Source organism: Dermochelys coriacea, chromosome 1 (genome assembly GCF_009764565.3).
Source record: "Dermochelys coriacea isolate rDerCor1 chromosome 1, rDerCor1.pri.v4, whole genome shotgun sequence".
Classification (NCBI taxonomy): Eukaryota; Metazoa; Chordata; order Testudines; family Dermochelyidae; genus Dermochelys; species Dermochelys coriacea.
This window is the reverse complement of record NC_050068.2, coordinates 36267738-36389633: the sequence shown is the minus strand read 5'-3', so window position 1 is coordinate 36389633 and position 121896 is coordinate 36267738. Positions and strand designations below refer to the sequence as shown.

At 40.9% G+C, this 121896-nt stretch overlaps 1 protein-coding gene across 7 annotated transcripts; it reads right to left on the bottom strand.

The window, feature by feature from the left end:
• Positions 1-4448: 4448 nt before the first annotated feature.
• Positions 4449-96154, bottom strand: CUL5 (cullin 5). Of its 7 annotated transcripts, none has more exons than XM_043504225.1 (20): positions 66157-66303; positions 65871-66039; positions 61256-61365; positions 56045-56144; positions 51445-51621; positions 48536-48677; positions 47889-48034; positions 46086-46166; positions 44346-44439; positions 40809-40939; positions 36124-36231; positions 35237-35301; positions 30042-30174; positions 29348-29479; positions 26472-26595; positions 26074-26249; positions 25766-25927; positions 24872-24990; positions 23581-23704; positions 4449-4687 (listed from the first exon to the last, which is right to left on the bottom strand). In XM_043504225.1, exons 2-20 carry the CDS (start codon positions 65940-65942, stop codon positions 4682-4684), a joined length of 2202 nt encoding a protein of 733 aa, XP_043360160.1. In that variant the 5' UTR covers positions 65943-66039; positions 66157-66303; the 3' UTR covers positions 4449-4681. The 7 variants fall into 7 exon arrangements, with proteins under 7 accessions (XP_043360160.1, XP_043360157.1, XP_038256471.1 ...); XM_043504222.1 differs by lacking the exon at positions 4449-4687 and adding an exon at positions 15550-19610 and having other exon boundaries at positions 66157-66297; XM_043504224.1 differs by lacking the exon at positions 4449-4687 and adding an exon at positions 19591-21742 and having other exon boundaries at positions 66157-66304.
• Between the last annotated feature and the right edge of the window lie 25742 nt (positions 96155-121896).

Here is a 121896-nt window from a genome sequence, read left to right as displayed (position 1 = left end):
CAGAGGAGTGAAGTTTTGGAATAGCTTCCCAAGGGAAGCAGTGGGGGCTAAAGATCTATCTGGCTTTAAGATTCTACTCGATAAGTTTATGGAGGAGATGGTATGATGGGATAATGTGATTTTGGTAATTAATTGATCTTTAAATATTCAGGGTAAATAGGCCTAATCCCCCGAGATGAGATATTAGACAGGTGGGATCTGAGTTACCCAGGGAAGAATTTTCTGTAGTATCTGGCTGGTGAATCTTGCCCATATGCTCAGGGTTTAGCTGATCGCCATATTTGGGGTCGGGAAGGAATTTTCCTCCAGGGCAGATTGGAAGAGACCCTGGAGGTTTTTCACCTTCCTCTGTAGCATGGGGCACGGGTCACTTGAGGGAGGATTCTCTGCTTCTTGAACTCTTTAAACCATGATTTGAGGACTTCAATAGCTCAGACATAGGTGAGGTTTTTCGTAGGAGTGGGTGGGTGAGATTCTGTGGCCTGTGTTGTGCAGGAGGTCAGACTAGATGATCAGAATAGTCCCTTCTGACCTTAGTATCTATGAAACCACATAGTACCAGGGCACCAACAGAAACAGCCGCACAGTGTGCCCAGGTAGATCCAGAGCCACTCAGTGACTTAACTGCTGCATTGGTACCTGGAACTTTGATAAATAACATACAGTTTATGCATATATCTGTAGTTTTAAATCTCTCATTGACATATTGCTGAATTTGGCAACTGTGTAAAATCAAATGCATCACTTCTGTATAATTCTTTGTTAATCAATATAATAGCTTATCATCAGGAACATGCACACAACCCAGCAGCCAGGCAAGAGACTGTCCTGGCCTCTGGAATCTTCCAAACTAGAAAACTTCAAAGCTTAGGCTCAATTTCAAGACTATTCAGATCTGGAATGTCCATTTGCAACAGGGCAGATATGGAAAATATAAAAAAGCACATTAGCTATTCTCAAAAAGAAAAGGAGTACTTGTGGCACCTTAGAGACTAACAAATTTATTTGAGCATAAGCTTTCGTGAGCTACAGCTCACTTCATCGGGTGCATTAGCTATTCTGTTCATCGGGTGGCAGAAAGTGTCTTGAACCCCATAATTTATGGCACTGAAGGCCTGGCTACTGAGGAACTGTATACGGGCTATAATATGCATGACATTGCTCAACTGTTTAATCAAATACAAGTAAAAATTAATGAATTCATTGCCGTAAACAATCTAAGGGCAAAAGAAAATCATGCTGGTAGGGAGATTACCTGTACTGCTTATGGAAATGACATGCTAACCACCATAATCAATTCATTAGGGAATACTGAAAAATCACAACTGCCTTACCTTATCAGAGATGAGCAGTTAACTGAATGGTATTCTCCTTAGTATATAACAAAATCTATAGTAAATCAACAATGTTTTAAATTGTTAAATGTTAAATTCTGTAGGCAAATTCCTTTTAGCACAATTAATAATTTGGAATCAGTGACACCGCATCCCTGTCGAGGCATGTGCTATTCAAAACAGTCCTTTTACTGCAAAAGAAATGCATAGTGATACTGTATCACTACCAGTACTAGATCCTGACACAGCAGTATTTGAAAAAAAAAAAAAAAGGAGTACTTGTGGCACCTTAGAGACGAACAAATTTATTAGAGCATAAGCTTTCGTGAGCTACAGCTCACTGTGAGCTGTAGCTCACGAAAGCTTATGCTCTAATAAATTTGTTAGTCTCTAAGGTGCCACAAGTACTCCTTTTCTTTTTGCGAATACAGACTAACACGGCTGCTACTCTGAAACCTAGCAGTATTTGACAAATTGATTATGGTACATTTAGTAGGTTACCTGGAAGACAACATCTACAAGGAACGACTGGATCTATTGCAACTGTTAGTGTTCCACACAGCGACACAAACCTGGAGAAAACCACATGCAGCTTGTTGTTTTATTAGGGGGAAATCGATACAGTGCCGGTGTGATGTTTTTGACATTGCCACTTCACTATGTGGTCACAATGGCTTACCTCAGCACAGAGACAAAGAAGCTAGCTGCTCCGGTCTCTTGTCCAGTAAAGCTTACCAAGTTGAGACAAAAAGCTGTATGGATAACCTATAATATAAATGGACAGTACTGCATAGTAAATAATCACAAAAAAAATTATATATGGAAACCTCACTTGTGGTGTCACTACTCCAAATTTTTGTTTTACTCCTCATGTACATAGTACTGTGGGACAGACTGCCTATCCCAGTTTTTCAAAACCAGTGATCTGCTAGGTCACCCCAATCGTTGACTCTGGGAGCCAGCCTGACCCTGCTCTGCTGTGAGAACCCCCACTCCTGAGCTGTTCATGCACAGCCTCTGGTATGTAAGCTTCTCCCAGCTACTTGCAACCAAATGACACTAGACAATATCTCCAGTCCCAGAAACAATCCTAGGAACCACTGTCTTGCAGTGTCCAATTATGCCCACTGAACGCTGCAAGCTTATACAAGTTCGTCAATTTAAAAAATAAATTGATATGTACCAGGCCTGTTATCCCAAGGGGAGTCTCTGACACACTGCAAACCAACTACACTGCTTCAGATAGAACAAACAAACAGAGTTATTAACTATAAAGATCGATTTTAAGTGATTATAAGTCAAAGCACAAGAAGTCAGATTTGGTCAAATGAAATAAAAGCAAAACGCATTCTAAGCTGATCTTAACTCTTTCATTGTCCTTAAAAATTTAGATGCTTCTCACCACAGGCTGGCTGGTTACTTTTCAGTCAGGCTCTCCCCTTTGATTAGCGTTTCAGTCACTTGGTGGTGGTATCTGTAGATGTAGGTGGAAGAGAGAGCATGGCAAAATGTCTCTCCCTTTTATCATGTCCTTTCTTTCCTCTTGGCTTTGCCCGCAACCCCTTCAGACTCAGGTGAGCATTGCCTCATCGCAGTCCCAAACTGCCCAAAGGAAGGGGGTGACTCCCTCGAGGGTCTAACAGATTCTTTTGCTGCTGCCTAAGCCAGTGGCCATTGTTTCCTGTGAGGCTGGGCTGGGTTTGTCCCACCCATGCCCTGATGAGCTGTGAACTGCCTCTCTGTTCTTGGAGAGTTTTTGCATGGGCTTGCTTTAAGCCATGAGGATACATTTTCAGCCTCATAACTATATACATGAAATTATAACCTACAACCTTACTATAACAATTACTATTTAGTATTGTCACCTATGTAGTCCGTTAAAATGGTTTAAATCACATATAAAGGCCTCACCATTGCTTCATGTATTAATTTGGCAAAGGTGCCACCCTGACTATAACAATCAAGGAACACACAGCTGGTTGACTAACATATACTGGCTAGTATACATATATATTATGTATACATTTAAGTATACATATTAAGCATTAGTAGCTATACAATCTAGAGTGGCCTGCACCTTTATTATATTTCTGAACACTTATGCTAAGTATCTCATAACAACTTGCATCAGTTGAAGTAAGCCTCGGATTGAATAGAGAGGAAAATTGTCAGTACTGGGACAGATGATTATTTCTTCATAACTAACAGAAAAGGAGTTGCTCACACAATCCTAGGAGGTGCCTTTATCCCCCCCAGTAGCTGGAATACGTGTACTCAAAACAAAGAGAAGGGTGCATCATAATGTGGAATGCATGGGGCACAGCATGGTACCAGAACAAACAAAGCAAAAAGCTGACTAATTAAATGACATGTACGGTACATTTTTCTGGTAAGCAAGTAGGGTTTAAAAGGATGGCTTTAGGGGCATAGCTTTGGGGAACACACCATCTTTCTAAGGGAAATGTAACCTGGCTGCATGGGACTGCTCTTTGGAGACTGGTATCATATAGAACCTTTTGCCTATACTGTATTAATAAACTTGACTGACATTGGTAATTTGGTAGAATGGAACTATCAGTCTTCATCCTAGAGCTTCAGTTGATCTTTTAGATATGCTGGGCCCAGACCAATGAGCACCTTGAACTTGACTTGATATTCTATGGGAAGCCAGGGTACAGAGCAGCGGACAGATTACATGTGCTTGCTGCAGCTCATGTTGCTGAGGAAACATTCTGCAGCATTCTGTATATGATCGTTGTCTGTTAGACTAAGATTTTCAGGCCTAGGAATAGGTCTACTTAAATATTTTACAGCATGGACCAGATTTTCAGCATTTAATATGTAGCAGTACAGGCAGTAAACCCCAATCTTTCTAAAAAAATTGTGTTTATATTTTGCTCAATTTGCCCACAAATTCACTCTCCTGGTCTCCTTCTCCCTCTCGGACAGTCATCCACCCATACTGGAGGTTGAACAGTACCTATGTAACATGTTTGAAGTATGTTAGAGGTGTGTCTAAAAAAGTAGGTAATGGGTGGATCAATTATTTATTATACTTGTTATGATAAAAATGGAAAAGGAATGAAAAACATAAAATAAAGCAATAACTATAGGTTTTGTACACAAAATAACCTTTATTTTCTCATTTTAAATACAAAACAGAACAGTAATAGATGGTATGAAAATGGCATTGAACATAGGAATTATCATCAGGACTACCTTTGTAAGTTTAGTGCAATTCCTTCCTTTCCCTAACCCCTTGGAGAAAATCATGGACAATTACTGAGACTGCTATCCTGGTCCTTTGGGTTACTCCTGCATGTTGCAACCAAGCTGCTCCTTCATTGTCAGTTCTGAGAAAATGAAACAAGCAGAATTTACACTCATGTACAAACCTCGGCTCCTAAAATGACTAAGCCCTGCTGTCTTCCACATAAGATCTTTGAGAGCCAGGTGGTCTAGTGCCCTAAGCAATGTACATTCCAGTAGAGGGCTCTAAAGCACCAAAATGACTTCTGAATGTGGTCCATCCATGAAAATCTCATCACCAAACTGATTTTAGGGAACATTCTAATGTGCACTTAATTTGTGAGCATATGGACCACACTTTTATTGAGTAATTCCTGCTCTTTTAACCTTCTACGAAGACCCACAAGTTTAACTTCACAGACCTTAACGTTTTTTCTATTCATCCCTCCCCAGCCCTGCACACAAATATTCAAAGATGTCCAGTCAAAGCCAACATCCCCCTCCTCTGAACTAAAAGTAGTTGGGCTATTGCCTTTAGAATAAGGTTGCTGTTCAACTGGTTTCAAACCAGTCTCTGAACCAGTTCTTCATTCTTTCCTGCATTACACTTTTCCTACTCTTTCCCCATGTCTAGGGTAGAGGTCATCAATAAATATTCAGTGGAGAAGGTCTAACCTGATGGTCCCTATGCACACTAATGTCAGCTGTGTATATTCATTTCCCAGTGCTATTGGAAAGATTGTAGGGAATTGGTACATTGAAGTTACCCTGGGACTCACAGGTGACTCAAATATAGTTGCAAATACTTGAGTGTTTTATCTCCTTTGCCCCACTTGCAAACCCAGGTACTATCATCCCTCATGATTTTCCTCAACCAGGTGGTCCCAAAAGAGCGAGCAGTGAATCATATGGTGGGAAGTAAATCAACCAGGACAATGGTAGATTAATAAATGGCTCAGGGATACCACCTTCTAAAGCCACCACACTTACTGCCACCAAACACTCAGAAAATCCCTCATGTGCATTTGTAGCATGGTACGCTTCTAAACGGGTAAGGGGAGAAAAACACACCATATTGCTAGAATGGGCCCACAACACTGCCAACCAAAGCTCTGTTTTGTTAAACATTATTGACCCACAAGCAGGGCAAAGCAGTGTGGTAATTCATGGCGTATTCCAGCAAACATTTGCAACAGTAATGCTGTACAGCCTTCTGTTTCTTTCTTTTTTTTTTTAATTTAAAGGAAAATGCCACTATCAATTAAATCTTCTCTCATATAATGGGTCTGTAGTTGTGTATATAGGAAAACTGGTTATAACTGCATTTTATGCAGGAAGCTATTTGAAAGTAAACAGAAGTTTGTGTTATTTGGACTATTCAACAAAAGGTTATTGAACTTTGTAATAATGCTAGAAAAAAGGAAAAGCACTCACAAAGTTCCACAAACAAGCAGGCAGAACACTGAATGTTAAAGATTGAAATTAAAAAGGAAAAAGAACTGAACTGAGCACTTACTCATTAATATGTGGTCATTGTAAAGTAATGGCATAAAAATGCTTTTTCAGTATGAAGGCCGAAAATTACATTTTCATTTAACAGTGCCTCCAGATTTTATGAAAAAAATGTATATGCATATAGTTCTCTAAGTCATTTTAATGTGCATGGTAGGACAGCCTATTTGTCAAGGGCTTGATCATCCATAATTCAAATTTCTCTCTCCTTTCATACATGCCTTACAAGTGTTATATTACTAATAAATCTATATTTATGTAACAATTGCTGTAATTAAATGTAAATTTTAGTGTATCTAAAGATAAGGGTTAAATTATACAAATTTGTAAAATTGTTTACAAAAACCTCAGGCTAATGCATGCAGGGTTTATGACAACTGCACATCACACAGTTAATAAAATTAAGCAAATTGTAAAGAAAGCAAAAGGGATTACAAAACAAATGGTAAATAGTCTCCCACAGTGCTTTAACGCAATTCTGCATCCCATTGTGATGTTTTTAGTGTTTCAGATATTGGTAGTGGTCCTGACTGTAATTGTGGCATGCTGGATTAAGCAACTGCAGCATATGCGCTTTAAAAAGAATTGAAATGGTTACATCATCCTAGTGAGGCAAAATCAGGGGTAATAAAGTATTATGCCAACAAGAAGCACCACCTGTTCGGTCCCTAAGGGAGACTGGAGCTAATGTTGGACAAGGCCAAATACCCACTGACCTTGCTAACTGGTGATAATTGAGTGTGTGTGTATGCATATATATGTCAACCATCAAGGAGGGGACTGATAGCAGAGAACGAGTTACTCCTATTAAAAATCTTGCCACCATTGTGTGTTAAGTAAGCACTCACTGAGGTACCATTCCACCATTAGCTGAAGGTAAGAGAACATGTAGCAACAAAAACTGGTGGGAAAATAAAAAGCACTGGTGAGGCAGTTAATCACAAGGTTGGGTGCATTTAGATACTGTGTTGCAATACTGATACATGCACCAAGGGTCCCAACAGAAAAATATAAGCAAAAGTGAGAAAAACAAGAGTGGTATAAGAATCAGTCAGTCAGTGAGTGTGTGTAGGAGAGCAGAAAGAAAAGAGAAGAAACCCAATGAAGACTTGACTCAAGAGAACTGCTGTCAGTGACCTGTAGGTCATCAGAAGCAGGGCGCCACCACTCAGCATCACTCCCAATTGTATGCAACTTCAATTTGGGGTGCTCTTCGTCTATTGTGACAGTGTTGTGCTGTGTTGTGTCAATAAAGTGTTTTTTGTTTTTAGAGATACTGCTTGTGTCAATCACTTATTGGACAAATGGGCCGTGTCCCCTTGGTATTCCTGAGACCACCCTAGCTGAGAGAAATCCTTGGGGTAACAAGCCCTGCTGAGATCAGTCACCGCTTCCCTGCTCAGTATGCCACCACAACCCTGCCATTTCCTATAATGTGTTCTTGGGGACAACCACTTTTAATTTACTACCTTGCCCGTAACCAGGTTTTTTTCAGCCCCAGTCTCTTACAAAATTCCTGATTGTTCATAGCTTTTTCTTTGCTGGGAGGTGATACACCGACAACCACAATCTTATCAGAGCATTCCCAACACTTGGCTTCTGCATTCCCAGGACAGGATCACTATTTCTCTCTCATCATATATTCTCAATCAGGACACCCCCTATCCTCTCACCTGCCACACCTAAATAAAACCTATGAGGAATTTAAGGCAGCAACCTGCTGATCTCCTCACCCCTTCATACAATACTATCAGCTGGACCTCTGCAAATCCCAGAATACCTCTTTTGAAGAGGGTCCTACAAGTAGCACCATATGGTAAGACCTTCCCTCCTCAGGTACTGCACTAACTATCCAGGTGACACAGGGCCAAAAAAGGTTAAGCAACTTGCAGGCTAACTGACCCTAATTTAACCTTTAAAGACATATTAGAGAAGTATATAAAATGATAATTAGGGCTATTTCTTAGAAATAGTTAACATAGCCATGTTAAATGGACTAGAGCTTTGAAATGCAAACCTGTATTGTTAGAGAATTAGAGGTAATACTAATTCTATGTGTTTACTTGTATCTTGTTAAATGTTAGCCATGTAAACAGACAATTCCTGTCTATTACTATAGCTACTGATTCAGAGATCAAATGGGTATATTAACATTTAGATGAAGTTTGTGGTAAACTGCCTATGAACTACTCAATTGATAATTACCTTATATTAATCTATGCAGTTAATGACTGGTGATGTTTAGGAAATAGGTTACTTCAAAAAACACTATTGTTCATCCCAGGATTGCATGGTCAAGAGGCTGCAAAAATCTCTATAAAAACTCGTTAGACCTAATCCTTTCATCTCAGATCTGCTTAAGCTTTATTCAGGGGAAGTTTGAGTTGAAAGACTGACATCTCCAGTGCCATCTGGACTGCCCTGATTTTGAATATTTGGACTATAACCTATGGACTAATTCTGAAAGAACTCTATGCAACTCTGAAGACCACCATCTCTACTATGAAACTGACCTAAGCATTATATTCAAGTCTGTATGAATACTGATCTTTCAACCAATACTCTCTTTTTTAAAATAAATTTTAGTTTAGTGAATTAGAATTGGCTGTGTGTGTATTTGGGTAAGATCTGAAATATTCATTAATCTGTGAGGTGTCCAATCCTTTGGGATTGGTAGAACTTTTTATATGATGAACAATATTTTCAATCCTCATCATATCTCACTTGGCTGTCTGGGTGGAAGCCCAAAGCTGGATTGCTTTAAGGGAACTGTATTTTTGGCTTCTGGGTAACTAGTAAAGCATCATGAAAGCTGTTTTGTTTCTGGCTTGGTAAATCCAAGTATTGGAATTGTGACAGGTTGGATCACCAAAACCCCCTTGGGGCCTGCCACCTGATGTGCCAAGATTACTTCTGCTCCTGCTTTCCTGCCCTGGCAGCTTAAGACTTCAGTGCTCTGCCTGGTTTGAGCCAGACCCGCTAACCTGCTGCAAACCCAGACCCAGGTCAGAACCATGTCCCCTAACAGCTGTAGGCTTAATTCAAAGCAGCTTGGGAAGCGTTCCTGTCTTTAACACTCAGATGCTCAACTCCCAATGGGGTCCAAACCCCAAATAAATCGGTTTAACCCTGTATAAAGTTTGTAAATTGTTCAGCTTCTATAACGCTGATAGAGAGATATGCACATCTATTTTCCCTCCCTGGTATTAATACATACTCTGGGTTAATGAATAAGTAAAAAATTAAATTAAATATTAAATACAGAAAGTAGGATTTAAGTGGTTCCAAGTAGTAACAGATGGAACAAAGTGAATTACTAAGCAAAATAAAATAAAACATGCAAGTCTAAGTCTAGTACAGTAATAAAACTGAATACAGATAAAATCTCACCCTCAGAGATGTTTCAGTAAGTTTCTTCTACAGACTGGACGCCTTTCTAGTCTGGGCACAATCCTTTCCCTTGGTACAGCCCTTGTTCCAACTCAGGTGGTAGCTAGGGGATTTCTCATGATGGCTGCCCCCTTTGTTCTGTTCCACCCACTTATATATCTTTTGCATAAGGTGGGAATCCTTTGTCCCTCTGGGTTCCCACCCCTCTTCTCAATGGACAAGCACCAGGTTAAAGATGGATTCCAGTTCAGGTGACGTGATCACGTGTCACTGTAAGACTTCATTACGCACTTGCCAGCCCACAGGTATACAGGAAGACTTACAAGTAAAACAGATTAGCGAGTAGGAGCTGTGTTAGTCTGTATCCACAAAAAGAACAGAAGTACTTGTGGCACCTTAGAGACTAACAAATTTATTAGAGTACAAGCTTTTGTGGGCTACAGCCCACTTCATCGGATGCATAGAATGGAACATATAGTAAGAGATACACACACACACACACACACACAGATAAGTTGGAAGTTATCATACAAACTGAGAGGCTAATTAGTTAAGATGAGCTATTATCAGCAGGAGAAAAAATTTTTTTTTAATAATCAAGACGGCCCATTTAGACAGTTGACATGAAAGTGTGAGGATACTTAACTTAAGGAAATAGATTCAATATGTATAATGACCCAGTCACTCCCAGTCTCTATTCAAACCCAAGTTAATGGTATCTAGTTTGCATATTAATTCAAGCCCAGCAGTTTCTCCTTGGAGTCTGTTTCTGAAGCTTTTCTGTTGCAAAATTGCCACCCTTAAATCTTTAACTGAGTGGCCACAGAGGTTGAAGTGTTCTCCTACCGGTTTTTGAATGTTATGATTCCTGATGTTAGATTTATTCTTTTGCGTAGAGACTGTCTAGTTTGGCCAATGTACATGGCAGAGGGGCATTGCTGGCACATGATGGCATATGTCACATTGGTAGATGTGCAGGTGAACAAGCACCTGATGACGTGGCTAATGTGATTAGGTGCTATGATGGTGTCACTTGAATAAATGTGGACAGAGTTGGCATCGGGCTTTGTTGCAAGGATAGGTTCCTGGGTTAGTGGTTTTGTTGTGTGGTTGTTGGTGAGTATTTGCTTCAGGTTGGGGGGCTGTCTGTAAGTGAGGATTGGTCTGTCTCCCAAGATCTGTGAGAGTGAGGGATTATTTTTCAGGATAGGTTGTAAATCTTTGATGATGTGCCGGATTTTAGTTTGGGGCTGAAGGTGACAGCTAGTGGCGTTCTGTTATTTTCTTTGTGGGCCTGTCCTGTAGTAGGTGAATTCTGGGTACTCGTCTGGCTCTGTCAATCTCTTTTTTCACTTCAGCACGTGGGTATTGTAGTTGTAAGAATGCTCGATAGAGATCTCGTGTTTGTCTCTGTCTGAGGGATTAGAGAAAATGCGGTTGTATCTTAGAGCTTGGCTGTAGACAATGGATCATGTGGTGTGTCCTGGATGGAAGCTGGAAGCATGTAGGTAAGTATAGCGGTCAGTAGGTTTCCAGTATAGGGTGGTGTTTATATGACCATCGCTTATTAGCACAGTAGTGTCCAGGAAATGTACCGCTTGTGTGGAGTGGTCTAGGCTGAGGGTGGGATGGAAATTGAGGAATTCCACCATAATTTCAACAAGGGCCTCCTTCCCATGGGTCCAGATGAAGAAGATGTCATCAATGTAGAGAAAGTAGACTAGGGGTGTTAGGGGACGAGAGCTAAGGAAGCACAGTTCTAAGTCAGCCATAAAAACGCTGGCATACTGTGGGGCCATGCGGGTACCCATAGCAGTGCCGCTGACTTGAAGGTTTATATTGTCCCCAAATGTGAAACAGCTGTGGGTGAGGACAAACTTACAAAGGTCATCCACCAGGTTTGCCATGACATTATCGGGGATACTGTTCCTGACAGCTTGTAGTCTATCTTTGTGTGGAATGTTGGTGTAGAGGGATTCTCCATCCATAGTGGCCAGGAGGGTGTTTTCTGGATTGTAGTTTCCTCAGGAAGTTAGTGGTGTCTCGAAGATAGCTGGGAGTGCTGGTAGCGTAGAGCCTGTTGAGAGAGTCCACATAGCCAGACAATCCTGCTGTCAGGGTGCCAATGCCTGAGATGACGGGGAGTCCAGGATTCCCAGGTTTATGGGTCTTGGGAAGAAGATAGAATACCCCTGCTCAGGGTTCTAGACATGTGTCTGCACAGATCTGTTCCTGTGATTTTTCAGAGAGTTTCTTGAGCAGATGGTGTAGTTTCTTTTGGTAATCCTCAGTGGGATCAGAAGATAATGGCCTGTAGAATGTGGAGTTAAGAGAGCTGCCTAGCAGCCTCTTGTTCATATTCCAACTTATTCATGATGACGACAGCACCTCCTGTCAGCCTTTTTGATTATGATGTCAAAGTTGTTCCTGATGGCGTTGCGTTCAGCAGGGCTGAGGTTATGGGGCAAGTGATGCTGCTTTTCCACAATTTCAGCCCGTGCATGTCGACGGAAGCAATCTATATAGAAGTCCAGTCTGTTGTTTCGAGACTGTCCAGTCTTCTACATATATCGCTTCCGTTGACCACCATTAATGGCCCACACTTGGCATAACTACAATAGGACTTCAGAGTTATACTTCATATTTCCTGTTTCAGATACAAGAGTGATACATTTATACAAATAGGATGACCACACTCAGTAGATTATAAGCTTTGTAATGATACCTTACAAGAGACCTTTTGCATGAAGCATATTCCAGTTACATTATTCATACTCATTAGCATATTTTTATAAAATCATATAGAGTGCAATGTAACAGGAATAAACCACCAGTTTGGGGGATTGTCAGCCCCATTCTTTGTAGTTTGCCCTAATTATGCAATTTCACTCCACAACCCTCTGGTCACAATCCAGAATGCTGGTTATAGGATGGGAGAGGAGATAGTCATTTGACGGGGGGGGGGGGGGGAATATCACTCACCAATAAAGGCAACTTTTCTTTTTCTTCTTCTCCCACTCTATATATATCCTGAGTGTTCCCTCTGATGCAGAGTGCCATTTTCTTTCTTTTTTTTTTTTGGTCGTTGTTTACGTTGGCCACGACCTCTCTTTCTGTGAGTAGCTCTAGCAGCTCTGTAAACTAGAGGGACTGAGGGAAGCTTACAGAGATGGGGCAGGATCACAATTAATTTGCCTCCTTGCTTTTTGGTAGACGATGGCCCCCAATCTCTTACAAGCAGTCAGGCATGACAATTACTGCCAAGCAGCTCTCTCTTACTCTCTTAAAAAAATCCCATTTCTCTGATCCAGAGCCATACAGCTTAGCAACTAACTATATATGAACAAATAACACAGGGAACAGAGCTCAAAGCTTGGCTCAAAACAGCTAAAAAATCTTAAATCTGAAAACAGATTTAAAGATTAAGTGTAACAAAAATAAATAAAAATAAAGAAGGGGCTTGGTTGGACATGGGTGTCTTTTCTAATGCTAAATTCTGAAACCAAGCATAGACTGACTAATTAAGAATAAAGTCAAGTTTCCAGATCTCCTTGATTTCACATTTATTCCTGCAGTGCAGGTTCCTTTAACAATGTTGACTGCACTCATGAAAAACATGAGAATTATAAAATGTTTCTCTCACCTGAATGTATTTTAAACAAAGTCACAAACATTATGGATGATTGTGTCTTTTGCCCACACTAGAAAAATTTTTGCCCTGCTAGTCTGAAAAAACATGAGTCAGGATACAATGAGTAAGCATGCTGTACCTGGCCAAGAGGTGAGCAAGGACATCAGATAATGCATCAGTGTTTTCTGCAGAATGGATAGCAATTCTATGGCCCAGAAGATAAAACACAAGACATCATTATATTAAAAAAAAAAAAAAAAAAAAAGTTATCTGAGCACTCCACTGGTTGTAAACCAAAGACTTAAGCAACAAGACAGATTTCTCATGTAAAGGACTAGTTTACACTGGGATTTGAGCTGGGCAAATGTCATTTTACTACGATTACTACTAGTACAATGAGCAACTCAGAGGAATAAATTAGAACGCAAAAAGGGTGAAATTGTCCACTTGAAGACTATTCAGTGAGTATGATATGCATCAAAGTATTCCCCAAACCTTCTAAAAATGAAAGCAGAGAAGACAAGACATCAAAATACCATTGCAAGTAAGAGAATCATTATTTTACTTGTATATGATTACTTTCTGCATAAAAGGTACAAAAGCACTTTATAAACTGTTATGCAACATTTAATATGGGATATTTTAAATATTTCACATATTAAGGTATCCATGATCACTGGCAACACTATTTCGGAATGCAGCATCGAACCGTAAAAGTAAATGGAAGTCATAAAGGGTTAGATCCTGGGCTGCACAGCACTAATGACAGACTCTGGCCAATCAAGCCAATCAAAACTAGGCAAGGGACTACAACCCCTATGCATCATTTGGTGGCATAGTGTCTCTTATACTATCTGCTTCCAGGGTTATGGCTCCCTCGGGGCTGTTAAAATCTGGCATAAGTTGAAGCAGATGCTACACTCATCTCTGGAGATTGGCCTTGCACAGAGCAGGCCCACAATCAGCGGAGAGTAGTACCCTGCCCCCTCAGCTTGTGATATGTACTCTCCAGATTATGTCCCTGGATCTGGCTCACATTATCCAACTGACGTTACATGGGAGATTTCAGAAGCTAGAATTACCAAGTATGAAATGAAGGCAGGACACCAGGAGAAATGGAAAGGTCACATGACAAAAGATAGCTACAAAACAACAAAAGATTCTCTTTCAGCCGCACCATAGGAAATTCCCTCCCCCCGCTCCCCCAAACACACACACAAATATAAACAGGAGACATGTTAATGGATACAATCATAACTGAACGTAGTAGGGAACTGAATAGATCAGAAGCCTGAAATAGATAAAAAGCCTTTCACCTTTAAGTCATTGGTTCAAGTCTAACATAAGATGGTAGAACCTGAAGAAGTTACCACCCAATATTACACAATGATTTTCTGTAAGAGTTGCTTCTCTTATTTATTTCTTGTGGACACATTTCACAAAGACCATCATCACAACTACTTTCCTTGCTGCAAGTGGTAGCGGAAGCGCCCTCCCAAGGATTTGTGGGACATGGCAACTGATTGTACTTACCTTTTGCATTGAGTTTTTGTGAACAGGATTGAGAAACATTGGCAGTATGGTATGAGGAAGCCTTGTATGCGAAGGTTGCCAGTCTGAAAACTGCCATGAGCACTGAATATTCATTCAAAAATAGTATTTATTCCATAGAAAGAATAATCTTTGCATATATCAGAAGGCACAAAACATTCTAAATTTACTCTGTGCACCTTAAATACAAAAAAACTGAAATATAAGAATTGTAACATAATAAAAAGAAGGCAAGGACAGTCAAAGCAGAAAGTCACAGCAGCATCAATACCTTGGTTGAAAGTTTTCCTTCATCTTGGTTTGTTTATACAGTATTAGCTTCCTGACAGTTCTATCAGCTTACATAATTTGGTGACATCACTGATAGATAGTTCTAGTACTATGCAATCAGTGGAACTAATGGTATCAGTGATTTCACAAGGTGATTTATTCTGGAGGGATTTAACAAAGATGTGCCAGAGAATTTCATGGACATACATAAATTTTTAAAAGAACCACACCATTTGTGTGCTGTACACTCGTGAGCAACACTGGTACTGAGGGTATTCAGCCCGCATTTCTTGGCTTAAGTTATCTTTCATTTTAGATTTGCATTTCACCTTTAAAAAGGAATTTAACATACAGCATAAAAAAGGACAGCAAAAGATCCATCTCTATGTACATACACCCACACACTTAAATCAAATTACATAGGCGAGAAAGGAGGACTGAAAATTTGTTTCATGGATGTTTGGGTCCTCTGCTCACCTCATAATATACACTGGAATTTAGAATAGGTAGATTTCACACATGGTGATATTTCTAATATAATAATTAGGAAAGAGTACTACGCTCATTAAAAAATTTGCAGGGGAGGACACCAACATATCTTGCTAAAATGAATAGTCTTTTATATTACATTTTTATTTTGCAAGAAAATAAATTATACAACTTAAAAAATAAAATTCAAAAATTAAGCAGTACATCAAAATAGTTCAGCCGGACTGCCATAAAGAAACTGCTACCATTCAAAATTGTACAGCATTATTATCTCAGTATGTAGTGGCACACATTCAAAATTGTAAATACCATATGTAGATTGATATTACAACCTAGGAACTCAAGCTTGCTCAACACACCAGACTAATATAGTGTATATGACAGGAAAGCTTTCATGTATTGTTTATTTCACAAAGAATATTTCATATGACCTTGAAGAATTTACAAAGATAGCATCCCAGTCATTTAGATGAAAATAGAAAACTGTTTGACTCTAAGACAGCAAATCTTTCTGTAAAAACTATCATATCTTTCACCCCATTGTGTTTTTAAAATATGCATCTTACATGCTGACTATTCAGAACGTATTACACATTTAAGAAAAGGTGAAAACAAGGAAGCCACCATTTGCTTTGTTTTTGAAATGTAATTGTATTATGCTCAAAACAAGTGCAAGAGAATTAGATAACTAAACAGAAGCTATGGACACTAACAGTGGAAAGACTTCAGAATTAAAACTGAGATCTTCATTAAGTTATTCGGACAGAGAAGGATTTAACAATGTTTCTTAATTCAATGAGACATTAAGAATGTGACAAACTGTATTTTCGCTTCCATAGTCAGTTTTACTCCATACCTATTCACTGTGACACCAGGAGTGGCACCATGTGTTTCAGATGCAGCAACTCTTTAAGCTAGGTCTTTGGAGATATATAGTCATTGCTAAACTTCAGCTTTAAAAGTGCATTGTTGCCATATTGCAAGTGAAAAATCTCATTTTTATTTAGATCAGAACTCCTCCCATCCCCAAAACACTTTACCGCAAGTATCTACCTATGCCTCAAATAATATTAGCTTTAAATGCATGTTCGTGAAGGTAACCTGATGAAGGATGCTAAATGTGATTCTGCATCTTTAGGAAGTTGCTAGTGTGATTCTCAGATTGAAGTTTTTTTGTGTGTTTGTTTAACATAACATCTATTTTCAAATATAAACCTAAGGAAAATGTAACAGTGTTATAGACATGCTGTTAATTATAAATTCTCCTCATCCAAATAATGAAGTATATTTAGATAACTTACAGGTTATAATTTTAATATATGCTAGTGGGAGGGGAAGGGAGAAATATAAATAACTAGCATTTAAGAGTTTGTTGCTGTCTGGATGCAAAGTGAATTGGGACATAACTGTTTATGAAAATCAATCTCAAAGTTGTCTCCTAGATTTTGGTTAGGGCTTAGAAATTAGCATTGCCCACTTTTATATTTAACTTGCTTGTGTGGGACAAAACTTCATGGCTATTATTCTCTGATTTAATGTTGTAAACTGTTACATATTCAAAATAAGTGCTCAGATCATCATAATAGAATTATTTTAAAATTCTGGCTTGTTCGCCATTTCCCAATTATTCCCAAATGAGCATTACTCTTAATATCAAGTTACAAATGCTGAAAATCTTGTGGCACTATACAAAAAGATTTCTATTCTTAGAACAAAACTAAATTTCGTTTTCTAAATTTAAAATGTTGGCATACATGTTATTGGCAAAATACAGAGAGCACCATTTACTTTTAATTCTGAATAGTAACATTTTAGGGCTAAAAATCTCATGTTACCTTGAAGGTGAAATATATTTTCACAGTATCTACTCATTTATAAGCATCAATAAAGGCATATAAACGTATGCAGTGAGATTTCAATCTGAGTTTTATATTGCCACGTATCAGTTTTTCTCGCTCTCTTGCATGTCCATGAAGCCTACCTGCAGCTGAAGTTGTCTTATTCAGCAAGAAGTCAAATATGCACTGTTCTAAGGAACTCGCATTGGCACATACTTCAGTGGTAGGACACACAGCCTTGGTTTACACTAGTTCACACCAGCACAGCTACATCTCTCAGGTGTGTGAAAAATCCACACCTCTGAGACACATTATACCAACCTATCCCCCACTGTAGACAGAACTAGTTGACAGAAAAATTCTTCTGTTGACCTAGTTACTGCCTCTCAGGGAGGTGGATTACCTACACCAACAGTAGACTCCCTCTCGATGGCGTAGGTAGTGTCTACCCTGAAGTGCTGCAGCAGCACAGCTGTGCCACAGCAGCATTTGAAGTGTTGACAAACCCATAGTCGGCTGAAGGCAGTAAGAGACCATCCCCGCAATTTATTTTTTTGTAAGATGCTCTTATTTTACACATTACAGCAATCATGGAAAATTCAGTTCCTCATTCACCTACGGAAAGGGTTGTGTTGTTGTTGTGTTTTTTGTTTGTTTGTTTTTTGGAAGAGTGTGTAAAATTAAGGGGGACCCCCCATTATCGATTATCAAAAGCAAACAAGTATATTTTGTGCCTGGGTTGGGTAAATTTTCAGGGCAGTTGTTGCAAGGCTGCCTGATAGCATCTAACTAAGAGTTAGTTGACATGACACTGAGTAAAAGCTGACTTACTTTCCACACACCCCCACCCTCCCCAAAGCAGATTCTCTGCTCCAGTGGTACTGATGTCATCAGTCCAATAAACACTGGAACATTTGAGAGGGAGTTAGATATTACCAAGAGGTTACTTAACATGGCTGAAGGCAGAAGTAACATTTAAAATTTACCAAATACACATCAGGAATTTTGACAATTTCTCTTCACACACTAAAACTGGGTATTTTTTCTTCCTTAAACCTTTGTAGGTCTCCTTTAGCTACATTATTCATCTCCTGTTCACTTCAAATCAATAGGCAGCTGTTGCTTTATGAATTTATTTATTTTAAAGGAGATTGACTTTTAGGCAATTAAGAGTCTAAACCCTAAAACAAAGCCATTGGATACCTGGAAATGATGCTACTGTATGTGTACAGAAATTGCAAAGGGTTATTATCTCACAAGGGACTTATGGATCAGTTACCTTTTAATGCCTTCAGATGTATGTAGTTATATTCAAACATATGGAATACAAATATTAAATGTACAAGGGAATACACTTAATATTTCTGTTCACTATAACAGACCCAGCCATAAAACAGTTATGGGGAAGAAAGATTCACCTTTTCAAAAGGATTGCAATAAACAATCTGCTCAGATAAGATAAGCAATGTATATCCTTATGTTTACTGCAAACGATATAAAACAATGATCTCCTGCTTAAGGAAAAACAACATCCACAAGTTGGAAATATTTTTATGTCACTTCTATGTCAATATTAAAATCCAGTTACTATATTGAAGCACTGCTTGAGCCAACAGGTTGTTACTGTAACAAATACATATCTATTGTGATGCATCTGTGTCTCTCTCAAATGTTATACATAAAAAGGATCACCAAAGGTGGACAGTACATTTACTCTGTTGATCCAAAACACAAAGTGAAAGTGCTACTTCTAGTCCTAATTGCATTTAAAAACAAAAACAAACTTAATAGCAGTTCCTCAGTGCATGAGTATTTGAAGGTCTTTTTTTGTGTGCAAGTACTGTTCATCTAAAAACCCAAACCTGTATTCTTCTTGGTGGGTGTAAATCAAATCTACTTTAAAAAGCTCATAATGGGCTCTTCATGAATGCAAGTTTCCCACAAAACAGCATGCTGTTAAAAGTGTGCAACATGAAGGGAATGCCATCATGCTAGCTGAATGAGATTGGCAAAATATAGTCCTCTTGTAAGATAAGGCAGGGATTTTAATATGTAATGAAAGTCTAAATGAGTCCTTCTCCAGCACAAAAACTGTTGCAGCTGTTTGCCCAAGCACCCTTCAGTTTGTGTTCATCTTACAGAGTCTTCAAATTATGCCATGTATATGAAGGTGTTGATATCCGATTCATCTCTTCTGATATATTTGTGCTCTATAAGCCATTCAATTTGCTCTTTTATCATTTTCTTTTGTGGCAAGAACATGTTTTTCAATATTTCTACCAGTTCAGTCTGAAGCTGAGCATTAGTAATTTTCTTCCGCATTTTCATTATTTGGATAATAGCCTCCTAGTAGGGGGGATAAAAAAGAAAAGTGTTTTTGGAAATATCGGGTACAAGTGGCAAAATGAATACACAGGGTTAATTGGGAGGCTGTGGGAAAGGAAAGAGAGCAATTCAGTTTGATGAACACCAATTAAATGTTTTTTTTCCTCAATATGTTACTAATAGGAAATTTAGCCTGTCAAGTTATAACACTAGATCCTAAAGAAAGTATATATAGTTGGCCTTAGTAAAAGCAACCTAGAGCTAACTTCTGCTTTTGTTCATGCCCAGTCAATCCTACTGACTTCAGTGGATGTGCATAAGCGTAAATGAGGGCAGGATCTTCCCAGGAGGAAATCACTCCACATACATGCATATTTAACCAGCGTGAAATGCAATAACTATATGGATTAAATGGGTGAGATGAATAGCCTTTAACAGCCTGAAAAAATAATGAATGGTATACAGAAGGTTCCTTGGAAACACAAGAACACGTTGATATTCAAGGAAACTAAAAGGTGGAAAAAATTAAACTGATCAAAGAAAATACTTGTTCCACACAATGAATAATTAGACTGTAGAATTCAGTACCACTCGAAGTTTCAGAAGCCAAGAACTTAGCAAAATTCAAAGAGATTGGAAATTTATATGGATAACAACATCAAAGATTATAATAGGTAATGCCAACAAAGATTTTGGAAGGAATATTAAACCTCATGCTTCAGGGTTTAAGCCTACCTCTAAACTATTAGAGACCAAGGTAAGATCTAATGTGGAGAGCAGAATACTCCACGTTCACCTACTGCAGGGATCTTAACATTCCTTTGAAGCATCTGGCACTGGCCACTGTCAGAAACAGGACAGTAAACTAGACAGACTACAAGTTTGATCCATTATGGCAATCTCTATGTTCCTATGAAGTTTGGTTTAAAACTACATGTTTTGCTCAGCAAATATCTAAGATGGGAATAGTAATGATTTTACTGTCCATATCAGTTATTGCTGGACCAACTGTTTTCAGTTACTCACTGAAGAAAAAAGGGCGCCCACTATGTTTTTAATAACCTCTCAGAGGAAAACATTAAAAAGGGCTGGTTTTCTCTGGGCTTACAACAGAATGCCCCTAAACAACAGACTACTTTAGAATGATCTGCACTGTACAGATCTTTGAAGTTAGTATGCTACACAGATCTATACTTTGAATAATCATTTGTCAGCTAGCTTGGTAAGAATTGAAAGTCACATCCTACAACCATCCTTCTTAATTCACCTAACCAGCTATTGAATACATTTCATGAAGAGGTTGGTGGATAGAGAGTATACAGGATGACTAAGAGTTGTGATGGAATTCAGTCACCAGCTTTTGAAGGAATTTAGAAGGCATTCATCGTGCTACCTTACTTTGTGGTTGGTATACAACATGGGTCAGCCACTAAGGCATTCATTCGCTCTGTGTGCTAAAGTAATTGTCATTAGAAAAATTATCTTTCCTTTGAAAAACAAGCTCTCAGGCATCAAGGAGCTCAAAAGGAGTTTCCATTAGCTTAGCCATGACCATGCATAAATCAAGCTTTCTGTTGAAAGAAGAGCCAAAATGTCAAGTGGACCCAGGTGGCACAGTTTGCTAGAGAGCTGGCTGCAGTGACCTGGGGATCTAATCCCTGACCATGATCAGAAAGAAATTGCAAGTTGAAGTTAATTGTGAAATGTTGAGAGTCTACAGCAAAGGGTGGTGTATGATAGTTTACTGACTCTAGTGAGGGTTATCAGCTTGGAAACTTTCCATATGGGTATGTATTTTTACAGAACTCCATTTTTTATTAAGTTTGTGAAGTACTTTTAAATCTTCACTAGAAATTAAATGAAATAAGGGATGTTAAAGCTTCTCGAAGAAAGCATGTCACTCTTTTGTACTTAAAGGCTGATAAGTCTTTCACAAGAATGCTGCTCTCACCCATTCTGTGTATAGAACAGCCAAAGAAAAATTAAAACCATGATACACTGTTTCTTCATCTTTGTCAGGAACTTCTGCCCTGGCTGGAGTGAGACTCAGTATCCCACTGTCCCCACTACAAAGTGTCCACTCCCATTGCATTGTTCTCTGCCATTTACAGATGACAGTTTGTTGTTACATCAGAACAGAAGGTCGATATTATCTGTAAACAAATACAAATACAAATAGGCACTCACCAGGGCTCAAATTGAGCCTCTAAGTCAAAACTAAGCATCCCACCCCCATACTATCCCACCACCAAATCTCAGATTTGATCTGACTGAACCGTTTTAGAAGCAAGACATTAATTTTGCTTCCAGAAGTCAGTCAGTTTTTGACATCCTGGCTCAGAGCCCTTGCAAGAAAAATCAGCTACAGTTGTTTTTTCTATGATTTGGACACCTGCTTGCGGGGAACTGGACCATAAATTAGACCACCAGACACTTTTCACACAGGTTACCAGATAGCCATCAGAGGGGTAACAGCTTTCATTTACTACTGATTGGTTCTGCATACAAACAAATTGCACAGGTGAAAAGTTAGATATCTAAGGATAATCTAAGGCTAATTTTCTAACTCATCTAATCATTCTCTAATATAGTCTTCAAAGGCTTAACCGAGAAGTTGGTAACAGTTCTAAAGCAATGCTATCAAATTTAGTTATTTTCAAAAATCTGCAGATTTTTACATTGAAAATACATAACTACAGTATAGATGCCATTGGGGTAAGCAGGGGACAGTTGGGCTATTGGCACCTAACTATAATTGGAAGCATTGCTTTTTGACACCCAGGAAACAACCAAGGCATTTGATAATGGGTCAGGTACGAGTCTCCCTCTTTTGGGGAGGAGACGAGACACTGGATTTGAAGGGGAGTGGAGGGTAGGTTGAATTTCCCACTTTGTACCCCCACTGATCCTTGATAGAAGCTAGCTCCCCACTGCACTCCATCTCAATATTTGCCACTACATCCAACAATGAAGTACATTAGCTTGAGGTTTCTGCTATAATGGTCAGCAGTGAAATTAACCACATTGTCATTTATAAAACAGTGTTTTGTTTCTGAGTTAATACCTAACTGAGATAAATTGAGGTTGGGCAGCAAACAACTCTCAGAGCTATTGTTACAGACTGACTTCAGGGGACAAGTTCACATTTGTCTCAATTTCTGAAGGTTTTCTTCACAACCATAAGGGCTAGAGACTAGATATTTTTAAATGAAAACTTACATTTGGGAGCAGTGCTGCGGAGTACACAGTTCCCATGTTGAACATATTTATGAAACTTTCCCTCAAAAAAAAAAATTCATGCATTGTAAACCCTTTTCAAAATCAACCTCATTTTGAATTCCCCCCCACACTCTAATTACACTGATGAGCATCTAAATCTGAGATTCTCAAACTTCACTGCGCCGCGACCCCCTTCTGACAACAAAAATTACTACAGGACCCCAGGATAGGGGACTGAAGCCTGAGCCCGCCCGAGCCCCACTGTCCCAGAGCACCAGGGGTGGAAGCAAAGCCCAAGGACTACAAGGACTCCCCCGCCTGGGGATGAAACCCAAGCCTGGCCACCCAGGGCTGAACCCCTTGGGCTCGGGCTACAGCCCCAGGATTCAGCCTGACCCCAGCAAGTCTAACTCCAGCCCTCGTGACCCCATTAAAATGGAGTTGCAACCCACTTTAGGGTCCCCAACCCCCAGTTTGAGACCCGCTGGTCTAAAAAAAATAAAACTGAAAGGAAATACAGTTTGAAAACAGCCTTTTTCAAGTGGTGCAGAATAGAAAAAATAAGTACTTTTAAAAAATAGTGGTAAAGCAGCATAACGACACAGACTCCTTGTGCTCTGCAGACTTCATAAGGTTGAGCTTAAAGCTATTTTTATCCAGTTTAATAAGCTTTTCATGGAAGAACATCTCAAAAACAGAGGTGGCATATGGTAGTAGTAGTTCACCAAAGGAAATGGGACTGTTTTACATTGCTCTGTTAAACTTTACTTACCTGTGTTCGTAATATTCTTAGCTGGACAATTCCTTCATTCTCCTCTTCTCGCATTCTCTCTGTAGTGAGCTGCAACCGACCAATCAAGTTTATCTTACCCCTTTTCTGAACTTTAGCATTTTTTCTGAAAAAGTCAATTATATATGAAAATAAGCCAAAACATACCCATTTTACATTAAGAAGGAATTCACATTAGACTTACAGCAAAGCACAGTAGAACAGTAGTGCAGCAATGGTTGGAAATGGCTGGCTGGCAGTCAATACACAATTGAAAACCCCATCCCCCAAAACAAGTGTAGGTTAGTTTAATGCATCAACAGATGAAAAATATACACAACAGCTGGTCAATCTGTTTGGCTATATTGCTGAACTGTGGTATTATGTAGTTTTACAGACAAAAATTCTTCACGTACAATATAAGTTCAGGGTTCTGGACAAGGAGCTTATACAAAAGTAAAATTAGGAAGTTGGGCTACTTTCTTGTTCATCATAGAGGCTGGTTGTCCATCAGAGAAACATATGGAAAAATCAGATAAATTATGATAAATATGATAATCATGGTGACAGAATCATTCAATTTTCACCCCCAACATTTTTCCGTACTGCTTCCTCGGTATCATGGTGTCCTGTCATTCGTTCTCCCAGTGTATGTTCCAAGAAGGAAGCAGGGACATCTTCAGCTCTTTGGAGGGGACTCAGCAGCTACTGGGGACTAAGCAGCAGTTGTCACTATATCCCCCCTCTAACAAGGCCAAGCAGCAAATAGGAGAGAGTCACAGAATCTGATCCCCACCGCAAGCTGCCAGCCCTATTGATAGTTATTCATGATAAAAAGAGCTAATATCTTCTACATAAAGAGCCCTGAAGCAAATGTATATCAGATGTTATTAATGTCTTATTTCTATACCATCTTTCATTCTGAAGGATCCCAAAGCACCAATATGAGATTTTTACACTTCTCACAGCAATATGGTTACCTCTATCATAAGATACAGCAGATGCGCCACTTTTTAACAGGGCACAAAACATTAAACAATTTAGAACAAGAAGTGAAAATATCATTCCTATGGTTTCTGACACCATAGGGTAAATGTAGATAGAATAGAATCTGAGTAAAAGATTGATGCTAACACACTTATTCCTGCTTGAAGTGCCATGGACTCATTAGTAACAAGTCATCAAAACCTCAATTTTGCATCTTGTTGTGAAGTGATTAAGAAATCAGCTTATTTCAAGAGAAATCCTTTAGAACTAAAACATTATATATTTTCATTTTCAAAGAATATCTTACATTAAACTGAACTCCTGGTTCACCGAGAAGAGGGTTCCTTCTGTAAAGTCTTTGGGCGAATTGACTTGAGGTTCATACAATAAAACCTGACGTTTCAGCTTTGGAAATGCTACAAGAGACTACAGAGAAAGGGGAGAGAGGAAGAGACCATAAAAATGAAACATTAGACTCTTGAAACAGAACCAACCAACCTTTAGGATTTAACTGTGTAAAGCTGTACCATACACTCATTGCTACAAGGACTGTGTAGTCTTATTTGATTGTAAAAAGCTCATGCATTCTGTTGGCACTCATAATAATCTAATCAGCATCAAGTCAATGATTTATTAAACACTGTTGTGATACATTATTTACCACACCACTCTTTTTGAAATGTTTTAATATAAACAGTATCATTCAGAAGAGCTGAAGTGCATGAACTCACAGCCACAGAAATGGCCAGTGGTAAATCTGATCCATTCAAGATTTCTTCTTCTAGAGTTTCTGCTGATCTGAGTGGATTACAGAAGTGTTCCCCAAAAAATTAAGTCACTTTTAAATAAAGTACATTTAAGTAGTAACTGCTGAACTCCTAAAACTTGACGAGTCCTACAACAAAAACAAACTATTACAACTGCATCCTCTAAGCAACATTTGGCCAGAAAGACTTAGCTGCCTCTAAAAGTTTAAGTTGGGCAATCTTGATAGGAAAGAATGCCTACAGGTAAAGGCTATACATATTAATGTAAAGCACAAAGAAGTACCATTGCAATTAAAAGGCTAGTTAGGAAAGGTTTTCACTCTTCAATTTCAAAAGCACTGCCAGAGTTAGTACTTTCAAAAAATATTCAGGTGGATATTTAAGTATTAAATAAAGGTAAAGAAGAAATCTGTTTCAACAGAAAGGGAAAATACCCATAAAGTCCTCCTAAGTTCTGCATCAGGGAGCTCAGTTGCCAGTTTAAGATTTTCAAAGCTGATTTTCTCTCTGGGTCTTTGGTTCCATGCAAACAGCACAGCCAGCTGAAACGTTGTTACCTCTAAGTCATACTGGCCAACCTCATTCTTAAATGTTATCTGAAAACAGAAAAAAATATATTTTTGTTCATTAGGTTTTTTTGTTCATCTGTTGTTTTTTTAAGTCCAAACATATAGTATTTATTACTGTAGACAGATACAGATTTTTATACATAAAAAATTAATAGTGAACTCAATATACTTACAATTCCATTGGACATAAGATGATGCCAGTGCAGTTTTCTGCCACTGTGATTCTTTTTGTAGAACTCTTCTACTTCTGGGATGAGGTCTTCTAATTCCGTAGGTAGCGATACAAACACTTTTTCAGAACTTCGAGACCAGGCACCAGCATTTAAAATTTTAATATTCACAGAATCAGCTATAAAAACCAGACAGTATTAAAATATATTAATCTGAAAATATACCACCAAACCAGATAGCAAAGGAGCATGATAACTGTTTTTGACCTCAAAGTAAGATGTGTTCTAAATGATAGTCCATGGTCAAACTGAAGTCTAAAAATGATAGAAATTCCAAGTTTTAAAAGAACTATTCTTTAACATGAGTAAAACAAATATCAAAACACATTTGAGAACAATACCTGGTAGGGCCAATTTATTATTTTTGTGCATTTCTTTGAAGGCCTGGTTCAAGTCTTCAGATACTTTGATATCCTGGAACATCCTAGCCAATTTGTTTACATAGTCTGCTGGCATACCTACTTCCTGTATAAACAGATGACAAATTACACCAAGACACCACAATCTTTAAGATAAAAGCTTACATACATCAGTCTTGAGGTTTACAATAACTAATTTAAAAATAAATGACTTCAGTAAAAAAAACAGATTGTGGCATTTTGTGATAGCAAGTTGTAACCTTTCTGTATATATCACAACTATATCACATCAGGGCCAAAAGAAAACGCTATTACTTTCAAGAATCAACTTAAAAAAAGGTAAAAACATTAAGAGTCTGACGGATCCTATAAGCGGCTCAAACCAAAAAGTTTAAGGTGTGCAAATAAACGTGCAAAAATGTATAGTTAACTTGCATGCAATTTCCATGAACATGCTCACAAATGTGTCATTTGGATGCCTCAACAACCAGTTAGCACTATATATGATCATCTGGATGTGTAAATACCTGATGACTTCACAACTTTTGCACATCTAGCCCTAGGACTGTTATTTTGATAGGGCAGGAATTAATCTGCTGACAGTTTCAAGTCACATGGTTTGCCTAACTGTATCACTCAATGTTACAAGAACATACACACAGGATTTTACAGAATGCCAAATCCCACGTACGGCCTATTGTATGGACTTCTATGTAGACAATTCCCATTATGCAGTGGGATTCAGGATTAGCCCTTAGACTGCATATGCTTCCAATATAAAAAAGTCTTCATGAACACGAAAACTGTATCCTTTCATAAAGTAAAACAGTTCTGTTTGGGCTTTTTTCCCCATGTTAAGCCACAACTCATTTTGCTCCACATAACCCTTTACAGCCGTTATACTAAAATAACAATTCATAAAACATTGGTCTAATTTTCATAATAAATTAAAATGTAACCAGTAGCTACTTTGTTTTTTGTGTGTGGGTGTTTAAAAAGAAAAAAAAAAAGTTTCTTTATTGGAGAGAGAAGATAGTTTTTAAATAATTCATAGGTCCTGTTCTACATCTGCAAAATGTTGGAATTTGTACAGAGTAGGGCTGTCAAATGATTAAAAAAAACCTTAAGTGCGCAATTAATTGCACCGTTAAACAATAATAGAATACCATTTATTTAAATATTTTGGGATGTTTTCTACATTTTCAAATATATTAATTTCAATTACAACACAGAATACAAAGTGTACAGTGCTCACTTCATATTTATTTTTTATTACACATATCTGCACTGTAAAAAACAAAAAGTAATAGTATTTTTCAATTCACCTCATACAAGTACTTTAGTGCAATCTCCTTATCATGAAAGTTGAACTTACAAATGTAGAATTATGTACAAAAATAACTGAACTCAAAAACAAAACAATGTAAAACTTTAGAGCCTACAAGTATACTCAGCCCTACTTCTTGTTCAGCAAATTGCTCAGACAAAGAAGTTTGTTTACATTTATGGGCGATAGTGCTGCCCGCTTCTTGTTTATGATGTCACCTGAAAGTGAGAACAAGCATTCGCATGGCATTGTTGTAGTCGTCGCAAGATATTTTACGTGCCAGATGTGCTAAATAGTCATATGTCCCTTTATGCTTCAACCACCATTCCAAAGGACATGCTTCCATGCTGATGACGGGTTCTGCTTGACAATGATCCAAAGTAGCGTGTACCAATGCATGTTCACTTTCATCATCTGAGTCAGATGCCACCAGCAGAAGGTTGATTTTTTTTTTTTTTTTTGTGGTTTGGGTTTTGTATTTCTGCATCGGAGTGTTGCTCTTTTAAGACTTCTGAAAGCATGCACCACACCTCGTCCCTCTCAGATTTTGGACAGCATTTCAGATTCTTAAACCTTGGGTTGAGTGCTGTAGCTATCTTTAGAAATCTCACATTGGTACTTTCTTTGTATTTTGTCAAATCGGCAGTGAAAGTGTTCTTGAAACAAACAACATGTGCTGGGTCATCATCTGAGACTGCCATAAATGAAATATATGGCAGAATGCAGTGTAACAGAGCAGGAGACATACAATTCTCCCCCAACGAGTTCATTCACAAATTTCATTAACGTATGATTTTTTTAAACGAGTGTTATCAGCATGGAAGCATGTCCTCTGGAATGGTGGTTGAAGCATGAAGGGGCATACAGATCAATGTTTAGCATATCTAGCATATAAATATCTTGCAACGCTGGCTACAAAAGTGCCATGTGAATGCCTGTTATCACTTTCAGGTGACATTGTAAATAAGAAATGGGCAGCATTATCTCCCGTAAATGTAAACAAACTTGTTTGTCTTAGCGATTGGCTGAACAAGAAGTAGGACTGAGTGGACTGGTAGGCTCTAAAGTTTTACTTTTTTTTTTTTTTTTTTTTGAGTGCAGTTATGTAACAAACCAAAAAAATCTACATTTATAAATTCTCCTTTCACGATAGACATTGCACTACAGCACTTGTATGAGGTAAATTGAAAAATTACTTTATTTCTTTATTACTTGTACAGTGCAAATATTTGTAATAAAAATCACAATATAAAGTGAGCATTGTTCACTTTGTATTTTGTGTTGTAACTGAAATCAATATATTTGAAAATATAGAAAAACATCCAAAATATTTAATAAATTTCAATTGGTATTCGACTGTTTAACAGTGTGATTAATCAACAGCCCTAATACAGAGACATAAAATATCCAAAATTGGTATAATTTAAAATAGAAAAGTCACACATGACAGGAGAAACATTTAAACTGAAGAATAAAAACTGATCATCATCAACAAGAACTAAGAAATTAAACAAGTTTTCAGGATACTTACTCTCAGCCATTCCACCATATTCTCTTCAATTTCACTATCAGCTGATATATCTAGTATCAGACGTCTTGTTAAATGAGCTTTGTGGTATCGCATGAAAACATCCTTATTCTGCACATATTTAAGTACCAAAAGCTGTTAAAAATAGATTTCAATGATTATTTATTTCCATGCCAAATCAAACCACTTCATTTACAGTTTTTTATTTTCAAAACTGGTCCCACATATCACCATAAAATAAAACTAGTGTAAGGCTACTTCAGATTTCCTTACAAAAGAATCATGTTATAAGCTAGTCACCAGTTGTAAAATTGCTACAGTATCATAATGATCAATATCTTCAACGGAATCACTGAGGAACAGGCCCTTCAATGGTGCATCAGCTCTACTTTGTATTTAAACTTTAATTTTCTGTCTATATTTTCAGATTCTTGTCTATTATATATGCATCATGCATGAGACTTGTATTAGTGTAATACACAATATTTAAATTGTAAACTAGCACATTGATGTTGCTGTCCTGTGACAGCATATGGACATATAAATATTATCTCTGGAAGTTTCGGTTTCAACGATTAATATTCTAGTATAGCAACATTTTTTAAGATGAAATCCTGAAAAACTGTCTACAAAAATAAAGCAACAGCAAAAATTATTTCTTATCTTAATTAAAAAGAAGTTGAGAGCATGCACATACCACTTCCTTAAGTTTTGCTTCAATTTCTTCAGAGGTTAATTTTTTGCTTAGTGGTGTTTTTCTTAACAGCATGTCACAGTAATTAGCAAGCAGTTCAGGGCATTTGGACTCAGGCTGTGTTTTCAATCCAACCCTAAAAGCAACATGAAATGAAAACTCCATAAAACTGTGAAGAGAAACCTGCTATACCAGGTTAACAAGAAACTAGAGTTAAAGGAAAGGGAATAAATGACCAGGTAAGAGATCCTATCTCAATTAAACTGTTGAAAAATGAAAGGTAATTCCCTCTTTCATTGACCTTACTACCCCTCCATTCAGTCAAACAGTAACCAAAAGATGACCAAGTGTTTCCATACATCTCTTCAACTATTGTCGTTTGGAAAGTTCAGAATGCAATTAGCTAGGATTAATTTCAAACAGTAATTTGCATAAACATCTGAAAGGTGGGTGTCCACATACTGGTTAGAGTTCCAGAAAAGAATAATTAAATAAGGGATGCATTTTCTGTGTCTTCCTGCTACTAGTGCAGTTTGATGGGTCCCAATTAACAATGAGGAGAAATGCATTTCATAGAAGCAAGAGAGCAAGCCACAATTGTCACAGACACACCAAAAAAGTACTGAACGCAAACCACTGGAAGGTGGTTCAGAGACAGCAGACCTGAAATCCCGCCGCTACAAGCTGAATCAGCAGAACTACAATATTAAGACTGTAGTGCCCTACAAAGTATGCAAGAGCCACAAGATAGCAGTCTTATGGAACACTTCAGACAACTCAGTGCTTTTAGGACAAAAAGCAGCTTGTAGTACAGGGTTGTCTGATGGCCTTTTAAAGGTCTCGGAAATGAAAGTATAGAACCTTTAGGTTATTGTAGGTCTTGAAGCCTTGGTTTTGGAATAGTTTCTCGGGATTTTCTGAATGATGGGATCATGCTGATTTTCGGGCCGTAGAAGCATTCAAAAGGTATCAAAGCTTAATTTTGTCTGCTCAAGGTTTAGGGCACAAACTAGGCAGGAAAATGTCCTGGTTAAAGTAAAACAGACCAAAAGGTAGAAAACTTGGACAAATTCATGGAATGAATGACATACAAAAGAATTCTGAATAGGAAGACTATGACAAAACAGTGACTTTTTCCTACCATTCATATTAATATTATGACCTCTAGGAAAACTATGGGCCAGGAATGTCATCAGTGGTTCAAATGGTGGAAGAGGGTGTGGTAGAAAGGCTAAACTGTGGAAGTACTAGATGTAGGTTCTAGGGAGGGACAACAGACTTAATTAGGAATCTTTGTTTGGAAACTGTGTTAAGAAATTGGACTTTGGTGAGTGAAAATCTAGTGGAATTCTCTCTCCCCATTACCTTTGCATGTACAAACAGCATGCTGAACCTGGAGAAAACTGGGCTCCAGGCTTCTGCCAGGTGGGTTCCTTCAATAATTTAGGGGGCATAGCAATCTCTTTTATCAACTACAGTTTACCCCAGTCTAGGTTAGAAAAAAAAATGACACTGGTGCTGCATACACCCTAGTGAAATCCCATGTGAAATTTTCCATATAAGGCGCTGACAGGCAAACAGATGTGGGTAAAAGTTCCTATGATGAACGACTGCCCTGCCTGTATCCCAAGTCCATATGGACACCAAGGAATGTTCTGGGATGCTGACTGTGGGAATACTGGAGAAAATATTCTTTTTGAGTTGTTAGTGGGAAATGTTGTAACCGGGTAACCCCAGAGGGCACAGATGCAAACCCACCAAGGCCAGACACAGTGGCCCGGAAGCTGAGCTCACAGTTTACCTTTACCAGGAAAGAAAATCAATGTCAACTATTTTGGTGGTCAAAAATCATGCCAGAAGCAGAGAAAAGTTCAAGGTTTTATGGTTTCAAAACCCTGCTGGGAGAAATGATAAAGAGCACTCCATCAAACTTATGATATCCAGCAGATGTGAGAAAAGCCCCAGCTGGGTATAAAGCAACTGCTTAGGGAAATGCAGAGAAAATGGATTTCCCCTTAATCTGTGGCTTCAGGGTTTCAGTCAAGATGAATCATTGAACCAGAATGGGGACGGATGAAGAAGCACAGCTCACCTCTCTTCAGCAGGTGTGAAGAAGAGAGATTTCACCTCATCCAGCAAGAGAAACTGCTCACTTGACAGAGGCACTGCAATACTAATATCCTCTCTTCAGGGGGCCAAGCCTCTCATGGCTGCCCCAGCTAACCAGAAGTACTGGGTGCCAAGGACTGTGGGGGACCCATGAACTCTACCCAGTCCCAACAAGTGGGATTCAGCACTTGGATCCTCCCTCACAGCAGTCTGGTAACTGTCCAGCAAGGGGCGCTCAACCAGATCTGTGACAACACACTATACTCCATTGTCAGGAACTATGTTTTAGGATTCTATTTGCTTAAAGTAACAATAACTATCCTCTGCCCTTAAAAATGCAACGTTTTAAATATTAGAACTAAAGTGTTTTTGCCCAAGTGATCAGGGCTCTTAATTTTCAATTCTGACTGTTGCAAATAAGTGGTTTTCAGACCACGTGAGCTGACAAGTTTGTCAATCAATACCTGTCAGAGACCCAACCAATCAGTGCTGTGTGTAAACACTATTTACAATTAAGAGACTCCCTGAAAAAAGCAACAAGATATACTAGGTACTGAAGATACAACGGACTATGAGTATCAACATGGTATGAATGTTTAAGTTTTAGAGGAATCACATTGACTTCTACATAAACTTAATCATTACACAAAAGCCCTGACTTCTTTGAATACAAAGTTTTCAGTTTTTCAAATTAAAACAGATACTGAATTACTTCACAATTTTAAAACCAGAATTAAAAGAAAAATACAGCCTCTACCCATAATAGTAAACTATAAGAAGGACCCGTTTTTACTGGATACAGCTATCATATGGTTATTATAAGCAGATTCATTTTATATGAGTAGGGGCCCTACCAAATACACAGCCACGAAAATCGCATCATGAACTGTGAAATCTGGCCTCCCCCGTGAAATCTGGTCTTTTGTGTGCTTTTACCCTATACCAGCAGTTCTCAAACTTTAGTAACCCAAGGACCCCCATTTTGATTTAAATTTTTTCATGGACCCCCAAGCCCCCTGCTCAGCCCCAGGCCCCATCCCCACTCCTCCTCTTCCCGAAAGGCCCCACCTCTTTTTGCCCCCAACTCCATCCCTGCCACTCCTCTTCCTGCTCTCTCCCCCGAGAACATACTGTCCCTGCTCCTCCCCTTACCTCCCAGCGCCTCCTGCATGCCACTGAACAGCCATTTCCTGAGGGGGAGGGGGGAGTTGATCAGTGGGACTGGCGGACCCCCTGGAGTACCTTCACAGACCACCAGGGGTCCACGGACCCCAGTTTGAGAAACGCTGGCTTGTACTATATAGATTTCATGAGGGACACCAGCGTTTCTCAAATTGGGGGTCCTGACCCAAAAGGGAGTTGGGGGGCGGGGTGTCAAGTTTATTTTAAGGGGAGGCCGCAGTATTGCCATCCTCACTTCTGCACTGCCTTCAGATCTGCATGGTCAGAGAGCAATGGCTGTTGGTTGAGCATCCAGCCAGCAGCAGTGCAGAAGTAAGCGAGGCAATACCATACCATGTCACCCTTACTTCTGCATTGCTGTCTTCAGAGCTGGGCAGCCAGAGAGTGGTGGCTGCTGACCAAGGTCCCCGCTCTGAAGGCAGCAGCGCAGAAGTAAGGGTGGCAATACCATATCATGCCATCCTTACTTACGCGCTGCTGCTGTTGGTGGTTCTGCCCAGCAGCTGCTGCTCTCCAGCTGCCCAGCTCTGATGGCAGTGTCACTGCCAGCAACAGCACAGAAGTAACAATAGCAGTACCACAACCCTCCCTACAATAACCTTGCAACCCCACACAACTCCTTTTTGGGTCAGGACACCTACAATTACAACACCGTGAAATTTAAATATCTGAAATCATTAAATTTATGATTTTTAAAATCCTATGGCTATGAAATTGAACAAAATGGACCATGAATTTGGTAAGGCCCTATAAAGGAGACTACTACAGAATTTAGATGCAGATTGTCATAGCATACTCAGGAATTGTATATAATCCTATGCTGACATTCCATAGGACAGAGAATGCGCAATTTCATCTTTCCAAATGAGGCTCCTGGCCAAAAAAGCGTCTCTATAGCTTATCAAGTTTTCCATTCTCAGTTTGAATGCTTACGTTCTGAGGATTCCTATTGCCTGGACACAAGGATTTTCCTATCATGCCCTGATTGATACAAGGTCCTTCTGGACCTAGTGACCATCTGGTGGTCTCTTTAACTAAAGTTCTCTCCTTCAAATTATAGCTCGAAACTGCTGCCTTGCTGTGGAAATTCACAGTCTGTTCACAGGTCACAAAAATCGTGGTGAACAACTACTGCACTAGGCTCTCTACACATAGTACACCGATGTCTTTTCTCTTCTTTCATCCCACTTCCTCCGTTGTCATCATTATCTCAGAGAAAAATAAAGTAACAGATGTGTATAAAATAAAGTGCAATAGAACAGAAGCTGATGACAATGGACTCTTCCTTCCTGCCTGATTCAGAAATTAAAACAGTAGAGGGAAGTAAAAGTTGTACCCTATCTGAGGGGAATGAAGATGCTTGGTACTCACTGCCAGCTCCAAGTATGACTTTTGAAAGAGGACTATCCAGCAGTCTGGATAGTGACAGTCCAGTAACATTATATGAAGAGACAAGGATTTCTGCATTACAAAGCTCAACAGCAACTTTACATAATTAATAAAAACGCCATTTTAATAAAAAGAGGGGTATTTTTTTTTAAAAAAAAATCACTATCCCTAAACAGTCCTGGACTACGTCAACTTATACAAACCCCAACTCCAAGTCATTATAAACAATGTAAAAATATTTCAGCAACAAAATACTACAAGTAAAAGCCAGTTTGATAGGCTACATTTTTTATTTATATCACTGATCTGCTGTCACGTGAAAAAGTTCCTCAGTGTATGAAAAAGGGTACAAAGCCCAAAAAGGCCTTTTTTGCATTTCTGTTGATCCCAAAAGCACTCAAAGTAAACAGCAGTATGACATTACATAGTGTTTTTAAAACATTAAAAACATTATTGAACTTGCCTGTTCAAATTTAAATTTGACATACTTGAATCACATTGGTATTTAAATGGCTTACCCTTTCTGCTTCAATGGCAATTCAAGTTTAAATATTGTAGCATCATTCACAACTGCCTTATATGCCTAAAATGAATAGTTAAAACAACAGTATAAAACACTTCATTCAATTTTTTAATGATGTATTCAAATATGAAACAACTCACATCTCCCTTTTTTTAAAGTTACTATATTAAGTGTCTGTACCACTCTAATCCAGGTCCTTTATTCGTCCAATATGTTTGTAGATTGCTTTTCAATATGTTTGTCTTGGAAGCAGGCTAAGGCTTTTTTTGTATTAAATCAATTGATTTTAATTCATCAGTGCTACACATTTCCAGAGCTTTGTCCGTGATTTCCCCAATTCTTGTATGTCACTGACAGGCCCTGGAAATGTATAGCACTGATCAATTGATTCAACACTAAGAATGTCTTGGAAGTAGGCTAATGCTAACGTACCGAAACGCAGCTTTTTCTTAAGCCCTGATTCAACAAGATACTTCAGCACATGCCGGACTTTAAGCATGTGTGAGGTTCCACTGAAATCAGAGGACTATTTAGAATTATACGGACAACCTGGAACATAACTACCTTGCTGAATCAGACACTTAGACTATAAGCTCCTCAGCATAGTCAGCATCTTCATAGGTGCTGTACCGTTAAACAAAACTGCCAGCTCCAGCCCTGACTGGGTCCTTTGGGCACTACCACAATAAAAATAAAAATCAGGTTACCAATTACCTTAAAAAGATTCTAACCAGCTTTTTATTCAACAAGTTTATTAGCATAAGAACAGACTTTCTGGACTCATCAACAAATGGGCAATGAGATTTTAGAGGCATAATTTATTATGGATTCCAACAATTTAAAATAAATGAAGACAAAGATCAGTTAAATTAAAACATATACCTTATCTCTTGCAGTAAGAAACCTCGGGTCATCTTGAAAAGCTTCTTTAACCAGCTTACTAAATCGATTAAATAACGTAAGCAACTGCTCTACATATTTCTCAGAATCCTAAAATTAAAGCAGCAAAACAACAAAACAAATGAAAACAAAAGCCAATCTCCGGGGGGGAGGGGGGAGGAAAAGGTTACTCACCTTGTGCAGTAACTGAGGTTCTTTGAGATGGTTCTCACTGTGGGTTCTCCACTTTAAAGTCTTGACACTTTGTGCTTGCAATTGGAGATTTGTGGTAGCAGTGCCCGACTACACCATGCCATCTTGTGCCACTCCGGGCGGTTACATAGCAGTATGCAGCTAACTGTCCCTCAGTTCCTTCTCTACCACAGAGAATCTACATGAAACTCCAAAGAAGGGGGGAGTAGGGAGGGTAGTGGAGCACCCACAGGGACAACCATCATGAAGAACCTCAGGGACTGCACTTCTCTTCTTCAAGGAGCATCCCTCTGGATGCTCTACTCTAGGTGACTGTTGGTGACTTTAGGTGACTCAGTGGAAGGGAGGGTCTCCGGAGTTCCATTACTGATGCTGGATAACACAGAGTCCAAAGTGAACGTCTGATGCTGACTGTGCTGCTCTGCAAATGTCAGTGACGGGGACATTATTAAGAAAGGCCACAGATGTTGCCTGTGCTCTGGTACAGTGTGTGCGGACTCCCACTGGGGCTTGTAGATTGCTCTTTTGGTAGAAAAAGTGGATGCATGCTGATATCCATTTGGATAGTCTCTGTTTTGAGATGCTTTGACCCATTGAGCATTCTGTTATGGAGACAAATAGTCTTGGTGATTTTCTGAATACTTTTGTTCTTTCACTGTAGAAAGCTAATGCTCTTCGGACGTCCAGTGTGGGACTGATGCCTCTCTCCCATCCGCACGGGGTTTTGGAAAAAAACCACAGGTAAGTAAATGGGTTGATTCAAATGAAAGGGGGAGGCAACTTTGGGTAGGAACTTGGGGTGTGGTCATAAAGTAACCATCTTTAAAGAATGTTGTGTATGGGGGATGTTCCATTAAGGCACCTCATTCTCTCACCCACCTGGCGGACGTGATGACAATGAGGAAGGTCATCGATGTGACAATCTCCGAATGGTCAGGAGATAGTCTCAGTTTTAGTGTTAGAATGTGCGGTTGTCTCGTGCCCTCAAGCATACCTTCAAAACTGCTCTCTAGTGTTGGATATTTGGGACGTTGAAGGTTGGTTTTGGGTCTGTCAACGTCTGGTTTGCTGTTGTTTGGAGGGCTGGGCATATTTTCTATGTTGTGTATATGGTGGCGATCCGACTCTCTGGTTATAATACCTGCCCTCTTTCTTTTTATTTGCAGGCGTGTAGATACCCGGTGATTTCAAAGTTGCCTTTGTGTCTTTCAGGGTGTGGAGAGACTAATCCATTTTGGCCATAAATAATTTTGGCTCTTTGAAGGGAAAGTCTTCGACCGTAGCCTGGACATCCCTAGGAAACCTTGAGTGATGGGGCCAGGATGCATGGCAAATAATCACAGAAGCCGCGATGGACCATGCAGCCATGTCTGCAGAGTCAAGAGAGGCCTATAAAGCTGTTCTGGCAATGAGATGTCCTTCAGCGATATTAACTTTAAATTGTTCTTTTTTTTTTAATCATCAGGCAGACTATCAATAAATTATGACATTTTTGAAAAGATAGTGTGTGTGTATTTTGTCAGCAGGGCTGCATAATTAGCTATGCGGAACTGAAGTGTCGTGGAGGAATAAGCCTTGTGGCCAAAGAGGTCTAATCTTTTCCAGTCTTTATCATATGGGGCTGTTCTGGAGTGGAGTTGTTTTCCCCCTCTCATTTACTGCCTCCACCACTATTGTGTTTGGTGTGGGGTGTATAAATAAAAAACTCAGCTCCTTTAGATGGCAAATAATATTTTTTGTCCGATCTCTTGCATGATGCTGTGGCAGGTGTCTGTCAGATGTTTTTTGCAGGCTCCAAAACAGCATCGTTGATCGGTAATGCTATCTTTGCTGATGGGGATGACTGGAGTATGTCCAGTAACTTCTGTTGAGATTCAGGTACCTGTTCTAATGAAATATCTAAGGATTCTGCCACCCTTTTGAAGAGGTCCTGAAAGGCCCTGAAATCATCCCAGAGCTTGGAAGTGGTGGCATTATGGTTTCATCCGATGACAAAGGTGAGAGGTGTGCAGGTGGCGAGGTTTCCTGGTCAGATACGTCCTCGGTTTCCTCAGTCACTTCCTCTTCTGTTTCTGAGAGTGCTGGGATAGTTGGCAATGGGGACTGTGCAGCTGTCAAGCTTGGTGGGTTAGGAGACCTGCAGTGTTGGGTCCTATATATTGCTGATGGATCCCAGTAGGGCCAGTTCGGTAGGAATAGCACGGGGGCAGTGCCCATACCAGGCACATGGCTCTGCAGATGAGTGGTGTTCTGATAGATGAGACAGTCCAGGTTTGGGTGAAGAGTGACAAGGAGTATATGTGACTGGGTCATCCTCGTCTTCATCATCACTAGACAGAGGTGGAGCTGATCTAGGTGAGTATTCGAATGGCTTGGTACCGATCTAGGACTCTGGTGTAGAGGAGACTAATAGATCCACGTCTCATGAACTGTTGCAGAAACGTTAGCTTTGGTACCAGGGACGGTGTTGCTGACGGCCCAGGAGTGTGAACTGTAGCCACCGGTGCCCAAGATCTCAAGCAGTGCCACATAGGCACCACAGGTGGCGCCACTATGTCGGTAGTTGCCAAGCTTCTTTTCGGCTCTGTGGGTGCTCAGGTGGAGGGTTTCACTTTGCTCTGTGAACCTCCATTCGAGCTTGCCCTCATAGGGTCTTTCACTTTCTAAGGACTCTCAGTACCGGAAGGTCCTATGGTCTGATGCACTCAGTGCCATCAGTACTGGGGTACATTTTTTGGGCAGGGATTGCTTTTTCTTGGCTGATTCCCTGTGCGGAGAATTCTGGGACCACTTTTTGGTAGCCGCCGTAGGTAAAATCTCCTTCATAGATGCTGCTGAGGCAGAACCTCTGTCAGAGGCTGCTGCTGGTGACCATTGGCCTGGAGGTATCCTGGACTAGGGGTTTGAGGCCAGCCTGAGTGATTTCTCTATCATAAGGAATTTAAGTTGGAGATCCTTAGCTTTTCTTGCCCTGGCTGTCAGATTCCAGCAGCGTAGGCACTTCTGAGTAATGGGTGTTACTGATTGAGGGACTGGCGCTGGTACATGCAGTAGATGCACTGTGCATGCCTGTCAGAAACCGGGACTGACAGTCTTCAAGTCAGGCAACATTTGAAGCCCAGTGGTCCGGACATGCCCGAGAAAGTCTATCCCCCAACAAAAAGAGATGGTAGTAATCTTACGGGAGGATAAACTTATCTTCCTACTGAGGGGTATAAAGGTAGATAAGGAAGAAAAAAAATTTTTAAGAAGTAAAATAAAATAAGTATAAAGGGTAGAATATCTAACTACTGCTTATACTAACAATTATCAACTGTGACCTATCTAAAAGCTAATCTTATCTAAGGTAAGAGAGGGCCACTGCTGATCGCTTTGACTCAAGCCAAAGGCGGTAGAGAAGGAACTGAGGGACTGTTAGCCGTGCACCGCTATGTAACCGCCCGGAGCGGCGCGAGATGACGCATGCATGGCTCCATCGGGCACTGCTACCACAAATTTCCAATGACAAGCGCATGGCATCAAGAGACCTAAAGTGGAGCACCCCCAGGGACACTCCTCGAAGAATAAGAATATCTGATCACGTAATTAAAGACCATCAGAAATTAGAGACTATCATAATACACATGGATAGGTAAGGCACAAGTAGGCAAAGTTAACCGTATTTCCCCAACTTTAGTGCTTTGGCTTACAATTTTTGCATTCTTTTAATGTAGTTTTTGGTACGAAATTTCCTACTTAAAAATGTGTAGGTGTTCAGTGAGTATGAAAAATCTTATAAATGCCAAATCAAATCAGTTTTCACTGGACTAACAAGAGGGATATCTATGTCCCAGAAGCAGGGATGTGGTACCTAGTATTATATGTCTATCACATCTCTCCTGTGCGACTACAGCTATTAAAAAACAACCCCCACCATTTAGGACAAAAAAAATCTTTAACAGAAAAATATATTTTCTCCTCTTGCTTGAAAAAACAAACATTTTTGAGAAACGTCCAGAAAAAGAAAATACCATTCCTGAGTTCAGAACAAGCATACTAAATTTTAATCTCAAAAGGTAGAAGGTTCAAAAAGTTAAAGCAATTGAAAAAGTCCTTTATAATTAAATTGCTAATACATCTAACTATAGGGATTGCTATGTGCTCCCTTTAATTTATCATCTGTGCATTTTCTTTAAATTAGAAATACTGGATCCATATATTAAAACATATGAAAGTTCAAACACGCAAGAAGATTCAGGTATAATATAAAATTCCTTTTAGGCCGTTTTAAATTCTGATCTCCTTAAACAAAGAGAAAGTCAAACTATTTGTTGACATATCTATTAAATTTTAAAAATATATTTTTACACATACATGTAACATACCCAGTAATCCCACTATGGGGGGCGGGAGAGGGGGAAGGAGGCATTTTTTGTTTTCCTTTGCAAGAGGTTCTTGCTGACTACTGAAATCCCCCCCCAAGAACATACACTTACAGTAGTAATAGTTTCAGCAGCTGCTACCATATCTGCTAGTCCGGCACTAACAATATGCTCTTCCAAGTCTTTTAACATGGGCTCTATTCCATTAGGAACTTTATCCATCAGTGAAAACATTAGATGCAACTCTGAAAAACACAAAATACTGATGAAACCACTAAGTCACTCAACATGTAACAACCAGGCAATGCTTTAAATAAAAATTGTGTATGTTCTTTCATACTAATATCTCAAATGGGACATAAAAGTCACAAAAAATAATAGAGTAAGCTATCTCTTTAACAATACATCCCCTCAAATGGTTTTATATTAATATTACTGAAACTTCTTCAAAATGTGAACTCCACAAGGAAAGGATTCTTCTCTTTGAGAAGTTCGTAAAAATGCTTAGTAGAATGTTAGAGAATAAAAACTTTTCTGTATTCACCAGTAAAAAACTGTAATAAAGAAATCACTGGCAAACAGGAAGAAGTGAACATATATGTATTATCCTCCCCTTCCATCAGTGTTTGATTTATTTTCCTTTTTGCTAGATTACTTGTACACACACATATACAACCAAGTTCAAAGTAAATGCATCTCATATCATAAGCAGTTCTCATCCCACATCCCATTTGTGTGTCATCTTGTTCACGAAGTAGTTTGGGGTACAACTCGAACCCTTCCTCTCACCTTCTGACTTTCAATCACACTCATTCTCTCCAGTTGCCTCAACTTTCCTAGTAACAATGGATCTCAGAATTAGAAGCCTACATTCACGTAGGTGTGAAACTGACCAAGGATGCAAGATTGGGTAGGGATATACAAGCAGGGTTGTATTGTTTTGGTCCTGCTGCTTGTCCCAAAAAACATCTGTGGCCAAGAATTCTTTAGCCCCTTTTTTTGGAATCAATATCCTCTCTAATTCTTCCTCCCCACTGCATCCACAAGGAGAGTAAGAAAGGTATCTCCAACCTCTCTCTACTTTTTTCCTAAAAATAACCTCCAGGAAAGAAGTAATAAATTACATCTGAGACTTTGAGAAAGTACATAGATAAAAAGTCAAAGAGATGCAAATATTAGTACTAGAACATTTTCAGACAACTATTTTAAGTTTTTAATTTGTTTTGAGTTTACAAAGATTAACAACTTTGGTTTGACAAATAAAATGATTCTAGGTATATAACTCCCAGATTGCCTCCCACCCCTCGCCTCCCCTACCCCGTCAATTGTCCCCTAACCAGCTTAGGGTTACCATATTTCAAGTTCCCAAAAAAAAGGATCCTACCCATATGTGTGTGTGTACACACGTACTGGGAGGGGTTATTTGGGGGGCTCACGAGGGGGTACCTGCAGCCTCACTCTTGAGTGAGGGACGCAGCACCAGCCTGTCAGTCAGCACCTCCCTGCAGACTTCCCCCTCACCCCAACACCAGGAGTTGGGGCCTGGCTCTGTCACCGCTCCTGGCCAGGCTCTGAGGCCCTGCAGTGGAGCAGGTGGCCTGGCCCAGAGGCACTTGGCAGCTCTGTTTACCTGGTGGGCCGGGCGGCCCAGCTCCCTGCTTGCCCCACTCACTGAGCCTGAATGTCAGCACCGGTTCGTTCACTCACATGGCCCACCCAGAGTTGCTGCCAGCAGGTGGAGGATAGAGCTGTGGCTGCACAAAGCAGTTTCCCGGGACGCACTGCGCCACACAGCCTGGCCCAGTACCCACCCTTGCAGGGGCGGCACTGTGCGGCAGGGCAGCCCCAGCTCAGCTTCAGCCCATTTGACCTTTAAAGTCCACTCAAAAGTGTCTGGAGGTCCAGATTTGGTCTTCAGTCTGCCTATTCGCTATCCCGGCTTACAATATAAAATGACAAAATGAAATATGAAAGGGGGGAGAATGTGTTATAGGTGTGGTTACATCTTTTAATTTAAGATTCAGCTATTTCCATCTACCTTCTTAACCCAGCCAACAAGTGGCTGATTTCTAATAGTCAATAGGGAAGAGGTGAGTTTTGAAGAGGGATCCGAAAGAGATGGTAGTGACCATATAGATCAATTCAAGAGAGGGCATAAACATCATAATGGAAAGATGTTGTTGTAGCTGTGTTGGTCACGGGGTATCAGAGAGACAAAGTGGGTGAGGCAACATCTTTTACTGGACCTCACCCACTGTGTGTCTCTAGCATGGAAAAAGGAACAGAGATGCATGTGAGTAAATAGCAAAGTTTCTAAGGAAAGTATCTTATTTGAAGTACTGCTATAGCTTTGGGTTCAAATAAACCTTCTGTACTCCTTTGGGGACTGAAAGCTATACTGTAACAAGCAGACATGATCCATGTCTGCTGATTTGGGAGGAGGCGGTAGTGAGGGCAGCCAGCTTCAGCAGTGTTAGTGAGCATGTTCAATCCGGTAAGCATGCTCAGTACAAGCCAAGCAGCAAAGGGGGGGGGGGGGAGGAGGAGAAGAGACAAGACTTTACCCTACATCCCCACCAGCCCCAACACACACACGGTGCCTCTGGTGAAAAGGTTTGGAACTTTGCTATATTCAGTCCTGGACTAGTGTCAAGAAAGCATTGCTAGAGGGAGGGATCAGTCTGATGTAGTATAAAACAAACATTCACGTCTAGACCTGGCATTTCAGAACATATTTGATCTTAAGACTATCTGAAAGCTGGAAACCCCAGTTCTCACATGTGTATAGAAATGAAAACTTCATACAGTTATGAAAATTCAACAATTTGGTTGCAGGATCCTGTGCTTTTAAAAATAGCCACACTGATTTCCAGTTTTCTTTGTCAATTCCCCTACTTCATTTCTGACATTTTAGTAGCTACTATCTTGAATGGCCAGCAGATCGGCACTTTCACAAATCTTTCCTACTTGAATCACACCACTCTCTCAAAATCTCTAGAAGCAAACACTTCAAACCATCTTTTAAATATCATACAGCATTAATCTTTAGCTCTTTTGGGTCTTGAGATATTGGCTGTGAAAACAGGTGAAAGACATGCAGAGGTACTTTATTCACTCACCAGTACGTTCTTCCAAATGTTGGTCCTGGACCAGAAATAGTAATTAATACATCCAACTCTTTCCCTGCCTTCAAAAGCAGTATCTTGGTGAAGGAGGGAGACTCCCAGAGAGAGATTTTTTATTTTTAAAATTACTCAAGTTCAAGAGGTTGCATGCTCTGAAGAAGAGCCCCAAAGTTGATTAAAATTGGAGAAAACAGGTTGTTGCAAAAGAAAGAATAATAAATGGGTGTAAAAAAATCCTTAGCCACAATTGGCCTTTCACGAAAAGAAGAGTTATCCAGTCAGTCAAATGGGCGTATTGAAGGACAGAGTATAAACACATTTAAAAACGTATTACTCTACGATGGTGCATAGCAGCATATGCTTTTTGTGGAATGAAAGGACCCCATATGAAATAAATTTTTCATTCTAAGAAACATGTAGCTGCCTCAGTTACAAAACGGTAATCAAATACATTTATCAACAAATTAGTTTTTTAAACCTAGCTGACCGTGAGATCATGCTGCAATGTTTTTAAAGCTTCACTTACTTTCTGTTTCATTTCGTTTGATCATGCCTTGGCATTCAGCTAAAATAGTTTCTTTAAATGATGTCACTAGAGCATTCACACAACACTCCATAAGCTGAAATGTATTAAGAAATATAGTTAGCTTATTACAATCCTTTGAGCGCCAGTTTGTTCTGTCTCTCTCAAGTTCATGTTCAATATAAATACTAGCCTTTCCTCATGCACTACAGCTCAGTAAAATGTTTCATGCTCATAGGCTGTACTTAATGCAGAAGTTATGACACTATGAAACAAAGTCTATACTTCAGTTCATAGATGCTTTTCTTTAAAGCATGTAGAATGGGAAATATAGTAGTTTCTCTCATAAAATAGTGAACAGTTTAATATTTCTGTGGCCTCTTCCTCACAAGGGAGTATCAGTTCTGGAACAGAAACTACCCTACTTAGTTTCCAAGTACACTTCCATCAGCCAAGAATAGTTCTCATTCCAGTGTACCCTACCTGACCTGACTTAGTTTGCTTTGAACAAGGCCTAATGACAATTCTAGCACAGAAATTACTTCTACGTTCAAGGGATTGGCATATGAGACACAATTTTATATACTGCTTACCATTCACCTTAGCAAGGGATGCCCCACTTATGATGTAATGCAGAATGTGACCAAACAAATCCTGACCACTACAGATCCTAGGGCATTTGTTTAAAATAGCCTTGTGTGCTGAACAAACTTCAGCACAGGCAATTACAAATTGCTTCTTGCTGCACTTAAATCTCTTCCTGAAGTTTCAACCTGATAAAGTATTTTTTTCACTTTCCTTCTTAAGCTGTTTGGCGAGCATTGGTAAACTGTTGATGTACTTCACACCTGAGATGGTTACATTTCAGTTATGGAAGGAGGAAATTTAGTCATTTTATTAGTTGTGAAGTGTTTGGGGATTTTCATGTGATAAATAGTGAACTTTTCCAGATATTGTAAACTGGCACTGAATAACCTTTTACCTCCTATGATTGCCTACCTACTTCCCAAGTCCCTCTAATCCACATAAATTGTACTAGCTTACATTTAAAAAAAAAGGCAAACCCAATCCGTACTGAATCTAAAACAGGAGGGTTAGAAGTTAAACTATGTCCTTTTACTGTATTTTCCACAGAATGTTTAGTAAGGCTCCGAACTACAAAGTAGGGCAGTGGTCCTCAAACTTTTTACTTCACGCTCCCCCTTACCTTTGTCCACGGCCCCCCCTCCACTCCAGGGCCGGGAGTGAGGCCGTGGCTCTGGGAAGGGGGCCACAGACATGGGTACGGGGACTGAGACTATGGCCACAGCTCGGAGCAGGGCTGGGAGTGGAGTCTTGGTTAAGGTGTGGGGCCGGCCGGCAGGAGGGGCCCAGTAGACAGGGTGAGAGCCAGAAGCAGAGCTGGGTCCCGTGCTCTCCCCGCCCCCTATGAGGGCTGGCCCAGGTATGCCATGCCCTCCAGAACGTTTCTCCGCGCCCCCCTAAGGGGGCACACCCCATGTTTTGGAGACCTTTGAAGTAGGGCCTACTAATTTTTTTTTTTATTTTTTTTTAAATAAGTAAAACTAGTAGTGGATTTAAAAAAAAAAAGGCTTCTAGTAGGTCAGATCTTCCGACTGCAATTACAGTCAGAATAAAATAATGCAAGACAAATTATGATCAAAACTGACAACAGAAACCTTTACTACTATTGAAATACTGCACATGATTTTACTACATATACAACTAAGTTTTTAAACTTACCGCTTCTACAGAGTTACATTCGCGCCTTGTCTCTAGATACCTTAATGCTCTTTTCTCTTCTTCCTTTAATTTAGCATCTGCCTGTACAGAAGCAAAACAGCAATCACTTTAAGTACTAACAACAACAGAACAGTTATCACATGACTATCTTTATACTAGGACTGTTGTTTAATCGCAGTTAACTCACACGATTAACTCAAAAAAAAAAATCAATCATGATTAATCGCACTGTTAAACAATAGAATACCAATTGAAATTTATTAAATAATTTTGATGTTTTTCTACATTTTCAAATATATTGATTTCTATTACAATGCAGAATACGAAGTGTACAGTGCTCACTTTATATTTTTTTATTACAAATATTTGCATGGTAAAAGCAACAAACAAAAGAAATAGTATTTTTCAGTTCACCTCCTACAAGTACTGTAGTGCAATCTCTTTATCATGAAAGTGCAACTTACAAATGTAGGTTTCTTTTGTTACATAACTCAAAAACAAAAACAATACAAACCTTTAGAGCCTACAAGTCCACTCAGTCCTACTTCTTGTTCAGCCAATCGCTAAGACAAACAAGTTTGTTTACATTGATGGGAGATACTGCTGCCTGCTTCTTACAAGCTCACATGAAAATGAGAACAGGTGTTCGCTTGGCACTTTTGTAGCCAGCGTTGCAAGGTATTTACGTGCCAGATATGCTAAACATTCGTATGCCCCTTCATGCTTTGGCCACCATTCAAGAGGACATGCTTCCATGTTGATGATGCTCATTTAAAAAAATAATATGTGAATTAAATTTGTGACTGAACTCCTTGGGGAAGGATTGTATGTTTCCTGTTCTGTTTTACCTGCATTCTGCCATATATTTCATGTTATAGCAGTCTTGGATGATGACCCAGCACATGTTCGTTTTAATAACATTTAACAGCAGATCTGACAAAATGCAAAGAGGGTATCTATGTGAGATTTCTAAAAATAGCTACAGCACTCAATCCAAGGTTTAAGAATCTGAAGTGCCGTCAAAAATCTGAGCGGGATGAGGTGTACAGCATGCTTACAGAAGTCTTAAAAGAGCAACACACAGATGTGGAAACTACAAAACCCGAACCACCAAAAAAGAAAATCAACTTTCTGTTGGTGGCATCTGACTCTGATGATGAAAATGAACATGCATCGGTCCGCTCTGCTTTGGATGGTTATCGAGCAGAACCTGTCATCAGCAGGACCCATGTCCTCTGGAATGATGGTTGAAGCATGAAGGGACATACAACTCTTTAGCGCATTTGGCACATAAATATCTTGTGACACTGGCAACAACAGTGCCATTAGAACACCTGTTCTCATTTTCAGATGACACTGTGCAAAAGAAACAGGTAGCATTATATCCTTCAAATATAAACAAAACTTGTTTGTCTGTGTGATTGGCTGAACAAGAAATAGGACTCAGTGGGCTTGTAGGTGCTGAAGTTTTACATGGTTTTGTTTTTGAATGCAGTTATCTTTTTGTACATAATTCTACATTTGTAAGTTCAACTTTCATGATAAAGAGATTGCACTACAGTACTATGAGGTGAATTGAAAAATACTATTTCTTTTGTTTTTTACAGTGCAAATATTTGTAATAAAAATAAATATAAAGTGAGCACTGTACACTTTGTATTGTGTTGTAATTGAAATGAATATATTTGAAAATGCTGAAAACACCCAAAAATATTTAAATAAATGGTATTTTATTATTGTTTAATCACGTGATTAATCACGATTAATTTTTTTAGTTGCTAGACAGCCCTACTTTATACTTACATATTTCATATAATTCTGTACTCCATTTTGTTGTAAATAAGAAGGGGCTTGTGTTCTATAAAATCTCTCTGTTGAATCCAAATATGCCTTCTCAAAGTTATCTCGATAAATCTGAAGTTTATCTTCAGGATTAGAACAAAGGTTAACTGTAAAGAGAAAAACTTAGATCTTATTCTAGTATTCAGTGCTTTGAATGTGACTAAAAAACAATTATTTCTCTTGCAAAATTTTTCTTTTGAAGATAATGAGTTATGTCTACACAGCAAAGAAAAACCTGCAGCTGACCCATGCCAGCCAATTCTACATTGCTATGTAGACTTTTAGGCTCACGCTGGAGCCCAAGATCTAGGACTGGGACTGCACTGCCAGGTGTCATATTTAGAAGGATCTCTTTGCAACATTAAGGGATAAAACTATTATTTAAAATGTACATTTCAATTTTGCAGAAATTGGTGAGCAGGCTCATCTGCCAGTGAAATTACTTGCCATTGGCAAGTGCATTTAGACACCACTAATAATCAATACAAAAATATTATAATGATCATTCCAACCATACCTCCTTTGTCAACATCTAGTTGAAGGCATGTTATGAAAGTCTATGAAATAGAAAGGAGCATGCAGCTGAGATCACACTGTATAAGACATACCATATGATTCTCTAACTCCAATAACAAGTTGAGAGTCAAAAGCTTCTCCTAGTCTTTCAGCATGGACCAGCTTCATTGCACTGTCCTGAAGTCGATTCTTTATATTTGAAAATATGGACTCATTCCAAGTATCTAGCATGAGCTAAATAACAAGGAAGAAAAAAAAAGTCAGTTAGAAAGGGATGGGCAGAACTTCAAATTAAGAGCATGTCTACACGAGCACTTACTGCATAGCAAGCTGGGGTGTAAATCTGGAGAACTCAACTATGCCATGCACTAATTGTCTATGTGAACCCTGCTGACGTACACTAGAAGTTCCCTAAGTGCGCACTGACAAACTAAAGGACATAACAGGTCTCCCAATACAAAGCAGTTAACTTTGGAGCTAATGTCAAATAGTGGTCCAGCAGTTGGCAGACTCAAAGGCTTACGTAGAAAAATTAAGATAAAATAGCCATTAGTAAGTGAGCAAAGGGTATGTAAAAAAAAGTAAACAACTGTTGGATTGCCTTAGATTTTCATAACTATTAGATTAAGCTATTAGCATCCAATGCCAGGTGATCACTTGTTTCTGTGAGTACAACGTAAAAATAATCAGTGAGTTACACAGATATTGCAATGAGCAGTTTCAGTCAATGCTGTAGTCCCCATATAAAAAGAGTTACTGCTAGATAAGAGTACTTAGAGACTAAAATTTATTAGAGCATAAGCTTTCGTTAGCTACAGCTCACTTCATCGGATGCATTAAATTTGTTAGTCTCTAAGGTGCCACAAGTACTCCTTTTCTTTTTGTGAATACAGACTAACACGGCTGCTACTCTGAAACCTGCTAGATAAGGGTCTCCCTACTTTTATTGGATGGCTGTCTCTTCAGTTGGTTCTGGTAAGCACCAAGACCTCTTAAGATTTTGGTAACACACCTCAAGGTCAGACCAATGTGTTGCATCTGAACAACACTGAAAGCTCCCTGGTGGAAGCCATATTTGTACAGAGCCAAGCACTGCCCACCGTTCAAAAATTCTACAATTAAGAAGCATGTTCTAACTTTGTTAATGTATAGTATCTCTGTGCTTTATATTAATTGCTATGGTCTCAAGCTTTTAAGTGCACCAACTACTTACTTGAGAGTCCCGTTTTGTTTTTCATTGTCATCACTGTAAAATGTATTGAATCAACTTTGTTTCTGAAGGATGATTGTGAACAGTCTTATCTTTCAGTGATTCCAATAGTGATTTCTAGGAGCCTAATATTTTTTTGACAAGTTTAGTAAAGATAAAAATTTCCACTTCTGTGCATCATATAATTTATTATAGTGGGTATCTAATGAAATGCAGATGAGTGTTTGGAAAAGACACCCTTTAGCCTGAGCTTCTCCATGAAACCACACTCTGCCATGACTTAACTTCAGTGTTCTTAAACAAGCCAGACTCGGACATGTTGGAACTGAATTAATGCTCAGAAGACAGCAGGTAATTTTTGAGTGTCATTAAAATGAAGAATTTTCTTAAGTTGTGTTTCTTTTGTTTAGCTCTCCCTTCATATTTAAAAGGAAATTTAAAATTTAAAATAGAGAGTAAAATGTATACATTATAGTTGCTTTTCTTTTAAAATTTCACTTCAGAGTAGGTAGGTGAAATACTTAACTTTGTATTTTGATGTACAAGAATTTATTCAAGAACAACTTGTGAGCTTTAACATGACACTGACGGTCACCTCTTGGAACTGGAGAGGAATCTCACACTCAAAATGAATAAACACTCATTTTTTAACACCTGGAAGCCAGCAAAGCTAGGGATTCTCAACGTGAGCTCATCACACTCTCCTAACCACCAACTCTAAAGGATTTATAATAATGGTAAGATATACAGTAGGTACACCACTTATCTGAGATTTTAGCGAAACACGTCCAAACAAAAAAAATTTAATTTAATTTAAAAGCCACAGGATAGTGAAATTTTTGGGTTGCTACTCAAAACAAAATGCTTCATTTTTTTAGAGCTCTAAAATGCATGATCATAATTCAAATCCAAAAATAATCCAATAATCCAAAAAGCAGTCTTCCAACTTACAATTTTCAAAGTAACAATAATATTGGCTCAGAGATTTATCAATAATGAAGATGAGGAAGATGTGTTTCTTTTCAGCAAAGACTGTTTTTCAATATTTTTAGCTATTTACCTCAGCACACTTTTTAAATTGCATTAAAAAAATCAATAGGAATTCCAGGAAAACAAGTTAATAGATGCTTAGAAAGCATGATCAGCATTATCTTGAGCAACCAAAAAAAAAAAAAAAAGCAGATATAATCAGTGCATGCCCCAAGTTCCCTTTTGTAATTCTGTGCAGTTTTTGTATCTGATTGTCACAGCAAATTCCATGCTATTTAAAAGCATAAATTCCATTCCTTCCCAAAGGGTGGGGAAGTGTTCTACATGGAGCATGAGGGATTGCCCTTGAATAGCCCCATTAAGTGCCCTCAGTTACAGCTGTCCAGCTCCTTGCTAAGTACTGATTAGAGCTTCATCTGTAACACATCATTACTACTCCTTAAAGGTCCAGTAAATGTAAGCTCATTGACCTCCTGTATCTCAGACTGCAAAGGGAGCAAGATCAGAAGTATTTTTTGTTAAATAAATCGTTTTACAGAGATCTACAACTATTTTAAAACACAGGGAGCTGCTCTGAACAGATGAAGGAAATTGTCAGAGTTAGGGCAATATTCGGTAAGTGGCAGAGGAAAATTATGGGAAGAGGAGTAAAAGTTGCAAGGTGATTTAAGCAAAGTGATACTCCTCCAATACTGTGAGGTTAGTGCAATTTCATCTTTCAGCTGTGGAATGTATCAATACTATAAAACACTAAATCTTTTATGTTCTGTTACAAAACTCTGATCGGAAAGTGTCACTTACCTTTCGAACAATACTGTCTTCTACATTGGATTTCTTGTTGCTGCCCTGCTTACCCATTAAAGTTATTTCTAGTTGACAAAATGGTTTGGGCAAGATATCACATTGTGTAAAGAATTTGCGCCATTCTACTATGTATGCTTTTAGTAAAGCTGTATCATCTTGATGACTCAGTACTCTCTGGAAAAAAAGAGCAGCTCATTTGTAAATAAGTTTTTACATAAACATATGGCTTTTTACATGGTACAAGTATTTTTGTTATAACTCAAGATTTGAATTTAAAATGATATAATCCCCCATCTAACCACTCTGGTATAAGAATGGCTTTTTGGGGTTAGGTTATGTTGCCTGTGAAGAGGTTTGGCTTTTCTTGATTTTATTTATTCTTACACCAGAATAAATGTCCACATGGGGGTTATATCAGTATAGCTAGTCTACAAAGGTAAGTTTCATAAAGACTATTTTCTACCTTACATGCAGTAGAAAGTTGAATTCAGTGTGATGTACTGATCTGGCTTTAGACACCTGAACTTTTAACATTTATGCTGCACTAGGTCCTACAGGTGACAATCAATTTAGGCATGATGGGCTAGACCAGGGATCTCAAACTCAAATGACCACGAGGGCCACATGAGGACTAGTGCATTGGCTTGAGGGCCACATCACTGACCCCCCCCCTTGCTGCCCCAGGGTCCCGCTCCCACTGCACCCCTTCCCCGCCCTGCCCCTGCCCCTGCCCCTCCTCTTCTCCAATCTCCTCCCCTGAGCATGTGGCTCCTCGCTCCTCCCCCCTCCCTCCTGGAAAGCGCTAAGCGCCGCCAGCAGCTCTTTGGCAGCTTGACAGCAGGAAGCGCATGGAGGTAGGCAGAAAAAAATGAAGAGTAATATACTAGTATAGTATTAAAATATAGTATGCTATTAAAAGTCAATTTATTAACTTTTTTTTTATTAACTTCTTTAACTGTAATGTGAAAAGTCAGTGCTAATTTTGACAGTCATTTCATTTTTGGCCACTTAGCTGGCAGCATTTTGCCTCAACCAGAGCATCAATATTAGGTTTGATATCCTGAAACGAAACCAATCTCAGTGTTGCTTTCGTTCATCAGTGAGCCTTGACCTTAACACAGATTTGTTAACCTTCATGGAAGAGAAGAACTGTTCACATATATATGTATGTACTTCCAAACATTGCCATTATCTTTGCAGAAGCAGAGAATAACATGGGAAATCTTTCTTGTGGAAGAAACCTGTAGAATTCTTGAATTCCAACATCTGTATACTTCTGCTTCAAAATGGTATCACACTGAAGCTCTACTAACTCCATCTGCAACATCGTCAATTTCAACAGCAAATGGTGTGGAAAAAAGTTGAAAATGTGGTTCAAGTGCCTTGAAATCTTTAAACTGCACATCAAACTGTTTGTGTAAGTTAGAAATGATTTCTGCATATTCTTTCAAGGATTTGGGTTCAACTTTTCCTAAGGAATTCAGAGTCGAAAAATGGACCAAATTTCCAGCAGTCAGCCGTTTCCTCCACAAAGTAAGCTTGACTTTGAATGACTTAACACTGTCATACATCTGTGGTAACACCTGTTTTCAATCCTGAAGCTTCAAGTTCAGCGCATTCAGGTGATCAGTTAGATCTGTTAGAAAAGCAAGATTGCAGATAAAAGTGGAATCAGCAAGCTGTGGAACCTCCTTATTCTTCATTTTCATGAAGGAATCAATCTCCTCTAAGTGGAAAAAACACGCTTCAAAACATTTCCACGACTCAGCCATCTAACTTGAGTGTGATACAGAAGTTCCCCATATTCACTGTCCATACTTGCTAGAAAAGAAGTGCACTGTCTGTGATTCAGTCCTTGTGCACATATAAAATTAACAGTTTTAACAACTACATCCATAACTTCCTTTATTTGTAGACTTTTACTACACAGGGCTTCTTGGTGCAAAATACAATGTATACTGGGTGAAGCTAATTCCTGGTATATTGAGGCTGTTCCGTTTGGTCTTCAATAATCCAACCAAGCCAACGTTTTCAGAGCACATTGATGGCGCACCATCCATAGCCAAAGATACGAGTTTGTTCCATGGCAGCACCGCTTTTTCAATGTGCTCTTCCAGTCCTTGAAATACGTCACGTCCCGTTGTGGTACCCTTCAGTGGCATTAAGTCTAGCAATTCTTCAGTTATATTCAAATTGCAATCCACACCTCTAATGAACACTGCACACTGTGAGGTATCTCATACATCTGTACTCTCATCAAGAGCAATTGAAAATGCTTTGAAGTCTTTTGCCATTTGAATCAATTGTTTTTGCACATTATCTGCTAAATCCAGTATGCTGCAGGCAACTGTATTGGCAGACAAGCTTATGCCTTCAGAAACTTTCTTCCTATCAGGACATAAAATTTCACTGCCCTTCATAAGACATTCTTTTACGAATAGGCCTTCTGTAAAAGGTTGCGATGATTTAGCTATCATTTCGCTTATCACAGAACTTGCTCTTACTGAATCTTCGCTAGACTTATTAATCCCCGAAAAGAAATTTTTTTGCTTGGCAAATGCTGCTTTAAGTTGCTGAACTTTTTCCTCTCTGATTTTTCCAGTGAATGCATCATATTTTTCACGGTGCATCGTTTCGTAGTGCTGACGCACGTTACACTCCTTGGGAACAGCCATCATTTGCTGACAAATAAGGCATTGAATTTTATCTTTTACCTCTGTGAAAAAAATATAAATTCTCCCATTTGTCTTGGAAAACTCTCTTTTCTTCCATGCGCGTTCTTTTTTTCGACGAAGCCATTTCCAGGCGGTTTTAATAAAATATATACACTCAGTAATGCACCTCACTCAAAGGACAAAACATTCACTTAGTTAGATTTACTTCTGTTAAAGCCCACCCCTGCACTGGGCTACGCCCCCACTCCACCCCTGCTCCACCTTTTCCCACGCCTTCCCTGTCCCCATTCAAACTCCTTCCCCAAAGTCCCCACCCCAACTCTACCCCCTCCCCGCCCCTATTCCAACCCCTTCCCCAAATCCCTGCCTCTACTCCCCCGTGCACACTGCTTCCCGCACCTCCCCCCCCCCCCCGGAAACCGCTACTCAGCCAAACATCTGTTTGGCGGTGGGAACTGCCTGGAGGTAGGTAGGGAAGCGGGGAGCAGTGCGGGGGGAAGGCAGAGAGCTTAGCGGCCACAGAAAATAACTCGGGGCAGGGGTGAGGGGTGTTTGGCGGCCACAGGAAGTAACTCGGGGTGGGGGCACGGGGAGCTTGGCAGGCCGCAGGGAAGAGCTCCGCGGGCTGCATCCGCATGTTTGAGACCCCTGGGCTAGACATTGCATAAACATAAACTTACAAAAACAGCAACCATTACAGATCATGCCTATGGCCCCAATTCAGGTAATCAAGTACTTAAGTATCAATAAAGTCAAAGGGACATCAGCATGTGTAAGAGCTTTGCCAGATAGGGATAAGTCTGCTGTATCTGGGCCTAGAAAAGAAAGGGCTTTGTTTGAGTAAAAGGCCCTTTCTGAGTTTCTAGAACACATTTTAGATTTATTTTTCTTTTCCAAGTTTTTGTCTTTGCACATCTTTCACTATCTACAAAAACTCTTATGAGCACACTACAACACTATTTCATATGTTATTTTAATTTAGAATAAACTCCCAAAACAAGGTGTCAACAGTAGACTAAAGCTACTGAAATACCAATAGCCTATGGTGCTTGTCAAGCTGGTACCTCACTAGTATTCTGTCAGAAGACTATACATTTGACCATTTCTTAAGCAAAACCATGAATATGCTAGTGTAGTATTGAAGCCAGCTAAAACAATTAAAGAACTTCCTTGGTTTTAAGAGTTAATCTTTATTTCCAGACATTTTCTTATAGAACACAAATTCTGGCTTTATCAATCTGACAGCTAATAGTCAAACAAATATTGGTAATTTTTGAAAAATATTTAAAGCATCTTTAATTCCTATCAAAAAAGATGGAGATCAGATTAAATGTCTCTTTACTGATGGCTACATTTAGAATATTCTAGCTACTTTGTAGCAAACTAGACAGCTTGCAGATCACATCCCCAGAAATGAATTTTCTAGGCAATAAAAAGCGGAACTAGAAAAGGGGGTTTATTGTTCCTTTTCCAGCTCTTTCTCTAATCATACAAAAAAGAGACCACTTTGATGCTTAACTTTGCCTCAAGTCAAAGTTTCAGCAGTAAGTGCTTTTATTTACAAGTCAAAGAGGCAAGTGAATGAAGGAATACTTCCAAGGAGACTCCCTGATACATTTATCCAATAATGGTCAAATCTCCTCCACAGTATATAACAACCATTACCTCTTTATTCTCAAGAACAGACTGAGAAGTACTTAATTTTTCTGGTCAAGGTAAACACTCAGAATAAAATGAATCAGTTATTAAGAAGTTTTTAGTACAGTTGTGACATTCAAAACAAGGTCCTCCAATGCCTAAAAGGCAATTTTCCATTGTGTTAGAAATTACTGGAACAAGTCATGTTTGGGATCCAAAAAGGTTTACAGTTATACTTTTATTTTTTAAAAGACAGTGTAAATTATTGAAGATTGAGAACTTACTGCCTGTGCTTGTTTAATAAAATCAAGGATGTCTTCTTTCAAAGCTTGATGGATTTTTGCTGGACCTTTGTCATCCCACAAGCAAACTGCATGCACATCCCTAGAAAACAGTGTATACATCTTTCAGTAAGAACTACACTTAGAATTTAATGCAGAAATGTACGAAGTCTAAACAGTTATATTGAAGTAGTTCCCCAAAGGAAGTGTGCATACATTCCACACACTAAAAAGGAAATCCCACCAATTCAGTGACTGTTTATGAATGAAGGCACATGCCCTCCTCTTTTCTAGAAAGCCCTTCATGAACTATTTTGACATGTAATTTTAGGTTTTATCTGATAAACATCCCTGATAAAAAAAACAAAATAAAACAAAACAACAAACAAACAAACAAACAGATGTTGATCCAAAGCACACCAGAAATGGGTACTTGTATTTGAGGACTTTTCTATATGGAGCAGTAATTCAGTCTATAGAGGCGTGATTTCTGAAGCACTAACAGTGTTGCATACTTATTAGTTAGTGTAGGCTTTCAGGTAAGCACTAAAGATTCCCTAGTACGCTTTAACATAGCGCTTTTGAAACAGTAGTATGCTAAAGTGCACTAGGAAACGATACAGAGAGATTACTCATTACTGTATATGATATATTATATATATTATTCATTACAGTATATAAAAAGAGAAAGCACCCAGCCTTCCCAATTATTGACAGGTACATAAAATGCAAAAATTGCTAAAAATAAACCCTGAAAAATGAAACTCATAAACCCAAAATGATGCCTTAATAATATTAGATGTACCAATGAAATTTGACAGTCAAGCAGTATAAAGTCAGGAACTGCAGTAATACTTTCTCCTTCACCTTCCATTTGAATATACCATAGAGGCATCATTCATGTTCATAAAGCACCACTCTGAAGTAGTGAAATAGCCCCATTTACGGATAAGAAAGTGGAGACCCAGCAGGTTTAAATGACTTGGCCAAGATCATACTGTAACTCTGTGGCAAATCCAGGAAATGAGTCTATATCTCCTAACTCTCTGTCCTCAACTAAAAGGTTGTCTGCCACTCCCAACAAGTAAGACTGTCTCCACAGCTTCTCGATATAGTGAAAAAACTATCATTTGGTATGCACAGATAAACAGCTGCACCAGCATGAACACTAAGGTCCTAGTCCTGCAATTGGATCAACATGGACAGACACTTATGCCTACATGGAAACCCTATGCCTTTAATGGGATTCCATTGTCCACCTGCATGGAGCTGGTTGCAAGAATGGGACTTAAATATGCATTTTGAACTTGATATATTTTCCTACACTGCCTTCTCCAAAATGTTCCTACTTAAGTTATCAAAGCTAAACATTTAAAGGCAGCATATCTCAATGAGAACTAATCCACGCTATACATGAACTTTCAAATTTCCACCGTTTCAATTGTTTTAATGAAAAAAATAAAATGGTACAGTAGATCCTCAGAGTTACGAACACCAGAGTTACGAACTGACCAGACAACCACACTTGGAACCTCATTTGGAACTGGAAGTACGCAATCAGGCAGCAGAGACAAAGAAAGCAAATACTCTACTGTACAATATGTGTTAAACTACTAAATAAATAAAGGGAAGTTTTAAAAAAAAATCGACAAGTTAAGGAAACTGTTTCTGTGCTTGTTTCATTTAAATTAAGATGGTTAAAAGTGGCATTTTCCTTCTGCATAGTAAAGTTTCAAATTTGTATTAAATCAACATTCAAATTTTCATTGAAAATTTTTGAAAGAACAATCACAACCTTGTGTTCAGAGTTACAATTTTAGAATTACAAATAACCTCCATTCCCGAGGGGTTCATAATTCTGAAGTTCTACTGTACTCAGACAAGAAAAAGACTTACTCACTCACTTATTACTTTCTGAAGATATTCACCACATAAGTATCAACACTCTTGATACTTGAGTCTGTTCCTTTGCAAACCAAGGTGGGAACACCAATTTCTAAAACTTCTAATTTGTTCTAAAGCTACTAGTCCCAACAAGCAGAATCATAAGCTAGTACTAATTATTTGTATTACTTTAGTCCTAGAGGCCCCAATCAGGATTCATGACCCACTGTGCTGGGCACTGCAGAGAGCAAAAAGCAATCTAGTCACTGAATTGGAAAACAGGCAATTTTGGGGGTCTATAGGCAATTTTGGGGCTCTAACCAAGATATTTTATGTAGAGAGAAATATGATACCTCTCAAAACAGGAAGAGGATGTAATTTCATTTTATTTGGGAAATATTTTAAGAAATGGTTGGTCAAATCTCTCTTGGGAAGGGGCTTTAATAACACTGACAGATCAAGTCTTAATTGATATCTAGAGGCCAAATCTAAGCAATAACATACCATTCAGTGAATGCATTCAAAGAACTCCATATGACTATCTTGCAAATCTCCTTGATGGCCAGAAGCTTGCTAATGTAGCAGACTTGACAAGTAGTCGTTGCAAGCTTTAAAGCACCAATATGCTGCAGTCTAACAGATTCACTCAGACATTTTAAATATGATTCTTTTAGAAACAGCAAAACATACTCATTTAGTACCAAAATAAACAGCTGGATCACTTTTAAGAAAGTTTTAGTTGTTTTTTTTAACATGAAACAGCTGAAGGAGGACTAACAGGAGTGCCATGCAGACATGGGAAAACATCAGCAGAGTGATTGACTGATTAAGGTGGGATTATCACCACCTTCTGAAGGAGTCTAGAAATGGTACAAAATGGATCTCTCTCTAAATCAACAGTTCTCAAAATTGTGGCTCACATATTATTGCTGACCAATCAGGGCGCTGGGGCCTCATTTCCAGTGAGCAAAGAGCCTCGACATCTATAGAAGCAGCTGCAAACAGAAAAGGAGCAAGCCTCCACTAGAAGCCATTCCTATATATGAGGAGAATATGCTTAGGGATTACAGCCGCCATTTGAACCCAAGAGCTGCCAATAGGACTCATGCCTCCCCTCATTAGAAAGAGAACATCCAGGGAAGCAAAGGAGAAGGTAAACAAGTAGCCAAGCAATACATTCAAGGAATCAGGGAAAGGACAGCTGTGAGTTGGATGGAACTGGGTAGCAGGGAGATCATTAACACATGCAAGGATTATGGGAAAACAAAACTGGGGGTAGGGAAACACATAATGGGAGAAAAGAACCAGACAGTAAGAGAGAAAGGGACCAGGTTACAGAAGCATGTCCAGGCACCTGGTAGAGATAAGGTGAAAAGAACAGATGGGAGGAAAGGGAGAGTAAAATGAAGAACAAAAGGAGGCTTATTTTCTTTCAAAAGGGCCAGGAACACTTACTAAATTAAAAACATCTAAATACTTTTCTAACTTTACTTTTACCTAGAAGCAATTGCTGTCATTGCCACACTGACACTGACCAATCCTAAGCAAGATGAGAGCTTTACATGAAACACTCTGTTAAGATGTGGTCCCAAAGGTGAAAAATTTCTGAATCACTGCACTACAGCTTGAAGCTCACTTGTTCAGCAAGCTGAATCACTACTGCCCGGAAATTGACCTTCCTTGTAAGAAACTCGAGCTTGCAGGTAATCAGAGACCTCAAGAGGCACTTTTGTCAGTTTAGTCAAGAATGTTCCATGATATGGGTGGCTTTTAAAAGTGTGGCTCTCCTTGGGTAAAGGAACCAAAAATGCCACTATTGCATCACTAATTCCGTCCACATGAACATAATTTCCCCCCCACCCCACAACTGCCAGTCCAGCAAACAACCTGGCCGTTAAGAGTCAAGCTGGAATCTTTCCCTCTCATCTCTAATAATAAAGATACTGCAGGTAAATTATGCCCTCAGTTACATCATTATGGGTCACCTAAAACATGCTATGTCAAGCATCACTTTGATTCATTACTACCTTTTGGGAAACTATGGCCTTGTCTACATGGGAAAGTTGTATTGCATAATCTAAGGAGTGGATTTACATCAATGTAAGTCAATGTTACACTGATGCAAACCCTTGTGTAAACACTCATTTCTTTAGAGAACTGATTTTTTTCAGCTTAAGAGTGTCTAAGCAGGGTTTAACTATATCAGCTTAAAAGCCTATTAAAGTTAAACCAGTGCAACTTTCCCATGCAGACAAGGGCTAGATCTCTGAATACTCCTCATCCACATGAGACCACACTGTTCTCTGGGTTCAGAAAGGAACCAGTAGCTGGAATGTCAGAAGATGCCTATGTTCCATTGCAGGAGCCGGTGTAAGATATCATTGCTGGAACCAACAACTTTAGAACTTTGCAATTAAAACAGCTCCCCCCCCCCAGCTCAATCTTAATTTTTGATCCATCATAAGTCATTTATAACTTCAGCTGAAAGAGCAGAGATGGCCTGATTTATATAATGGAAGGTTTACTATCTACTCCTTGTATTGTAGTAAAACTAGAATTAAAAAAAAAAAAAAAAAGAGCTAAAAGCATAATTCTGCAATCAGTGTCAGGAAAAAAATCGTAAGGGTTACGTTTAAAAGCACACAATTACTCCAATTATATCACTGAAATTGCATTATAATTTCATTTTTGAAGGACACGCAACAATCAGCTTCAAGCTAAACCACTTGTAAGTCATATGCATTTATTGTCAGAGTAATACTGTATGAAGTGATTGATCATATATGCAGACTTTACTGTCAAAGCATTACAAAATATCTAGTTCCCATTTCCAATTAGAGTGAAAGGTTTGCAAGAGTTACAAAAGAAGCCTATCATCTTCAGCTGAAGTAGAACAAAACTGTAAAAACAGTAAGAAAGCAGTGCTGTTTTTTGTATTCTATCTGTGGAGGCTTGTGTCTCAGTAAAACACCAACTCTACAAAACTGTACTCAAGAGAAGCAGACACGTCAGTTTTCAGAGTAGCAGCCGTGTTATTTTCCACCGAATGCATCCGATGAAGTGAGCTGTAGCTCACGAAAGCTTATGCTCAAATAAATTTGTTAGTCTCTAAGGTGCTACAAGTACTCCTTTTCTTTTTAGACACGTCAGTGTTACTATTTAATGAAATGGAATTAATTAGTATTTTTTGTTCTCTCTTTTATCTTGTGAATGCATCCATTTCTACATGGCCCTCGTATATCTGACGTCTACGTTATAAGCAATATTATAGTTTTATTTCCATTCTGTTACCCAAGAACTGGAAGTTTAATAAAAAAAAAAATCACTTACGAAAACAGATCAAACCACTGCTGTTTTGTGACAGATTCCTGGCGTAACAGCTTCAGAACAATGGGGCGCATGAAATCCCATTTGTCTTCAAACTGAAGTGAACCTTTATTCTTTAAAGAAGAAACAAAAAGCATAATTTAAATGCAGATCTAGTAAAAATGAACCTCTAAATCAATTAGGACACTTTGAGAGCTTCCGCATTTTCTAATACTTCTTTTTACTTCAATTTAAGGATTACTAAATCCAGAAGCTAAATAGACAAATTAAGACTCAATATTGAGTAAAATTAACAAACAAAAATTTGTTTAATTCTAAGAGTTGTGAGGTCTGACCTACTTCAGAGTAGATGTAAAAGAACAGTTATAAAATTTTCCAAATCTGTAGGTTTCCTATTTAAGATTTTTAAAAATAGTAATTCATACTTAATACGTATGTTTAAGAATCTTAATTTTGTGATTTAAAATTACTTCTAAGAATTATAGTCCTCAATAGATTATCGTTCAATAAATATTATGATCTCATCACAGATTTTTTTACATTTCCTTCCATTTGAATTGTCATATCTACAATATTCAAGTTCAACTAAGTTTTTCAAGGCAGCGTTTTTTTTGTAAAATGCCATGTACACTTACAAATTCTGTTTTGTATTTGGAATACATGATGGTCATGCATTCTAGTATGTTAGAATGGCCAGTTGTGAATATTTCATATTTATTTTAATTATTCTTAACTATAAACTTTTTTCTATATGTCACTTGAGATATGGTTGCTAGTTTATTATGCTGTGATCCCAGAATGTTTTATAAAATGTAATACATGATTTTTAGAAAAAGCAATACATCAATTGTCTTATTTAAGAAGTACAACCTGAACTCTAAATGCCCTGTAATGTTTCCTAATGTTCATTTTTAATTCCAACACTCTTTAGAGGAAATACGCACTCAGACCATCCATGTGCATATGAACCCTTGCTTCCCCAGTGAATAAATGCAGGGGAGCACTTCTTCATGAAATGTAACTTTAATTCTGAAGTTCCCCAATTTTCTAACTTTTTAAAAAAGTCTAAAGTTCTTGTAAGGCACATGTTAGGGAGTCCATGAAAAATAGTTGTAGCTAACTCTAGATTTAACTAAATTTTGTCTAATGTTATTGTAGTAGTGTCCAGAGGCCCCATCAGAATTGGAACTCCATTGTGCTAGGCCCTGTATGAACACATACAGAGACAACCCCAGCCTTAAGGAGCTTACATCACTTTCACTGTCAAAAATTAGTATACACTGTATTTTCATAGACTGGCAATCACTCCTATGTTCCTTAGAGACCCAAGTAGTCAGAGAAATCTAGATTTCCTGATAAGCTGCACATGACACTATTTGCAAAGCCATCTCTTTGTTTATGCTGAAGTACATATACCAAGGCTAAAATGCAGAATGGCATTTTCTCTAAGAACCAGACCAGCGGTTCTCAAACTGTGGGTCGGAACCCCAAAGTGGGTCATGACCCTGTTTTAATGGGGTCACCTGGGCTGGCGTTAGACTTGCTGGGGACCAGGGCTGAAGCCAGAGCCTCACCACCATGGCAAAGCCCAAGCCCCACCATCCAGTGCTGAAGCCCAAGGGCTTCGGCCCTGGGCAGCGGGGTTCAGGCTTCAGCTTCAGCCCTGGGCGGCAGAGCTCAGGTTACAGGCCCCCTGGCCAGTGCTAAAGCCCTCGGACTTTGGCCCCTGCCTGGGGTGAGGCTCAGGCTTCGGTCCCACTTCCTGGGGTCATGTACCAATTTTTCTTGTCAGAAGGGGGTTGCAGTGCAATGAAGTTTGAGAACCTCAGAACCAGACTATTCCCAAGATTAAAACATTTAGTGAAAATGACAGTTCTTTTGAGCTTCCAGCTCAAAAATTCTTTAGCAAAGATTAAGATTGACTATTTACCATACTGCTTGTCCAAGCACATTTATCCTTTCATAAAACATTTAATCTTTCCAGATATTGTAATGAACGTTTCTCCTTAGATTGGGTGTCCTTGCTGCACTGCAATCTCATTTGAAAAAAGGAACATTTTGTTCCCATAGGATGGTTTCCTACCCTCACATTTAACCAATTATTGTCCTTTAGGCTTCTACAAGCTCACTCTTAAACGAAGCTGTCTAGGCAGCAAGCTTCTTATGGTATTTGTTTGGTTAATACCTTAAGACTACACACTACGCTGGTAGCAGGGAAAGGAGGAGAGAACAAGGAAGTGGAGGAGCCTCTATACCAAAGGAACTCCTTCCATCAGGATGATTATCCAGGGGCAGGCATAGCAACATGGCACCCAGAATCTGCGAGCAGTCCAGTCCAAAATAACCACATTATGCTGGAGGATCTGGATTTTCAACAGCATCTAAGTGATTTAGGAGCATAAGTACTACTGAAAGTAGTGGGACCCTGAACTCTTACACCACTCAGGTGCTTTTAAAAATCCAACTCCTATATATGCACTGAACCCTAGCAAAAATACAGACTGTGGGGGGGGAAAAAAAAAAGATAAATGATAAGGATATAAAAAACAATAAAGGATATTTACTGTACATGTTGTAATCTTGCCTGAGCATAGCCCCCCCATTTTTTCCAGAAAAAACAATTTTATGGGATATAAAACATTCTTTTAAGAATACAAACTTGACTTCTGTAGCAAATTCTGTGGCGTGGAAATTGGTGAAGACATGGAGTCCTGGTTGAACTCTCAGCTTAGTAAGCTGATCCAATTGACCAGTCAAATAATATCAACTGACTGCCTATTTGACCATGGTCAAATATTGTCAAGTATTCCAGCAAGAATGCCCTGATGTAGGCAGCAGCCTACTTTATGACAGCTTGTTGGTACCATCTGTTAGCAAATCTACTTAAATATCTTGATCATTCACTTTACTATATATGAATGTATGCAGTGGTGGTGTAGCCGTGCTGGTCCCAGGACATTAGCGAGACAAAGTGGGTGGCTCAATAAAAAAAATTACTTGACCTATCTTTTCTCTCTTATATACTAATGTCACCTTTCGGAGAAAAGGAGAATCAACTGAAAGTTGAGCATCGTGATTGGCTGCAATCTTCTAGTATACAAATAAAGATATACATACAATATTTGTACTAGGCCATCAATGCGGTGACAAGTATGCGAATTTTGGCAATATTTTTGTGATTCCATGTATGCCTTATTTTTCTTCTGTGCTTTGCACTGAATATAAAGGCTCCTCCTTTTCTGCTTTGTTCCTCCCACTGAGGCTGCTTAAGAATCCACTGCATTTGCTGCAGAAAGGAGGAGTCGCCTGTCTACCTCCCCCTCCATGTGATCTGGGAGTCTGTAAAGGTCCCGGGGTAGGGGGGCAACATGCCCAAAAAGATTTTGATGGGCTGGAATTTTCTGGACTACCAGACGTTAGAAATCAAAATGAGTGGATATTGATGATTGAAATATGAGATACACTTCATAATCTAGAGAGCATTCCAGAAGTAGTGAGACATTAACAGTGACATAAGTTATACAGTCAAGGAAAACCAAAATTTGTATGGAAAAACTGTTCAAGCCAAGTGCAAATTCTGTTCTTCTGAAAGCGTGACACAGACAGAATGGAGAAACACTTGTTGCATTTTTGTGATGTTTGTCGACCTATTGTTAAAACTAGATTATTGCACTCAAACAGAAAGAAAGGGAAAACCAGTCTGGATCAAAATTTGTTTTCTTCTTTGCATTCTTCTCTAATTTCATCTTTGGCAGCAGCAGCATGAAGCATGGACTCTTTTGCTGAAGATAGTGATATAAATTACCATGAAAGTGAAGCTAATTCCATTTCTTCTAATAAGAATTTTACTACTCCATCTGCTTCAACATTGAAAACTCCTTACTCCTGGAAAGCCTTCAGATATCCATCAAATTGGGATCAAAAGATTTTTGCATGGAATATCCCATGACCAGAAACACAAACTTGACCACAGGTATTTATGCCAGCAATACACCCACCATTTCATATAGTTTAAAATCCTTATATTCTAGAATTTTTTCACAAGCTGCACCCAGTTTACAAAGTATGGCTTGCAGAATGTTTTCTAAATGTGTACCAAAAAAAAATGTTGGCATTCTTGTTGGTCAAGCTCCTCACATACATGATGTCGGATGGCTGGAGCACTATTTACAATGAGGGTGTTTTCAACTTCATAATAACTTCACAATCAGTATTTTACCCATTCCAATGCACAACTGAGCATCACCACACAGCCCAATATACTGCTGACCAGTTTAAGAACAATAAATTGGGTCCATGGAAGGTTATTTTGATTGTGACTGACAATGATGCTAATATGAAAGCTGCTTGGGCTTTATTGATAAATGAATATCCACATCTTTTATGTTACAGATGTGCAACCCACGTGATGCAGCTTTCCATTAGTGATGTTCAATATCTGACAACTTTATCAAGTCAGTGTTTTTTCTCTCCTGACAATTTTTTTTTAAAGCCAAAGTACCAGCAGTCATTTTTTAGCATTATTTAGTACAGCACTCATTTCATCTACACTAAGTAAGCTCTGTCATATTTAAGGGGCATCTTCTACTAAACGTCTCAAAAATCTTCAGATACTAACAGCCTTCTTGCAACCAGCTGCTGTTCCAAAAGGGGTGGCTGGGTGTTGCTCCTGAGTAATCCACACTGACATTCTTGATGATGATGATGATATCTTTTGGATGCGAAACAACCCATTCAGAATATAGAAAAATGATCATTCTACATTGTCTGATGCCGAGAATAAGATCCTAAAGGTTAAGAAACATTTGTGAGAATACTGAACAGTCCACTTACAAAAGTGTAAAGAAAAAGATAATACCCAAAATAATAGCACTGAAAAAATACCTCCATGTAATGCTGCCTACCTTCTTGATCCATGCTCCCAGGACCAAGACCTTTCTGATGTTGAATTTGATTCAGTTTGTGACCTTGTAGTGACTGATGCAAATTTTAAAAGATCTCCAAGCAAACAAAATTCTGATGGAAGTAGCAAATTATAAAATAAGAAGCAGCTCGTTCAGTTGTAGAAAAATATGGAGTAAAATCCCAGCAGCTGAATCAAGTCAGCTTGCTACTTCATCATGATTGAAAGGGTGGGATCCATTTTGCACTCTAGCTATAGTGGCAGAAATTCTTTTAACTCTATATGTACTACTTCATGTATGGAAGAACGTTTTTCAATTTGGGGAATCATCCATTCAAAATCCAGAATAGTCGAAAGACCTCTAGTGCTGAGAAGCTAGTGACTGTGTATCACAATTTAAGATTAGAGAAGAAAATGGAAGATGAACCTTTGACTCATATTGATAATGAAAAGTAAGATGCATGAGTTGGCCTGTTGCCTACCTAGCATAAGTGCATTTTAAAATTACTTTTTTTTTTTATACTGTTGCTATGTATTATGCCATTTCTGTTTAATTTAATTTCTTTTATTTTGTAACGGTTCATTTTTTCTTTCATCTTTTAGAAATTCATTGTGTTTCACATTTTTCTGAGTTAAAACAAGTTACTTAACTAGTTATTCTTGTAATTAGGCATAAGTATCTGTCTGCGACCAAGACCATTGGAGACCTTTTTGTTACTGTTCTAATAAATTAGCACTTTAAAATATTTCACTGTTTTTGACATCTGACAATAATTTGACCTATGCTTGACAGATCAATTGACCAATTATTTTTGGACTGATAAAATTCCTCATCCTAGTCTGACGTAGGGACAACACTCTTCTTGAATACCACATAGTATCTTTGAAAATCATGAACTGCCTGGTTCTTCCTACTTTGGTTCAGTTTTCTTAAGTCTGTTGGGCAATCACAGGTAGCCTGCTTAATATTTTCTTGTTCCTATGGCAAGATTTCAACTTCTGTTAGCATTTCTGGTCCCGATCTACTGCTCTCACAGCAAGATAACAGATTTGACAGACCAATTGTTTAATAGAGTAGGATTTTCCATGCCAGACATCATAAACTTGTGTTTGCACTTAGAACTTCCTAAAAAGATTTAGTTTTGGGCTGAAACTTCACAAGTTTGATATTAGTCCAAAGATTTTTTTTTTTTTTGTAAGGGGAGAAAACCCTGTTCAGTCATTAAGAATTGAGAGGGATAGGAATACACTTTGTTTTTTTAAAGCAGGAAAACACAACTGTTCAGACTTGTTTGCAAATAAGAAACAAATGCAGCTGCTTTGCACCTGGCTGTATAAATAAGAATAGTCTCTTTTGCTAAGTATGGTGAAATATAACTGCAACTTGAACATGTTACATTTATTTATCTGATTTACAATGATTATCTTGTAAGTTTTAAGCATATATAAAATGAAATGCAATTTTAAATGTAACATACAATTAGAATTAACTCATCAACAAAAAGGGCTCTCTGCCCAAAACATATCCCTATACTCCCCCTCCAGAAAACACCTGAATGAATAAAATCAACCTTGAACCATGTCCTCAAAATCTGGCACAACAAGGTGAGGCAATTCCAGATACGATGATCCTCCACAGCCTCCCACTCACCAATCCTCAGCTGTCACATCTACGGAAAGTTAGCATAAGGGCCAAAATAGATCTTAACTGCTGTGCTGTTTCATAGGAAAGGAGATTAAATCAACACCAAACCTATAGCAAAAATGAGAATCCTACTTTCTAGAGACATGACAACAGCAGTGCAGCTCCACTGATGCTGGTGTGCTGCTGTAGCACTGCTAGTGCAGACGCTCCAAGTCGATGGGAGAGCTCTCTCCCATCAACTTAATTACTCCAACCCCTATGAGTGGCAGTAGCTATGTCAGTGGGAGAAGCGCTGTCCACACCGGCGCTTAGATTGGTATAATTTACATCACTCGCAGGGTGGGCGGGGTAGTTTATTTACACCAAAGCAACACAATTTATACAGAGGTAAGCTGTAATGTGTACACAGTGGTTTTTAACATAAGGAATATATTGCCTAGGCTAAGTAACCAAATAATAAGTACTGGCTGAACTTTTCGAGTGGTTGTCAAGCACAGATCCATGTAAAGTGCATCCACACTACAGAGAAATAGCTGCAGTTGCAATCCAATAGGAAAGAGACTCCCTCTACCTGGAAGCACAGTACAGTACCTTACAGAGAAGCCTAGCATTGTCTTCCTTTCCCAACCACCAGGAAGTAGGGCAGGAGACAAGGAGAAGCACTGGGCTTCTCACCAAAGCAATAGCTATGGACCCTGCTTTTGAGTACTTGAGTCTCATAGGCCTTAACCAGGGCTCCCCGTATTCTTTGATGAAATGGAATTTACTCCTTGTTGCAGAATGGCACTCCAGAAATGGCAGATGGTATTCCAGCCTTTCATTTAAAATAAGTATTTCCAGTTCTCAGTGTTGTGAAAATCATGAAAGTGTGACCTGAAGACTGCAGGATTATCTGCCTGAATCTACAGACAGCCTGAAACAGTAGCTCTAAGAGTTAAGAAATACCTCATATTCATTCACTGAAGTGGAGAATAATAATGTAACAACCACTTTTTTAAAAAAATTATGTCTCTAATGTTAATTTCAGGAGAAATAGCCAGATTATTTCTACAATGCAGCTAACGTGTTAATACTGAAGTCTGCAAAAGAAAGTGTGAACAATACAAATTATAAAAAAAAATTATTTAAATATAAGGGGTGGCTATTACATTGATTGTATCATTTGTTGTCACATATATATTCTTCAATACTTCATTTATTTTTTTTTTAATTTACAGAAAGCTACCTCAGAACTTCTGATCACCCAAGCGGTACAGAATGCCAGGACCTTGCTGAAGCCTTAAATTCATTCTGCTGCAGAGTATATCTGGCTGGCACGGCCCTTTACCTTTCGGTATCTGATCCATTTCATGTCCACCACAATGATACTGAAGGAGAGGGAAAAACTTCCTCTCCCTACTACCATTTCCTGCCTGCTGCAAAAAGGTAGGGAGGCCTTCTCACTCTTCCTCTTCACCAGCCTATTTTTGATCCTCTTCCCCTGTGTCTTCCATATCTTCACTAGTCACAAATTTCCAGAGCAAAAGAATGACGTTTACAAAAATGTGTTGAGTTTCATTGCCATTTAAGAGCCCAATTCTGTACTCCACATGATGACAGAACTACAATTGGAGAGAATTAAGGGTTTTGCCTGAGGAATGCAGTATTAGGCCTATGGTTCTGAGTACTAGTAAAACAGATGAGATCTTTGTAATTTTATTGATGGCTCTGAGGAAAGACACTATCAATATAACACTGTTCTTTGCTGCAGAGTGTATGGGTACAGAAGCAGACACTCCCCTCTGCTCCCTCTTTCCTGCCCCTAGTAATGGAAGACTGAAACCTTGAGTCTGCTCCCAGCCTCCCTCAGAACAAGCCTTGGAAAAGCCATTTACCAATGGTGAGCACAGTATGTTCCTTGGTGATTAGGTCTAAGCCAACAATTTCTGACAGATGTAAGCTTATATTTATATAAAGTTTCTAGCCTTCACAGTTGCTAAAATAATCTTCCAATTCTGAATCCATCCAGTACAGGCTACCTGAATCAGCAGACTGACAGTTCCAATGGCTTTACTGCAGATCCCAGATTTCACAAGCATTAGCAAAGTGAAAATGTCAAGGCTGGCTATTTTTACTCTTGCTATCCAGAACAATATACAGCTGTGAAATGAATAATCATTTTAATTTTACTCTAAATACTGCTTGGGAAAGCTCTGAACAGCATCCAAGGCAAATGCTGGGCTTCCTGAGAAGAATTCACCAACCCAAAAAGTCTGGTCTTGTCTATACAGGAAAGTTTCATCAGTATATGTTTTTCCAATATAACTATACCAAAATATGCACCCACGCCACTTTGTTGATGCCCGCTTAGACTGCTTCCCATGTTAATTAGTGTCCAGACAACTCTGTGCTTTTTCAAAATAACCGCACAGCATTCTGAGCATATTTTCCCATGGTGCAATGTTCCACCACTAACCTATGCATTCTGGGTTTTTTCTTGCACTGCATTGTGGAATTCCTACCAGAAACAACTGGAATTCTGGGATTTGGTAGTCATATTCACAGAGGAATACACCCTTTCAAAGAAGGAGGGTTTGTGTACACTACAGACTCTACAATGGCACAGCTATGGTGCTACAGCTGTGCAACTATAGTGTAGATGCTACACATATGGAAACTGTTTTTCCATAACCTTAGTTAATCCACTGTCACGAGGCAGTAGCTAGGTCAATGGAAGAAGTCTTCCATCGGCATAGTAGTGTCTATACTGGGACTTTGGTCAGCTTAATGTCTCTCACAGGTGTGAATTTTTTACACCCCTGACCTAAGTTGATGTAAATTTTAGGTGTAGACATGACTGGAGAAGTTAATTCTGGTCGTTTCCTCACTTAAACAGCATTACTTCCATCTAACATGCAAGTATCTGCAGACAAATTTTATTTGATTTCAGATCATATTATGAGGAATGGCTAATGACATTACTATGCAGGACCAATGAAATGATGACAGAGCTGAGCATCCAGCATGCTCATGGAAATGCAGCCTGAACTGACATCACTTCAGCAGCTTGACACAAAACAAGGAAAGATGACAAAATAAAACCCTACAAGTCCACCCATGACAGAGCTCTCCAAACAGATGATCCATCACACAATACTATCCTCAAAAAGAAAAGAACCAAGCCACTTAAGTGCTATTCTGGCTATCCCTGGCAGGTTCTACAGTTAACATAATCAACTATGGTTGATGACAGGATCAAAAGCAAGTGATGGACCTAAGTTAACAGAGACATTTGATCTCTGTTCATCACCAGAAGGAAATGATAGACCAACAAGCCCAGCATAGTCTCCATACCATACCTAGGGCTAAGACTGAAGGGGTTAAAAAAAGTTCACATGTGCCGGAGTGGCAGTATCACAATCTCCTCAATAATCTTCCCCGCTTTCCAGCCCATCCAAAAACATTAGAGACAGGGCAAGACTGTTAGCACTGAGAGTATTTCTTGTGTAAAGGCCAAATAATTATTTGAGAGATTTCAGAGTGGTAGCCGTGTTAGTCTGTATCAGCAAAAACAATGAGGAGTCACTGTGGCAACTTAGAGACTAACAAATTTATTTGGGCATAAGCTTTCGTAGAACCCACTTCATCAGATGCATGGAGTGAAAATACAGCAGCAGATATAAATACATGAAAAGATAGGGGTATTCTACCTGCTACCCAAAATCCATAAATCTGGGAATCCTGGGCGTCTCATCATCTCAGGCATTGGCACCCTGACAGCAGGATTATCTGGCTATGTAGACTCTCTCCTCAGGCCCTATGCTACCAGCACTCCCAGCTATCTTCAAGACACCACTGACTTCCTGGGGAAATTACAATCCTTTGGTCATCTTCCGGAAAACACCATCCTAGCCACTATGGATGTAGAAGCCCTCTACACCAACATTCCACACAAAGATGGACTACAAGCTATTAGGAATAGCATCCCTGATACCATCATGGCAAACCTGGTGGCTGAACTTTGTGACTTTGTCCTCACCCACAACTATTTCAGATTTGCGGACAATTTATACTTTCAAGTTAGCGGGACTGCTATGGGTACCCGCATGGCCCCACAATATGCCAACATTTTTATGGATGACTTAGAACAACTCTTCTTCAGCTCTCGTCCCCTCACACCCCTACTCTACTTGTGCTACACTGATGACATCTTCATCCTCTGGACTCATGGAAAGGAGGCCCTTGAGGAATTCCACCAAGATTTCAACGATATCCACCCTACCATCAACCTCAGCCTTGACCAGTCCACACAAAAGAGGTCCACTTCCTAGACACTACAGTGCTAATAAGCAATGGTCACAAACACCACTCTATACCGGAAACCTACTGACCGCTATACTTATCTAATGCCTGCAGTTTTCATCCAGACCACATCAAACGATCCATTGTCTACAGCCAAGCTCTAAGATACAACTGTATTTGCTCCGATTCCTCAGTCAGAGCAAACACCTACAGAATCTCTATCAAGTATTCTTAAAACTACAATACCCACCTGGTGAAGAAGAAACAGATTGACAGAGCCAGAAGGGTATCGAGAAGTCACCTACCACAAGACAGGTCCAACAAAGAAAGTAACAGAAAGCCACTAACCATCACCTACAGCCCCCAACTAAAACCTCTCCAGCGCATCATCAAGGATCTACAAGAGGGGTGGGCAAACTTTTTGGCCTGAGGGCCACATCTGGGTGGGGAAGTTGCTTGCAGGGCCGGGGCAGGTGGTTGGGGGCAGAGTGCGGGATGTGTGGAGGGGAGGGGCCCAGAGGTTGGGGCAGAGGAGGGATGCAGGATGTATGAGGGGGCTCAGATCAGGGGTTGAGGTGCAGGAGGGGTTCGAGGTGCAGGCAGGGGGCTTAGGGCAGGGAGTTGGAGGGCAGGGTGCAGAATGGGTTCAGGTTCCAGACCAGCGCCGCTTACCTAGAGTGGCTCCGGGGTAGCTGCGGCGTGCACCGAGGCCAGGGCAGGCTCCCTCCCTGCCTGCCTGCCTGCCCCAGCCCCGCACCGCTCCGGGAACCGGCTGGCACCACGTCTCTGCGCGGTCCCTGGGAGTGGGGGGAGGCGCAGAGGGCTCTGCGTGTTTCCCTTGCCTGTGGGTACCTTGTTCCTGGCCAATGGGAGCTTTGGGGGAGGTACCCACAGGCAAGAGCAGAGTGTGGAGCTTTCTGCCCCACCACCCCACTCCCAGGGGCTGTAGACACACGGTGTGGCCACTTCCTGAAGCGGTGCGGAGCCCGCAACAGTGACAATCCTGCAGGATGGATCCAAAACCCCGAGGGGCCGGATCTGGCCCACGGGCCATAGTTTGCCCATCCCAATCTACAACCTATCCTGAATGACGATCCCTCACTCTCACAGACCTTGGGAAATAGCCGCCCCCCCCCCCAACCTGAAGCAAATACTCACCAGCAACTACACACCACACAACAAAAACACCAACCCAGGAACCCAATCCGGCTACAGACCCCGGTGCCAACTCTGTCCACATATCGATTCAAGGGACACCATCATAGGACCTAACCACATCAGCATCACAGGCTCGTGCACATCTACCAATGTGATATATGCCATCATGTGTCAGCAATGCCCCTCTGCCATGTACATTGCCAAAACAGACAGTCTCTATGCAAAAGAATAAATGAACACAAATCTGACATCAGGAGTCATAACATTCAAAAACCAATAGGAAAACACTTCAATCTCTCTGGTCACTCAATAACAGACCTAAAATTGGCAATTCTCCAACAAAAAAACTTTAAAAACAGACTCCCAACGTGAAGCTGCAGAACTGGAATTAATTTGCAAACTGGATACCATCAGATTAGGCCTGAATAGAGACTGGGAGTGGTTGGGTCATTACAAAACCTAAACTTAATTTCCCCATTACTAATTTCTCCCTATTGTTACTCATACCTTCTTGTCAACTGTCTGTAATGGGCCACTCTCTTACCACTTCAAGTTATTTTTCCTCCCTTGGTATCCTACTGTTAATTGATTTAACTCATTAGACTGACCTCACACTTGGTAAAGCAACCCCCCATCCTTTCATGTATTATACCTGCTCCTGTATTTTCACTCCATGCATCCGATTAAGTGGGTTCTAGCCCACAAAAGCTTGTGCCCAAATACATTTGTTAGTCTCTAAGGTGCCACAAGGACTCCTCCTTGTTTTTATTTGAGAGATGCTCACCTTGCCTTCCCAAAGTGACCGTATATTAATACCCTCTCCCCCAATAAGTTGCTATAATTGTCAAAGTTTAGGACATTGGGCAGCCATTTGTAAGGGAACAATAAGGTGTAATAAATGTGGAGGAAATCATTCCTATGAGAACTGTGTAGAAGGGACAGAACCTAAATGCAGCAATCATGAGGGGAAAGCACAGTGCAGAATATAAAGGATGTGCAGTAGCAGAACAAGCTAGAGAAATACATTTAGAATTATTTTTTGTGTGTGTCATAAGCAGAGGCTACCAAAAGGTACACACTGCAGAAAATAGGAAGAAAAATACTCAAGGAAGAGATGGGCAGCAGAACACATCTCTGGTCAGGGAGGAGACTATGAGAGGATTGGGAGATGATGTACTGCTTGTAAGTAAAGAGCAGTTTATAGTGTTCATTATAGAAATAATTAACTGAATCTTGCAGACAAGGGAAAAAAAACCTGAAACAATTAAAATCATAGCAAAATCAGAAACATATCTAAAAATAGACAACCTCTCAATAGACCACATTCACATGATTTTAAATGAAAGCAATAATACATCTTAAATAACATGGTCTTAATGATCCTTAGCTGGAATGTGCATAATTTAATAATGCAATTAAGAAACCCATCTTTGAATTGGGGAAAAAAGCCTAATGTAATGTTTGTGCAAGAAACATGGCTAATAAATAAACCTGTGTTCAATCTACCAGGATTTGATATGTGTAGGACCCATGAATTGTCACTTACAACCCCACAATGGAACCCATATGGGGCATCATCAAACAATTACAACCCATACTTGATGAGGACCACATCCACAAAGAAATCTTTCCTGAATCTCCTCTTCTGGCCTTCAGACAACTCCCCAACCTCTACAAGTTCATCATCGGAAGCAAGCTTCCCAGCAACTCAAGGATTCATCAACTCAAAGCAGAACCCAACGATATATCTGCATATCTGTCCTACACATACCTATCACAAAATGTGGTGTACCTCATCCAGTGCACTAAATGCCCCAACAACAACTACATGAGTGAAACAAGACAATCACTATGCTCTTGGATGAACTCGTACAAAAAAAAAAAGATAAAACAAAAACACTATCATCTGTGGGTGAAAGCTTTTCACTAAAGTCATTATTCTATATCTGACCTCAGTCCTCATCCTTAAGGTTCTGTTTGTCACAGAAGTCACAGATTCCATGATGTTCTGTGACCTCTATGACTTCTGCAGCAGCCCCATGCAGCTGGCCCAGGAGCCACCTGAGCAGCTTGGGCAGCCACCCAGCAAAAAGAGTTTGGGTGTGGGGGGAGGGGAGAGGCAGGCAGTGCAGTCAGGGCTGCTGCTTACTGGGGCAGGGGCTCCTCTACCTCAACTCCCCTAGCTCCACATGCTGTCTCTGCCAGCAGCCAGGAACCCCCCTACAGCTCCCATTGGCTGCGGTTCCCAGCCAATGGGAGCTGCAGAACTGGGGCTTGGGGCAAACCAGAGGCAGCACATGGAACTAGGGAGCTGGGGCTGCTGCTTCCCAGGAGATGGGTAAGGAGCCTGCCCTAGCCCCAACCCCCACAGCGCTTCCCTGGGCTGCAACACCTCCCCTCCCCAGTACTGTGGTGCTTCCCCGGGGTCCCCCCCCCCCCAGCAGTTTTAGTCAGGGTATTCTTAGTAAAGTCATGGACTGGTCACAGGCCTGTGAATTTTTGTTTACTGCCTGTGACCTGTCCATGACTTTTACCAAAAATACCTGTGACTAAAATGTAGCCTTACTCATCCTCAAAGGAAACCTGTACAACTCCTTTAAAAGACGAGCCTGGAAGCTTAAATTCGTAACTTTGGTAGATATTAAAAATCATGGACTGAACAGAAACACTGGCTTTATGGCTTATTACAACTATCTATAACCCACTAATCCTGCTCCAACCTCCAGCTTTCCACCCCCTGATGACTGGAGAAGTGTTAATGGGCCACCTTGAATAGTTTCTTGAAATGTGTATTATCTACTTATGTTAAACGATCTGTTCCACCTTATATTTAGCTGTGACACAGGACATGGCTACACTTGCAGATGTAGAGTGCTTTGAGTTAAACGAGCCTTCATAGAGCGCAATAGGGAAAGCACTTCAATCTGTCCATACTGACAGCTACAAGCGCATTGGCGTGGTCACATTAGGATCTCTTGCAACGGCCACAGAGAGCAGTGCATTGTGGTAGCTATCCCAACATGCAAGTGGCTGCAACATACTTTTCAAATAGGGGGAGTGGGGGGTGGAGTGTGACAGGGAGTGTGTTGTGTGTATGTGGGGGCAGAGAGAGTGGGTTTGGGGGGGGTGAGAGTATATCAGCATGCTGTCTTGTAAGTTCAGACAGCAGCAAACCACCCCCTCATCCCTCTCTCTCTCTCACACACACACACACACACACACACACAGCATTCCACACTAATGGTTGCTGTGTCTGGGAGCAGATAAGCATGCTGTCAGAAACTGAGCTTTCAAAGGACATATCCGCATTCCTGCAGAGATTCCAAAACAATGAGAAGAGTGGCCACTTGACTGTAGCTCACGAAAGCTTACGCTCAAATAAATTTGTTAGTCTCTAAGGTGACACAAGTACTCCTTTTCTTTTTCACTTGATTTAAAGAGATTATGGGACGTTTCCGGAGGCTGATCAGAGCGCAGTAATGCAACATCTCGTTCACACTGACGCACAGGCGTTTCAGCCAAGGCGCAGCAAGCGTTAATCTTTTCGCCGAGGTGGAGTACCAGGAGCGCTCTAGCCATGGAGTCAGAGCACTCTACATGCCTTGCCAGCATGGACAGGTAGTGAGCTAGGGTGCTTGGGCTGCTTTAAAGCACTCCAGCTTGCAAGTGTAGCCAAGCCCTCAGAGTACATTTCCCAGGGCGTGTCTACTTTGGCAATTTACAACGCTGCAACTTTCTCGCTCAAGGGTGTGAAAAAAACACCCCCCAGTGTGCAGCAAGTTTCAGCCGCACTCCCAGCGCTGGGAGCCACGCCCCTGTGGAGGTGGGTTTTTTTTTTGTTTTTTTTTTCTGTTTTGTTTTTTAAAAAGAGCGCTGGAAGAGCTCTCTCCCAGCGCTGCACGGCTACCACACAAGGCACGTTAAAGTGCTGCCGCGGCAGCGCTTTAGCATTGCCAGTGTAGACTAGCCCCCAGACCTGAAAGAGAGCTCTGTGTGCCCTGAAAGCTTGTCTCTCTCACCAACAGAAGTTAGTCCAATAAAATATTACCCCACCCACCTTGTCTTTCATATTCTGAAACCAATAGGGCTACAACAAAACTACATACCAATATATGAACTAAGCAAAGAAGACTTAAAAACAGGGTGGATAAAAATCAATGATTTTAAAAATTAAAAAAATCAAATTTGTTAATTTAAATCGGATTTATTTGATAAAATGCTTTTTGAGGAAAAAAACCTATCTAAAGATAGTTTTAATTAAGATATATTATAGCTCAAATATCTCATATCATGCAACAAGGATTATAAATTCTAATTCTATAGTATGAGACAATATATTCATGTAATGTTTAAGAAAAGTTTTGTAAATGAGTTCCAATAGTTCATGGATTAGGGACCCAATTTACAGGCTTCTGTATAGATAATTTAGGTTAATCTTTCTATCTACCCAATGGGACTCAGTGCTCAGTCTAGAAGATACCATCAGAGATGCTTAGTTTTGTAGTTCTCAGACTGTGGATTTGTGTCTCCAGAGGTAACATGCCTGTTAACAGCGAAAATGTTTTTAAATTAATATATAGATGTGAGAAACAACAGACCTCAACTCTACTGTCCCACTGCAAATTTGTTACAGAGTCAATCCCTTACTTCTCTCTAAAAGTGCAAAGTTCAAAAAGTTCAATGAATAGAAGATTGTTGAGGGCGAAATAGATCTGGACAAGGAGAAGAAGTCTAGAGATAAATGTGAGAAGTGAGGGACGTATGTGCGTTTTGTTAAAATATTATATTTGCTGTTGAAGAAAAAATCCAGAATACATAATGTTGTTTTAGTTAAATAAAACAATTTAAATGTCTGTCTGGTGATGTTCTCCTCCTAATACAGCATGGCAAGAAAATCCTCCAAATATTAATGATTAACCTGTTGAATTGGAGATAGTTCACCTCCCAATGACTTCATAAATATCTGCTTCAATTATCTTTGGTAAACGAAATAACCAAACAATCATTCATTTTCTGATACAGCTGTAAACTAATCTGAAAAGTTTTCAAAATAAATCAGTTTCAAAATGTATAGTGTGTACCTTCTAAAAATGAAACCTACATCTATCTCTGAATTGTGAAGAATATGTATTAAGATTATAAACACCACAAGAATGCACTTTATGTAGAAATCCATGATTAAATCAAGTCTTCCTGACTAGTGATTTAAATCATGATTTAAATCAAATTCCCCCGGACTGACCAGACCACAGAGAGGACTTATTTGTAAGCTCCTTCATTTTCAGTTAAACCGATTTTTACTGAAAAATTCCTGGGTTTTACAAGAAGTATTATTCAGTTTTTTTCCCATTTTCACCCTACTTGTGTATCATTCAAATATAAAAAATAACTTGTTTTATTAGGAAAATACAATACATTGCATGAGCTATATATATTACAGTAATACATTAGTCTGCGTGTACATGCAAAACTGCCTGCTGAAGTAAGGCTATGTATTAGTCTAGACCAGGGGTTCCCAAACTTGGTTCGTGGCTTGTTCAGGGTAAGCCCCTGGTGGGCTGTGAGACGCTTTGTTTACCTAAGCGTCTACAGGTACGGCCACTCACAGCTCCCACCGGGCAGGAACGGCGAACTGCAGCCACACCAGCAAATGCTCAGGTAAAATAGAGCATCTCACAGCCCATCAGGGACTTACTCTGAACAAGCCGCAAACCAAGTTTGGGAACCCGGTCTAGAAGATACATGTAATAAATAAACAGGCACGCATGCAAGCTCTGAAGTATGTCCGCATCTGAACGTAGTGATAAATCTCTCGCCCACCACATACACATCAAGTTTCTAACAGATAATGGTTTAAAGATCTGACACACTAAAATGGAAAGAAAACAAAAGTCTGTATCAGAATACGTTTCAGAACATAAGGAATTATTCGAAAGTTTTAAAAAACAAAAACAGGAGAAAAAGCTAAAATTGAATGTATGCGCTGCAAACGGTGTGGCCCAATTATTAAATGTAAATATTTACAGGCTAATAGTTTTAAGTCTACAACAGTAAACTGTTTATTCAAATAAAGTTTTATCTGGGGATCAGAGATATATTTTTCTCTTAAACTCAGAGGCGCCATGTTTTGAGTTCTGTTTTAGTTCTGCAGCAAACCACATTGATACACTGAATTCAAAGCGTTAATCTACTAATTTTTCCCCGTTTTTCTGTCCACCAAAATAAACCCTGATATTTACCCAGAAAAATTATTAATATTTTTACACTGATTTTCATCTGTTTTTGTTGCTGTGGTAATAAAACACTGATAAATTCCTAGGAAAAAGTTAAATAAAATAAAAACTGAAAACAAAGATACATATTTGTCATTCTTTTCCCATCTGGCGATTGTGCTACCACAGAAAGCATCAGAGACAAATCCAGGTGATCTTATCCACAAGATAGAGAAAAAAGGTAAATTTAAAAAAATAAGTAAGAATCTTTTACTGTGATACATTTAAGGAATCTTGCTAATGAAATTTGACTTTCCTCCTAGCATTCACATACTACATTAAACACAATAATTGCATTTCACAATACCAATATCCGCTGTCTGAAGAGGCACTGAATACCAGGCACAACAACATGTACCAATTTTAGACTCTCTCTCTTCACTACATATTTCCTACACAATGTTCTATGAACAAGTTTCCTATTTCTTAACGAAATCCTATGCCCTTTAACTTGTTATAACAGGAAAGAATAAATGAGTAACTGATGCAAGGAGAATTATTCTTCCAGAGGAAGTTAAACTATAGTGCAGTGGTAACAAGGTTCACATATCATCAGATGAGAATACATACTTGCTTTTTGTCAGAGTAACTGAGCTGACTAACTTACAAACAAAATATACCGTAGAACAAACATTTGTATAAATAGGCTTGGAAGGATTATATTTTTATCAGTAAATGTGAGTAATCGATTTCACCGTATACAAATTGATCTGAAATATTTCCATCGATAACTGAAATTTATAAATAGATAAGGTTAGAAAAATGCTACTTGAGATCCTATTAGAGTTTGATATAAATATATTTACTTTGTATATTTTGATATTTGATGCTGACAATTTGTGTTTGAACAGTTTTAAAGCTTTAAGTTTTTGAATCTCAGCCCTGGTCTACACTAGGAGTTGAGGTCGAATTTAGCAGCGTTAAATCAATTTAACCCTGCACCCGTCCACACGATGAAGCCCTTTTTTTCGACTTAAAGGGCTCTTAAAATCGATTTCTTTACTCCACCCCTGACAAGGGGATTAGTGCTGAAATCAGCCTTGCTGGGTTGAATTTGGGGTATTGTGGACTCAATTAGACGGTATTGGCCTCTAGAAGCTATCCCAGAGTGCTCCATTGTGACCGCTCTGGACAGCACTCTCAACTCAGATGCACTGGCCAGGTAGACAGGAAAAAGCCTGCGAACTTTTGAATATCATTTCTTCTTTGGTCAACGTGGCAAGCTGCAGGTGAGTGCAGAGCTCATCAGCAGAGATGACCATGCAGAGCTCATCAGCAGAGGTGACCATGATGGAGTCCCAGAATCGCAAAAGAGCTCCAGCATGGACCGAACGGGAGGTACGGGAATCTGATCGCTGTCTGGGGAGAGGAATCCGTGCTATCAGAACTCTGTTTAAGTTTTCCGAAATGCCAAACATTTGTCAAAATCTCCCAGGGCATGAAGGACAGAGGCCATAACAGGGACCCGAAGCAGTGCCGCGTGAAACCTAAGGAGCTGAGGCAAGACTACCAGAAAACCAGGGGGCAAACGGCTGCTCCGGGTCAGAGCCCAAAACATGCCGCTTCTATGATGAGCTACATGCCATTTTAGGGGGTTCAGCCACCAATACTCCAATCACTTTGTTTGACTCCTTCAATGGAGATGGAGGCAACACGGAAGCAGGTTTTGGGGATGAAGAAGATGATGAGGTTGTAGATTGCTCCGAGCAAGGAAGCGGAGGAAACCGGTTTTCCCAACAGCCAGGAACTGTTTCTCACCCTAGACCTGGAACCAGTACCCCCCCCGAACCCACCATGGCTGCCTCCCAGACCCGCCAGGCAGAGAAGGAACCTCTGTTGAGTGTGTCTTTTTAAATAGAATACATGGTTTAAAAGCAGCATGTTTAACGATTACCTTGTCCTGGCATTCGCGGCCAGTACAGCTACTGGAAAAGTCTGTTAACGTGTCTGGGGATGGAGCAGAAATCCTTCAGGGACATCTCCACAAAGCTCTCCTGGATGTACTCCCAAAGCCTTTGCAAAAGGTTTCTGGGGAGGGCAGCCTTATTCCGTCCACCATGGTAGGACACTTTACCACGCCAGGCCAGTAGCACGTAGTTGGGAATCATTGCAGAACAAAGCATTGCAGTGCAAACAACATCCGTTCTTTATCTCTCTGTGTTATCCTCAGGAGAGTGACATCATTTATGGTCACTTGGTTGAAACAGGGTGATTTTCTTAAGGGGACATTCAGAAGTGCCCGTTCCTGCTGGGCTGTTTGCCTGTGGCTGAACAGAAATGTTCCCCACTGTTAGCCACGGGGAGGGCGGGAGGGCTTAGCCACGCGGTGGAGGGGAAGCAAAATGTGACCTTGTAACGAAAGCACGTGCTATGTACGTAATGTTAACAGTAAGGTTTACCGTGAAAGAGCGTACCCTTTGTTCTATAAAATGTGTCTTTTTAAATACTACTGTCCCTTTTTTTTCCCTCCACCAGCTGCATGTGTTTCAAGGATCACAGGATCTTCTCCTTCCCAGAGGCTAGCAATGATTAGAAGGCAAAAAAAAACCGCACTCATGATTAAATGTTCTCTGACCTCATGCTGTCCTCCCACACTGACAGAGCACAGACAAATGCGTGGAGGCAGACAACGTCAGGGTGCAAGAAAGCACAAAATAACCGGGAAGAGAGTTGGCAGGCTGAAGAGAGGGCTGAAGCTGAAAGGTGGCAGCAGCATGATTAGAGGAGGCAGGATTCAATGCTGAGGCTGCTGGAGGATCAAACTAATATGCTCCAGCATATGGCTGAGCTGCAGGAAAGGCAGCAGGAGCACAGACCACTGCTACAGCCCCTGTGTAACCAACCGCCCTCCTCCCCAAGTTCCATAGCCTCCTCACCCAGATGCCCAAGAACACGGTGGGGCAGGCTTCTGGCCACCCAGCCACTCCACCCCAGAGAATTGCCCAAGCAACAGAAGGCTGGCATTCAGTAAGTTTTAAACTTTTAAAGTGCTGTGTGGCCTTGTCTTTCCCTCTTCCACCACTCCTCCCAGTGCTTCCCTCCTCCACCACCCCCCCGGGCTACCTTGGCAGTTATCCCCCTACTTGTGGGATGAATTAATAAAGAATGCATGAATGTGAAGCAACAATGACTTTATTGCCTCTGCAAGCGGTGATCGAAGGGAGGGGGAGGGTGGTTAGCTTACAGGGAAGTAGAGTGAACCAATGGGGGGGGTGGTTCAACAAGGAGAAACACACAGAACTTTCACATCGTAGCCTGGCAAGTCATGAAACTGGTTTTCAAAGCTTCTCTGATGCACACCGTGCCCTCCTGTGCTCTTCTAACTGCCCTGGTATCTGGCTGCGCGTAACCAGCGGCCAGGCGATTTGTCTCAACCTTCCACCCCGCCATAAACGTCTCCCCCTTACTCTCACAGAGATTGTGGAGCACGCAGCAAGCAGTAATAACAGTGGGAATATTGGTTTCGCTGAGGTCCAACCAAGTCAGTAAACTGCGCCAGCACGCTTTTAAATGTCCAAATGCACATTCTACCACCATTCTGCACTTGCTCAGCCTGTAGCTGAACAGCTCCTGATTACTGTCCAGGCTGCCTGTGTATGGTTTCATGAGCCATGGCATTAAGGGGTAGGCTGAGACCCCAAGGATAACTATAGGCATTTCAATATCCCCAATGGTTATCTTCTGGTCTGGGAATAAAGTCCCCTCCTGCTGCTTTTGAAACAGACCAGAGTTCCTGAAGATGCGAGCATCATCCCATGTTGATGTTGGTGAAACGTCCCTTGTGATCCACCAGTGCTTGCAGCACTATTGAAAAGTACCCCTTGCAGTTTATATACTCACCGGCTTGGTGCGCCGGTGCCAAGATAGGGATATGGGTTCCGTCTATGGCCCCATCACAAGTTAGGGAATCCCACTGCACCAAAGCCATCCACTATGACCTGCACATTTCCCAGGGTCACTACCCTTGATATCAGCAGATCTTTGACTGTGTTGGCTACTTGCATCACAACAGCCCCCACAGTAGATTTGTCCACTCCAAATTGATTCCCGACTGACCGGTAGCTGTCTGGTGTTGCAAGCTTCCACAGGGCTATTGCCACTCGCTTCTCAACTGTGAGAGCTTCTCTCATCTTGGTATTCATGCACTTCAGGGCAAGGGAAAGCAAGTCACAAAGTTCCATGAAAGTGTCCTTACGCATGCGAAAGTTTCGCAGCCACTGAGAATCGTCTCAGACCTGCAACACTATGCGGTCCCACCAGTCTGTGCTTGTTTCCCGGGCCCAGAATCAGCGTTGCACCACATGAACCTGCCCCATTAGCACCCACGCTTTGAGAGAAATCTGTGTCCATGTCCTCATCACTTTCGTCACCTCGCTGATGTTGCCTACTCACCTGGTTTCGCTTTGCCAGGTTCTGGTGCTGCATATACTGCTGGATAATGTGCGTGGTGTTTAATGTGCTCCTAATTGCCAGAGTGATCTGAGCGGGCTCCATGCTTGCCGTGGTATGGCATCTGCACAGAAAAAAGGGCAGAACGATTGTCTGCCATTGCTCTGACAGAGGAGATGTGACTGATGACATGGCTACAGGGTTGGCTTACAGAGAATAAAATCAACAAAGGGGGTGGCTTTACATCAAGGAGAAACAAAAACAACTGTCACACAGAATGGCCCCCTCAAGGATTGAACTCAAACCCCTGGGTTTAGCAGGCCAATGCTCAACCCACTGACCTATCCCTCCCCCCCGGTATTTCAGGCAGGACTGAATCTCCATTAAACTTTTCAAGGTGCCTCTGACAGACCTCGCCAAAACGATTGTTGGCTGTTGATTTCACAGAGGGAGGGAGGGAAAGGGGAGCAAATGAATACAAAACAATCTGGTCTATTTCTTGTTTTGATCCATCTATCTTTTACATCTTTGGCTGGCAGCAGATGGTGCAGTAGGATTGCTAGCCATCCTCATCTCCCAGCTGCTTGCCAGAAGATGGTGCAATAGGACTGCCGGCAGGACTAAAGAGAATGACCTGGTCGAGTCACTCCTATTTAGTCCCTGCGCCCATGTCTGCCCAGGCGCTCCTGACCGACCTTACTGAGGTAGCCAGGAGCACCTCAGACAGGATGATGATAGTTATCAGGCCTATTGCACCATCTGCTGCCACAAGGCAATGGGCTGCTGCTATGTAGCAATGTAGTACCGCGTCTGCCAGCACCCAGGAGACGTACGGTGACAGTAAGCTGAGCAGGCTCCATGCTTGCCATGATATGGCGTCTGCACAGGTAACTCAGGAAAAAAGGCCCGAAACGATTGTCTGCCGTAGCTTTCACGGAGCGAGGGAGGGAGGGCGGGCCTGACGACATATACCCAGAACCACCCGTGACAATGTTTTTGCCCCATTAGGCATTGGGATCTCAACCCAGAATTCCAATGGGCGGCTGAGACTGCGGGAACTGTGGGATAGCTACCCACAGTGCAACACTCTGGAAATCGACGTTAGCCTCGGTACTGTGGAAGCACTCCACCAAGTTAATGCACTTAATGCACTCAAGAGCATTTTGTGTGGGGACATACACAATCGACTAAAACCGATTTCTATACATTTGACCTAATTTCGTAGTGTAGACATACCCTCAGTATCTACGGTCATTAAATAATTATTGTCTGACCTCCCCCCATCTCCCATAATTTATATAAATATTAATAGCTTAAAATTATCCCTTGACATTATATGCCAGAGAACATGCTTCCATGCTGATGGGTTCTGCTTGATAACGATCCAAAGCAGTGCGGACTGACGCATGTTATTTTCATCATCTGAGTCAGATGCCACCAGCAGAGGGTTGAAATTTTCTTTTTTGGTGGTTTGGGTTCTGTAGTTTCCACATCAGAGTGTTGCTCTTTTAAGACTTCTGAAAGCAGGCTCCATATCTCATCTCTCTCAGATTTTGGACAGCACTTCAGATTCTTAAACCTTGGGTCAAGTGCTATAGTATTTTTAGAAATCTCACATTGGTACCTTCTTTGTGTTTTGTCAAATCTGCTGTGAAAATGATCTTAAAATGAACATGTGCTGGGTCATCATCTGAGACTGCTACAACATGAAATATATGCAGAATGTGGATAAAACAGAGTAGGAGACTTACAATTCTCCCCCCAGGAGTACAGTCACAAAATTAAAAAAAAAAAGCGTCCATTAATAAGCATCATCAGCATGGAAGTATGTCCTCTGGAATGGTGGCCAAAGCATTGAAGGAGCATATGAATTAGCATATCTGGCATGTAAATACCACGCAACACCAGCTACAAAAGTGCAATGCGAATGCCTGTTCTCACTTTCAGGTGATGTAAGTAAGAAGCAGACAGCAATATCTCCTATCAATGTAAACAAACTTGTTTGTCTGAGTGATTGGCAGAAGAAGAAGGACTGAGTGGACTTGTAGGCTCTAAAGTTGTACACTGTTTTGGTTTTGAGTGCAGTTATGTAATAAAAAAAATCTACATTTGTAAGTTGCATTTTCACGATAAAGAATTTGCACTTCAGTACTTGTATGAGGTGAATTAAAAAAATACTATTTCTTTTGTTTATCATTTTTACAGTGCAAATATTCGTAATCAAAAATAAATATCAAGTGAGCACTGTGCACTTCTGTGTTGTAATTGAAATCAATATTGAAAATGCAGAAAAACATCCAAATATATTTAATAAATTTCAATTGATATTCTATTGTTAATCGCAATTAGTTTTTTTTTTTTTAAGTTAATTGTGTGAGTTAACTGTGATTAACTGACAGCCCTACTTAGTACATACCCGGCTATCTACTAATCTTCCATTGTTCTAGAACTAACCAGGGGTGTTAGTTGCCAATTTCATTTTAAGTGATCTTGCACAGTACTGGTTCTCACCTGGGGGAGGTTGTCCACAAGCATTTTTTAGGGGGGGGTCTGACAAAATAAACCAAGTATCAGCCCCGGGCAGTGGAACTGAGGGAGGGAGCACCACCTCCACCCCCAACTCACTTCAGCAGGTCACCCAGCCTGTCTGGGTTTAGGGGGGGTGCAACCAAAATTGAAGATCACGGCAGGAGAGAGATCTCCCCCAGCCGTCAGAAGGGATTGCTTCACAGCCACTGACTCCACGAGCAGGCAGCAGCTAGCCAAGGAGACACATCACAGCTCTGCCCTGCTACATCAGCACTTCAGGGATCAGGGCCAAATGGAAGGCAGGAATCTGGGGGGCATGTGACGCCTCTATGCATCGCCTCCGATTGTGGGTCCGCAGGTTTGTCTATTTAAGTTTAGGGGTCCTTGGGTAAAAAAAGGTTGAGAACCACTGGCCTACAATGTGTGTGAACCTTTTTTGCTTAACAATCTATCCCACCTTGTATTTATCTTGGACACTCTAGTTTCCTTCCTTCTGCAGAACCTGAAGAAGAGCTCTGTGAAGCTCAAAAGCTTGTTCCTTCCACCAACTGAGGTTGGTCCAATAAAAGATATTACCTCATCTGCCTTGTCTCCAACTTTAACATGTATGTTACTGTGCTGATCTTATATACTAGCTCCTGGATGTCAAATATGTGGCCTAAAGGGTGATTAAATCCAACTCTCACATCAACTTCAAAGTTAGCATGCAATTTGACCAACCTCTATTGTCTGGCAGCTCTCACAATTGGTGCTGTGATTGCAGCGCAGTTACTACTGAATACTGAGCAACTATGGACAAGCCAAAGAATGGGGCTTTATCAACGGCTATTGAGGGTTAGGCAATGTTAACGACAAGAAGGCCTCCACTATACAACTGCAATTGGCATATATGCCTTGCTGACATTTTAAGGAAGTCCTATTAGGAAATAGCCAAGACGAGACACCCAAAGTAGTCAGCTGGAAATATTTACTGAGAGTTATAGAGATCAAAACTAGCTGGTATATTGCAGGTTGCCAGGGATGAGAGGTTGGAGAAGAATGGTTGAAATAAGAGGTAAATGGGAAAAAGGAGTAGGTTTCCTACAGAAGCCGGACTAAGTTTATGCCCCAATCCCTAACTAAATCTGCAAGGGTTTACTTGCACCTGCATACAACCCAGTTCACTCCAATGAGACTCTACATAGATACAAGGTTCTGTCCACATGGATCCAATTGCACGATCAGGGACCATATTTTCTTGCTCCCAGTGCCACCAAGGGCTCTGAGGAGACCACAGTATTGATATACTGTGATATCTGAATGAAAACCATGGATTTTAACATCCCTAAACTTTGGGAGATCAAATCCTGTTATGTATTTGCCTCTCTCTACTTCAGAGTTCCAGAAAGCAAGTACGAGATCCCTGCACTAGTTTGAGCATCTTTACTAACTTTTGTATGCGTCATTTACAAAGTAGCAAATATACTTCTGAAATAACCACATAATTCATGCAAGTCTCATAATTGCTCCAGTTTTGTGTGATGAGCTCTAGAAATATTTAAATACAGACACAAAGAACTGTCCCCTGCAACCCGAGTCCTATTATAGAAGAGCGTAGCACCACTACAGTTAAGGCAGAGACCATCTTAGGCCTGGCCTATACCGGAGGGGGGAATGATCTAAGTTACGTAATTTCAGCTACGTGAATAACATAGCTGAAGTCGACGTATTTAGATCTACCTACCGCGGTGTCTTCACTGCAGTAAGTCGACAGCTGATGCTCTCCCATTGACTCCGCCTGCACCTCTCGTCCTGGTGGTGTACCAGAGTCGATGGGAGAGCGCTCGGCGGTCGATTTATTGCGTCTAGACTAGACACAATAAATTGACCCCCACTGGATCGATCACTGCCCATCGATCCAGTGCGTAATGTATACAAGCCCTTACTGTTTAGACCATGTATCAAAATCAGTTTGTTAAAATCCACACACATATTGAGATTGCCTTGAAATTTGCTGTGCCTCATCACGGTCCAGAGGAAGACTAGTTGACCAATGTTGAGGTTGTTTGAGCAAACTGTTTTCAAAACACAACATCCCTATAAAAAGAAATTCATGTGATATCAAAATGTTACTATTCTTCATTTCTGGGGGGAATGAAGATGCATATCTGAGGCTCAAATTATTGTACTGATCCATGCCAAACTGACATTATCCAGTCAGGTTTCAACTCAGCAAGTGTGAAGGCATCCACTGCCCCCATGGGGAAATCATATTTCATTTCATTTCACTTCACTTCACTTCCCAAGCAAATATAGAACCATGGGGAAAGCGTACAAGGAATGATAGGGAAACTCATAGGCCTTGTATTTACTAGGATAAAGTTACAGTTTAGTGAACAGAAGCTACCTGAATCTGACCTACACTCAACCACTTGGCCTTCTCCCTCCTCTGAGGACTAGCCAGATGTTAACACCTTTTCTTTCTAATCCTAAATATTACCTATGGGACAACACCTTCAGTTTATTATTTGTATAGTATTGGATGTGGGCCACCAAATGGTTAGAACTCCCCAGAGCCACAATGCAGCACAGAGGACAGAAAGGATACACAACAATGCGTGAACACGAGTACGGATACAGAGGTCTACTGAGAATTGAGAATATGCAAGCGTGTTAGAATCTGGTGAAACTCGTATTCCTGTGTTTTCTGGCCCAATGGAATGCCAGGATGTGGAGGTGAATGATAACGAAGCTAGTGCTTCTGCAATTCCCGCATACCACAACCCTTTGCCTCACTCAAAAAGAAAGGGGTGAAATATTAAGCTACGTCTACATTAGCACTTTTGTCAGTATAACTTAGGTAGCTCAGAGTTGTGAAGAAAAAAAAAAACACACCAACAGAAGCGCTGATCTGGACAGCACTTTGTCGGCAGGAGACGCTCTCCCACCCACAATAGCTACCACCGATCGTGGTGATTTTATTACATCTCCCATTGGCATAGAGTGGCTACATAAGCAATCTTCTATTGGTACAGCTGTGCCGGAGTAATTTCGCTAGTGTAGACCCGGCCTAAGTTTAACTCTGTAATGTAGAGTTTTCAGATGGTTGAAGTATAGGTACATTCTATATTCTGAAAGGATATGAGACACTGCCAGTCAACCTTAATTTTGTGTTAATATGCTTTCAGTGCAGTAGTTTTTTAAGCCTCAAGGACTGGGAGTCAAGAGTGTTTCTATTCCCAGCTCTCACTGGACTGCTATATGGTTTCCTGAAAGTCAATCTCTATCACAGTTTCTCCTTTAGTAAAAAGGGTTCATATTTATTTGTCTTTGTACAGCGCTTTGAGATGTTCTGATGGAAAAGGCAAACTAGCATTCAATTACTACTAACTTAATTATCTAAAAGAAAAGGAGTACTTGTGGCACCTTACAGACTAACAAATTTATTTGAGCATAAGCTTTCATGAGCTACAGCTCACTTCATCGGATGCATTTGGTGGAAATACAGAGGGAGATTGATATACACACACAGAGAACATGAAACTATGGGTTTTTATCATACACACTGTAAGGAGAGTGATCACTTAAGATGAGCCATTACCAGCAGCAGGGGGGGAGGGAGGAAAACCTTTCATGGTGACAAGCAAGGTAGGCTATTTCCAGCAGTTAACAAGAACATCTGAGGAACAGTGGGGGGTGCGGTGGGGGGAGAAATAACATGGGGAAATAGTTTTACTTTGTGTAATGACTCATCCATTCCCAGTCTCTATTCAAGCCTAAGTTAATTGTATCCAGTTTGCAAATTAATTCCAATTCCGCAGTCTCTCGTTGGAGTCTGTTTTTGAAGCTTTTTTGTTGAAGAATAGCCACCCTCCGGTCTGTAATCGAGTGACCGGAGAGATTGAAGTGTTCTCCAATTCGTTTTTGGATACAATTAACTTAGCCTTGAATAGAGACTGGGAATGGATGAGTCATTACACAAAGTAAAACTATTTCCCCATGTTATTTCTCCCCCCCACCCCACCCCCCACTGTTCCTCAGATGTTCTTGTTAACTGCTGGAAATAGCCTACCTTGCTTGTCACCATGAAAGGTTTTCCTCCTTTCCCTCCCCTGCTGCTGGTGATGGCTTATCTTAAGTGATCACTCTCCTTACAGTGTGTATGATAAACCCATTGTTTCATGTTCTCTGTGTGTGTATATCAATCTCCCCTCTGTATTTTCCACCAAATGCATCCAATGAAGTGAGCTGTAGCTCACGAAAGCTTATGCTCAAATAAATTTGTTAGTCTCTAAGGTGCCACAAGTACTCCTTTTCTTTTTGCGAATACAGACTAACACGGCTCCTACTCTGAAACCTTAATTATCTAAAAGTTTTATAGACATCAGCAAGTTATCTACCAGGCATCTAGATCTATATCACCTGTGGTGAGCCTACACCTTTGTATATTTAACATGTAATTATAAAAAGAAAAGGAGTACTTGTGGCACCTTAGAGACTAACAAATTTATTAGAGCATAAGCTTTCGTGAGCTACAGCTCACTTCATCGGATGCATTTGGTGGAAAAAATAGAGGAGAGATTTATATACACACACACAGAGAACATGAAACAATGGGTTTATCATACACACTGTAAGGAGAGTGATCACTTAAGATAAGCCATCACCAGCAGCAGGGGGGGGAAAAGGAGGAAAACCTTTCATGGTGACAAGCAGGTAGGCTAATTCCAGCAGTTAACAAGAATATCAGAGGAACAGTGGGGGGTGGGGTGGGAGGGAGAATACCATGGGGAAATAGTTTTACTTTGTGTAATGACTCATCCATTCCCAGTCTCTATTCAAGCCTAAGTTAATTGTATCCAGTTTGCAAATTAATTCCAATTCAGCAGTCTCTCGTTGGAGTCTGTTTTTGAAGTTTTTTGTTGAAGTATAGCCACTCTTAGGTCTGTGATCGAGTGACCAGAGAGATTGAAGTGTTCTCCAACTGGTTTTTGAATGTTATAATTCTTGACATCTGATTTGTGTCCATTCATTCTTTTACGTAGAGACTGTCCAGTTTGGCCAATGTACATGGCAGAGGGGCATTGCTGGCACATGATGGCATATATCACATTGGTAGATGCGCAGGTGAACGAGCCTCTGATAGTGTGGCTGATGTGATTAGGCCCTATGATGGTATCCCCTGAATAGATATGTGGACAGAGTTGGCAACGGGCTTTGTTGCAAGGATAGGTTCCTGGGTTCGTGGTTCTGTTGTGTGGTGTGTGGTTGCTGGTGAGTATTTGCTTCAGATTGGTTGGGGGCTGTCTGTAAGCAAGGACTGGTCTATCTCCCAAGATCTGAGAGAGCGATGGCTCGTCCTTCAGGATAGGTTGTAGATCCTTGATGATGCGTTGGAGAGGTTTTAGTTGGGGGCTGAAGTGATGGCTAGTGGCGTTCTGTTGTTTTCTTTGTTGGGTCTGTCCTGTAGTAGGTGACTTCTGGGTACTCTTCTGGCTCTGTCAATCTGTTTCTTCACTTCAGCAGGTGGGTATTGTAGTTGTAGGAATGCATGATAGAGATCTTGTAGGTGTTTGTCTCTGTCTGAGGGGTTGGAGCAAATGCGGTTATATCGTAGCGCTTGGCTGTAGACAATGGATCGAGTGGTATGATCTGGATGAAAGCTAGAGGCATGTAGGTAGGAATAGCCGTCAGTAGGTTTCCGATATAGGGTGGTGTTTATGTGACCATCGCTTATTAGCACCGTAGTGTCCAGGAAGTGGATCTCTTGTGTGGACTGGTCCAGGCTGAGGTTGATGGTGGGATGGAAATTGTTGAAATCATGGTGGAATTCCTCAAGAGCTTCTTTTCCATGGGTCCAGATGATGAAGATGTCATCAATGTAGCGCAAGTAGAGTAGGGGCATTAGGGGACGAGAGCTGAGGAAGCGTTGTTCTAAGTCAGCCATAAAAATGTTGGCATACTGTGGGGCCATGCGGGTACCCATCGCAGTGCCGCTGATTTGAAGGTATACATTGTCACCAAATGTGAAATAGTTATGGGTCAGGACAAAGTCACAAAGTTCTGCCACCAGGTTAGCCGTGACAGTATCGGGGATACTATTCCTGACGGCCTGTAGTCCATCTTTGTGTGGAATGTTGGTGTAGAGGGCTTCTACATCCATAGTGGCTAGGATGGTGTTTTTAGGAAGATCACCAATGGACTGTAGTTTCCTCAGGAAATCGGTGGTGTCTCGAAGATAGCTGGGAGTGCTGGTAACGAAGGGCCTGAGGAGGGAGTCTACATAGCCAGACAATCCTGCTGTCAGGGTGCCAATGCCTGAGATGATGGGGCGTCCAGGATTTCCAGGTTTATGGATCTTGGGTAGCAGATAGAATGCCCCAGGTCGGGGCTCCAGGGGTGTGTCTGTGCGGATTTGTTCTTGTGCTTTTTCAGGGAGTTTCTTGAGCAAATGCTGTAGTTTCTTTTGGTAACTCTCAGTGGGATCAGAGGGTAATGGCTTGTAGAAAGTGGTGTTGGAGACTGGGAATGGATGAGTCATTACACAAAGTAAAACTATTTCCCCACGGTATTTCTCCCCCCCCCCCCACCCCCCACTGTTCCTCTGATATTCTTGTTAACTGCTGGAATTAGCCTACCTGCTTGTCACCATGGAAGGTTTTCCTCCTTTCCCCCCCCCTGCTGTGGGTGATGGCTTATCTTAAGTGATCACTCTCCTTACAGTGTGTATTGTTTCATGTTCTCTGTGTGTGTGTATATAAATCTCTCCTCTGTTTTTTCCACCAAATGCATCCGATGAAGTGAGCTGTAGCTCACGAAAGCTTATGCTCTAATAAATTTGTTAGTCTCGAAGGTGCCACAAGTACTCCTTTTCTTTTTGCGAATACAGACTAACACGGCTGCTACTCTGAAACCTGTCATGTAATTATAAACACTTTTTCAAAACCAGTTTTGCAGATATCACCATTCCGCAATTAACAGAATCAGGGCCTTACACTGCACTCTCCCACAATTGTAGGAATTATTTTCTAGAAGATTTAAAGTGAAATACTATCAACTCTGAGATGCCAAACTTTCTTACATCTGTTTAAAAAAACATGTAATTAATGTTTTCCCAAAGCAAATGTCAATCTATCCAAAATCCTTAAACATACTGTAAGTAACAAACACAACACACACAGTGATAGAGTAAAACATGGCCAAATAGATAGGCTGTTTGGACCTAGCATTATGAAATAGGATTCCTTCAAATAATCATACTGCATCCCCATTTCCCCCTCTTGGGCATTTTGTTTCGTAACAACACATACTGGTTTTGGAACTCTGAAATTTTAACCGATATGGGCTATGGCTCCTTGAGGAATTCTGCACACAGGAATTCTTGTCTCCAGCAGATTTCTTTGCTTCCTCACAGAAAAATGACTCTCTGACAGGGAAGCTGCAACAGCAGTCACACACCACTCTCTAGCAGCACAGGTACATTGTTTAGGGTATCAGGAACAGCTGGTGGACAGGTAATCACTGCAGAGCTGGGGACACCCCAGCCAGTGGCTCGTACCCTGAGCCAGGATCAGCTGCTAGTCTTGGCTGGGCTGGAGGCAGCAGAGAATTGGGCTTCCTCTTCCCCTGCAAGCAGTGGCTGGGGCTGTGTTAGACCCACTCCCAGAAACCTCCCCTAGCTACAGGAAGCTCAGCATCCTCCCCTGCTTCCTGTCCCCATCACTCCTCAGCTGCAGGGAGCTGCTGCCCCATTTGCCCAACCCCCTACCCATACCGGACTTCCCATACTCAGAAACCCCCCCCGTCTCACCCCGTTCACCCAGAACCCCCCTAGCCCTCCATACCCAAACCCCACCACACCCTACCACCTGCATCTGGAGCCAGCTGCACCCAGACCTCCTGTCTCTGGACCCCCACCCCTGCACGCAGACCACCCCCCCACTGAGCTCCCTGTATTCAAACCCCACCCTGATGAGCCCTATCCCAAGCCCCCACGCCACTGACCTCCACTAGCTGCACCCAGACTCCCACCCCATCAAGCCCCACTCCCCCAGCACCCAGGCCCCCTGCCGAGACCCAACCACCTTCATCTGGAAGCCGCAGCAGAGGGGCTTGCCCCTTCACCCAGAACCCCCCGCCAACAAGCCTCCGGACATCCAGGTCCCCCCACACCTAGACCCCCCACTGAGCTGAATCCTCTCACCCCACACCTGGATCCCCCCAAACTTAGATCCTGCCTCACTGAGCCTGCCTAACCACACCTGGTGCACCTGGCACAGAGGGGCAAGGCCCCAGGGTGTTTTTGGGGCAGGCCCAGGCCTTGTGCTGTGTCAAGGTCAGGTGCAGCCTCACCACTGAGTCTGTGTCCCTGGGGGCTGCAGGGTCATCTCCCACCTTCATGCAGCCACTGGCCTATGCTCCCCACTGCCGTGCTGGAGCCCTTGCATATATTTATTCATAAAACTTGCAGAATTTTAAAATATTGTGCGCAGAATGTCCTCCGGAGTAATATGTCAATGTTCAGATATTTATCATCATATACCAAAAATTTATGGAAACACTAGATTATCTAAAAAAAGCTGATTAAATAAATGGTACATGTTCAGTGTTTTTTCCTTCCAGGTAAATTGCACCCTTCAGATTTTGAACACAGTGGTAAAGCAAACAATATTTATTCACTGTGCAATCATTTAAAACTCTGTTTATCCTAAAAATCATTGTGTGTCTAGTTTCTCTGTTAATGCGGAATAGGATGAAACAGTGTCCTGTCTAAAATATGGGGTTCAGAGTAGCAGCCGTGTTAGTCTGTATCGCAAAAAGAAAAAGGAGGACTTGTGGCACCTTATAGACTAAAAAATTTATTTGAGCATAAGCTTTCGTGTAAGTCACGAAAGCTTATGCTCAAATAAATTTGTTAGTCTCTAAAGTGCCACAAGTCCTCCTTTTCATTTTGCTGCCTAAAATATGTTACCATATATTTTCCCCACATTTATTTGATGGGGGGGGGGTTATTTGAAGACAGGTTAGACTGTGTGAAGTTTAGTACTGGAGGGAGGGGAAAAGAGGAGAGAGATCCGTGTCTCTCGAGCCCAGACAGCCACCAGCACAGGGTAAGATGAAGGTTTGTTATAATCCCTCTCCCTCACAATATTACAACGTAGTGGATACCACAACTTCAGAGACAAGCCCTTCAGGTCCCTGTCCCCGCACAGCCCCTCACCCTCCCACTCTCAGCACTGCCCCCCTTCCCCCCTACACCCCCTCTCCCACGCCAGGCTGCCCCCTCGCTCCCCCACATTCCCCCTGCCCGGCCGCCGCGCTCACCCACCTCCCCCGCCCCGCAGCGACGGGCCCTGGGGGCCGCCAGGAGCAGCCCCCAGGCCCCGCCGCCACTGGCAGACGGGACTCGGGTCGCCCGCGTCCTCCCGCCAGGCCCTGCCCGGGCGGCGGGCCTGGGTCGCACCTTTAAGAGATTAGACGTCGCCATGTTCCCCCCGCAGGGGCCCCTCCGGGCCGGCGGCGGCTCCTAGCTCCGGGCGCGGGCTCCCAGCCGCTCCGCTTCACATGGCCCCGCGCTCCCGCCGGCCGGACCCGCCGCCGCAGCGGACGGGGCTTCGCTCGGGACAAGGCCGAGCGGAGACTCGGGGCTGCGGCCGCTCGATCCTCCCCACGCAGCCGCCGCTCAGCGCCTCATGGCGGCGCCCCCCAGGAGACACTCGGCCGCGGCCGCGGCTCCGTGCAAGGGCTGGCCTGGCCCGCATGATGCGGCGCCGAGGAGGCCGGCGCCGCCGCCAAGGGGAGAGGCTGGGGCGGGAGGTTCCGGCTGCAGCGCCCTCTGCCGGCCGGGCGGTTTGCCCTGGCTTCCTTCGACCCCCGGCAGACCCCTGCCCCCTGAGCCCCATCTACCCCCGGGACACCCCAGCCCCCTACCGGCCTTCAGGACACCCCCCCGCCCCCTTGGCCCACCCCCTCCTTATCCACTCCCGGCAGACCTCCTTCTTGCAGACCACCCCATCTACGCTGGGAGACCCCTGCACCCTCAGCCCGCCCACCCCCATCTACGCCCGGGAGACCCCTGCTCTCAGACACCAGCCCCTACCCCATTGATAGGTGCTGGAACTAGGGGTGCTGCTGCCCCCCTGGCTTGAAGTGGTTTCCATCATATATAGGGTTTATAGTTTGGTGCATTGCTCTCAGTCCCCCGCACTATACAAATTGTTCCAGCACCCCTGGCCCCATCTACCCCTGGGAGACCCCCCTCTCCCTGCAGCCCACCCTCATCTGCCTTGGGAAATCTCAGTCCCCTGCACCCCCATTTATCCCTGGGAGACCCCCGCCACCCTGCCTCCAACCCCCCAGGAGACCTCTGCCCTCCGCAGCCTAGCCCCCCTATCTGCCCCTGGGAGAGCCCAGCCCGGAGACCCCAGCCCCCTGCAGCCCTGCCCAGCTCCCTCCACCTCCCCCAGAGAGACCTCAGGCCCCTGCAGCCCAGCCTCCCAAGGGGTCATGATTTTTGAACACTTGGCATTGCTAATATTGTGATGTAGTTGTAGGTGTACAGCAAGTGTATGTGAAATCTGTACAATGTGGTAATATGCCGAACAGTTAACAGAATCCGTATCCCAAGGCATTTCCAGGCATCTTAAACAATTATGTATGCGCTTAACTTTATGGAGGAAAATATGTAGTAAAAATGTTCAGTTTTCAGAAAAAAAATGGGGGTGTTGGTAATTTGTTCTGCTTTTTTATTTTTTTTTAAGCCAAAGATAAGGAATTGTACCAAAACGGGCTTTCAAAAACCAAAAAAAAAAAAAAAAAAAAATTTGTATTCAGGTAATTATTTGGGGGAAAAAATGGTGGGTTTTTTTTTTAAACAAATCAAATATTTCACCAAAGATTTATTAGCTTCTCTGGGGTTTTGGCTGAAAAACTTGAAAATTATAAGTAAAATGAAACTATTATGAACATTTTAATTTGGGCAATAGGTCTTTTTGGGTCAAAAAACTATTCTGATGAAAAAGTGTCAACCTGCTATACTCAAAGGTTAAGAAATTCTGGAATCAAAATAGACTGTCCAACTTTAATTCAGCCCCTTTGTGTGTAAGCATTATATGATACAGTCCTTATTTTCTCCCACATTCAGTGCACAAGATGAATGGTGCTCTTACCTAGACAAATTGGAAGATTGGGCCAAAAGAAATCTAATGAGGTTCAATAAGGATAAGTGCAGGGTCCTGCACTTAGGATGGAAGAATCCAATGCACCGCTACAGACTAGGGACCGAATGGCTCGGCAGCAGTTCTGCGGAAAAGGACCTAGGGGTGACAGTGGACGAGAAGCTGGATATGAGTCAGCAGTGTGCTCTTGTCGCCAAGAAGGCCAATGGCATTTTGGGATGTATAAGTAGGGGCATAGCGAGCAGATCGAGGGACGTGATCGTTCCCCTCTATTCGACACTGGTGAGGCCTCATCTGGAGTACTGTGTCCAGTTTTGGGCCCCACACTACAAGAAGGATGTGGATAAATTGGAAAGAGTACAGCGAAGGGCAACAAAAATGATTAGGGGTCTAGAGCACATGACTTATGAGGAGAGGCTGAGGGAGCTGGGATTGTTTAGTCTGCAGAAGAGAAGAATGAGGGGGGATTTGATAGCTGCTTTCAACTACCTGAAAGGGGTTTCAAAGAGGATGGCTCTAGACTGTTCTCAATGGTAGCAGATGACAGAACGAGGAGTAATGGTCTCAAGTTGCAATGGGGGAGGTTTAGATTGGATATTAGGAAAAACTTTTTCACTAAGAGGGTGGTGAAACACTGGAATGCGTTACCTAGGGAGGTGGTAGAATCTCCTTCCTTAGAGGTTTTTAAGGTCAGGCTTGACAAAGCCCTGGCTAGGATGATTTAACTGGGACTTGGTCCTGCTTGAGCAGGGGTTGGACTAGATGACCTTCTGGGGTCCCTTCCAACCCTGATATTCTATGATTCTATGATTCTATGATTCTATCTGTAAATTCCTACCTGCTTAATTGCAGAAACTGGAAGGGATGTAGAAGCAGGAGCTGACAGGAAGCGAAATGATGGTTTTGCAGTTCAGAAAGCTGAATGCAACCCCGGAGGACAGGACTCTATCTCTGCCTCTGTTGGGGCAAGTTGCTTAAACCAAATTTTTCACAGGTGGGCAATAACTGTGTGGATCATCTCTGGGTGCTTATCTTGAGATGCCAATTGCCTGATTTGCAGAAGTCCTGAGCAGTCACAACTGCAACTAAATGGGAGCCATGCATTGACCACAGCATTTTTTTACTGAACTTTATAAGTACTCTGAAAAATCAGGCCTTAGGCATCTCAAGTTGGGGACCCAGAATCAGTAGACACTTTTGACAGTTTAGGCCATGGCTCAGTTCCCCATCAGTAAAATGGAGACAATAACATCCTCTTACCTACACAGCTGTGAAGATAAATTTATGTTTGTAAAGCACTGACATACTATGGTGATTGTACCATTGAAAAACCCATGAGGAAATAATTGTGTATTCAGTGCTAGGTATGGAATATATTCAGTAAATAAGATCTAGGGCCACACTTAAATGATGAGTATAAAAAAAGAAATATTGAATAGCTACCCATTCAGTGAACACTCTCTCCTAACTTTCCTAACTTTTGAATGCTTGAATTTTAACCTTAAACATTTTCTTTTTGTATGAAATTATATTGTAACATACAACAGACCCGATGGGGGCAAAATCCTTATTGTTTGAGTACTTTATAGAGGAGGGGAGTGAATCTTCAGGCATTTTTTGATTCTGCCATTTAAAAATGATTGACTTACACAAAACCAAAGAGCCTGTGATCTAGTCACATCAAACTGTAAACATGGTGAGCCAGTACCTAAACACATTCATTTTACAATAAAATATGAGTGCAAAGCAATTTTTACAATAACACAGCTTCTGTTTGTGCCCATATCTGTCCATTTTCTCTCAACTCATGAATTAAAACAAGAAGTAAAGTAGCTATTGTGCTAAATAAAATCTTCTTGTCTGGGCAGATTTGATGTAGGAACATGGCAATTACCATTGCAATTTGGATCAGACCCAAACCAAGATCCGTGTAGTGTCTTAACCTGTCTGTGACAGTGGCCGGTATCATGCTTCAGAGGGAGGTATTAAAAACAGCACAATAGGCAAAAGTGGGATAATCTGCTTCCATTTTGGTCTCTAAATTAGAACTGGTTTAAACCCTAAAGCACAAGGTATAATATCTCTTACAAAATTTGTTGCCATTAATTATGATAAATGGGTATTCTTGTTATCCATATAAATGTCCCATCCCTTTCTGAATCTTGTTACATTCTTGGCCTCAATGACTCTGTGTGGCAATGATTTCCATAGTCTAATTACACATTGGATGACAAAGTATTTCCTTTTGTCATTTCTCAAGCAGTCGGTCCATGAGCCTAGCCCTTTCCCTAGCAGTCTTGCAAATGTCCTTGCTGCTGTAACAGGTTTCCCCTGCAGTGCCACCTGGAACTGGGGTACACCTCTGACCCACCAGCCTGGGCTCCCTTTACACTGTACTACTGTGACCAGCCTGCACTTTCACCAGCACACATGCAGGTAGGGACACACCCAGCTGCAGTTACATGCAGATGCTGTAATGAGCTCTGCATGGGAAGGCTCCAGCTAAGGAACTTCCCAGCTACACAGGCATGCACCCCCCTCTGAAAAGTAAACCCAGAATTATACCGTGTTTGCTGCACAGGGAACTGTACAGCATAAGCTCATTAAATTCTCCTCAATGTGGAGAGGAATATACAACAGCTTTCTGCCCCGAGTTATGACTCCCACATAATGGTTTTAGACAAAACAAAAACAAGTTTATTAACTTCAAAAGATAGATTTTAAGTAATTATAAGGGATAGCAAACAGATCAAAGCAGATTACCTAGCAAATAAACTGAACACTCAGATTAAGCTTAATATACTACATAGATCAGATATGAATAGCAAATCCTCACTCTAAATGATGATACAAGCAGGCTGCAGATTCGTAAGGGGCAAACTGCACTGGCTTACAGATTGGAATGCCCAGGTGTTCCATTCACATGCTAAAAATCCATTTATCCTGGGTCCAGCATTACCCCCAGTTCAGTTTTTGTTCCTCAGGTGTTTTCAGGAGTCTCTCTGGGGGGGAGTCAGTGAAGAACTATGATGAACTCCCTTGCCTTAAATAGCTTTTACATATGAGAGGAACTCTTTGTTTCAAAGCTTGGTTCCTACACCAGTCACTGGAAAAAAACCGATATCCCAAGATGGAGTCCAGCAGCAGGTGACCTGGTCACATGTCCCTGTAGTGTCACAGCAGCCATAACTCGGATGCTGTCTGTAGCATCCTCAGGAAGGCCCCCGGGTGGGAGATAAACTTCTTCTAAGGCCTATTGTTTTCTCCTAATGGCTCCTGAATGGGCCCTTCCCAGCCAGCCATCTAGACTGAGAGCCTTTTGCCTAGTGGGTGTTCCCCAGGTTAAACACATTAGTAATACAGATACATAGTCAATATTCCTAACTTCAGATACAAAAATGATACCTGCATACAAATAGGATAAATATATTCAGTAAATCATAACCTTTTCAATGCTATCTCACATCACTTATCTTGCACAAAATACATTATGATTATATCATAATCATATCATAATAATATATCTGTGAAGAACATGGCATGCAGTTTCACAGCTGCCTCCAAGGGTGGAGTGGGGGGAGCACAATTTGTCACGACAGTTATTTTCCAAGAGAAGATAGATTAAAGAAAGCTGCGGGAAGTTAAAGGAATTAATATGCAGCACATTTAAAACAAACAAAAGGAAATATTTTTTCACACAATGCATAGTCAACCTGTGGAACTCCTTGCCAGGGGATGTTGTGAGGGCCAAGACTATAACAGGGTTAAAAAAAAACTAGATAAATTCATGGAGGATAGGTCCATCAATGGCTATTAGCCAGGATGGGCAGGGATGGTGTCCCTAGCCTCTGTTTGCCAGAAGCTGGGAATGGGCGACAGGGGATGGATCACTTGATGATTACCTGTTCTGTTCATGCCCTCTGGGGCACCTGGCATTGGCCACCGTCAGAAGACAGGATGCTGGGCTAGATGGACCTTTGATCTGACCCAATATGGCCGTTCTTATGTTCTTATGAATACAATCAGTTAGTGAGCTAGGAGTACAAAATACAATGCAGCAAGTGTAGCAAGACTAAACAGAAATGCTTGTATTCTGCACCACTATTGTAGTCTAGTAGCAGCACCATTCAAACTTTCACTCTGACTAGCAGGGCTAAGAGTGCCACAGAGGCAGCACCCTCAGCCCCTAATAAGTGCTTTTTCTTGTTAGCCTCCTATGCCCTTTCCCTTTGGCAGCATTCAGAGTTATATTAATGTTGTGCTCTAGAAAAGTCAGTCTCTCTGAACTGGAAGCAGGGTCACTGCAGTGGAGGGCCTCAAGGAGAAGGGCAGAAGAAGCAAAATGGAGTCTCAAGTTATACTTCATCTCCCTGAGGAAAAAACTATAGTCTATATGTTGAACATAAGAATGGCCATACTGGATCAGACCAAAGGTCCATCTAGCACAGCATCCTGTCTTCCGACAGTGGCCAATGCCAGATGCCCCAGAGGGAATGAACAGAACCGGTAATCATCGAGTGATCCATCCTCTGTCACCCATTCCCAGCTTCTGGCAAAGCTGCATTAAGTGGAAAAGGAAACAGGACTAAGATAGTGTCATAGTCATTAATTAGTTAGGCCCAGATCCACAAAAGGACTTAGGCATTGTGATGCTCAATGTCACAGCACCCAACTTCTAGGTGCCTAGAAAACCACTGGAACAACAATGGGATTCACAAAGCCTGAGTTAGGCACCTAGCTCCCTATACAATGAATGCTGAGGGGGCGCTAGGTCCTTAAGAATGAAATTCACAAAAGCCAGCATGCTAAGTGAGAAGCTGCCTAAGCACCCAATGGGTGATGTCAACAAGAGAGGTGTTTCCTAAGCCCTGCCCCTTTCATGGAGATAGGCACCTAAGTCTGGGCTGCAGGGAGATGCCTTTCTCTGCTTGTGATCAAGAACTGAGCCAGGCAGCTTCAGCGCCTAAGTATTTTCTTGCAAGAATGAGATAGGTGGGTTTTGATGGGTTCGGTCACAGAGACCCCAAATAAATCCATTTTACTCTATATAAAGCTTATACAGGGTAAACTCATAAATTGTCCACCCTCTATAACACTGATAGAGAGATATGCACAGCTGTTTGCTCCTCCAGGTATTAATTCCTTACTCTGGGTTCAATAATAAACAAAAGTGATTTTATTAAGAATAAAAAGTAGGATTTAAGTGGTTTCAAGTAATAACAGACAGAACAAAGTAAGTCACCAAGAAAAATAAAGCAAAAACATACACGTCTAAGCCTAATACATTAAGAAACTGAATACAGGTAAATCTCACCCTCAGAAATGTTCCAATAAGCTTCTTTCACAGACTAGACTCCTTCTTAGTCTGGGTCCAATCCTTTCCCCGGTACAGTTCTTGTTAGTTCCAGCTCAGCTGGTAACTACGGGATTTCTCATGACTGGCAGCCCCCTTTGTTCAGGTCCACCCGCTTTTATAGCTTTGGCACAAGGTGGGAATCCTTTGTCTCTCTCTGGGTTTCCACCCCTCCTTCTAAATGGAAAAGCACCAGGTTTAAGATGGATTCCAGTATGAGGTAACCTGGTTACATATCCTGTGAGGCCCCAAACCTCCATTCTTTCTGGCCTGACTCACATGAACACAGGAAGGCTTACAAGTAAACAGAGCCATTTACAACCAATTGTCCTGGTTAATGGGAGCCATCAAGATTCTAAACCACCATTAATGGCCCACACTTTGAATAATTACAATAGGACTTCAGAGTAATATTTCATATTTCTAGCTGTAGATACATGAATGATACATACATACAAATAGGATGACCACTCTCAGTAGATTATAAGATTTGTAATGATACCTTACAAGAAACCTTTAGCATAAAGTATATTCCAGGTACATTATATTCAGATTTATAAACATATTTCCATATGGAGTGCAACGTCACACTGTGTCTGCCTAACTCCACACAAAATGGAGATGGGGGAGGTAAGGAGGAAGAGGAGGTAGTAATGATGGTTCCCACATTATAACTTTTAGCCCATTAGTTAGAGCACACACTTGGGATGAGGGAGACATAGGCTCAATTGCCCCTTCTTCCTGATGGGGAGAAAATAGTTAAAGCACTCACCTGAGAGGTGCGGGAAACAGGGAAGGTGGCAACTGAGCAGGGGTTTGTGGTATCTCAGTGGAGCCTAAAACTGGGATTTATGCACCTAAATTTGGAGCGTAGACACTTAAGTCCCTTTTTGGATCTAGGCCTTAACGCACTAAGTTCTCAAAGGTGGGTTATTCCTTTTAGGATAGAAAATTAGTGGTCAGAAGACACTGGAGTATTAAATTATCCTAATCCATTTTTTTTTTACAAATGCACAGTTCCCAGACTTTTGAACAAAAATGGGAATTAATTGAAAAAACAGCAAAATTCAAGCTTGCAAAGTGGACTCATATCCATGACTTTTCTCACCAATGTCTTAATGTACAGTTCTCTACAAGCCAAATTCTGAAGTCGTTATTCAGGCAAGAGTCTCAAGGACTTCAGGATTTGGCCCTTTTCCCAGCGGAGCTCAGATTCTTCTCCATATAACTAATTTTTCAGAGGTTCCTCTCATAGCTTGAAAGGCTCTGTGTGCAACTCCAACCCAAACACAATACTTCCCTTCAGTCCATGCTTGGTTGGTGCCTGTCCAGATTCCTTTACTAGACCAGTCACTCCTCAAGTACTTCAGTGGGACTAGCTATGTGTCTGAAGTTAAGCATCTGCATAAATGTTTGCAGAATTCAGGATAGAGAAGGTAACATGAGACAAGTCATTGAACCTATGTTTCTATTAATCTATGAATTGAAGTTTCCTCTTTTTTAAAAATGGGAATAATAGCATTGGCCTTATACGGATATTGTGAAGATCAGTCAGTGGGCATGTAGTGTGTTGGAAATGTAAAGTGCTGAGTGTTAATATTAGTATAGACTAGAGTTATTGGTTCACAAGCTGACAAGCCTCGTCCTCTCAGACGAAATAATACTTCCTACCTCTTTCATATATCTTCTTTAATATGAGGTTATTTCCAATGGCTGTGTAATGGTTTAGTTTCCATTTACAAAAATGAATCCTCACCTCAATTACTAACTTTTATACCTTATATTTTGATATCTTTGCCATTTCTGCCACAATTTAGTGGGTTTTTTTAGTAATTTTTGCTTTTCAGAAAGGATTTTAGCCAAGATGCAAATTGATATGCAGACGATGACTTCAGTTCTCAAACATTGGCACAGCGTTTGTAGTACAAAACCACAATGCAACTCATCAGAATTTCATGACTTGTAAATGTTGCTTATCCAGCATTCAAACAGGATGAACTTGTAAGATTTTTTTTAATGTTATGATTTACAACAAACTCACCAAGGAGATACATACATTGCTTTTTATTTATCGTCTATTATTAATCTAATTACTATTTATCTTTTTATTTCTCTCCCTTAGTGATGCAGGTAGATAAGCAGTAGTGGTTCTTGAGCTGTGTTGTGTCTCATTATGTCCCCTTTAGCTTTTGTGGTGGGTGTTGATAAAACAAGTTTGTTTCCTGCATATAGTTTTTACATGTACTATAGCTTACAGTGATTACACATTCCCTGTAAGAATATCAAATGCTGCATGGCAAATGTAAGAGCACACAGGTTGCAGAAGTGTATGAGTACCCTGCAAGCTCTTGTCTGCATAAACATTTTAAAATATTCTCCCACCATTGCTCTAGCACTGGTGTGGTCTAACCAGTGCTGCAACAGAGAGAGCATTAGCAAAGACAGAGCACATACTATTAGATCTGTTTTGAAATACTATTAGATCTGTTTTGAAATAACCTTTGTGAGTAAAGATAGCTAGCGAAGAAAGGGTATTTGAACAAACAAAAAAATGCAAGTTAAAGAAATAATGGTGCTTCCTACTGATAACAAAAATAAATAAATAAAATAAAGCTTAATTTATTCTACATGGTTTTGACAATATCAATATGATCTTTCTATAAGGCCCATAGAATATTTTTGCTGGAAAGGGAAGAGCTCTTTAAGCATCATGGTTTATTGTTTATTTAGTGCCTGCCTCTATAGTTATATAAGTATCAATAATGAAGGAGTTACATAATTTTGTCTTAGTTTTAATGATTGCGAGCTGATTATTACTTGATGATGATGCTGACAAAAGATTAATGATTTATTAATGAGTACATGGTGTTATATTGATTTACAATTACAAATATATTGCATGAATTTAAAAGATAACAATGAATGACATTTAGCAGTTATATCACTGTACGCCTTCAAACTGATTTGCAAAACATTAGTTAATTAAGATTTGGCAGATGACAGAAATAAATATTGGGTATAATGTCCTAGAGACATTGGGCCAAATTTATCCCTGGTGTAATTCCATTGAAGTTAACTGATTTACATCAGAGATAATTTGGGGCATTAAGATCCTTACCAGAACTTAGTATCAGCACGTTATGCACAACCTGTATAGAATTTATCCCACTTTTTACTGAGTGCATAATGGAACAGAACATTTGATGGGAGTTTAGTCATTTTTATGCCACCCTCCAATCAGGCTGGATGTATTCAATAAAGCTGATGGGTTAAGATTCTCAAAGGTATTGGGGCTCCTAAACTCCACTGATTTCAATGAGAATTAGGAACCCAAATACCTTTGAGGATCTGGGCCCTAGGTGTTTATGTTCCATTGCTATTTGGCAAAACTTGGCTTGTCAACCCAACAGATAACCTCAACATTAAGGCAAAGGTAATATTAACAAAATGCCAATCTTCTATTTGGGTTTTATAAACTTGTTTGCACCTTTATCAAGTATTTTATACATATAGTTATAAGAATGTTATAGCAAAAATTTTAAAAATATAACAATTTTGCTATGTGTGGTTATCCCACCTTTGGCTCACAAACACAACAAAGTGTCACGAAAATGTAATACCCTCCAAGTGTTTGCAGAAACTTGCATTTAAAATTCATTTTGGTTTAATTTTGTATAAGCTTTTCTTTTACGTTATGTTAAAGGGAAGTAGTGGTTGTTAAAGTTTGCGCTTCTAAACATTTAACAAAAGTGGAATTGGTATCACAAGCAAATTAACTCTGAAAAGCTTAAATTCTGCTTAAAATTCTGGGTAAAAATTCTGTTACTAACTTTTTTGTTAAAACAGAGTGCTCAGCAGGGGAAAGCAATACACCTTTTCATAAAAGGTTGTGAGCATCTATTTTAGCAGTCAAGCATTATATTTAGTATAAAATATTAGTAATGCACCTCAAGTGAAAATAAATGTCTATACAACAATTTAAAAAGAATAGCTTGTGTTATAAAAGACTTGGTCCCTATTACATTGTAAACAAACTAAATTAGTCTGTGTATTTTGGGTTACTGAAAACAAGAAAAATGTAAACAAACAAGCAAAAACTGTATTATGTTAACTAACTTAAGATGTTTAAGGTTGCATCCAACAGACCAAAGACACCAGAAAATATGACACCACAAAGACACCAGAAATATCAATATACAGTGAAGGAACCCCCAAGCATCAAGAAAAGCAAAATGAAGTGTTTTATAAATGAGACACTGGTCAACTACACCTCAGTCTACCATATATGGACAAATAAGTTGGCAATCAGCTAGAAACCACTAGCTGGACCAGGTTAAACTGTCATTTAATTTGAATTTGGCTACCGTATAAAAGCACCTGTATTATTGCTGTATTACTGTATTATTGCTGTATTGTTGTATTTTTGCTGTACATTTACAATGTGCATAACATTGTTAAACTATTTAACCAAAACACAGAAAAAAAATCAACAAATGAATGACAGGAAACAAAATGAAGGCAAGAAAAAAAACACATATAGTTTATGTGCCCCCAAGGTCAATTATAAAATTACATTCCTCAATAAAAGTCCCGGGCCTAACATTCCTAACAGGCCCACCATAAAAAACTAAACACAATTAAAAATAAAATGTGTCCATCAGTCGTAGGAGAAAATGTGCAGACCAAGGGACAGATGGGGCATGAATCGATGAATGATAAAGTAAGGTGGCCATATAATAGTGTTTAGCCCACAGGATCATCTTCAGTCCATGCATTATGCTTTTCTGGGACGATGGGTAAACATCCTCCCCATAAAAAGACAAAAAGTTCAGGAATGTAGTAGAAAGAGCCTGGGCCTGGTGCAAGGCCTGAGGCCTGAACCAAAGTCAGCAAAAGTTATGCTCTGAGCAACAGTCAGGCCCTAGCAAAAGCAGCTGCTTGCCTGCAAGTCAGTGTCTGGTACATGAACTTGGCACCAGTATGTAGCATTGCTAAAACACTCTGAATATGTAAACATACTCCAGCTGGCCACTTAAGAACATCCTAGCACATGATAAAATGGTTAGATAAAAATGATGAATAGTGATATTTTGTCTGAAACATCAGGAGTAAAAGTACAAAGACAGGTGGTGAATAGGGATATTTTGTCTGAAAAATTACTCCTGGAGACATTCTGCACCAAAAAATTAAAAATTCTGCACACAAAATTTTAAAATTCTGCAAATTTGTCAAAATAATACGAGATAATCATGCCAGTTTCAATTATTTTGATAATTTATTTCAAAATACCTATCAGCAAATATGCACACACAAAAATTCCTCCACGAGTACAGAATTAAAGAAACCCATGACAACCCAGTTTCTGTTTCTCTGCCACCTTCTGCCTCCCGCACAAGCCCAGCCGAGGGGCCAGACACCTACAACCTCTCCCCCCCCCATAGCCCTGCTGTGGTGCCTCACCACAGACAATACACCCAAACCCCTTCCTCCCCCAAGCCCAGCCACGGGGGCCCCCCCTTGCCCAGACACTGGTCCCACTCCTTCCCCAGAGCCCAGGGATCCAGAGGGAGAAACAGCCTGATACTGGGTCCCGGCTTGCAGGGAGTTTCCTGCACGCAGCCCCCTCCTTCCCTCAGGGCATGTTGGGAACTGCAGCTGCCCGGAACCCTCTAGCTCCCTCCCCCTCCCCCCGGCAGCGTCTTCTATGTGTGAGCTGGGCTTTGCTGGATCTAGCGGCCCCTCATGGCAGCCAGCAACACAGCAGCCCATTTCTGTGGGGGAAAGGATATTCTGCGTGCACAATATTAGTTTCTGCAAAATTCTGCATTGTGCAGTGGTGCAGAATTCCCCCAGGAGTAAAACATCAGGCACTACAAGGGGAGGTAACAAACATGTCATGAAACACGTAAGGTGAACGTAAGTTATTTATCCCAGATTGTTTGTCTGAGTCAATAAATGTTGGGATACCTCGCTTTAAACTTTCATGCAGCCTGGGGACAGTGGAAAGTCCCTCCACTGACTGAGCTGTGTCCATTGTCATGGGCATACATGTGCTAGTATAGTGGTTCCCAAACTAGGGGAGCCGCTTGTTCAGGGAAAGCTGCTGGCGGCCGGGCCGGTTTGTTTACCTGCTGCATCTGCAGGTGTGGCCAATCACGGCTCCCACTGGCCGCAGTTCACCACTTCAGGCCAATGGGGACTGCAGGAAATGGTGGCCAGCACGTCCCTTGGCCTGCACCGCTTCCCACAGCCCCCATTGGTATTACTGTAGATATTGATCCAGGGACCTAGAACCATGCTTCATTGCAATAAACCTGATCGAGTTCCTTCGCTACTAAAACAGGTCTTGTGGGCTCATTGCGCAGTTTGATCGGAGCCTGCTGTACGGGTTAAGTGGCCAGAGCCAGTGCAACCCACAGAAAGAACACATGCATGGAGCCGAACTCTGATGACATTCAACACTTGGCTTGTCAACCCAACACATAACTGGCACCCATGGGAAAGAAGCAATCATAATCAGCATGCTGTGTGTATTAATTTAATGATGATAATATTAGTAACACAAGATATCAGATAGGGTCAATTGGAATTATTTAATGAAAGATTATTAGTATGATACGGGAGATTGGCACGATACAGGATTCAGAAAAAAAGCATAGTTTACCAAATCCTCTGTAACTGGTGGAGCAATAGCAATGTGTCCACTTTCAGCATAGCTATCTTTTCCCTTTTATAGGGTATGGGACAAAGATATTTCTTTGTGGAGAAGAGAATCTACTTTCCCACAGTTGATCCCACTATGTGTTGTTTTTAATATCTCAGTTTATGTTATACTTATGGAACTTTTTTTATGGTATCACAGTTCACATGACTGATAGGGATTTCTAATCCAGTCATTATTATTAAGAACATGTGTGGCAACTAGCAATTCCTAATGAGTTATAAACATCTTGTGACAGGTTGGATTACAGAAACCCCCTTGGGGTTGCCAACTGATATGCCAAGACTACTTCTGCCTTTGCTTTCCCAGCCAGCTTCAGACTCCAGCACCCTATCTTGTTGAGCCAGACACGCCCATCTGCTCCAACATAGTCCCAGGGTCTGAACCACGTGCCCCAAAGCTGCAGATTTAAGTGAAAGCAATTTAAGAAGTGTTTCTGTCTTTAACACTCAGATGCCCAACTTCCAATGGGGTCCAAACCCCAAATAAATCCGTTTTACCCTGTATAAAGCTTATACTGGGTAAACTCATAAATTGTTTGCCCTCTGTAACACTGATAGAGAGATATGTACTGCTGTATGCCCCCCCCCGGTATTAATACAAACTATAGGTTAATTAATAAGTAAAAAGTGATTTTATTAAATACAGAAAGTAGGATTTAAGTGGTTCCAATTAGTAACAGACAGAACAAAGTGAATTACCAAGCAAAATAAAACATGCAAGTCTAAGTTTCGTACAGTAATAAAACTGATTACAGAGAAAATTTCAGATGTTTCAATACATTTCTTTTACAGACTGGACACCTTCCTAGTCTGGGCACAATCCTTTCCCCTGGTACAGCCCTTGTTCCAGCTCATGTGGTAGCTAGGGGATTTCTCATGATGGCTGCCCCCTTCGTTCTGTTCCACCCCCTTCTATGGCTTTGGCACAAGGTGAGAATCTTTTGTCTCTCTGGGTCCCCTCCCGCCTTCTAAATGGAAAAGCACTAGGTTTAAGATGGATTCCAGTACCAGGTGACATAGTCACGTGTCCTGTGAGACCCCAAGCCTTCATTCCTCCCAGCCTGACTCAGAGGAAGGCCTGCCTGCAAACAGAGCCATCCACAGTCAATTGTCCTGGTTAATGGGACCCATCAAGACTCCAAACCACCATTAATGGCCCACACTTTGCATAATTACAATAGGCCCTCAGACAGCTGCAGCAGCACAGGAGCTAGCAAACAGAGCTGTAAACAGGGGAGTTTGAGTGGGAGTTCTGTTGGAGGAGAAGGTAGTTGTACTTGATTTTGTATTTGTAGTATTTGTGTGTGTGTGTGTGTGTGTAGGGATTTTGTGCTGGGAGAGCAGCTGAGCCCTGCTTAGGGGGTGGGGCTTCTGACTAGGGGTCCTATAAAGGTAGCCAGCCAGTCAGGCAGTGGCACAGACAGCTGCAGCTGCACAGAAGCTAGCAAACAGAGCTGTAAACAGGGGAGTTTGACTTGTGGTGCTTGTTTGGGGTTTGCTTTTGCTGGGGGGTCTTTTTGGTGTGGCTTGTGTTTCCCAGATTAACAGGATTTAGGTGGGAAGGAGATGACAGATACAGAGGCAGCTGTGGGAGTGACTCCTGTAGTGGAAGACACATTGAGGATGACTGGATGTGGAAGCTGTGGTATGTACATGATCCTGGAGGGGGGAACCGGTAAGAGTTTTTTCTGCATGAAATGTCGTCTGATGGAGGAAAAGGTCTGAGGTTTGGAGATGCAGGTGGAAAGTCTGGTTGAGTTTAGGAAGGGGTTTCAGCAGATGATGGAGCAAAGATATGAGGTATCTGAAGGGAAAAGCTCAGACTCACAAATGGAAGCAGGGCTGGGGAATTTTGAGGGGAGTCTGGGTGAGGAAAGTGGTCAGTGGAAGCATGTGACTAAAAGAACCAGGCAGAGGAAAAGATGGGTTAGTGAAGGAGAAATAGAGCTTAGGAACAGGTTTGCAGAGTTGGAAAATGAAGAAGGGGCTCAGCAGGTACTTGTTGAAGGTGGAAGGGTAAGGGAGAAGAGAAGAGAGGCTAGTCCTATAGGAAAAGGGGAAGAGTCAAGGGAGACTACACCAAATATGAGCCCCAGGAGGATACAGGATGGGTTGAAGAAGATTATAAGGGAAAATAGAAATGGAAAGAACTTTCAGCCAGAGGGAACAGGGGAGAGACTGGAGAATAGCACCGTCACCAGGAAAAGGCACGTCTATGTGATTGGGGATTCTTTATTGAGAAGAATAGACAGGCCTGTAACTAGAGCTGATCCTCAGAATAGAAGGGTGTACTGTCTTCCGGGTGCTAAGATACGGGATGTAGACCTGAGGTTGAAAAGGATCCTAAAGGGAGCGGGAAAGAATCCCCTAATTATCCTTCATGTGGGAACAAATGATACGGCTAGATTCTCGCTGGAAAGTATTAAGGGAGACTATGCTAGGCTGGGGAAGACACTTAAGGAAATTGAGGCTCAGGTGATCTTTAGTGGGATCCTGCCTGTTCCTAGAGAATGGCAACAAAGGTGTGACAAGATTATGACTGTCAACAGATGGCTTAGGCAGTGGTGCTATAAGGAGGGCTTTGGGATGTATGGCCACTGGGAGGCATTCACGGACAGAGGACAGTTCTCTCGGGATGGACTTCATTTGAGTAGGGAAGGAAATAGACTTCTAGGATCGAGGCTGGCACAACTGATAAAGAGAGCTTTAAACTAGGAATTAGGGGGAGATGAATGGGAGATGTCCAGAAAATCTCCACGCCAGATTTTAGCATTGAGAGGGAAGAAGATGAAGTAAGAAAGGATATAGCCATGGGTAGGAGAATGTATATAAGGAGCGAGGGCGGTGTGGATACTAGTCTAATAGGTTATACTGGCTGTAGAATGACTGTGCCTAATAGGGTACAAAATGTGAGCGAGGCCAAACAGCAAAAATTAAGATGTTTGTACACCAATGCGAGGAGCCTAGGTAACAAAATGGAGGAACTAGAGCTACTGGTGCAGGAAGTGAAACCAGATATTATAGGGATAACAGAAACATGGTGGAATAGTAGTCATGACTGGACTACACGTATTGAAGGGTATGTGCTCTTTAGGAAAGACAGAAACAAAGGTAAAGGGGGTGGAGTAGCATTGTATATCAATGATGAGGTAGAACGTAAAGAAATAAGAAACGATGCAATGGATAAGACAGAGTCTGTCTGGGCAAAAATTACATTGGGGAAGAAAACTAGTAAAGCCTCTCCTACGATAGTGCTTGGGGTGTGCTATAGACCTCCGGGATCTAATTTGGATATGGATAGAGCCCTTTTTAATGTCTTTAATAAAGTAAATACTAATGGAAATTGCGTGATCATGGGAGACTTTAATTTCCCAGATATAAACTGGAGGACCAGTGCTAGTAATAATAATAGGGCTCAGATTTTCCTAGATGCGATAGCTGATGGATTCCTTCATCAAGTAGTTGCTGAACCGACTAGAGGGGATGCCATTTTAGATTTAATTTTGGTGAGTAGCGAGGACCTCATAGAAGAAATGGTTGTAGGGGACAATCTTGGCTCAAGTGATCATGAGCTAATTCAGTTCAAACTAAATGGAAGGATTAACAAAAATAAATCTGCAACTAGGGTTTTTGATTTCAAAAGGGCTGACTTTCAAAAATTAAGGAAATTAGTTAGGGAAGTGGATTGACTGAAGAACTAAAGATCTAAAGGTAGAAGAGGCCTGGGATTACTTTAAATCAAAACTGCAGAAGCTATCAGAAGCCTGTATCCCAAGAAAGGGGAAAAAATTCATAGGAAGGAGTTGTAGACCAAGCTGGATGAGCAAGCATTTTAGAGAGGTGATTAAGAAGAAGCAGAAAGCATACAGGAAGTGGAAGATGGGAGGGATCAGCAAGGAAAGCTACCTAATTGAGGTCAGAACATGTAGGGATAAAGTGAGACAGGCTAAAAGTCGAGTAGAGTTGGACCTTGCAAAGGGAATTAAAACCAATAGTAAAAGGTTCTATAGCCATATAAATAAGAAGAAAACTAAGAAAGAAGAAGTGGGGCCGCTTAACACTGAGGATGGAGTGGAGGTTAAAGATAATCTAGGCATGGCCCAATATCTAAACAAATACTTTGCCTCAGTCTTTAATAAGGCTAAAGAGGATCTTGGGGATAATGGTAGCATGACAAATGGGAAGGAGGATATAGAGGTAGATATTGCCATATCTGAGGTAGAAGCAAAACTGAAACAGCTTAATGGGACTAAATCGGGGGACCCAGATAATCTTCATCCAAGAATATTAAAGGAATTGGCACCTGAAATTGCAAGCCCATTAGCAAGAATTTTCAATGAATCTGTAAACTCAGGAGTAGTACCGAATGATTGGAGAATTGCTAATATAGTTCCTATTTTTAAGAAAGGAAAAAAAAAGTGATCCGGGTAACCACAGGCCAGTTAGTTTGACATCTGTAGTATGCAAGGTCCTGGAAAAAATTTTGAAGGAGAAATTAGTTAAGGACATTGAAGTCAATGGTAAATGGGACAAAATACAACATGGTTTTACAAAAGGTAGATCGTGCCAAACCAACCTAATCTCCTTTTTTGAAAAAGTAACAGATTTTTTAGATAAAGGAAATGCAGTGGATCTAATTTACCTAGATTTCAGTAAGGCATTTGATACCGTGCCACATGGGGAATTATTAGTTAAATTGGAGAAGATGGGGATCAATATGAACATCAAAAGGTGGATAAGGAATTGGTTAAAGGGGAGACTGCAACGGGTCCTACTGAAAGGCGAACTGTCAGGTTGGAGGGAGGTTACCAGTGGAGTTCCTCAGGGATCGGTTTTGGGACCAATCTTATTTAATCTTTTTATTACTGACCTTGGCACAAAAAGTGGGAGTGTGCTAATAAAGTTTGCAGATGATACAAAGCTGGGAGGTATTGCCAATTCGGAGAAGGATCGGGATATTATACAGGAGGATCTGGATGACCTTGTAAACTGGAGTAATAGTAATAGGATGAAATTTAATAGTGAGAAGTGTAAGGTTATGCATTTAGGGATTAATAACAAGAATTTTAGTAATAAGTTGGGGACGCATCAATTAGAAGTAACGGAGGAGGAGAAGAACCTTGGAGTATTGGTTGATCATAGGATGACTATGAGCTGCCAATGTGATATGGCTGTGAAAAAAGCTAATGCGTTTTTGGGATGCATCAGGAGAGGCATTTCCAGTAGGGATAAGGAGGTTTTAGTACCATTATACAAGGCACTGGTGAGACCTCACCTAGAATACTGTGTGCAGTTCTGGTCTCCCATTTTTAAAAAGGATGAATTCAAACTGGAGCAGGTACAGAGAAGGGCTACTAGGATGATCCGAGGAATGGAAAACTTGTCTTATGAAAGGAGACTTAAGGAGCTTGGCTTGTTTAGCCTAACTAAAAGAAGGTTGAGGGGAGATATGATTGCTCTCTATAAATATATCAGAGGGGTAAATACAGGAGAGGGAGAGGAATTATTTAAGCTCAGCACCAATGTGGACACAAGAACAAATGGGTATAAACTGGCCACCAGGAAGTTTAGACTTGAAATCAGACGAAGGTTTTTAACCATCAGAGGAGTGACGTTTTGGAATAACCTTCCAAGGGAAGCAGTAGGGGCAAAAGATCTATCTGGCTTTAAGATTCTACTCGATAAGTTTATGGAGGAGATGGTATGATGGGATAATGGGATTTTGGTAAGTAATTGATCTTTAAATATTCAGGGTAAATAGGCCAAATCCCCTGAGATGGGATATTAGATGGATGGGTTCTGAGTTACCCAGGAAAGAATTTTCTGTAGTATCTGGCTGGTGAATCTTGCCCATATGCTCAGGGTTTAGCTGATTGCCATAGTTGGGGGCAGGAAGGAATTTTCCTCCAGGGCAGATTGGAGAGGCCCTGGAGGTTTTTTGCCTTCCTCTGTAGCATGGGGCATGTTTGACTTGAGGGAGGCTTCTCTGCTCCTTGAAGTCTTTGAACCATGATTTAAGGACTTCAATAGCTCAGACATGGGTGAGGTTTTTCATAGGAGTGGGTGGGTGAGATTCTGTGGCCTGCGCTGTGCAGGAGGTCGGACTAGATGATCAGAATGGTCCCTTCTGACCTTAGTATCTATGAATCTAATATTTCATATTTCTAGTTTCAGATACAAGAGTGATACATTTATACAAATAGGATGACCACACTCAGTAGATTATAAGCTTTGTAATGATACCTTACAAGAAACCTTTTTTCATGAAGCATATGCTAGTTACATTGTATTCACACTCATTAGCATATTTTCCTAAAATCATATAGAGTGCAACATCACACATCTTTCAAGGGGTCATTATTAAATAAATCACAGAAAACAATAATAGAACATACCAATCACAGAACATATTTGGATAAGTACCTGTTATTTATCACACTGTCCTGGTGTAGTCATCCCTGAATTATATCCTGATTAAGCCACATGCGGAAATGAGTCATTCCTGTGTTAGGCTCCAGCCAATTCACAAGCCAGGAGCTAGTCTTGTGACTGTCAGAGCAGGTGCATACCTTACAGGATTAGAAACAGCAGTTCAGTTTGCTCAACATTGCTCCATGGGGTGGAATATTACTCTGCTGGTAAGGTGACAGATTCCGCAGGCCTCAGCCCAACTTTTGCCCTAGTCCTGATCAAGCCTGTCTCCAAGCCCTGCTCTTGCCGTGTTCCAACCCTGCTTTTGACTTCTGATTTCAGTGCTGACCCTTGGCTCTGACCCGTAGGCCTAACATTGTTCCACCCCGTAGACAAGACCAGCTTCACCTTGGTTTTGGACAGTCTTGTGGTGTTATTACAACACACATCTGTCATAACAGCCTCTGACGCTTTTTTGGGTTAGCCGTGGTGTCCAGGTGAATCACTACCACCTGCTCAGAGCAGGACAGAGACTCCTCTGTACCCACCAGAAGAAACTCTCCCCAACTACCAGCTGATGGCAACTTAAGCATTCTGTTCCAGGCTCCACAAGCACTGCCCTTTGTCTATGCAGGCTAGCAATTTACACACCCCACTTTGTTACACTTGAGTGCCCAGTCCCTTATCTTCATCTGCAATCATACACTGATTCACTGACTCTGGTGAAGCAGTGCACCCCAGTTCACTGGCTTCCCCTCAGCTCAACGCTCTCTTGAGCGCAAGTTACTTAGACAAGTCTATAGTAAAACCAGATTAAAGTTTATTTAACAGAGCTTGAGATAGCATAGATTCATAGAAATTAAAGTCAGAAGGGACCATTATGATCATCTAGTCTGACCTCCTGCACAACGCAGGCCACAGAATCTCACCCACCCACTCCTGCAAAAAACCTCTCACCTATGTCTGAGCTATTGAAGTCCTCAAATTGTAGTTTAAAGACTTCAAGGAGCAGAGAATCCTCCAGCAAGTGACCCGTGCCCCATGCTACAGAGGAAGGCGAAAAACCTCCAGGGTCTCTTCCAATCTGCCCTGGAGGAAAATTCCTTCCCGACCCCAAATATGGCGATCATCTAAACCCTGAGCATATGGGCAAGATTCACCAGCCAGATACCCAGGAAAGAATTCTCTGTAGTAACTCAGATCCCACCCCATCTAACATCCCATCACAGGCCATTGGGCCTATTTACCATGAACATAGCAATTCGAATAAAGACGAGAATAATGATTTGGAAACATAAGGTTACAGGTAAAAGAAAAACATAAGATGCAATCTAGAGCCTATACTTTCCAACAGGTTACTTTACTGTCTAACAATGTATTTCTCACCCAAAGGTTATTCCTTGCAGTGCTTGTCCATGAGACATCCCTGCTGGCAGAGAGTCTCCTCCTGTGATGGGTAACAACTTCTGTTGTTTCTTCTGCTCTTTTACCGTTACAGGCTATTGTCTCTTAGCCTAGGGGCACCCCCATCTTCAGAGAGTTCTCTTGGAGGTCTTTTTCTTTGTCAGTGTTCAACTCTCCACCTGGACCAGACACTAAACGAAGTGCTGTCTCCATAGATGTCCATTATTTTTAATGTTGTTTGAGTTAGCCCTGAACCTGCCTTGCCTCAGGTGATAAGTCTCACTTCAGCAGTTTTGCAACCTCATATTCTACATTTGACATATCTCACAAACTGTTTCCCATACAAACTCTTAGTTTTCGGCAGAGATCACAAATGACCCCTTTTGGTGTAATATCAAGAAGATGGTCTGACATAGATGTACCCTGCCTGGGTATGCAGGATCATGGCTGTGTCACACAGGTATCCTTTGTTAGTCACCAGAGGTCTCTTTCTGGACATGTGGACACAAGTCTCCACGGGTTAAAAGGGTCAGATTAAAGGTTATGCACATTCCGTTATTAACTACATACATTTCTTCATTTGCTCATCCACTATGGTTTTACCCAAAGTACAAAGAACTTTTCAGTTTGAGACATATAGAGCACTAGATTTGTAATTAAAAACATGTTGGTTTATACATAGAAAGGATTTTGGTTAGTGGTTGTTATGGTTGTGAGAGGATGGGAAATACCACCTTAGAACCTGGAAAGGCCTTCATGTTTGATGATGATGGGCGTTCACTCATTACCGAGTATGATCATCTTCCATGGGAGTTATGGGTCCTCAGGTGGCTAATAAGACCAATCCTTGAACCACAAGTTCTATTACAATGAGAGCAGATGTTTTCAGGCTCAGCAGGAGGCTGTTGACCATGACTGGAAGCCAGTCTCTCCTTCCTCCTGCGCCTCTTGTCCTCTTCAGCTTGTCGGCGAGCAAGTTCAAAATGCAGGGGACCATCACGTAGGATTTCACTCCATTTTAAGCAATCCTGGGCAAGTGTCTCCCAAGTATCAATATTAATAATTTTTTTTAGGTTTTCCTTCAGCAAGTCCTTATAACGCTTCCGTTGTCCAACCACATTATGGTACCCTTCTTTCAGCTGAGAGAACAGGACCTGTTTTGGGAGGTGATGGTCTGGCATCCGGACAACATGACCAGTCCAGCAGAATTGCTGATAGATGATCATTGACTTAATACTGGTGGTCTTTGCCTCTTCCAGAATGCTAATATTGGTGTACCTGTCTTCCCATTTGATCTTCAGAATCTTATGAAGGCAGCGTTGATGGTGCCTCTCAAGGACTTCAGGTTGTCCAAGTTTTGGACCCATACAACAGTGTTGGGAGAATAACGGCTTGATAAACAAGAAGCTTGGTGTCTGTTTGAATGTCGTGATCTTCAAAGACCCTGTTCCATAAATGAGAAAAAGCTACAGAGGTACAACTCAGGCGATATTGAATTTCTGCATTAATATCTGCCTTGGATGAAAGATGACTTCAAGATGGAGGAAATGATTGATATTCTCCAGTGCCACTTCATTGATTTTGATAGATGGGGCATGTAATATCTCATTTGGAGAGGGATGATAGAGTACTTTAGTCTTCTTGATATTAAGAGTGAGACCAAGACGTGCGTAAGCATCGTCAAACACATTCAAGATAGTTTGAGGATCTTTCTCAGAGTGGGCAAAGATTGCATTGTCATCAGCTTACTGAAGTTCCACAATAGATGTTGTGGAAATCTTACTCTTGGTTTCAGCCTGTTAAGCCTGAAAAGCTTTCCATCCATTCTGTAAGTGATTTCAATGCCAGCTGTAAATTTCACAGCAATTAGGTAAAGAATGACAGCAATAAAAACTGCAAACATGGTTGGAGTGATGATACAGCCCTGTTTGACTCCTGTTTGTACTTTGAAAGGGTCACTCTGGGAGCCAGTGCTGCTCAGAACAGTTGCTTTCATGTTATCATGAAGCAATTTTAGGACACTGAAGTATTCAAAAAAATCCTCCATGTTCGAAGTCAGGGCAGCCCAAAACCACACATAAGAATGATCATACTGGCTCTGTCAAGGTTCCTTCCCCACTCTGAACTCTAGGGTACAGATGTGGGGAACTGCATGAAAACCTCCTAAGCTTTTGCAATTAAATTGATGAGCTCGGTAGGTGGCTTTTGGAGGTAGCAAATTAAATGGGAGAGAAACCAAATTTAAGATGATGTAACTCCTGTGCTACACTCCAGCCAATCCACAAGTCAGGAACTGATCTGGTGACTCTCAGGGAAGGTATATAAGGCTCACAGGAAGAACAGCAACTCAGTCTGCTCAGTGTCACTCCAGGGCTTGGAACTATCTTCTGCCTTATGGGGCATCTGTTGCCTGCTCCAGCTCTGTTCTTAGTCTTGCTCTGGCCCTGCTCTTGCTCCTGTCCTGTTCTGGGTTTGCCCTCACTCTGGTCTTACTCCAGCCCCACTTTGGACTTTCAATTCCAGCCCCGACTCCTGGCTTAGACCACTAGGCAAACTGCCACAGTTCCAACCACTCAGCATGACCATCCCCATCACAGTTACTAACATCAAGTATTTAGCTACACAATTGGAGTATTTCGCTATTGTGGGGCCCTTGAGGCCTATCATCCCAATTTACTAGGCACAGAATTCACTGTGAACATAGACCACACTGCCCTGCAGCGGCTCCTTATCAAGCACAACCCAGAAGGATGCCTGTGGAGATGGATTCACAGACAAGATGGTCAGGGATGCAACCCCATTATCTGGATGTCCCTAAGCCTCTGACTGATGGATACTAGGACCGAATGACAAGGGAATGGATCACTTGATAATTGCCCTGCTCTATTCATTCCCTCTAAAGCATCGGCATTGGCCACTGTGGGAAGACAGGATACTGGGCTAGATGGACCATTGGTCTGCCCCAGTATGGCTGTTTTTATGTTCTTATGTCTGTCTGTCTGAAATTAAAAAAACCTAAACAATTTATCCTTGTTGATAATATTAGAAGGAAAAGTTCATCCCTTTGTAGCACATTGAGAACTGGTGAACAGACACTTTGACAGAAAGTGGAGGACCAACACTGAGGATGCTCAACCACCATCCCGGAGGGATTTGGAAGTACCCCAGCAGGTTCCTGTGCCTAGTGGTGGGAGACCAGTTGTGGAGGAAGAATTGCCAGGGTGTCCTTGGGACTTCAACACACTGCAGGGTTCAGCAGACACAATGGATAGGACTGACCAGAAGGACATGACTCCTGCATTTGCTGATAATCTAAATCCAACTATTAGTGATGGTTCATTGACTGAACAGAGGACTTGAACAGGCAGACCAACAGGAAACTTGTGCGGGGGGCAGATTGCCCACATTCCCTGGAATTACTGTTTAAATTCTTATTCAACTAGAGAGGGAAAATTGTAATGATTAGTGTAGGAAGTACCTCCACCACTAGATGGTGCTGTATCTTTATCTTGGTGTGTAGTTGTTGTGTGGTATATTATGATGTTGTTGTAGTTGACCTGGTTTAGCTGGAAGCTGAGTCCTGCTTGTGTGTGCTGGAGTTGGTATTTCCAGTGTTCCAATAAATCCCTGTGGTCCTATAAGTGAGTATTACAGCATATTTTATTCTTATGAGATTTTGATTTCACTGTTCCCTTGTGCCTGAAACAAAAATATTTGGATGAAAAAGATGGCTGTGTGGAGCTCCATGTTCATTGTATCTGACTCTCAGTGGTTCCACATCAAATGTGCCTACACAAAATAGAATTTAGTTTTAGATGTGTTAGCGCCATAGTGCTGAGGGAAGAATTGCTGAATAAGAGGGTGCCATATTTATAGAGTCATTTATCAAAGAGCCACACTTTTTTAAAGTTTAAGAACTGGGAGCCAATAGAAAGTGTAGATGCACCAATGAGATACGCTTTTGGAAGTTTTTTTCTCCTAAGTGGATGGCCAGCTGAATGTGGCATTCAACACAAATACTCCTATTTCTAAATATGTACAGAAATTGGTAATACTATTCCATATCCTGTTAGCCAGATCCTTGATTAGGACTCAAGGTGCTATTGCAATATAAATAAATAAATCAAATATTAAAGAATTACTGACAAGCAATCAGATTTTCTTCTAGCACATTCATAATCTCTTTATTTTGTTGTGCAAATCATAGCAACTAATTCTTGTAAAGTGGTTTATATAATTTTACAAATAACTTGGTTACAACCTTTATTATTTTGTAGTACACAGTCTCTGAAATGAATATGTGTAGACTCAGTTCCATGAAGGATAGTACCTATTCCTTTGAAATTCATAATTATTATTGTCAGACTACTGTGGTGTTAACGTGTGGTGATTTTGGTAATTAGGGATTGCTGTAAATACT

What these genes read in the sequence shown, in the direction of transcription:
- CUL5 (XM_043504222.1), bottom strand. Translation starts at nt 65,942, where the DNA reads ATGTCAGTGTGGATTACTCAGGAGCAACACCCAGCCACCCCTTTTGGA. An exon ending in CAGTGGTTTGATCTGTTTTC is followed by an intron (nt 56,145 to 61,255) that starts GTAAGTGATTTT and finishes ACTGTTTTCTAG; the next exon opens with GGATGTGCATGCAGTTTGCT. An exon ending in AACTTAGGAGGACTTTATGG is followed by an intron (nt 24,991 to 25,765) that starts GTATTTTCCCTT and finishes CTTTCTCTGTAG; the next exon opens with TCTCTTGTAGCATTTCCAAA.